The sequence below is a fragment of the Aythya marila genome (assembly GCF_965140915.1).
Source record: "Aythya marila genome assembly, chromosome: 7".
NCBI lineage: Eukaryota > Metazoa > Chordata > Aves > Anseriformes > Anatidae > Aythya > Aythya marila.
In genome coordinates, this window is record NC_139048.1 from 19,121,837 (window position 1) to 19,265,658 (window position 143,822).

General features: G+C 42.6%; 4 protein-coding genes across 5 annotated transcripts; 2 read left to right on the forward strand and 2 right to left on the reverse strand.

Annotated features, from left to right (window-relative positions):
- Positions 1–3,537: 3,537 nt before the first annotated feature.
- ZNF488 (zinc finger protein 488) lies at positions 3,538–5,002 on the reverse strand (the record flags this gene model as incomplete). The annotated part of the gene is made up of 1 exon (XM_082764657.1): positions 3,538–5,002. The coding sequence occupies one exon, from the start codon at positions 5,000–5,002 to the stop codon at positions 3,815–3,817; it is 1,188 nt and encodes a 395-aa protein (XP_082620783.1). The 3' UTR covers positions 3,538–3,814.
- Positions 5,003–23,708: 18,706 nt separating this feature from the next.
- Positions 23,709–78,714, forward strand: ANTXRL (ANTXR like). The gene is made up of 18 exons (XM_082764579.1): positions 23,709–24,225; positions 35,978–36,049; positions 36,201–36,272; positions 37,396–37,477; positions 37,581–37,614; positions 39,606–39,685; positions 39,792–39,860; positions 40,062–40,142; positions 40,244–40,304; positions 44,755–44,853; positions 46,145–46,214; positions 47,659–47,737; positions 51,960–52,055; positions 53,223–53,261; positions 55,849–55,947; positions 57,313–57,480; positions 58,594–58,674; positions 73,516–78,714. The coding sequence occupies exons 1-18, from the start codon at positions 24,065–24,067 to the stop codon at positions 73,744–73,746; spliced, it is 1,674 nt and encodes a 557-aa protein (XP_082620705.1). The 5' UTR covers positions 23,709–24,064; the 3' UTR covers positions 73,747–78,714.
- Positions 78,715–91,448: 12,734 nt separating this feature from the next.
- On the forward strand, positions 91,449–104,390 carry ANXA8L1 (annexin A8 like 1). The gene is made up of 13 exons (XM_082764389.1): positions 91,449–91,516; positions 91,641–91,687; positions 95,288–95,378; positions 95,643–95,737; positions 96,943–97,056; positions 97,904–97,994; positions 98,582–98,661; positions 99,254–99,313; positions 99,846–99,939; positions 101,780–101,875; positions 102,108–102,166; positions 102,859–102,981; positions 104,156–104,390. Exons 2-13 carry the CDS (start codon positions 91,667–91,669, stop codon positions 104,210–104,212), a joined length of 981 nt encoding a protein of 326 aa, XP_082620515.1. The 5' UTR covers positions 91,449–91,516; positions 91,641–91,666; the 3' UTR covers positions 104,213–104,390.
- Positions 104,391–127,091: 22,701 nt separating this feature from the next.
- Positions 127,092–139,724, reverse strand: LOC309879871 (neuropeptide Y receptor type 4-2-like). Of its 2 annotated transcripts, none has more exons than XM_082764161.1 (2): positions 139,612–139,724; positions 127,092–132,185 (listed from the first exon to the last, which is right to left on the reverse strand). In XM_082764161.1, exon 2 carries the CDS (start codon positions 132,059–132,061, stop codon positions 130,928–130,930), a length of 1,134 nt encoding a protein of 377 aa, XP_082620287.1. In that variant the 5' UTR covers positions 132,062–132,185; positions 139,612–139,724; the 3' UTR covers positions 127,092–130,927. The 2 variants fall into 2 exon arrangements, with proteins under 2 accessions (XP_082620287.1, XP_082620288.1); XM_082764162.1 differs by lacking the exon at positions 139,612–139,724 and adding an exon at positions 138,957–139,058.
- Positions 139,725–143,822: the final 4,098 nt, after the last annotated feature.

Here is a 143,822-nt window from a genome sequence, read left to right on the forward strand (position 1 = left end):
CCAAGTATCTCTAGTCATACAAAAGACACAGATCCCTCCTGTAAAATCACAGTATTGCACTGGGACTGGATGCAGTCCTTCATGAATTCCTTAAGTCCCTTCATTTCTTCAAGAACATCGAGTGGAGTGCCTTTCTTCCAGCAGGATTTCCTTTCATGCGCACCAATTTAAATGTTCAGATTTCCAGACATTAGGAAAAAAAGCTTCCAGCATGACTCAGTTACAGGAAGTTTGTTTTTCTTTGTCTCGTTAGGCTTCCTTCTGCCTGTGCTGCCTTGGTTCACTCAGCTTTAATATGAATATTTTCATATAAAGAAATAAAATCTCCCAGAATTTTGGCTAAGTGCAAGGGTTTATGTAACCCAACTTAGATGAGACACTCAGTTAAACATGAGACACGTAAAAGACATTCCCCCCGATTGCATGAGGGGCTTTGCACAAGAGCTTATTTCACACATAGGAATCAAGGTCTGATTCTGTTGGCGCTGATGCTATTTTGCTTTGCTGTCAGCACAGGTGTAGCTGGCAACAGCATGTGATACTGGACAGTAGTGTGTGTAAACAGGTCTTAGTTCACGAAACACTATAGTTGTCAGTGTGAAAAGCAACTTGTTCATTCAATCATTGTGCCATTGGCCATTTGAAAAGGGGTAAGGACAGTACACACTTCCCTGTAGTGGGATTTCTGTTTTGCAAGAGGAAACCCCCCAATCTTTACATGCTAGCATAATCCATGCTGTTCCTGCAACTGGAGGAGATAAGGACAATGTCAGAGGGAAAGCTGGTTAAAAACCTCTCCTCTTCATTTCTGTATTTTGAATCAGCTCTGGCACTCTTCATAACTGTTTCTCTTGCCTTTCTATGCACAGAAGGCATTTATACAGGGTTTGCCATCACAGTATCTAAGTTGATGTGGCTGAGATATGCCCACAAAGAAACTGGGTTATAGGTCTTTTTTTGTGTGTTGTTTTGTTTGTTTTTTTCTTTCACCAAAGAAAACATCTTCATGATATAAAGGAAAGCTATCTTTCCCCATAGTCTTGCTGCTTACTTAAGCCTCACATGACGGGCAGAATGAAGTTTAATTACTAATGAGAGTTCTGAGGATGTAGATCTAACACACTATTGGAAGAAATCTGGAGATTTAGCAGCTTTTTGTCAGTGGCTGGTTTTCCACACTTTCCCAGTATCACTTACACCAACACAAAATCAGTGAAACCATGTAGCCAGTTAGATACTGCTTCATTCTGATCTAAATGATAACCAAGTGTGGTGCACTGGAAAAATGGGCCCTTGGAGTGTTGAAGCGATGAACCAACATAATACAGGGAAGCATTGCGTAGCTGCTCCTGTCTTTTTCCAGAAGAAATCTGAAGCTAAGTTTCTAGCATACAGCTGTTAAGACAACAGCATTTTATAGAAAGCACGGAGGAGAATATTTGGCAGTAATGGTATGAAAAATAAATAAATAAATCTTTAGTCTTATTCATACAGGGCCATACTGATCTGAATATTATTGATGTAAATCAGGAGTAGCAATGTGGAATTATTCTGGATTTGCACTGGAATAAGTGAGATCACAATCTGGCCTAAACTACTAATGGGAACTATAACCCTAACCACATATGAATGCAGTTACACCATGGAGTCCTTTATTACACTTTATGGACACTGACTTTACAGTAAACTGGCTGGCACCCAGATAAAACCAGATGGAGTGAAATTTGGCCTGTAAAACCTTGCCATAAATATATTCCTTACACAGTAAATGTTATTGGACACAAAATAGAGATGGAAAGATTAGGAGGAAACCACATCATCCCCTACTCAATGCAAGGTTGTTCCCTGTGCTGCATGTTTCAAAGCTTTTGTTCACTTTGGTTTTTAATGACTCCAATGAAAGAAGTTCCACCACTGACCTGGGAAAGCTGTGTTACAGTCCAACCAGACCTCCAGTCTCAATTTATGTCCTCTAAACTCAAAGGCATAATGTAAAGGTTTAATCACTTTATGTTGGGAAAATAAAACTGGAGTGCACAGCCAGTGACTGGCCTACAATAAGTCAAATGTTTATGCTAACAGGAAACAGCCATGTATTAATAATAAACAGCAATATACTGGTAAGAATATGGTCTCTGACTTAGAGAAATTTCCCAAGAGATGGCAATGAGGGTAATATGTTGGTCCCAATTGACAGCCTAAGACTCTAGGGCTGTCTCTTGTCACTTGTCCGATACTTGCATTATCAACCTAAGTATCATCATGGGAACTTAATAAAAAATTCTGTCCAGTGTGCTGCAGACAAACACTGGACTGTATCATCAGCATGAAGTTAAATAATAAGGAGTATATTGTAATGTCCTATACAAATCTTAGGGATACTCTTATTTGAGAAATAAGCAGTTTTTAACAATTCTCTATCTGAAAGGGAATAACTGCAGATGAAGCTCAGAGACAGGCCACAAAAACAGGAGACAGCCTTAAAAAAATCCCATTCAAGAGAGACATAAATGCTCACTTGAATAACATGTTGTCATAAGCTATCAAGAAAAAGTCCCTAAATGGATTTAGAAAGTAATGAAGGGCTAATTAGATGAGCTGCAGTAACAACAGGCAGGGTTCTTGCTTTCCCTCCCCTCCCCTCCCCTTCAAGCAATATAAACTGATTGAGACTGAGCAGAGCACAAACCAAAGAAGGCAATGGAAAACTGTCTCATATAGACTGGCTACAGCGAGACTTTGGCATCTTCTTTAAAATGGATGGATTGGCCAATGTAGAAAGCAAATGATAGAGATGGTCTCATCCAATGCAATTAATGCTTCTGTCATTTTCTGAAGGATGTTCCTCTTCTAGCTGTCAGCAGAACAGAGCCTCTCATCCAGACTTAAAGGGTGCAGATTCTGTCTATCAGTAGATAGCAGTAACTCAGACATCCCAGGTACTTTCTTTAGTATATCCAGAAACTGAAAACCACAAGCCAAACTCTGCCCTATCCGATCTATATGCCTACCAAAGTCACACACATTTTGCAAGCACACCTCAGGGAAGAATTTGCACTCCCTGTCTACATGATTGTGTTGACAACAGGTCACATTTTGATGCAGATCCATCTTGATTTGGTTTTGTGTAAGATATTTCAAAAGCGGCAGAGCACAGAACAGCACTCAGATGTACTGATTTACAACTCACATTCTCTTTGGCTGTGTGTTGGTCACTTTTTGACAACCACTATTTTCAGGTAGTCTTAACTTTAAGTAGTCCCTTCCAAAGCCAAGGAGACAGTGTGATGAATCTGATAAGAGAGCAAATCCAGCTAACACAAAGGAGTGAGTCCACCAAAGCTGCTAGGAAAACTAGGAAAAGTAACTTATTTTCTTTAAGCATATAAACACTTTTTTTTTTTTTTTTTTTTTTTTTAGTGTTTAAAGATTCCACATTCAGTAAAGAGTGTGTTACTTCTGTATTTACATTGTACTGCACATACACCAGCAAATCAGATACAAGCAAAGCGAACTCTATCTGCAAAATGATACCTTTGTTCCCAACTCTTTACAAATTAATACTGCATGTGCATTCATTTCATTACTTTATTTCCTCAAAAATAGATTGACAAGGGCTAGGCTGAGTTTTCAGATCTAACAACCCACTCAGACTTTTGTAAACATTTTATATTTTTTGCAAAGCATCTATTATAAATTACTGTAAACAGTGATCTCCTGTAAGAAATTAATGTAACTGCAAAAAGAAATTGATACAATTGAATAATGTTTCCCTTCTTTACCCAACCTGCCCAGTCCCTTGGTCTGCACAGCTCTAATTGTGAGAGGTCATGTGCCGGGATAAATGATGGCGTTCTCGGAAGTACTCATGACAAATTGGACATGTTAGCTTCTCCTCTCGTCTCCTCTTGCTCTGGGATTCAGTTGAGGAGTATTCTTTTTTGTGATGTGACCGCATGTGGAAGACTAAATCAGATGTCATGCGAAAGGACAGGTTGCATTTGGCACACCAGTTCTGGGCAGCCACTCCAAATGAGGTGAAGGTAGGAGGAAGAAGAGTCAAGGAAGAGGAGGAGGAGGAGGAAGAAGTGGTGCTTGTGTTTTGTAACTGTCCTCCTGCTTGTTTGGGCCACAGGTCTGAGGTATATGGGAAAACATTGCTCCGAGTGATGCTAGTCTGCAGCATCTGAGCATTACACAAATCACTGACGAAGAACTTGGAATTGAGAAGAGTGCTGCAGCACATGATGTCTGTGGTGGCAATGAAGCCGGACAGCTCCCCCAGGCTCTTTGGTGACTCAGTCATGGGATGAGAAGAATTTATTGCAGCTCTTTCTGCTAGACATTTACTAGGCTTGCTGAAAGCACTCTTCTGCTCTCCTCGGGCTCTGGTGGGCCACACGAAGGAGAATGCACTGCCAGAGGAGTTCAGCAACACTTCCTTTGATACCTGCTCCTTACCAGCTGGGACCGTGTTATCCTCCTCTTCTGATTCCTTGGGTCTCTCATTCCTCATCTTCTCTTTCACCCTCCTGACCTCAGTGAAAGCACTTTGCTTCTGCTCGAAAGCATCCTTCCTAGCTGATTGCCTCCCTGAACTAGGCTTCCAGAAAGAACCTGCCAGTGAGCGCTCTCCCCCAACCTCTTCCTTGCCCCCACAGTTACGTCCCTCACTCAGGTTATTTGTTTTCTCCAACAACACTGTTTTTCTGCTCCTGTTGTTCTCAGCCTCTTCTAGTTTTGCTCTCTTTTCTCCAGTGAGACCATGGGCATCATCTTTATGAGCTGTCATTTTCACCTCCAGATCCCTTGCCAGACTGTGGAAATTTGTGGTCTGGTCCTCTAAGTTGCCTTTTTCAGTCTTGCCATCCTGGAAGGTTCTCCATAGCAGGGCACTCTTCTCTGGTCCGCATAGGAAGCGGACATGGGAGAGATACGAATGCTCACATTTAAAGACTCGGTTGCATTCTTGGCATCTCAGCTCTGGAGAAACAGACAACATATGATGAGTTTTGCAAAGTTAGAATCATGGATGGATGCAGATCCTGACCCTGCTGTTGACACCAACAAACAAAACACAAACCCAGAAACATCTCATGTCATACAAGACTATACATGGTAAAGGTAATGCCAGTGCAGAGTCAGGTCCCCTGCTGTTATGGAAAATGGTTCACTTGTATTTATCTCCATGTGCTCCTTGCAGAAATGCTCTCATTTAGACTCTCCAGCCATGTTTGTATTAGATGAAATTGCTATTTTAAAGGCATATTTTTATTTTAAAGGCATATTTCCAACGGATATTTTAAGCTTTTAGGAGTCCAAGGTAGTCAGGTGCATAGATCTCCATTGCACAGTTTAAAAACTTCAGCACTGCTCCCTAGTGCACTGTCCTCTGCTGGAAAGTAACAACTAAAGTGGTATAGAGAACTACAAATTTCTTCTCACTGGATGCCTCCAGCTCAATCCCCAAAACAGAATGTTTTCTTAGCTGTCTGCTCTTTTTTTTTTTCTCTTTTCTTATCTGACTGTTAAGGATTTAGACTGGTTTTATTTCCTGCATTACAGGATCACCCATGCTAATGTTGCAGACTCACTTCAGTCCTCAGTGACCCCCGCAGAACCATTAGTCTGGTACTTACCATTTTGGGGACTTTGAGCTTTTATCTCATTGAAACCCAAGAGGCTGGAAAGCTCCTCATCATACCAGACAAGCAGCTCCTCATTTTTGTTGATTTTCCTGGTAGAGCGATAATATAACTGACTGTTTTCTAAGTAAGCTTCTAAGTTTTGCTCCTTGTTATTGGCAGCTGCTTGTACAAGTCTCATCCAAGGCAGCCCTGTAGGACTGTGCACAGACGTAACATCCACCTGTGAAACAGGACACAAAAAATGCAAGTTTGAAGTCCTGTGACCCCAAATAGATTTCCATGAAATTCAAGAAAAAGCCTATTTTCTGCCTCACACAGAGCCCATGCCAAAGCTGCAAGCCCAGATCACACACGGCTTCAATCAAACTCAAAGTCATGGGAGGGAGAAGGCTTCCCTCATGTGAGTGCTTAGAGCTCTGGGAGCACTGAGTGGGACCAGAAGGGGACACCGTTCTTCACATGAACCTGCTCTGGGCCAGCAGTGCCAGGGCTGCTCCCTTGGCCCATCTCCGGCCCCCTCATGGCAAGGTGCTCTCCTCTGCTGATGCTGGTTGTCTCCTGAGGCTGCGTTGGGTGTGGATCTTAGAGGTACAGATGGCGTGCTCCTCTGTAAGAAGGGGTCCCAATCCCATGGGAAAATGGGATGTGTCAGGAGAGGGGTAAATTAGGAATAATTTTGATTATTTGAGTCAACATCCCAAGGAGACAACTTCCACATTTACTGCTGGCTAAATTATGTAAATATTAGATTTTAACAAATACAGCTAGGAAGTACTTATATTATCACTTTCCTTTTTCAGAAATAAAATGACATATTCCCCTTTCTTCCTTTGATAAATAGCTTAAATTCATTTCAGGGTATACGAACAGACAAAAACCCATTTGATTAATACTTTTCATTACATTATTTCTGAGTGTAGTGAGGGGTTGATTTACTTTCAGTATGTGTGTATTCAGGAATACCAAACAGCTTAATTTGAAAATTTCACTTAGGTTGGAAGGTCAGGCACTCAAAAGTTAAAAACATAATATTAAGCCTACTGCTCAAATTAAATCTCCCTTCTGTGTACATGTTACAACATAGTCCTCAGTTGCATAAATGCCTTTCTCCACAGGACTCCTGAGTCATTTAGTCACAGGTTGACCATGCTCTGGAAATAATATAACTGTAAAACATTTGGTTTTGTCTTCCTCATTCAGTGTGTGGCTCCCATCTTATTTAATTGATTGCATTTGCTTTGAATAGGGAATGATTTATTTATTTATAGGTTTTTTCCTTGGTTTTTACCACAGCAGATCTATGTCCTCAGCAGTATTTGAAGGATGGGGAAGATTTTCATAGCTCGGAGGCTGAAACACAGGGCGATCAAGGGCAACACTTATACACATAAAAAGCCTCGACTAATTTTTGAAGCACTAAGTCATTGTTTTGAAAGGAAGAAATTTGGAAATGAAAAATGTCTAATGACAAGTATGATCCAAATTTCACCCCAAGCAATGTATAGCTCTTTGTTTTCCACTAATTGCAGGGCAGCCATTCATTGGTGTTTTGTATCAGAAACAGTATTTTGGTTTTCTTTCTCTGTGTTTAGCTCAGTTTGACGATTACCTACCATGAAAAGTATGACCACGGTAGGAGCTTGAATAAAAGAATAAAACATTAAGGGGGCATTAGTATAAGAGTTAATTATTATAAGGGAGAAAATAAGTTAGCATGCCCTGTAACTGGTTCTCTCTAAACGCCGTGGTAATTAACAATGATTGAGAAATCCAAAAGTCTGACAGCAACACAAGCACACCCACCCACACACACAGTGGTTGCAACTAATAGCTTTGACAGAGGCTGTCATTTATTAGTTTCAGTGTTTCAGAAATACCAAGTACCCACCCGGAGCTCTAAGCAAAGTCAAAGGGAACACAGCTCCTCCAGGAACCAGGCCTGCAGGGAAGGAGCTGAGAGAGTTTGAAGGAGGTGGGGAGGAATACAGGGCAGAACAGAAGACCTGGGTACACTTAACTGCAAGCATGAGCCTGCTTCAGTTTTTCCACGCATGCAGAGACACTACAAGAGATGCAAGTCCACCCTCTTCCTGGGACGGAAATCCCTCATATGAATCTTTTACATTCATAAATGAGGGAGGGGCTTTACTGCACAACAGGTTCAGTCAGAGCTGTGCAATGGACATGGTCTGGCTTCCTTGACAGAGGCTGGAGAAGAAGGGTGAAGATAAGGCTGTTCCTTGGATCCAGGAGGCTAACCCCACGAGAGGCTGTAAGGCTCAGAGGAACTCAAAGGGGAAGGACAGCTTTATAAGGGGCGGGTTTGCTTTGCTGGGGTAAATGGCTGGCTGGGAAGAACCACCTGTGCCAATGGTGGCCATTGTCTTTGCCCAAGCATACAGATTGGACCAAGGAGTTCAAATTAGAGTCTCCAAGAGGATGAGAGAAAAAAAAAAAAAAAAACAGGGCTCCTTTTTGGACTAAACTTAAAAGCCAAGTCATCAATAGTCAGCACAGCAGTGGAACTTTGTATTCTTCCTGCAAAGGAGCCAGTTTTCACTAAGGTCCCTCCAGTATACAGCTCATAATTAGAAACACACTGGCTACTTCTCCCTTTTGGAGGAGCTGTTAGTTGTGCTGAACAGAACAAAAATCTACCCCCTGACATAGTCACCTCCTGCAAGATGGTGTGATCCTGTCTGACATGACTTACATTTAAATGCTGCGTTCTCCTACCTTGAATACGTAATGGATGTTCCGTCTTTCAGAACACTTGAGGGCAATAAAAGCTACAGTGTCCACTAGGGTGTTCTGGAGCATACATGGTCCAAAAACAGCTTCTTCGGGAATGTCTTGTGTGGTGTGAACAGTAGCCAATACATCCGGAAAATGGTGATGCAGAAGTTTGTTGTCATTTGTCCACAGAAATTTAGGCAAAGATGTGAGTTCCATTATAAACCTGTAAAATGAGCAAGAAATCACACTTGTAATACAGATGAAAATGGAAGGGGGCACCACTACTTACAATATAAAGGTTTCTAGGAACTAACTGGAGGTGAATTGTAAGACCATGTCAGAACATTGTTGGTTACACAGAGCTTTATTAACATCCAGTTCTGAAAGAGAAAAAAGGCTTTGCAATAAACCAAAATATTAGGTTTGTAAACAACTTAGTTACTCTTTTCTGGACTAGTGAGACCATCCAAGAGCTCAACTGTTTCTGCATTGTGTTCTCTACAGCCAGCAGTAAAAAGCCTTGGTAACCGTAAGCAAAATCTTCAGTCTGTGGAACTCAGAATATTCTTGTTCAACATATTCTCAGATAAATTTCTTGTTTAGTAGTCCTTATAAGCGCGAAGAAAAATGCAGAAAGAGAACAACAAAAAAGCAGATGCTTTACCAAATAGGTTTTGAAAAAGCTGTGCTTTTTAATTTGTAAGTGTAACATCAGTCCATGTTCTGGTTAAGCAGATACAAAACCAGGAACAGCCTGAGTCCCAAATCTATTCAGCCTGAATGCACAAAATCTTTGTACATTGACACAGGGATTATTTTCATCCTATCTCAAAATGTATGTGAGATTTTAGCTGTTAGCTGTTGTTAGGAAAATTGAATGAGGTTATGACTCTTTGCACAATGTTAGTAGAGGTTGGTATACTTAGGGACTGAATTTTCTTGCACTGAATGTAGAATATTACATTTTTCAGAGCAGAGGCAATTTCTGCATTATGAGCCTCAGTCTGAGAACCGTATACACAGCAAGGAGGCAGTTTTGAGTTATTTGTCATTCTAAGCTTCTCTAGGTTTTTAATAAAGTTATTGCCATCTCCAGCTCCCATCTGGAGGTCATGGAAAACCCTCATTTACGCCATCAAGAGATGGATCAGGTCCATTAGGCAGAGAAAATTAAAGAGAACAGCAACAAGCCCTGAAGAGTCCTTAGCCTAATAAATATTGAGATAAAAGGGCTGAAGATCCAGTCTAATCTTTCTCACTCTCTGCCAACAGAATTGATTTGTTATTCACTGACTCATGACTTAAACTGAAGTGATATAAAGCGCTCAGGAGAGTTGCACTGATTTAACCAAATCAGTTTCTAAATCAGTATAGTTAATTCAGAATAATTTCCTCTTGGTAGGCAAGTCTAAATCCCTACCCTGAAAATATTGAAATGCATGGTTTTGTATACAAAGCATTGTAAGCCTCTGAAGGAAGATGGCCTTAAAAAAAAAAAAAAAAAAAAAAAAGAGCAGGGGGTAAAAGGAAAAAAAAAAAAAAAAAAAACAAAACCACAAAACAACCAAAGTTCAAGTGGCTTGCCAGATATTAATCATTAAGAGGAGGATAGAATGGGTCTCTGCTTTCTGCTACTGATGAGTTTCACTGCCTGGTTTCCCAATAATCCGGTGAAGTTACTATTGCTATGAGAACAAAATGATGTCTTGTATGTGTATATTTGTGCAATATATAGAATCTACCTAAATAAACACATAAGCACATTCATATGCACGTGTTTCCATTTAAATTATATTAATTTTTAATAAATGAAAAGTCAAGTCACGTTAAAAAAAATAATAATACATAAAAATACAAGTTTCTAACCATCAGAAGAAAGAAAAATAAATAAATCTAAAACTCCTAATCCTTTCTAACATTATTTATCCACTTATGACCTTAGAAGGCAAATCCTCTCACTAAGATTCCCCTTTCTGTGAAATTCATCTGAATGTCTCCATGTAAACCAGGAGAGCATTGTGCCTTGGCTACACTGTTGTCCCTCCAGAGGAAACAGAATCTCCTGATTCCTTTGAGGGCCCTCAAAGTTGAATTTGTGATGGGAAAGGAGTCAAAGATGCTGGATTTGAGCACATACACTTTAAGGAAGAGTATGGGTTGCTGCCTGTGTGCAGTAAATCTCTTCCCTTCGTCCAGAAATTCCAGCCAAAGCACCAATACCAAGATCTAAGAAATCCACACCCCCTTCCAGCCAGCTACTGCTGCCTGCTACCTTCCCCTATTTCAGCAGCTTTCAAAACCTCCCTCCACACACCCAAAGCTTACCAGAACCATTTCTTCAAAAACTGAAAATGTGCTATACTAAGTGCAAGTTTTATGAGTAACAGCACCACCTAGTGATTTCTGCCATAATATAACAAATCTTTTCCAAAGAAAGGGAAAAGGCAGAGGGGCCAGACAGGCTTTAGCACGGTGTCCCCACTTTAGCTTTGCTACTTGCAAGATGGATGTGAAACCACCAGCTCCCAGAGCACAAGCGCAGCACACACCTCCAACCTGGGCAGCTTTTCTGAGCTCCTTGGTGAAAGTGTCAGCAGCTCCCAGCAAGGTGTTTGCTGCTTGATGTGCTGCCCATGCTCTTGCTCCAAATCATGAGGATAGAAGGGCTTCCACACATCCAAGAAGAAGGGCAGGAATTAATTCCCTGGATGTGGGAACCTCTGCCTGTCCTTACTGTCCCACACAGCTGCTTTCAGGCTAATCCTCCCTTCTGGGAGCAAATAAATCAATATATGCACATCTTCAGTTCCATTTAATTCTCCTAGATTGATGAGATGGGGGAAATGGAACCTAATAAGGAGTATAAGATATTTTCTAACCAACACAGCTTTCCTCTTTCCAAAGTTAAGAGTCCCTTGAACTCAATATGCCATGAATGTGACTTATGAATTAGTCAAAGACTTGTGATGGACAAAAAAAAAAAATCCCCCAAGTGACAGCAATGGTCACATTCCTCTCTTGCACAGCATGGTCAACTTTGTAGAGAGTTGTGAAGAGGATGTACCGCTTATAGAGAGCAAAAAGGCTTGCTGTGTTAAGCCCTGCATCATGAGCTTTCAGCAAGGGAAGATCAATCTCTTCAAATAATTTGTCAAACACACCATCTAGTGAAACATCTCAGTATAACATGGTGTCCCCAAAAGTGACAGCAGGACAGGAGCTCTTGTATAATTCTGAATCCAGTCCTAGAGCAAATTTCACATCTTTGCCAACAGTCCTCAGAGTCTAAAGAAGGTTATAATCATTAGATACCTACAACTCGAGTCCTAATTTGAAATGAAAAAGGTACACTAGAATGACTGGCATTTTTCTTTGACAGACTGAAGTGAATTGCTCACATTCTTCAAAGGGAGCAAAGGACGGAGAAAACGATCATAACAGTGAATTCTCCAAAACTTCACCTAACTGATTTTTTATTTTTTCCTGGAATGTCATGAACTTCTGAGGCTGGTATCAGGCCTTCATTTCCTTAACTTCCTATCATTCCTACCTACACCTCTTATGTATGGTGTATTCAGCTATCCCCCCCTCTGACTGTTGTATTTGAACCTCAAAGCACTTGGATCTCTGTAGTTCCCACTGATGGATTAATTGCTTATTTTCCCAAGCTGAGCATAATTTCTGTCTTTTATCTTCATACATTCCTCAGACACCATCACCTCTGTCTCTCAATGAGCTAGGTGTCCTTCTCTTATCTCATTCCAGTACTTAAGCAGCTACAGTTGTAATCAGCTTCTTTTCAGTGACCTAGAAATGCCCATCAGTGTTTTCACATGCCATCAGGACAAGCATTACAAGTTTTCCCTGTGGTTTTATTCCTTTTATAGATTTCTTAGCTTCGTGGCTGATATCAAAACAATGATTTTTTCCAGTGGAAATGCAGGAGACAGTTGCTTATGTTACCTATTTTCATTAATCAAAAAAAAAACTGTAATGGGGAAAGGTGGTTTTGTATTCCTGTGTAGAGGGGTATTTTGCTCAGAGTGACATCTCCAGCACCTTCCTTTGATTTCAGTGTCAGAACAGTGACAGTTAGTGTCCTCCTTAAAAAGCATGTTAAATGAGTCTGATTTCCACCTGCTTTGGAGGGGATTAACCTACCTGGCAGTGCTGTGTGAAGAGAACCCCATCCTAAGACATTACGCAAAGGAGTGGGATGGTGTCAGCAAGGCAACCACCCCTCTTTTTGCTTTACTGTGCTCAACAAGAGAACTTGATGCAAATTCATTTAACGTATAGGTGAAGACATACTACACCAAAATCACACTTGTCTTATGTTACTGATTTCCACGTTTTGGCTAACATGGCTTTGAGAAGCAGTAATTATTCTGCGCTTTCATTTCACACAGCTTTGTGAGCTGTCTTGTACATTTGACTAATTCACCCCTCTTCTATTATTTGGCAAGTTTACAGAACCCTTGTCATAAGCCTCTTTGTGAAGGTCATGTCTTCAGCTCTGTATTGTGCAATGACATGCTTGCCTCAAACAGCCAATGCTATGAGTGCCATTGCCTCCTAGAGACACGTTCTCCCTCATGCAATATAACCCTGCTGTTCTCACTCATGTTCTGCATAAGCAGTTCCTATTCCTCTGGGCTCACCCACACACATGCCTCTGAAAGGGTGAAATAAACTGAATATTTATAGTGCATTAGTAGCACATTAGACTCAGATCACCTGCTAGACGATGGGTACTCTCCATATTCTATTTGTCACAGATGTGAATTCTTCATATGGATGAGTTTAGGGTCTTGATGTTTAATGGACTCTTCATCCCCTAGAGAGTATCTGATACACATATACCATGTCCCTGAGTCATGGATTTTGCATCTTTATTTCTGAGGAGTGTGACAGATCTGTCAAGTAACCAGTACCTATAGGCAGGCAACTCCCTATGGATTATGCAGTTGTGGATGTTCCATCAAAAAAAAACACAAAGTAGATGGTGCTCACAGCAATTGATCCCAGCCTCCTTGCTTCCAGAAGCAGCTCACAAATTGCTACTGAAAAGGGCTCGACCTGATGTTTTTGGGGTAATCTATATCAAATCTGTGGCCCTGCAAAGTCAACTATGAAGCTTTAGGCTGGTTTTCCTTATCTTAATCTGAAAGATTTACACCCTTTTTTCCTGCCAAGTTTCACTGTGATTTAGCAGGTATTTCTAGTAATTTGAAGATACAGCTCCAATGTGTTGGCTTGCTCCTTTTATGTCTTCAGAAGACCTCTGTGAACCTGTTCTCTATTAATCCAGTTAATAGAGCCGCCTGGTTAAAGCACCATCTCCTTTCAGCTCTCCCTTACTAAGACCCATTCTAGGCATTTTCTGTGCTTCTTCAAGAAGACTCCTCACACACACACACACCCTCCCCGGAATTAGCATGCTTTGTAACAGTGTAAAACACAATTCAGCTTGTCTGTAAGTTTGGGCTTAGCAGGGAAGGGTGCAGAGGAGTTGTTAGACAGTTGTGACAACCAAGGTTGGATGAGTGCTTCACCACCTGAGTGGCATTCTTAAGTTTCTGCTCCCCACCCTCAGCTGTCTGCCTCCAACCACTGAGCTGGTGGGTAGGAGCTGTGACTGCCTGGCTGCTGGGTGGGAAGCATGAGAGTGTGTTTTTTTCAAAAACATTCACCAAAAAAACACAAAAACATTCCCAATGCTGGGGCTGTTGTCTGTATATCTATCCTAGTTGATTGTATAACAGTCTCCCATGCATATTAAGAAATAGCTCCATTGCTGAAATGTTTAGTAGCCATTTTCCATTTTCCTGAATGCTCTTCCAAGCTGGAACCTTGCAGATATCCTTTCTCTCTCCCCATTTCCTAGCACTTGCACGTCATCCCACTCGTACTAATCAGATTACAACTCATGCCTTCCTGAAAAATATTTGGGTAGCTCCCTCACCTTGTGACAAAAATACATTTCTAGGGAGGAGAAGTGAAAGAAGGTCATAGGAACAATCATGAGCTGATTTTCTACCATATGGCCTTCAGATGTCACTACAAGCTCTTCTAAGAAATGCATGGAAACATCCAAGTGCAGAAACACCAATTTAAACACAGACTCCCCTCTCCCCTATTTTCATAGGACTCATCCTGGTTCTCCTTGCCATAGTGTCAGTGTTGAACTGTGGCATCACCCTTTGCTTCTTGGTGGTCATAAAAGCACTGGTAGCCTTGCTTAATATTATCATCGACTTTGTGAGTGTAATGGAAACAACTGAACCACTTTTGCAAGTGAGGAAACTTCTCAACCAGAATTTGTTTTAGCTAGTTCTTTGCAAACATAAATGGAAGTGGATAATAAAAACTGGTTCTCTTAATTTGATAAAAATAACTCTAAATAGCTTCTTCAATTTCACCCTCACACATTCCGTTTCAACTGTGATGGAATTTGCATATAGTGATATCTCTTTCAAAACAAAACAACAACAACAACAACAACAACAAACAAAACAAACAAACAAAAAAAAAACAACACAGAAGTTACTCACAAATACTACTGTAAGTATTTGACTTGGGGAAGCATCATCCCAGTCTTCCCAGACATTTTTACATCTACTCTGGCCTTTCTCCAGAGTAGGGATTAACTTGAACAGCATTTGCCATGTCAACAAGACTGAAACATAAATAAATAGAATAGAAATTAAATACTGGAACCATCATTTCCTTCACCTTTGAACTTACTCCTCTCAGCTCAAAAGTGTGACAACGTTCTCCCTGAGGCACATAACCTGGGACTCCATGCCATGGCATTCCCGTGGCTACTGCCAAAACTGCCTTTGATTTCAATTAGGGGTCTCTCGGTCTGAGGAATCCATGATCAGACATGCAGTGTCATGCACAATAAACAGATATTAAGGGAATTGAGCTGATGCAGACAGAGTGCTTCTGTCTGCAGTATTTATTATTCTCTGTTGTTATAAGGAACTAAGGGTTCTTAACACATGAAGGGAATTCCAAGGGAATTAGAGATGGAAAAGTGAGAAAATCTTCTTGGGTTTTATACATTTGCTTTCCTTCTGTGCAAAGTTTTCTTTTTCTCTTCATGCAGTGAACTGCAAAGGAGAAGAATCAAAATTGGAACTGGAGGAAACTGGCAGGAAATCAGAGAAAAGAAAGAATTCTTGTTCTGAAAGATAAAATAAGTAATTCCAAACACCCCAAGGCAAATGCTGGAACAAACTGCAACCTGCTTCTTAAATCATTTAAATTAAAAGCTGAAAAGGTCCTCTCAAAGCACAGAAGGTCTAAGGAGGCCATTTCCTTTAGCTCACTGATGCTGCAAGATAGAGTATCTGTGCTTCAGCCTGGGCCCAGGTCTGGGAACCTTTCCTTTGGGCCTGAAGTGGTTCCTTCATACCTTTGCAGCTGAAAAGCACATGTACATGGCAGAAGAAAACTGCACAAGGAGATGTGGAGAGGACAGGTGGATTCAGCCATGTGCTGTGTTTCCCAGCCCAGGTGGGCTGCACAAAGTGCTGAGCTCAAGCTCAGCATCCTGTCCATCTTCTAGAAATAGCCCATGGACAGTATTCCTTGAATTCCTGAGCTCTAAGTATCCTATTTCATCCTCCCAGTTTCGCACATGGCAAATTTAGATTCCAGCAATGATTCTGCATAGAGATATAGGATCAGCTGGTTCAAAGAAGGGCCTTTACTGCCACTGTACCACTTCCAATTCATGTGTTAAGAGCAGTTCAATTAGCACTGATAAACAAAATGCTAATGATGAAACCCGTGGAGACCAGAATGTTTTTCTTACTCAGGGCTATCCTGGGCCATACTGTGAGCACCTCTTCTTGGCTCCTCTGCTCTGAGCACATACCCTGCGCTCCTGGGACAGTTCAGTCCCTGCAGCATGCCTGAGCCAGGCATCAGGGGAGAAGCAGAAGGAAATACAATTATGTGCCAGGGAGGAATTTTCTGGCTGCAGAGATAAACTGAATCAGATCAGAGCAGAATAAAATTGGGGCTGAATTAGCCCGGTGCATGAAAATGGTCTCCCCTTGGCATTTCAGCTGGCCTCAGCATCCCTTCATCATGCCTTTCTGCACAGCAGCTACAGAACTCCAGCTTGACAAGCCCTGAAAAATAAGGGGTAGAAATAGGGAAACTTCACATGCCATGAAAAGATCATAAAGCAGCTCTGAGTGAAGAGCCTGATATCTATGTTGAGCTTCCAGGTTGGCCCTTTCTTGAGTGCTGGTTCAATATGAAAGTTTTTATTGAGTCAGACACCTCCAAGTTTATGGGGTGCTCACAATTTTGCTGTTTTATTGTCATGGTATCTTCAGGGAACAGTTCTCCAAATCCTAGTATTTTAAGGCTCTGTGGTCTTCAGACTGTCTTCCATCACCTGAAATCCACAGTACATGCAATATAAACTGACAGCTCTTGATGAGCCATCATTATATCTTGGCTGGATACCCAGCCTAGTGAATCATGAAGCTGCCAAATCTTTTTATTATGAACAATCTCTCAAACTTCAGGGACAATAATGAAGAAGACAGAGCAAAAATCCCCATTTAGAAATGAGTAAATACCTAAATCTCCACATCTGCCTAAAGCAAGTATTGTGAAGTACAGGAGCCAACTGGAAGTACAGATTAAAAGATAAGATTCCATTTTTTATTCGTATTATTTATTTATTTATTTATTTTCTCTGAGGACAGGGAAAGCTGAAGTGGGATCTCTCCTGAGGCATGGGAGTTGCCCCTCTGCAGAAGGGGCAGAACTTTTCTCACATGACCATGGGGATGCAATTTCCACTCTACTTGAAGCCCAGGAATTAAATGTCTGCAATTCAGTGTCAGAGCTAGTTTGGTGAGGAAATAACTGAGATTTGGACAAGTTCCAGGAGAGGCATGTATCCTAACCTAAGGGATTTTCAAATGGGAGCTCCACAGCAAACTTCCCTGTGCTCTTTAGTACTTTTCACACTGAACACCTATCTCTACTGCCACTATCCTCCAGAGCAGGAAAAGGGCAGGCAGGAGTGGAATGGACCATCCCACACAGCAGGAAAGCCTCACTAATATTGATTTGCTGGGACGTGTGATGGAATGGTATCAGCACAGCTCCAGTGGAGCCTTCCTTGATCTAGCAGACCTTGTGAATGGGAGGTGTTAAATCTGGTAGAACACGAGTGACCCCACACAGAGTCACTGAGGTCTCTGCTTCACACCTCCCAGATGCAAGAAATGAAAATAAATAAATAAATAAATAAATCTTACAAACCAACCCACAAACAAACCACAAAAACTAGCAGGGTTCTTGATATTTCAGGCTGGACAACAAGCAGTAGTAAATACCACAATGTCCTAATTAGAAAGCATGAAATATGTTGATCTTCTGCTACCCCAGGTTCAGACAAACTGCATCTAGGAGTTTAGCTCCATGATGCATAAAATGTCAATACTCCTTTCTAGTTGGGTTGGCCCCAGAGGCAGAATTATTCATTCTGTCTGGCACTGCATCTGATTTAATGGACCCTGGTGGATGGTACTGCCTTGTACAAGCCATTCACAAGTCAGAAAACCCACCTGCAGACAAAGAAGAGCTGACTGTAGCTCTGTAGTCTGCTGGCTTTTAAAGACTTAACTTCTGTGCACAGGGATCTGTACTGAAGGGCTGACTCTTCGCTAGCATACAGATCATCCATGTGGTGGGAGCATTATCCTAATCCACCACTTTTGTTCTTGAAATTTCAAGGTCTAGGACCTAAAAAATAGGGTTCCTGTGCGATACTGGGAGCACATTGTAACCCTCAAGACATGTTTGAGGATTACTGTATGATGCATGTAATGAATTAGCATGATTTCAGCCGCACAGTATATGCAGCATGCTGTATGGATATATTTCAGTTCAGAGCACACAGCATTTTGTATTCCAGATCTGAATTGTGCCAGTGGTCATCTCAGAGGCTTGGTCTTGATTCTGCCCCAGCTGCTCTGGCATTGTTCAGTGTTCAGCAATAGACATACCACCCCAAAATGTCACAGGAAATTTCAATTTTACAGGGAACAACAGGGAAGGGAGAGCAAACATGCAAAAAAGGCCTCTCATTCTTCCCCACACAAAAGGAGCATACAACAAACAATCTTAAAGCAGCAAAGTCATTTCATGGGAATTCCTGTTTCATGGGAAGAGAAGGCAACTGAACAAACCTTCCTCTGTCAACACACTATAAGTTACTTGCCACACATATGCATGTACCCACTTTCAGGAAAATCCTTGTCTGATTCATGTAGATAGGAAAGACCCAACCACGGAAATGTGTGCTACCACACTTGTTCTCACACAGACAGGTGCATCTCTTCCTTCACACAGGCATCCTTGCAGGCAAAACCTCCATTCCTTATCTGCAGCCAGAGGAAACTGAGAAACAAGCGGCCAAGCAGCCAACCACAACCCAGACACAATCAGACCAAATCACGTGCAATCAGACTGAAACAAAATGTGTAACTTGTGAAAATAGTCGGTTTCTCTTCTCTCTTCATATATTTCAGATTCATGTTTTCTTTTTGCAAATTCAGAGAAATGACTTTATCTGATTGATGTTCAAGAAGCTTGCTTTCATTTAACACTCACGCTATTTATTTTTGATAGCTCTTGATTTTTAAAAAATGTCATATTTGTTCAAACACAATTTGTTCAAACACCTCTTTTTGACAAGAAACTAATATATTTGTGTGCACGTATATGTCTACACATAAATACACATGCATTCACAACCATATATATATTCACATACAGCTATATAATCTTTTGAAATTTAGCATATTTATCATTTATCATTTGCATATGAAGAAAAATATTTTAAAACTACTACGAGTCACTTTCACATGGTTAATACTGGAGATTACTTCAACTGTACTAAGTAACAGTCACTTACTTTAATGTTATTTGCATTAATTCTAAACTTACTACATAATGTCTACTCCACTAACAGCCAGTAACCGATCTGAATAACACTATGTAATGTGAAATTGTGGGAAATAACACAAACAACTTATTTTATACTACGGTGAAGCAAAGAAACCTTGTAATCGAAAGTGAATTTTGTAAATTAAAGCAGTTCTGATCCAAAATAATTTGTTTCCCAATTAAATACTTTGTTCTTTAGCTGGTGTTTATTAATAGCATTTTCAAGTAACATGTGCTGTAGGAAAATCATACTGATTCACTGAATTATGGACATAGAAAAAAAAAAACAACACACATATAACATGCTAGGATTTAGGCAATTAATTCTGCCAAATCTTCCGTATAATACATAATTTCTTACAAATAATTTATTGGTTTTTTTTTGTGTTTTTTTTTTTGTTTTGTTTTGTTTTTGTTTTTTTCTTATCTGGTTATCTTACATTTAAGTAATAGAAGCTAAAGTAATATTTTGACTTTACATCAATATTTCTATGGCTATAGAGCTTTTTTTATCCTATAAGATGGTATTTCCGTAGAGTTCTATATGGCAGCTCTATTTTGCTTCAAAATACTGAAGGATGCTTAAATACCGAATAAATGTGCTCTCTCAAAAAAACTACTTGTGATTTCATCTACTTTTACACATTTTAAAAAATACTAAATGTAATACCTCTGTCTTCCTATTGCCTAAATAAATTCCTCTCTCTGTAGTACCAATTGTATTTAACAAATGGTAGCAAGAGCTGTCGAGCACTAAATTCGGCATTTTCAAAAGCCACGAACAAAGAATAGCTCCTGAACAATCCTTTTTAAATTCACGAATTCAATGCATGTGTGCGACCACTTTTCATTTAAGAGCAACTCTACTGAAAATGCAAAATTGCATAAAAATTATGTCCTCCATCAAGTTTTCATTGACATTTCCTACGACTAGTTCCTGTCTGATCACAGAATGAAGGCATGAAGAGGCTTCACACACTGGTACCGGACTTCAATCCTAAAGAAACCTTTTCATGGCAGGATTTGCAAACGTAAAGCCCAATATGACATTTCCAGGTGACAACAGCAGTTCCTAACTTACTGACCCACTCAGAAATTTCTGCAGAGGAGCGCAGATCTCGCTATACCCAATACAAATTCAGAATAACGGTGCGAGGTATTGCAAAGAAACTTCACCAATTTCTCCAAAGAGTCCAGACCCCGAACACCGATCTGCCGCGATGGGAGCCGGGCGAACGAGGGGAGCAGCAAAAAGGGCAAGGGATGCTCGAGGGGATGCTCGGCGGGAGGAACTCCTGGGGATATCTGAGGAGGGGCTGCAGCACGGCGGCTCCATCACCCTCGGTCCCATCTCCCCATCCCCATCCCCCCCGGCCCCATCTCCCCATCTCCATCACCCACAACCCCATCGCCCCCAGCCCCATCGCCCCTGGCCCACACAGTGGATCTCTCCGGGCTCCCCCCCCACGCCCTCTCTGCTCCTCGGGGAACCCCTCTTGGGGTCTCGGACCCCCGGGGCCGCCCTCCCCGCCCCGTCCCCGCACTCCACCGCCCTTACCCGCTGCGGGAGGACTCTGCCCGGCCGGGAGGGACGGCTCGGAGCCCCCCGCTCCGCCGGGCGCTGCCCTCGCTCTGCCGGCGGCAGCGCGGCCGGCCCCGATCCGCCCCCCCTGCGCCCCCCGCACGGCGGCTTCCTCCTCCTCCCCCTCCGCCGCTCCCCGCCCAGGATAACGCCCACCGCGGCGCCCCGACTCCCCCTTAATTCCCCTCGCCCCCCAAAAGCCTCCTCCAGGGATCCCCGACGGCCCCCGAGGGGCGCGGAGTCCCCCCGAGGCAGAGGCGGTCCCGGGAGCGGCCGCGAAGTGCAGCGGGGGGGGGGGGGGGGGGGTAGCTCGGGAGGTGGAGGGGATTCCCCTTGTAGCTGTACTTTAAAAAGAGGAGTTTCTTTTAAAGCTGGGGGGTGGGGGGGGGGGGGGGGAGATGGAAAAATCTTCCAAAGCTTTCCTCGGCGGCGCCTGACACCACTTTTGGTTTATTATCGTGGTGTTCGGGGAGCTGCAGGTATGGGTGAGGATGGCTAGAAATGGAAATCCCTGCTTCATAGAAAGCACTCGCAGGAAACAAAATTAGGAATTTCTTTGAGGTATGAAACGATTTATGGCACAGCTGGTATGTAAAATATAACCATCAAACGTCTTGTCATAATCAAATATTTCCTAAATCCGGACTAAGCAACATCGGTTTTGAAAGATGTCGTTCCCTATAAATGCCTTTAACGCCTGGCAGAAGATTCTTATGAGCATGTTGACAAAGGGAATAGCCCGGGTTATTTGATTAGTGTCCATGTAATCTGAATATTGGCTTGTATCGGAAAAAGAAACGTCAAGCCTTTAATGCTTTTGAAAGGGCGGGTTTTCGCTACAATTAGGGAGTAATCTCACACCGATAACGGGGCGAGGCACCTCCGGGCTCGGTACGCGCTATAACGGGGCCGGGGCCGGGGCCGGGGCCGCGCATCCCCCGGGGCCGAGCACGGGCAGCGCCGAGCCCCCCACCGGGATCTGGGTGCTGCCGGCCCCATCGCCCCCCCGGGCCGGGCCAGGAAGGCATCTCGGCACACCGGGACGGGCAATCCCCACTGCGCTTCGTGCCGCAAGCGCTCACGTTTGCGCGGCTTTTGCGCAAATAGCTACAGAAGGAGTGAGAAGGGGGTGAGCAGACGTGGCGAGACTCTCTCCCGTTCCGTACCCGGTGCCTGTCCAGCCGAATTCGTCCCGGGCCTTCCCCAGTCCGCCCCGGTGAGGACGCCAGGCTGGGAAGCCCGGCGGTGGCTCTGGGGACGGCCGCAAGCCACCCGCTGCGCCCGCGTTTGCGGGACGGCCGGGGGCTCCCAGCATCAGTCGCGATAATCACTGGGCAGTGCCAATCGCGACCTGCCCGGGACACGGCGCCGGGACAAGGGGCTGGGGCTGCGGAGCGGCTGCAGGAAGGCGCAGGCTGCCGACGCTAGTGGGCACCGTCGGGGCGGAGCGGGAGGACGGGGGATTCCTGCTGCCCAGCAGCCGCTTGCTCATTTTTTGTGAATGTCACCAGGGAGGATGTGGGTTTCTTGGATTTCTCCATGATCTAAGTAATCGCTGGGTCCGAGCTGGCCGGCGCACAAAAAAACTTTTCAAGTGGTTAACTCGGGCCATGCGCTCGTCTTCGAACCGCGCAGGGATTTAACCGGGAGAGTGGAAAACCGGGGGGCTGCTACGGGGCAGGGGCTCGGGGCGGCGGGGGCGAGCCGCGTCCACGCGTGTCCGTGTCGTGCGTGGAGGAAAGGGACCGATGGGTGCATGGGGACACGGCCCGGGACAGAGCCCCTTGGGGCTGCAGGGAGCACCCCGTGGCCCTTGCAGCCGTGCTGTGCCTCGCCGGGGGCCGTGCGCCCCCTCGGCGCAGGCTTTGTCGCCGGGAGGAGGTGTCACTTTCTGCTCGTGGCTCCCGAAAAGCGGCCGGAGCCCCCCCCCCCCATGACCGCTCGGCTCCCCAGGAGAAGCGGCCCCCAGCGAAGCGATGGGTGTTTGGGGGGCGGCGTGCCAGCACCCCACGGGGGATGCGAATCGCCTCGCCCTTGAATCTTGCTCGAAAGCCTCCCCCCAAGAAAGAGGGAAACGTCTAGTCCCAAGCCCGTCATGCAAAGTGACTCCGCTCGCATCCCTCCCCGTGGCTCTTTTCATTAATTAGGAGCTGCAGCGGCTGTGGGGGAGGGAGAAGCGGCTGGCAGCCAGCAGTTATGCAAAATTTGGAGGCAGCATCCAGATGAGCTGGGGCAGCTCTTCGGGGCAGCGCTTTGTGCCCTGCGGGTGGCAGGCGGGTGGGATTCTGCTGCCCCCATCAAAAGATTTTCGTTTCAGCGTTATTCATTGCCTGCTGGACGCAGCGAGAGAAAACTCAGTTTTCTACCACAGCAACGAAGCAATTCGCCGTGACATAAGACAGGCGTGAAAACGCCGTCCTTTCGCCCCTCCCCAGGCAAGAAACTTTGCAATTACCCTCGTCCCCTGCAACCCAATTTCGCACATGTGCCCGCACCACGTACTCCCCCCCTCGCCTCTGCTTTCTCCCAGGTTTTTGCAATGATGCCCTAGAGCGACCTGGTTCCCCTCTCCCCACTACCCCTCTCCTCCCGGAGCAGCCCGGGAAGGGATGGGACGGGACGGGAGGCTCTCCTCTCCCTTCCCCCGGTCTCCCCACTCGCAGCAGCCTTTCCCCGCTCGGCATCCCGGAACAGGAAAGTCCCGCTTCAGCTTTCCCCCATAAGATCCTGTCTCCCCCCGCCGCTCCCCTCCCTCTGCCCCTTCCTGCCGCCGGCCCTCGCGTAGGGAGCCGCTCCGCGCCCTGCGGGACCGGGGCTGAGCCGCTGGGGGCAGGCGCTGGGGCATGGGGACAGGGCTCTGGGGACCCTCCGGCCGGGCTCAGCCCCCAGCCCTGAGCCAGCCCTGAGCCAGCGGGCAGGGCTGTCCGGAGCCCGCGGGGCTGAGCTGAGATCCTGAAGTCAGTGGTGGTGAGGTTGTTTTTTGTGGTTTTTCTTTTTCTTTTTTTTTTTTTTTTTTTTTTTTTCTCCTCCCTTGGCGCTTCCGAACATACTGTAAGGTCGGCAGCCAGAGGGAGACTGGGGGAGGAAGAAGACTTAAGGAAGGGAAAAGATGGCGAGTTGCAGGAGCGGCGTGGAGAAAGCGGCGTTTTTGTGCTGCTTCTTGCTGGCGAGCGGGAGCCTAACCTCCTGCGCCCGGCCCGAGGAGGAGGAAGAGCAAGAAGAGCAGCGCTCCTGTCACGGTGCCTTTGATCTCTACTTCATTCTGGACAAGTAAGTGACAGCCACGTTTAAAAACCTTTATTCACCCCTCACTGCCTCCTTGCATCAGCAGGGACGTTGCTTTCCCCTCTCCTCCGGTTTCTTCAGGTGCCTTCCCCACATCTCCCCTGGTGCTCAGCATGATGCGTGGGGCAGGGGGCTCAGTTTTGCTCCCCCAAACTTGTGCGGTTCTCAAGGGCAGCATTTATGGGAGCCCTGTGCTTTATCACAGGGCTAGTCACACATGCGAACCCAGGAGATCAGGTCACCATCAGGTTGCACGGTGTGTGAGCTGTGGGTGTTGGGTTCGAGGGGACAGTGGTCAGTGCCCCCAGTACTTCTGGAGTCTGGTGCCAGGGCTTTGGCAAAGTGCTGAAATGCTGCCTGTGGCACTAAGCCATCAGTGCGGTCTGTGCAGAGCTACCTAAAGTTAAGATTCAAGTGCTTGTATGTAACAGTTGCCTTTTTCACATGCTTGTGGTATAGTTTTATAAAATTTGTTTCTGATCAGCTTCTTTAGAATTGCCTAAATCTATGTCTGAGTTACATCTATTGAAATATGTTGGCAAACACTTTTCTTTAATATCACGCTATTCTAATTTAGATATGGCCTGAGGGTTTGGTTAAGCTCACATTTGTAGACACGTTACAGCAAGTACCAGTGAAGTCAGTGGTAAATTAGCACACCCACAGGTGGTTCTCAGAAGGCCCACGTTTGTTTTTCTTGGTGCACTGCTTTGGCTTGACAACCAAGGGTTACACTCCAGGAGTAAATTGTTGGTCTTCTGCATACAGTGAGTGTGATGGTCATCTTACCCAGTACATCCTGGATTATGTGACAGGATGTGACATGGTACTATGAAAAACGAAGCCTTTTCTTTGTGATCCTTGCACGTAAGCCAGGTACTAAGTCTGCATTGTGCTGTTTCCCGGCTGGGAGAACTGTTCAGTCCATCAGGCCTTCTGCACAGCCTGCATCAGGCAAAAAGCTGCCACCGCTCAGGAGCCAGCAAGTCCCTATGTTCCAGAAGAAGAGAAAAGCATCATTAGTAAAGATTCTGCTTTTAGAGCAAAATGGTCTGAAGACTACCATAGACATTCTGCTTTTCTAAAAGATGTGCTAACACATTGTCTGGGGGTTTTGTTGATTATTATTATTTTTTTTTTATTACACTGAACTTGTTCCTGAAGGCCCCTTCCTGTCTGGAAGGAGCTCCGTGAGGGGCTAGCGTTAGCGCTCAAATTTGCACTCGTCACAGTTTCAAGGCACACCTGGTACTGTTATGTCCACTTCCTCTACTGAGATCCCAGTAACAGTAAATGTTGGTGATTGCAATATGGGTTCTCTGTGTAGCATGGTATGTCTTCCGAGCGATTTCCTTGTCTACAATACCATTGTGCACCCCTAGCAATCAGCACACAGCATTCCTGTGCTACTTCTCTTCTGTAAATCAGAAGGTGCTTTCCTGGAGTGGTTGCTGTTCTCAGTCACATTGTATTTGAGGAGATCAAGGCAGAGAACAAAGTGACTTGCTCAGAGTTAGGTATGTCAAGCAATAGAATGCTGGTTGTGCAATTAAGATCCCCTTTAGTGTTGTGGACCCAAAATAATGTTTTCTTTTAGCAGGCTATGGGTCTTGCTTCTTGGCCCAGGGCTGTTTCCTCTGTGCATTGCTCCACATCAGACCAGACCTATCGTGGTTGGTATAAAAGTCATGCATTTAGGTTTCAGTGGGAAAATTCTCTTTGTGTTTAGTTGTAAACTGCGTCCTCATAACCTTCAAGAGGCTGAAAGAGGATATCTTGGGTAAAAAGCTACAGTAAAAGCTATTTGAGCCTGGGTAGATTTAGAATCCATTTCCACTCCTACAGGCCAGTGGCAGAGCTGCTTCTGGCCTTGATGAGGCTGCATTACAATCCACATGGGTAATATTAGAGTGGCAGATCTCAGGAGACATAGGTCCCATGCTGCTTCCCTGCTGTAACACAATGTGTATGGTACTCAGAGAGAGTGTACGTGCTGGCTGCTGGTGTTTAGTCACAGATATATCCAGTGACATCTGGCACGACATGAACACTTGTTGAGGCAGCAGGTAGATAGACTTCGGATCTTGGGACAATTCTTTAGAAAGGAGCTAGAGATTAGTGCTGAGAAGGGTCAGGGTATTCCTGGTAGGGAGAAGGCAGGAAGCCAGTTATAAGCAGCTGGTCAAATCTGGAGGTGTGATGGATGTGTTTTACAGCTGGATCCATGCTCATGCATATCTAGGAAGTATCCTGGCTCTAATTTCTAATGGGAGAATCCAAAGAGGAAAAACACTGGTATACTGGTAGGTATCCCCACATCTCCAGGGCCCTTTGCTGGTGCCTTGCCATTATGGAGCTAGATACATTCAGTCTTAATTAGATGTGTAACAATGGGATTGAAGCATTGACTCTGTGAAAACCCTGGGTTTTAATCCTGTGATCCTGTAGCACACTCTTTAGCTGAATGACATACCCTGTCTGTGAAGTCAGCCTGGGTGAAGCAAAATCACTTTAAATCTGCTTTGCTTCCCTGTAGAAAGATGTAATCTCTCATCTGTAGGAAGCAAACTGGAAGAAGACAGCAAACCATTCTCCTTATGCATGTAGGCACTGTGTGTTACTGCAATGACTTTATTGGGTCATGACTTTCTTTTCGTTCTGCCAGGCGAAGTCTGTGGGGAATCTAATCCTGCAGGCAAGAACCATCAGAGGGAAAAGATCATCTGCTTGTGAAGTTATCGGTATAATGTATGTGGTGCCAATTAGAAAGAGAAACTCACTGAATTCTTACAGCTTTTCTTTTCCTGAAGTTGACTGTAGCCCTTTATGTTAACTTTATGGGATAGGCAAGATCAGAGCAGCGGAACTAAGCCTTGGATGTCCAAGAAACTGGCATAGTGAAAGGGAAAAGCAGCATGTGTGGAAGGGAGACCTGCTACTGTACTCCTTAGGGTTGTCTGACCATGTCAGAGCCCCAGTAGGTCTGTCTTGTCTCTGGGAATACTTAAATAAGCAAATCTCTTGAAGCTACAAGAACTGGACACTTGCTGGCTACAGAAGTGGCTGCCTAGAGTCTGCAAACTTGTGCTGTCTGTATGTCATACTCCGAGTTATGCAAGCTTGAGCTTATTTGTATGTGTATTGGAAGGCTTCAAAGTATTATACTGAAGCAGCAGAGATTTTTCTGTTTGTAGCCAAGTGGAGTCCTGTGCATGAGGTAAAGCAATATACCATGCTGTTGGTATACTCATTTCTCCTGTGGCATATGGTGAGATCGTGATAGAAGAAGGTGATAACAAAGACCTAATGTTCATCTTTAAACAACCATAGCTATTAAGTTAAAACAGGTAAATGGGTAGCTGAGCACTCTTCACTTGCTTTGGTTGTCAAAGTGCTTGAAGGACTTCTTTCAGACCCATCCCGAACTGCTGAGGACATGTCCTCTTAGGGCTTTAGCTGCTTGACTATTCTGGTCTTGTATTGACATCCTTGTGCTTGAGTATGTAAACACTTCCCCTTCATCCCTGCCTTGCTGTTAACATCCAGCTGTTGTTTGTAATCATATTGCAACGCACTTGCACAGCAAAAAGGATGACTGACCTCTAGTGTTTTCTAATTATAACCATGCCTGGTGGCATCATAATGATTAGTGCAACAAATATAAGTCCTGATTTTAAAAGGGTTTCCAACTCTGCCATAAATATTTGCTCTTGGCAATTCTTAATATGACAGATCTGAGCTTCTGTATTTACCAAATACAAAGAAAGATCTTTGGTTATTTTTTGACTGTAGGACAGGATGGAAAATTGGGGGGGGGGAGGGGGGAGCAAGGGAGAATGTGAGATTCTAAAAAGTATTTTTTTTCCTGCTGGGATGTTTGCTAAAATTGTTTGGATTTTGAGGTAAAAGGAGCTGTGCTTCCTTGAGAAAATGTTTCATTTTTCCACAGCGCAGACCATGGATGTGCAGATGTCTGAAGGCCCTGGCTGACTTTCTTTTAGAGCAGCAATTGTTTTTTTGGGGGCTGGACCAACTACCCTTTCTCATCTTCCCCCTGAACTTGTGGATAGTCCCTCTTCACAGTATTCCTGTCTCTTGGGCCCCCAACAGTCTTGCTTTTCACATCAGTTCTGCTTCTCCTGTGCTTATAGCAGCAACTTTGCTAAAGACATCAGCACAATGTAGCTGGTTGAGCCTTCTCCCTGGTAATCCGTTTTGCAGATGCCTTCCTTTACCCTTGCTAAGCCACTCTCCAGAGGTCAGCACCACTGGGTAGGGAACTGGTGCAGGAGAGCACAATCTCTGCTGATTAGATGGGAAATTAACTTCCCTGTCTCCTCTTTTTTTTTTTTTTTTTTTCCCCCTTGGTTGTTCCCCCCCAGACACTTCACCTTGAAAAAAACAGTTGTTTTGTGGGAATTGTTGGGTGGGAAATGAGTTGATACTTCCTCAAATTTTAGGCGAGCCAGAAGGCCATCAGAACAAAAGGCATTTCAGTAGCTGCTATTCTGGACCATGTTTTTAATCACTTTAAGGCAAGTATAGTGCATTGATGATCTCCAGATTATTCCCCACCCCATATGTCTTATTTAAAGCAAACAAAGAAGAGTCCAGTAAACACGTTTTACTCCTATTCTCCCAAGAATGCACGATTTCCTTGCCAATTTTTTGAATGAATTTAGCACTCATGAAAATCATGAATTACAAGCACTGGTGAGAGCAAGTAGTTTTGGCTTTAGACTCTCACTGGAACCCTCTGCCTTTCTCCCTGCATTCACGTGGTCCCAGTCCCCCAGTGTTGGGGCAGAGCTGGCCCAGGGAGTTCCTACAGCTCCTTTCTGCAGCATCTTGGACTGATGCAGTTCTGTGCATGGGTGCTACGCAGGGCATGAGGAGTGGAGCTAACAATGTTGTGGTCGGAAATTGGAGTGCTGGCAGAGATAGGTACCTGAACATGTGTTCTGTCACCTCACCCCATTGCTTTTGAAAAATCTCGTATTTCACTTCTAACTTCAAACACTGCTGAACTCCATTTTGGTGAGCAAGGATATCTGCCTGTTGCAGCCAGAGTTAAGTTCACTGTAAGATTTGGGACCTGAGGCAGGTAATAAACTGCATATCAAGATTGAGAGGACTCAATGTCAGAGTAGAAGTATCAGTTTTGTTCCTTAGACTTCATTGACTGCCATATATATTTAAAAATAGTTGTCTAGTGTCTGTATCTTTTCCTTTTCTGTCTGACTTCTTTTCCCCTTTATAATGTAAACTCATCATCTACATGACACCTCTCATAGTCTCCAACTGCCTGTAAGCAATATTCTTTATTGTTTTCAAAACATAGCCTGTTGGTATTTTGCCTTTGTATCTTCCTTTGTTGTGGTTATGTTGCAGCCAGTGTTGGGATTTCCTTACAACCAGGTATAATTGTATGGAATGTTCCAAAGGAAATTTTTATTCAGCTTCAGACATACCTATGTTATTGGAACCAGGCTTTATTTGTTTGCATTTTGTCTGATATTATTCTGCCAGATTTGCCTTTTGGAAGGGAAGAATTCCCTTCCCCCTGCACCAAGAAAAATTTCTTTGTTAAACCCAAGACAACGCTAATGGGTAGCAGTTATTTGACATAAAATGTGTACAGTTAACGGGGGAAAAAAAGCCATGGCAGCTTGTCATTTGCAGTCTATTTAGGCATGTAACTACATCTGATTTATTTGGGGCTTGAGCCAAGGAAGTAAACTGTAAGATTCCCCCTGACTTAGGGTTTCAGTTTGCTTGAGCTCAGTGATTGAGAATTTCATTACTTTTGTAATGAAGCTTGCAGGCCAAATGCTGACATGCAATGCAGTCTGAGTTGTTACAAGGTGTGGTAACACGAAACCTTTTCATCTCAAACAGGGAGACAATGAAGTGACTCCTGTGAGTTCTTGACAGTGCCAGAGCCTTGCTTCCCTGCTCACAGTTACTGCTTGCACCTTGTTACAAGTGCTGCAGCCTGACTGGGACTGAGGGCTCTGCTTTGCTCCCTGTGTTTTGTTCTACAGGACTGGCATGCTAAGACCAGGTCCTCCAGGTTTGGTGCTGCTCAGAGCAGTGCTGGAGCTTTCCTGGGAAGTCTGAAGTAGTTGGATGCAGTCCGAGAGGACCTTCAAATTCTACCTTGCAATGTACTTCTCAGGTGGCTGGGTGTGTCACAAGAGCTGTAATGCTGGAGGACAGGATTTGTGAATTAGACAGCCAGAGCAATGGGTGGTGTTTTGAGGGATGATTTATGTAAGTCAGTGATGTTGCTGCAGATCTTGTCAGTAGTTTTATAAGACAAAGCCATCTGTAAATTAACGGTTTTGTTCATAAAAAAACCTTTTGGATTCAAGTACTTTTGAGTCCTGTGTTTGGTGCACTGGCCTAGGACTAAGAAAAATCTGCTTCCTAGCCGCTTTTCCATATCTTTCTCCTCTCCGCTCCAGTCCCTGTCTTGTCCATTAATATTGTAAGTACTTTGCAGTGAGGACCGCTTTGGAGTGGCCACTTCTGCCAGTGTTTCTAATTGCGTTTGGAGCAGATAATATAAACTAGTTCTTCCTAGCCTGGATGAATCACCCGCTGAAGGTCCCTTCCATGCTTGCAAGAAGCATTGTTTGAGAGAGGAGGGCCCTTGTCACTTTGAATGCTCTGCTGGCTCACAAGAAGGGAGACGAGGGATGGATGAACATGCGCGTGCATGTCTGAAGCCACAACAAACTAGATGCCCCAGGGTTTGCTTTTATTGCAGAGCCATTATTAGCCATGTGCAAGAATTCTCCTGCTGTCTGCAATGTGGTTGTGGCCACAAAGAGCTCTCTCCAAATAACAACAAACTGCCTTATTTCTGAGCAAAGGGCTGTATTGAAGGCCACCATTAGCTCAAGGGGATACTTATAGGGACCAGCAAACTTGATAGCTGTTTTATTCCCCTGACACCACACTCAAACTGAACCCAGAATCAGTAATAACAGGTTTGTGGTTTGTGTTTTTTTTTTCTTTTTTCTTTTTTCTTTTTTTTTTTTTTCCCTCTGGGATCTCTGAAATAGCTGCCATCAGATAATTAGTAAGAGACAGGCAAATGTTGTGTGTGTGTGAAATGTAGGACAAGGGGCAGCTCCTCATTTTCAAGGGGTTTCCCTCTCCTGCTTGAGGCTCTGAGTCCTGCTGCCTGCTCTGTGAGTGTGGTAGTATAAACGTGGGCTGTTTGGACAATGCCTGGGTATTAACTCTCACTATAGAGCTGCAGGTCTGAGGTGTATTGCAGCACTGTGGGCTCCTGGCAGTGAGTTTAGCTATAACTGTGGATCACGTATGTCCTGGGACAGGCACCTCAGACATGACCCCAAAGTAGTAGGGTGGAGTGTGATGGCCTGGGTGCCAAGTCGTCCTGCTTGGCTTCTCTGCCTCCAGTTTCCACTGCCTCTGGGGGCTGCTAGGACAGGAAGGGCTGACTCCAGCCCAGGTTGTGCTGTGCCATCAGCAAGGGTCAGGCATGACTCTGACACCGCTCACTGTGTTTTTTACACTGATGCAGAGCTCCGCTAAGTTGCACGGAGTCACTCCAAAGTAAGCAGGAGCAGAATCGAGGCCTGCGATCACATCACTTCCTTCCGCCCCCAGAAATACTTACCGGCCTCCTCTTTTTTTCCCCTCCCATCCAGCAGTAGCAATGTGAAATTCAGGAAAACGGCAGCAGGAGCAGCAGCTGCTCCTTTAGCGCGGGCCATGAGGCAGGGAGTGCATTCTTTCCTATGTTGTGGTTTGCTGACTCCTCTCTTTGTCTCGTGTGTAATGGGAACTAAGTTTGGGCACTGGGGAGCAAGCTCCCAGCAACTCCTGTGGGTTTTGTGCTCTGGTTGGGCCCAATTCTGATGCCAGTTCCTTAGGTATGGACCAGGGGGAATTCTGCTGGATTTGCTCCAGTCTCAGCCCAGCGAGCCAGCAGCAGAAGCAGCCCCTGATATGTTTGTTCTCTGCAGCATTCTGGCTCTCTGCAGGAGCTGTCTGTTGCTCTGTGTTTGCCTTCACCACGAGAATCGTGTAACTTCTGAGTACTGAGGCCTTGTCTTCCTGCCTGGCTCTGGAGGGTGCATGAGCCACCAGTAAGCGGTGGGTCATTACCCACAGGGGTCTCTGACTGAATGCTCTGCAGGGCGTGTAGGGTTACCTGGCTGCATTGCTGCCACATGGCTTCCCCAACCTGCTGGTGAGGGTGGCCAAGCATGGGTCTTCTACCCGGTGTGCTTTCTACACCGTGCTGATCTGTGTTTGGCTGATGCTTTCCTTATTATTCATAAGTCTTCACTGCTCCCCTGAAATCTTATGGGAGTGGCCAAACAGGCCAGGCAATGAATCTGTTTGGGGTTGGTTACTGATGATGGCAGTTTGGGACAACATGCCAGCTTTGTCTGAGGCTCCTATTAGAACCAGTAGGCTGGTTAACAGGAATTACTTTTTTTTTTTTTTTTTTCCTCTCATTTATCATAGGACTAAAATGGTAAAGGCACCAAAACTGCTGTAAAAGTCAGGCTGTGAAGATGTCCAGGAATAATCTGTGGTGCAGAGAGTATGAAAGACCTCATACTTAATCTAGGATCAGGAACGGTGGAGTTGAAAATGGGTGTCTTTCAAGCATTGACCTTTGTCAGAAATGAGCTAAGAGTATGCTTGGAGGGGTTTAAGTCACAGCCTCCCACTTGCCGTGGAGAAGCAAGGCAGAAACTTCCTAGTTCCATCCAGCCACGCAGCACAGCATGTTAGTTTGTGCTGCCAGCAAAAAGGTTTTTGTGGTATTAAAGCTAAGATGCAGAAAGCAGTGAAATGTCTCGGTATTTTCCCTAATGCTGGGCTACTTCTGTTTCTGTCAGTGTTGGGAGTACTATTTGACAGTAGCGGGCAGCTTAGTATATAGCTTAGCAAAGCTATATACAGTAAAATTGCATTTTGTTGTTGGAAATTTTCATTATTCTATCACTAAAGTGGCCAATTTAGAGAGGAATTGGAGGGGCAGGGAGGGGAAATCATGTCCTTTTGTAAGCCAGGCCACCTCTGGTTCTTGAGGGCTTTGACATTACCAGCATTGGTTGTGTTTGAGCATCAGTGTCAACAGGACAACACCTGAGCTTGAAGGAGTGTGATGGAGGAAGTAGTTAAGTGCTGACCACTTCCCTGGCCCTCTTCATATAAGATTTGGAAACAGTAAAACTTTTCTTGCTAGAGCTTCTGTCTGGCTTTGACATTTCCCAGCTGACAGTCAAGAAATAAGCCATGTGTGGGTGCAGAATTCCTCCCAGTGGAGGAGGAAACCCCCTGCTGCCCTGAAGTGCCTCTGCTCAGCAGGGTTGTAGCTCTGTGACAGTATGCTTCCTGCAAGGACTAGTGCATGACAGAGGCATCCTTAGCTTTTCAGGGGTAGGTACCTATAGATTTATTACAGCCACTTCTTGTTACTCTTAACACCACTCGTGCTTTCAAAGATGGGATGTTTTGTTATATTTAAGGTTATCTGAGTGCATAGGAAGTGCATAGTATTAAGGCTATCTGTGCATTTGTACCGTGTTTGTGTTTTTCCACGATTAATGATATACAACTTTCTTAAATTTTCAGTGTCTGTTGTTTTTTTATCAAGCTGTTCTTCGCCTAAAAATTAGGTATGTAAGAGGAGAAAGAAAGAAAAAAAGAAAAAGCAATTCAGAGTTCTAAGAAGGTACTGGAAATGATGATGATTTGTTGCCATTATGAAGAGAATTAGTTGCTACTTTCTTTTTTGGATTGCATCATTACCTCTGCAGCTGGCAGTAGAAATTTGATACCTCATTCAAAATAGATCCGTGTTTTCTGAGTAGGAAGCCAGTATTCTGTATAAAGAAGTAACCCTGTTGGAAACTGCAAGAGTGGAACTGAAATAGGATAGCAAGCTCAGAGAGAAAATGAAGTGTCATCTCTGGGTGGGGTGGGAGGGTAACTTAAAAATAAAAGTTGGGAGCTCTAAATTCATAGATCTTGATATCCTGAACCTTGCTTAGGTTCAAGGTAAATCTGAGTTCAGCTAACTTAGAGGCTTAGTCTGGGACTTCCAGAAGAATCCTAGAGAATTATACATGTAGGTGTTGGACTGCTTCAGATCCCTTTTGAAAAAGCACTCCTTAATCCATGACTATGTGAAGTATGTACTTTTTTTTATGATAAGAAAATGGCTTGTTTGCTAGTAATGCCATCACCTTTTCTTGGCACTGTTCACAAATATGTGAATTTGGCTCATCCATTGACTGACACACAAATTGGAGACTGAGTAGTCCTTGGTTTGATCAGTTTCTGGTGCTTTGTTGCCCTCCCTTGCTGTCTGGCAATTTAATTTCTTCATTCTTTGATAACCAGTTTATTCTGTGAATGAGTCACCAGTTCTCCAGAAAAGTAGCATCAAAGCACACAGGCAGGCTCATTCAAGTTTAAATACTTCAGTGGTCCCTTGATGGTTTTTGTCCCTTTCTTTGCTCTCCTTCATCCCACTAGCACTGCTGCAAGGCATGCAGTGCCATATTGCACTACACGCATGGACTTCTCTTTGCTGGTGTATAGGGGTGTACCTGGTGTATAGGGGTGGATATAGGATTGCTTTGAAAACCCATAGCAGAACTGCAATTTTATTTCCCTTTTCTAACACACTAACTGTCATTAGACATTTGCTGTGTAAAAGGAAACCTAAGGCAAAAATTTGTTTCTTACTTCAGTAGTTACGTTTCATAAGTATTTTAGTTCTTGCGTCTAAACCTCTGTGATCCTTCAGGACATGCTGCTGCACTATTCATCTCTCTACTTGTGCCCAAGACACTTGATGCAGGCGTTCACCTTGCAAGCCAAGTGAATGAGCCATTCATTCATGAACACCACAGTCCTAGGGAGGGCTTTTCACACCATTGACTTCTCATGTTTTGTAGCCTTTCAAGTGGCTTGGAAGTGTATGCCGTAGATCCATACAGTGCAAATCAACTGCACTGTAGATATGCTGCACGCAGGGCTCTGTGGTCTGAGTCCCACAAGACTGCTAGGGTTGCTGAGAATGTAAGACCAAACTGAGAAAAGCCATGGAGTGTGAGTAATGCAGTTTATGGATCAGGAATGGGAGCAAAAACCCCTAAGTTTGTGCATATAACTTATTGCCCAAGTTTTCACAGGAAGTCTGTAGCAGGCAGGGATCGACTCTGCAGAACGCTAGTGCTGTGTGTTAGCTATTAGTACTGCCTTTCCCCCTCTGAATTACTTCAAAAGCTTTTTCTTTTGAAACAAACAGTAATTCATGGAAACATTCTCCCACGCGTTCTGGGAGGGTCAAAGACCAGTCCGGACTTTCTGTGTGGCTGCAAGAGCAGAGCTGTGCTCTAGGAAAGTAAATAGTCTGTTAGCAGATAATTTAGCAATGTCAAATATTTTCTTCTAGTTCAATTCATTTTATAAATATTTTATGTAACAAATATTTAAAAAAAATATTTCTACTTGTGTTTAGGTCAGTGGGTTTTGTAATAATTGTTCTGTTACCACTTCCAGCACAACTGCTGTAGAAGCCTCACCAGAGCTAGCTGCCCCATCTCTGTGGACCTCTGTCCAGGTTGTGTCTCTAGCCACCTCCAGACTATCACAATCTTAAAATTCAGAGTGCTACAAGGAATTTCACTGTGAAATACGATGAAGGTAATCCATTATGTTTTGTATACAGATCTGGAAGTGTCAGAAATCATTGGACAGAGATTTACTCTTTTGTGGAAAGCCTGGCTGAGAAGTTCATAAGGTAAAGCTTTCTTAGATGGTATTTTAAAATTGATTACGTATATGTACACATACACATGTTCATGCATTATCTCTCATTCACTCCTTATGAAATGAAAATCTGCTGAAGTAATGTGTATGAGACGTGGATCTGGCTTGTTCTTCTGTTTCAGTCCAATGCTGCGCATGTCTTTCATCGTTTTTTCTTCACGAGGCACTACAATCATGAAATTAACAGAAAACAGGCAAGTACTTCCCAGCTTTCATCCCTCCACCCCTCCTCTCAAGTCACTCTCAATGAGTGGCCCCAAAACTAGGACGCAGAGCTCTGTGTCAGTCTTCAGTGTGGCATCAGCTCAGGTACCTGCTTGATGCCAGCAGTGATTGTACCAATGGTGCTGGAGTGTTATCTGCCAGGCTGTTGCATCCCTGCCTTTGGACAACACCTGTGCAAGAGGTGCTTTGCCACTGTGCAGCCAGGCCACAGCCTTTTTAGGAGAGTCTTAGGCCAGAGCAAAATTCTTCACAATCAAGCCCTCAGGCCTCTGTTGTCTAGACAGAGGTCAAACTTCTTTACTTTTCCCAGGGGGAATTTTCTATTTTCAAATAGGAAAATAGTGTTGAATGTGGTATGAAGGACATCCCTAATCCCAGCCCCTGATTTTTACCTTAATCCCACATACTCCTGTTTCCCCTGTATTTGTGGCTGTGAATCTTTAAGTAATCAGGAAAACTAGTTTTAATTTCCCTGAGTGATCCTCTTGGTTTCCAGGTGTTTGTTTGCGGAGTAGGAAGCTATGCAACAGGAGTGATGGTGTCCAAGTCACTCTTGTACCAGGAAACTGTATGAAGAAGTTTGAGCCTCTCGTCTGGGACAGGAAATTCTCATTCCCATCCTATTTTCATGTTTTCTGGCCTCTGTCTTTATAATGGAAAAGTCTTAATCCCAACTGTCCTGATGATTGATTGAATAATGAGCTTTTAGTCATCCCATTTTCATGACAGGGCCATAAGCTTTTAAATTCTCATTCCATCTGCAGTTTGTCAGTGTTCAATATCTGGCATTTGCTCTAATTCAGTCTTTTCCTGGCTGACAATATAGCAGAATGAGGGAGCAGTGTCAGCATTTCACCCTTAAAAATGTATTAACCCCAGTATTGTATCATATGCCTGGTTTTGTGCTTCTCTGGGTGCTCAGCTCATGTCACAACTGTTTGTTAATCTTAGTTTTACAAGTGTTTTAGCTGGTGTGTATGTGCTTTGTGCCATGTATTGACAGGATGTGTGATCTAGCTGGGTTACAGGAATATCTCACGGGGGGAGGGGAAAACGACCTCTTAATAAAATTCTTTTTTTTTTAATCCAAAGGGAAGCCATAAGACGAGGTCTTGAAATTCTTCAGTATGAAGTGCCTGGAGGAGACACGTTCATGCATGAAGGATTTAAAAGGGTACACACCACAACACCTCCTTTCTTTGATTTATATATGCAAACTTTGATCTCCTTTCTTCTTCTGCACTCAAGAGCTAATAATGTTCTAAAATTTGTTGCAGGCAAATGAGCAGATTTACCATGAAACCTATGGAGGTAGGCATTGCTTATCAATTGTTACATATCTGCATGGAAAAGACAGGGGTGATGGTGTTCTTTATGTGACCTGCAGTAAACCCGCTGAAAGAAGTGTTGGAGAAGGGACTGGTGTTACACAATCATTGCATTCCATTTTGACTACAGCCCTACTTTCAGATGCATGATTCATGGTTTATTAAGACCAGAGGAGACCATTATAATCCCAGATCTGACCCAGTGCAGAATACAGACCAGAACATTGCAGCCGGAGCTGCCCGTACTGCATCTAGGGGACAGGAACACCTTCACCCTGCCCTGCCCTGCTCTGTCCTGATGAATCTCCCTGCCCTGATGAATTCAGCCCTGTCTGCTTCGTGCCCCCAGGTTCTCCTTCTTGTTAGCATAGGTACGAGTGTGATCAGCTGGAGATTTTTTCCATCAGTGTGAAAAAGTTAGGATTAGAATCTGAGTTTGTTATGCAATTTTTTGCTAAATTTGGAGAGGGAAATGTATTTGTGTGTGTTTTTTTTTTTTTTTTTTTTTTTTTTTTTTCTGTGGGAGAGGGGAGAAAAAAGAAAAAAACAGGCCTAAGAAGTTGAACTGAGCACTTTCTGCCTAGTTTGCACCCTGAAATTAGTTTTTTTCCAGTTGTAGATAGATGGCCTTTTTGTAAGATTCTTAAGTGTCAATGCCTTATAATAAAATAGGGTGTGCATGTGGAGACTTGAGCAGCAACTCTTTTGTATGGCTTCTCACTTGCTTCTACCAGGCAAATCAAGAGTTTTGATGAGCTAAAGAGAACTGTTTTACCTCTTCCTAAAAGACAGAGAGTAGTTGCTTAGTTCCTAGCTAAGTTGGTTAGGAAGGAAAAAGGAGTAGATGACATCTGGATTTATAAAATAAAGTATTGGGAAAGAAACAAAAATTCAGAAGAAAACAAAGTTTAGATTCTTTATGGCCTCTTTCAAGCATCCTCAGCCAAAAAAAATGATGAATATGGGAATCCAAGCTTTTTTTCCCCTCCAAAGTTGCAGGTCATTTTTAAGGTTTTATGTCTGTGTTGACATGACATGGGAAGGACTGCATGGCATAAGAAACCTGTCAAAGCTAATCAGTCTTTAGTTTCAGACAATATCAGGAAAGACACTTGAAACTGTACCAGATTATTCTGATAAAATAATAAATACTTCCCTGAAAGTAATGTGTGCACACATTAGTGAGAATTATTGAAGCAGAATGGTGTGTTGAACCATAGTTTGCATATTATTTGGGATTAAATTTTTAATATCTTGCATTTTTCCAGGTCATATTGTATTCTGTACCACGTTACATACATAGCTATCCAAAGTCTGTGCATTCTTTTCATATAAGAATAGTTGGGACATGAAATGGCTTAGCACAAGACATGTATTTTCTCCAGTGGATCTGGTCTTGCATTTTTTTTTGCTCTCAGAATTCCTATGAACTTCACCAACACTCTTCCTTGCATGAGAAGTATAGGACTGACCCTCCTATGGCAGCACCTTTTCATGCTGTGTTCAGTGGGGTTGCTGCTTTAAAACCTGATGGAGGGAAAGGTAGGGTGGTAGGAAAGCTCCTCTTGCAGAGGTCTCATATCAGCAGTCTCTGGACAATGCTCATGTAGAGAAGTATTTTCCATTTTGCCATTTCCCCACATGAAGGGTCTAGATATAGCCTTGGCCAGATACTGTGTTTTACACAGGACAAAGTTTGTGCATGGACTTTGCCAGAGCATTACTCCCCCTTAAGTGCTGCTTGTGTGTGATGAAGGTGCATGGGTTCCTGCTTGTTGCATGTTGCCATGCATCTGACCTTCAGCTGGGGTAGATCAGTGCATCTCCAATCAAGTCCATACAGATCAGGCTGAGAGTCTGGCCTTGTGGTTTTGTATTTTTGTCAGCAACGAGACATGCGTCACTTCTCTTACTTTCATTGTTCAATCTTGTGTCATCTGTATGTGCTCTAACTGTTCACTGTTGTCCATGTAGGAGTTCGGACTGCTAGTGTGATTATTGCTCTGACGGATGGAGAGTTGCAAGATGTTCAGTTTTATTATGCAGAACAAGAAGTAAGTCACCTTCATGTTTACCTAAACTAGCTCATGTGTAGGCATTTACTGTTTTGGCTCTACTGATTACATGGCTTTGCACTTACTGTCTCTTTTTCTCATGTAGGCCAACAGAGCCAGAAGCTTTGGAGCTATTGTTTATTGTGTTGGAGTGAAAGACTTCAATGAAACTCAGGTAATCTTGCTTGCTTGCTTCTTGTTTTGTTTTTGTTACACTAGTGCAGATATAACAGCATCAGTTGAAGGCATTTATTTAATTACTTGAGGCATAAATCATTTCGTGTCAGTATGATGTCTTTTAGCAAGTATGAAGGAGCCCAGTTCTATTCACTGTGATTTTATTTTCCTCATGATTTATGATTGTCTTTCTTTGCAGCTGTCAACAATTGCTGACAGCATCGATCATGTTTTTCCAGTTACGGGAGGCTTTTATGCCCTTAGAGGAACCATTGATTCAGTAAGTTGGCTATTCTGAAACCTAAAAAAAGGTATTCATTCCTGTGTTAATAAAGCATAGATAAAAAGATCACCAAAAATGCATTTATCTAAATCTTACAGATTCTCAAGAAATCTTGCATTGAGATCCTAGCAGCTGAGCCATCCAGTGTTTGTGCAGGAGGTAAGCGTCCGCAAGAATGATGTGGTAAGGCAAACCAATGACACTGATGGAATATCAATAACTACCTGATATAGTAGATCTCTGATATATTCAGAGATGAAGCCTGTGGATGTGTTAGAGAGATCCCTTGGGGCTGCAGCTGAAGCCTTGTGCATCCCTTCTGAGTGTGAGAAATTGCTGTTGTCAATACGCAGGTAGCCTCTGAATGCTGGCTTGAAGAACTCTCTGAGAGAGTACTGGGAAATTTGGAGATACTGCTCTTTAAAACATCCAACAGAAGGAGGAGACAAAAGTGATATAAAGCCAGACTGCCAGAGGCTATCTTAATGCCTAACGCAACATCTCACAAATTTCTGGAAAGATTGCGTTCCGCAGAGCTGCTAGGGCTTGTCAGCAGTTAGAACAAGATTTTGCAGAACAGTCACAGAAACTTCAGGCTTACTGAACCAGATGTAATTAGCTAACTGCATAGGTCGAGATACCTGACATTCTCTAAAGTATTAGTGTTTTACTTACTTGCAGTGAAAGAACTATTAGGGTACAGGCAAATGTGAAGAATCCCAAGAGGAGCTGCTGATAATTTCGTGCCTTTTCTGTCTGGTATATTTAACTTGTATTTGTTCTGTTTACATTAGCAGCTTGCTCTTTTTTTTGCCTACTTAAGAAACTATTGCAGCAGAGAGAGAGTGACATCTTAAGTTTGCTGGACAGTATAGTTTATGGCATGGTTGTTTAGATCTGATGTTCATGTCTTGTGTTCACTTCCTCATCCACTGAAAAAAAGAGTGCATACAAATGCAGGATATAAAATAAGAGGTTCAGGATAAATCTATTAAATAGCACAAAAGAGAAATTGTTCACTCACTTCCACATGTCAATCGCAGTATGATCTTGCCCGTAGTATTTAAATTTAGAACAAATATCCTTGTATCTTTTGCACTATTTTTAAACATGTAAGTGTGGAACAGACGTTTGTCGTAAAAATCTGTGGAAAATTTCAAAAAGGAATAATTTTGCTTTTAAAAATATTCTTTGCAGACTCTGTAGAACTAATCAAAACAACTTAAAAGCTTTTTTATTTCATAGCAAAACATTTTTTTTCTTGCTGTACAACGGGCATATTTTTGCATAACAACTTATTGCAAGTTTTCTTGCTTATCAAAAATTGCTTTTAGCCAGATGAAAGTGTGACAGCTCCAGTAGTGATTTGGCATAATGTTAAGCATATCAAAACATAGAATTTGAAAACAATTTTTTCAAATTTTCAATTTGAAAATATTTTGCAAAAGTTCTTAAGTGCTTGCCTTTTCAGGAAAAGTTTGCCTTTGGTGTCCCTGCCCATGGCAGGGGTTTGGAATTAGATGATCTTTAAGGTCTTTTTCAACCCAAACTGTTCTCTGATTACATGATTTTTGGAAACGACATCTTCCAGCAAAAAGAGCGAAACTGTTTTGAAAAACGTATCAGCTCAATTCTTGACTGAACTCAATTTTTTTTGTATTCTGTTAACTCAGCAGGATGCTTAAAATCTGGGTTTTGTTCTGTCCCCGCTGATGAAGTCATTCAGCAAAGGTGGGCTCAGGGCAAAGCATGTTACTGAATCACCAGGGCATGAAGATGTGGATCTCAGGTGCCTGAAGGTTTGCTTATAGCAGCAGAGAGCTCGAAAATAGGAGGAAGCAGCAAGGGCAGCTCTAAGTGGTGCAAGCTGTCAACACGTGGGTTAAATGGTCTTTAACACCAAGAATTGGGATTGTAATAGTTTTTACTATGGGCTCAGTCCTGCAAGCCATACCTGGAATCAACAGCAAGAGTTCTACAGCACGTGGCTGCAAATACTTGTGCTTGGCTTTATTGTTTTGAGTAATCCCATTTCCTTCAGCAGAGCCAGAGGTTCGTCTTTATAGCTGTGAGCACCATTGTCTCCTGGAAGGGATCCCCTTAGATTGAACAACTTTTTTCATGGTAGTATGAATCCAGATCCTGAGTTCAGTTCACTGGAGAGTCAGATAATAATTATTTTCTATATGTAATGTGACTTTTTAATGTTCATTATTCAAACTTCAACACAGACAAGTCCTGAGGTATCTGAAGTAATCTAAAAATTTGAAAACACATTAAATTTAGGTAATCACTAATGTAGTTTATTGGTAATATATTATAGGTAAGAAATAAGGTCACATGGTCATTAAATCCTATAGGAAAATATGTAGACTGTGCATTTAGAGCTGGCTGAAAATTGGAACACAACATTTTGTAGAAATATAAGGTTTGTCCCCGTTCTTTTAGTCAGGAATTTTATTTTAAAAAAAATATGTATAATTAAAATCTGCATTTCAAAATTTTGATCAAAAAATACTTAATTTTTTGGAAGTGACATATATTGTGACATTCTCCAGCAAAACAACTTGCTTGTTTTTAGCCTTGAAATGTGGATCTATCCGTGCATTTCTTGTGTGCATGTTATCTGAGTAAGGAGGGGAGAATCAGTCTCGATTTTATTCAATATTAGTACTTATTTCTAGAATCTGGTATGGAAGCAGACAGGCTTTGTGTTGCTCAGTGGAAGCCAGTCTGTACTGGGGATTAGAGCAGACTGACCTACTCCTCACAATTATTCTTGCAGCTCACAATGATTCTTGCAGCTCATAATTACTACAGTGCTGATTACTGGTGTTCTCAGCTTCATTTTTGATTTGCCAGAGGTTTAGTAAATTGCTGATGAAACGATTTCCATGTGGTTGAAGCTGAATTATGACAATTCCTATTGGGGCTCTGGCTCTCTGTGACAAAGCTATCCAGTGAGTCCGTTTACAAATTGATCTAGTTGCGTTATGACAGCTATCTGATGCTTAATGCTTTTTGACCCTGCAAATTTGTCATCCCCGCTGTGGAGAAAAGGAGTTGGGTCCTTTTTCTTCCCTCTGATTTAAAGTGACCAAGACGTGCAGCCTGTAAACAGGCTATCAGTGCCGCAGTGGAGGTGCCTCATATCCTGTTTGACAGCATCGTTGCTTTGATTATGCTTACGGTACATGGATGTGATTGAAAGGTTTTGTTGGATGTGGCATCCTACTGGCCACATCAACTCCCAGGTGTGGATGCAAGCCGTCAGCTTCTCATCAGAGTCACAGAAGCGAAGCCGACAGCGCAGCCAGCGCACACCAGCTCCAACCTACCATCTCGCTGCCAGCGCTGCCCGGTTATTTCAGTGCTGACCTTTTTCCCTTCGCTGTCTTGTCAAAAGCTGCAATCTACGAGCTGACAGTAACTAAGGAAGAAAAGGACGCAGCCAGAGCCAGGGCGCAAAATTAAATGGAATTAGCCATTTCAACAGACCATCACCCAGAACATGTTAATGCTCAGGAGCGTTTGAAGGGGCAGACTTCTCAACAGCAATAACCAAATCCTGTACCAGCTGTCTGCGTTTCCCTGCAAGTCTGGGATTGAAACTCAATTGTCAGCTTGTGTTGATGGGCAGGTTATTCCAAAGTCAGTTCTCACAAGTGACTGTGCAGAACGGCAGTGATGGGGAAAAGAAGGGCAGGAGGGGTAACCTGTCCTGACAAGACTAGACCTCTAGATGTAGTTTTTTTTTTACCTTTTTGTTTTTAAAGTCTTTTTTTTTTTTTTTTTTATCTTTTTAAAACCACTGAAATACTTCTCAGTGAAATCTTTGTGGTTGCTCCCTTTTAAGATTTAGTATGGGGGGAGGATCTAACTGCAATTATATTTCATCAAGCTGCTTTTCTATAAAATCAAGAGACAAAAATAATTTTTAGATGGGTGTTCAGGTATTGTCAGAGCTCTGGGAAGAAGTGTTACCCATGGAGGTTGTTACTAATATTTAGTAATAAATACAAATAATAGAACTAATAATAGTTCTAAAACCTTGCTATGGAGAAGTAAAACATGCAGCAGATGCTAGTGGGGCTATACACAGGTTCAGTTCTTGTACAGACTGAAAGACTTTCACCAGGGCTTGTGCCAGATACAAAGCCTTTCCCCCTGTTTCATGGCGGGGTGAGGAGGGCAGTCCTGTTTGTCCATGTCTTACTGAACAGAGCAGCTGTTGTTGCTTGAGACCAGAGCGTGATCTGCTGGGAAGAAAAGAGGAAAGCCTGGTGCTTGTGATTACAGAAGGTATCTGCCCCCAAAGCTGTGGAGGAACCATGAGATACCATCAGCCAAGTCAGGCTTGCAGTGTTTTTGAGGCACTGGAGGTCTGTGGGATGCTTGTGGGAGCACCTTCGAGGTGAATGCTGCTCTGCAAAGCACCAATGTCACTATAATACTCTTGGCTATTGCTGCCAAGTACTGATTGTCAATGTGAATGCTTGGATTCAGACACAGGGCGGAGAACAGCTGTTGTCACGTACTTCAGACCACTCTCGAAGGGAATGCTGTATTTGGGCTATTTCTCATAATTCTTTTGTACTTTTACTTACAGAATCCTTTCAAGTTGTGGTAAGAGGCAATGGCTTTTATCATGCAAGAAATATCGACCAGGTACTCTGCAGCTTCAAGCTCAACGACAGCCTTACTATCAGTAAGTCTTCAGGCTGCGGGGTTCCAGTTCCCCACTGGCTGTCATCCCATGGGATGCAGCCTGTCTCCCATCTATATTAGGGGAGCCCTTGCAGTGGTTGTCAGGGAGATGGGTGGGGATATGCATCTAGCAGCTTGAAATTCATCCTTTTTCAGTCTTACAACCTGTGGGCATTGTGTTGTGAGGGCTTATACAGAAGATACTGCTGCACAGTGAATTCCAGGCTCGCTGTAACGATTCACGTGGGTAATACATACAGCCATCAAGGGCTGGCTATTGGGCTTTAACAGGAAGGAAATAAAATTGCTCCTATTCCATGGATCATCTCCAGAAAAAATAAATAATGCTATCTTGATACCCTGGTGGCGTGTTCAAGCTATTTGTTCACTGACTCAGAAGATGCTTACCATAAAGCAGGGCCCTTCAGCCCTGCTCCTTTCCTCTTTGACACAAGTTACCGGTCTTATCGCAGAGAATATGTAACGTGGAAACTCCCTGTAATTGCTGTGCTCAACGGGGTCTTTTGTTTGGTTTCTCAGCAGCCAGGAAAAGGACTGAATGGCCAAAAAAGATCGAGTGTCCATTTTCTCAGCAGTCCTCTCTTCTTTGTGAGAAGCAGTGTGTGTCTGGCAGGGTGAAGCATGGCATGGGGAGGGGAGCTTGGCTCCTTCTCTCTATATGCTGCCCTTGTTGGCTGAGCACAGTAGGGGCTTTCATACTCTATTGCGGCCAGACTGGTGCCTTCCCTAGCAGTGAATTCGCTTAGAGAGGGTATACATGAATCGCTCCTTCATTTCCCATCCTTGCTGCCTACATAGAGGCTGTGTTAAATAAACTCTGGTGGTCTCACTCCCATCACATTTACAGATGCCCTTTGCTGGGGATTTGCTTCTTGTGGCTTACCAGGTAGCCAGACTCCTGGCTGTCTTGCTTGTCCCTAACCCACTGTACCTTGACTGGATTTCACACTGCAAGTGCTAGGGCTGACCTAGAAGTACAAAGGAGAAAAACTGCCCTAATTCTATATGGCCTCTATGCTGTGTTTTCCTTGGGTTAGGTCTGCAGCAGCTGATATGATAAGACACTGATCTATGTCGGCTGTGCTTTTTTCCGCCATCAGGCTGGCCCTAAAACACATCACTAATTTACCTGCTTTGGCAGGATAAGGCCATGAAAATGAGCTGTGTCTTCAGGTGTGCTTGGGATGGGAGAAACAGGAAAGAACAGCTCTAATAGCTGTTGTTGCTTGAGGTTTTTCTCATTTCTGACAGTTGTATTAATTCCTTTTCAGATGAAAAGCCAACCCTTGTTCACGATACTTATCTGCTTTGCCCTGCTCCAGTAATAGAAGATGCTGGACAGTAAGTATTGCTTTCCAGTAGGTGTCAGGAGAGAGGGGACTTTGGATGGAGATGTCATTACTGAGCCAAGGGCTCATAATTTTACCCAAAGTGCCAAGCTAAGAAGATTAATTTTTGTAATGGGATTAGGGCAATCTTGTGCATACCAAATACCCTCCTAGCATGAGCCAGCGCAGTTCTATTCAATGAAGAATAGGGCTGGTGATAAAAACTCCCACAACAGCTGTGCCACAAACCTTTTGACATCATTGGACCCATGTCATACACAGTCTCTGGAGATACAGCTGCACTAAGTCACCATAATCGTTGGTGTCAGTCCTTACTCTGTTTCTGTGGATGCTGGTGGGTGTTAGGATTGACCTTCCCACCGCAGCCTGCCCAAGAAGCTGCAGTCCAGCTAGCTGCAGCTGTTCTGTACTGCATCTCCAGAACTTGAGGGCTCTGCCTGGGAGGGACAGTCTAATAAGACATCTTGGAAGTCTCCCCCCATGAACCCAGTGCAGCTGGGAGACTATTGGCCATGAGATGACTTGGAGAAAGCTAGAGTTAATAAGAAGAGTGGGGAGGGAGGGTTTCAGATGCTGGTGGGGGAGGATTTTTGAGGATGCCTGTGTAATTTCTCCTCAGTTCCTGTTCCATTTTTTTCCAGGCCAAAAGTTAACTGAGTTCCAAGCAAACTTTTCATTTTGATTGAAAAGAGATACTTGACCTGAATTCTTTTGCTGATGTTTACGTTGCTTTCCATGTTTTGCCCCTGTTCTGCTTTGGTTAGTGTTGGTACTGTTCAGCCATTGTGATCTTGCAGACTTCAGGGAGACATGGCACAAGGCTGTAGCTTTTTCCTTGGTGATCTTCTGGGTCCTTAAATACTGTACTGGGGTCTCCCTCCCCTTCCCTATTTTTGGGTAGTGGGGGAAACATTTTTTTTCTCCTCAGACCCTTTCTCTGATATTGGAGAATGTCTAGGGCCAGATTCTGTTTCAATTTCACTGTTGTTTCAGTAATTTTTCCCCTTACCTTGTGCAGGTACTCTGACTTGACTTAGACAAGCTTTGAAAAAGAAAAAAAATACTGTCTCTTTAAGCTCCGGAAAGATTTAAAATAAAAGCAAAGTCTGGAGGTTTCCTGTGCTATCTAGGGTAGTATTGCAAATGTCTGAGACTGCTACAATTCACTGTCCTAGTGCCCTTTGCCCCAGGTGGGATGGAGACTTTTAAATAAAGAGCATATGTCCCAACTCAATTAAACCAACATAAAAAGGATGGCTCCTGGGCAAGCAGAGAGACAGAGGTAGGTGAGCACCTGAAGCCACAATAATGCCTTGACTCAGCAGGGCATGTTATCCATGCATGTTCATCAGCCAATGGCTAAAACACAGCCGGAATAAAGGGAACAATGAGTATAAAGATGACACTAAAAATAAGTGTATCTGTTTGTGCTTTAGGGTGGTTTTCCTGCAAGTCAGCATGAACAACGGGCTAACGTTCATCTCCAGCTCTGTCAGCATCACCAGCACACAGTGTGTAAGTAATTGCAATGGGGCTTGACAGAGAAACCATGAGACCTAGGAAAGAGGCAGTGGCTCTTCAGGCAAAGCCTCCTTGCAGGGAGCTCATGCTCAGTCAGCTTCAGCATCACAGTTGTTGAGTGAATCCCAGCAGTTCCTTGAAAAATAACCAGGCTAGTTAAGGCTTAATCATAATTGCTGATGGCTAGATTGTGGTATACTTATGGAGTAAACAATTACAACAAAAGTCTCCAGGCCTCTTCCTATCCCAGGAGAGAAATGTCCTTATAGATAGGATCTGGCTAGAAGGGAATCCATGAAAATGGAAGAAAGAGCATCAAGAAGCAATATGCTATTGAGCATTGGGATCACCTGTGGGGTCTGAGGTAAAATGTACAGCATTTGGAACTTTGATGGAGAAGGGCCACAGCATGGAAGATCCTCTAAACTTTCATGTTTTATTTTGTGGTTGGAGTTCACTGCATTTGTTATTAGACCTCCATAATTTACCTCTAGTTCAGGACTTGCCAAGGCTTTTTTTGTTTGTTTGTTTGTTTGTTTGCACTTTTAACAACAGGAGGTAGCTGCTTTTCTCTTGATATCATGGGGGATGAGCAGAAAGATACCAGCCTCACATCCTGTGCTGAGCTTCCTGATACAAGGCTGCTGCCCAGCTAAAGGAGCATGTCCTGCTGTGGGACAGCAATGGCTTTGCTACACATATCCTGGCTGATGTCAGGAAGACCATTTTTCCCTGGGGGAGGGTAAGGGACCAGCAGCTAGAAGTGATCATTCAGCAAAATCTGATTTTAGAATTTTAAAAAAAGCTGACTACAAGTAGATAAATGGTTTTCTTCCTTGCTATGGAGTAGAAATAAACAACAACAATAGCTAGTGCAAGCTAACAACAGTTTACTCTAGAGATTGGGCCTTGTGCTTGCAGACTAAAAGTTTGCCAAAGTACCTGGTATTAAGCACTTGGTATCGAAGCTGGGCTTTATTACTATTGTTAGTGTCAAAAGGACTTTTATAGCCTACACCAAATGCTGTCATATTGGTTTGTAATCATTGTTGGCCTTTCTGACAGCTGCAGAGTAGAAAGACAGGAATGGGAACAGCGACTTGATTTTCTGATGTTTTCAGCAATGCAGCTGGGAAATTTTACAGCATATTGCTGGAACAGCCCAGGGTGTCAGGATGCAGAGTCTAGCAGAGAGAGATGATTTTGCAGTTTTGCCTTATATATATAATTATATTTTTTTACAAACTTTCCTCCAAGTTTTCTACATTAAGGGTTTATATTTCCATAATTTACTCCCTTCTACCCCAGATACCGTGAAGCCTTTTGAGTCCGCAGTGAAACACAAGTGTTAACTGGTGCATTTAGTTACCCACATGTAATTTTTCTGATGGAGGCTGAAGTCTTAGTCCTAGCTGGGGTCCCTTCGGGCCAGAATGTGGTCAGAAGAAGCTTTCCTCTCAATAGCCATAGGATAAAGAGAGAACTCCAATCTCCAGTCCTGTCAATCTCACGTTTTTTGCCCAGCTCCTGCAGATTGAATGTGAAGGAGGCAAGGGGCCTGATTCTCATCTGGTGCAGGAAAGATATCCCAGTTGCATTCCATAAGCAGGGAGGCTGGTAGTTCACTTTCCAACTTTGTCCTAATCTCATGCCTTTCGCTCTTATTGTTTTAGAGACTCCCTCCATTTCCTTTCTTCTCCTGCTCCCTTTTCTGTGAGCGGCAGTCAGCTGGCCTGCTCAGCTCTCCTCCCCAGCTGGTGCTTCTGTCCTTTCTGTACAGTAAGTATCTTCTCCTGACTTTACTCCTAAAGCCTCTGTGCAATCCCTGTGCTCGTTTCTGTTCAGCTGCATTAAGTCTGCTATTTCCTTTTTCGAAGTCCAGCTTCATTACAATGCTTTGTATATTTGATCACTGAAAGAGGACTCTCTAGCTTCTTGCTGCCAGCAGCTCCCGAGCTGCTGCTGGCAAACGTCTTGGTGATTTATATGAGTACTTAGCATGGGAAAAGCAATGCCTGGGAACGGGACAAGGAGGCAATGTGTGTTTGGAGTAATAGTTAGCAGTGGTATGTACATGCCTGTGGCTCATGTGCTGCACTGGTGCTGTGCTTGGATTTGTTGTAAGGAGTACAGAAACGCCTCTTAAAAGTTATACTTGATTTTAATCACTCTTTTCTCAGCAAACTGGCTTCACTGGGAGTTGATATCTCCCAAGTGTCAGTTTCCCAAACGTTTTAGTGCTGTTTGGGGCCAGGGGTGTGCCAGAGGGGGATGCGGCTGAGCTGCAGCTGGGTAGTGTCTTCCAACAGAACCACTTTGGGCAGGACACCTGGCATTCCACCCTGGCTTTCTCCTGTTCCCTGACCTAACGAACGATGTGAGCTATGTAGTGTATCCCAGAACAGGTTGGTTTGTTGCATCTGAGACAAGAAGTTGCAGAGCAGTGGAGGGTTGGTTATGCAGTGCTAGAATTGTGGGATACTGGGGCCCATGCCTAAGCATGGTGTAGGAGCTGTAGATAGGTTAGTCGTGTCTTCACATGCCAGTCCTGACAGATCTAAAATTTGGCCTGAGGAAGAGCAGGTATCACCCTAGTCAGCCACTCAGAATCTCATCTAGACTTTGCAAAACTCTAATCAGCCCATACGTTCTTTTCTACCCTCAGCCTTTTTGCTGTCTGGGGGATAAGCAAATCAACTAGGAACAATGAAGGGAAGCCCTGTTGAAAGAAGGGGCTATGAGTTTGAGTTGTCCTGTCATGAGAATTCAGCAAGTAGTTTTCAGATTTAAGAAGGTAAATCTCATGGACCTTAACCTCCATGCATCTTCACTGGAACTTGCTTTCTTTCCATTAAACGTCCAACCTATCCTTGTTTCAAAGCATCTTATAGCTTTCTCTCTAGCCATCTCACATTCCCTCATCCTGATTGACAGATCTTTCTTCAAGCTTTTTTCAATTCCCAGTCCCAGGCTGTCCTCCAGTTTGCTACTGTTTTTTTTTGTTTGTTTGTTTGTTTTTGTTTTGTTTTTCTTGTTCTCTGGTATCCCAGTTGCTGGTGAAAATAAACCTCTTAAGCTCAATTTACCATTAAAGAGGTTTATTTTCACAGGTCTGGATCACCAGAGCTAATATTAACCTCATCCCAGAGCCCATTGCAGTCCAAGGAAACTGCATGTCTCACCATGCCACTGTTCATCTGCATCAAATGTTTAATTTCCAAAAAGCCATGTGGTTTATATGTTCTGCAGGGGCCAAGCAGCACATCGAAGACCTGCTTTCCTATAGTCATCAGAGCAATACTCAGTCAGCACATCTTGTCATGTTTGCACTCAGAGCAAGATTTCCACAGGAAAAGCTAGTTTCAAGTGTTAATGTTTTGTTTTGTTTGTTGTTTTTGTTTGTTTGTTTGTTTGTTTTTGTTTTTTTTTTTTAATTCTGGACTCTTTAGAGAAAACTTGACATCTGTTTTGAATGTAGTTCCTTAACTATTTGGCCCCAGACTCCCACCTGCAGAGTGGTAGATAGAATATAAGAAAGAGGAATGGTTAAGCTCACAGCATGTTATTAAAAAGTCAAACCAGTCCCAAGAAGCATACCAAGAACCAGCAGCATTAATGACTAGTTTGTCTAAGTCCTCAGGCTGGGGTTGTGTGCTGTTTGAGTCAAGAGGCAACAGAGGCTGGTGTGGGAGCTGTTGAAGCTGAGATAATAATAAGTTTTGCTCTGTTGTGTGATGTTGACATGTTACGTTACCTGTAAGCTCCTAGCCTCAATATTCCTGTTCTTTGCATATCAACATTGGTATATTCTGCATCTCTAGTGATGGAAGATTGCTTGAGTCTGGCCATGTAGTTTGAAATGTCCTTCTGACAGTATTAAGGGACCTGTCAGCATAGATCTGGGAAGGGTTTGTGTACAATTTTAGTTCCTTTGAGTTTAGTGATCTATAGGCATACTGTAAATTTATATATAAACTGCAGATATACATACCACAAACAGGAGGTGCTTTCCCGGAGCATGACTTCAAATACACATTTGTCACACTAAATCCTGATGAGACCCTAATGATAACAATGATGTACTGCACTGCCTAAGTGAGCCCTTGTAGTAAGGGAAACCTGGCTCATTTTGCCCAATCTAATTGCATAAATTCTGGGCTCCAGCCTCATTTTTGGCTTACAGAGATAACTCAAAAGCAATCATCTTTTTTTGCAGCTGACTGGAACCATCCTTTTCATTGCTCTGCTGATTCTCTTTCTGCTGCTGGCTCTGGCTCTTCTTTGGTGGTTCTGGCCCCTTTGCTGCACAGTGGTAAGTACAGATTTATTTATTTTTACTTGATTTCCATTTTCTTGGCTTAATGCTAAAACGATCACAATGGTTTGGACTTCTAGTTTCTTCATGTAGTAGTGGGCCAAGTAGCTTGACTCTGCAGTGTTATGGATTCTGTAATGCATTCCATTGTGCATCACAGACAAGATCTACCCTTACCTACAGTCAGAGTAATGTAGGGTGCAAATGCCCACACTGCTATTCCAAAAATAGATCAGCTGACTAGATCGCATGCATTTGGGTGAAGCGATGCCTAGATACCCTGAAAGTTACATGATGCAAGTTCTCTGCACAATTTTTGAAGTGCCTGTAAATCAGAAATGCTTTTGCATTATTTGTTAAACATGCAAGTCAGAGTTTAATGTGTGTAGAGCTGAAAGTTGTGGACATTTCACAGAGGCCAGTAAGCACCAGGCAGGGCTGGAAGCCTGGTCTCTTTACGACATGTGGTGGTCCTGGTGCTGCAGCACAAATGTTGCTATCCGTGCGAGTAACTATAGTCTGCTGTTTGTGGTGCTGTGTGCAGTGAGTAATCAGTCATTCCCTTGAGGTTTTTCACAGGAGGAACACTTGCAGGGTCAAGTGCAGTGTTTGCAGAAGAGGATACCAAATGAAATATATAGAAGTAGCCAAATAAACAGCACGTGAGAGCTTCAAGAGGCTTCAGTTCCTTTTCCTGCTGTTGCCTGAGCTTGGCCCAAGTTTCTACAGGGGTCGATGGTTCTGTAAAACAAGCTTTGACACCTGCTGCAGAAGAGTATAATGAAACTGATCTACTAATATGTACATAAGCTCTGCTATTAAACACTAGAGCTAGGCTTTTTTTTATGCATAGGAACTGCAGATTCTGAATGAGTATTTTGCACTAGCTTGGTAATCACACGACATTTTAGGGCAGAACTACCAGGATGTGGAGCTGTATTATGAGTTACTTACGAAGGCACTTCACTTACTGGATAGTTCAATCTGATGGGTTTAGCTTCTCATCTGCTGAAAAAGCAGAAAGGCTAATAAGAGAATTGAATGTGGGGGAACAGAGCAGGGCAACCCATGTATGACACAAGCATGAAAGCAGAGAGGGCATAGCACTGGGATGGATGAGCCCTACTATTAACGCGGATTTCTCCTGTTGTTTATATATTCCAGGTGATCAAGGAGCCACCTCCACCACCACCTCCGGAGCCTGTAAGTGTGCTATTTCTGAGCTGTCACACTGTCTGCAGCCACTGTAGTGCATCGTACTGCCCAGGAGCATCAGCCCTGGAGGTGTCTTAATGACACCCTGAAGCTGAGAGAGGAAGTCTCTTGGGTCAGGGCAGTTATTTCTGCCTTCTGGCCTCTTTATATAACTACAGCAAGATTATTTTCATTCTCAGAGAAAATAGTTGCATAATTCAGAAGTCCGCAGACCCACAGGTTGTATGGTATTTTGTTCCTTTTGCTGTGCATCACACAAGTGTGTGGAGGAAAATCTTTGCTTCTTAAGCATCAAAAACATCCCTCCTCCAGTAGAGCTGCTGTTCTCAGCAGCAGTTTAGCCCCTTTGGAAGTAAAAAGCAAAGTCTGTCAGCTGAAAGAAACGACAGTGAAGACTGCATTCTTGTGGCTTTACAGGGGAGTGAGCAGGAGCCGGCCTCTGGCTGTGGTTCTGCTGCAGCCTGACCCTTGGCAGGACACTTGGCCCTTCTCTATTTATGTTGTGAGTTGTTGGAGGCTGGGCTGAACTGAGCTCTTTTTGGTATGGTAACACACAGAGGCCCTGACCTCAGCTTAGGTTTCACTCTACTGTTTTGATGGAAGTAATAGCAAGAAATAAAAGCATTTCCAGAGGAAGCTCATGCCAGCCTTTGTTCTTTTCCTAGGCACAGGCAGTTAAAGGGTGGAATATACTTGCCTAACCCACAAGAGAAGCCTACAGTTTGCTGCTAATTTGCTCTAACTTGGCATGAATATCAGGAGACAACCGCAGCTGCTGTTTTGAGGTTGCAAAAGGCCACCATTGCTGTGTCTGTGATCCTGTTGCTTGTCCTGGGCAGCAGCACCATGACAATTTAACTTAAGAATATGCACCAAAAATCATGCTTGGTATAGGAGATATTTAGTATAAATTATTTATCAACAATAATAGCATAAGCCATAATTAATTGTCCTGTAACTGTCAGGCTTTCCAGTAATAAGGGTTGTTAGACATACAGAATTTAAATCTGTTAGATCCCATGGAAGAGATGGGGTTTCTTATGTGGTGCTCAAGTTCCCAATGAAGTGAAACAAATTAAAACTGCTGATATAGTTCACTGGTTGTTGTCTTTAATGTGACACAAAATGGGTTTGTGTGTTATACCCTTCCAAAACAACATCAAAACATGCACAAAATGACTTCCTTGTGTATTTCTGTGACTTGAGGGGGACACCCCCAAATTCCTTACCAGTAATGGAAATGTCTTGCCTGGCTATACTGAAGAATTTGTTGGAAGAACTGACACACGAGGTATAGCTAAGAGTTCAGATGTCACTGAATGGAAATAGCTTTCTCCAAGGCATAACCTAAGAGTTAAGTATGAATAAGCAAAAATAAAGACATGCTTTTAAAAAGACATTATTGGCTTTTGGAGCCTCAATTCCTTTCACATTGAAATAGAAACATGTAGGGCCACTTCAAGAAAATGTCACCTAATAACCTAGCAACAAATTGTCTTTCTCTAGTATTTGGATTTCACTTGATTTATTTTATTTTTTAAATTGTTATTTGAATAAAAATTCCACAGTGTTTCTAGAATCATACTTGTACTGATGAAAATTGAGTGCTATTGTATTGATGAAAATTGAGGCCAGTCCAACAGCAGCATTCACATCTATATATCAACATTAGGTGTGTTTTTTTTCTTTTTATTTTTTGAGGAACAAAAATAGTGTTGTAAGAGGCTTGCTGGGCCCCTCCCTCAATCATATGTATTCTTGGGACTGCCAGGGAAAGTGTTATGGTGTGACTTTCAGCCACCTTGATTCTGGTGTAATGACAGGGAGACTGAGAAATCCCAGTAACTTCTACAGCTCAAGATGATAGAGCTGGGGATGCGTTCCCAGGGTTGTTGAATGAGAAATATTTGCCAGCTTTCAGTTAAGCAAGAACAGAACAGTGAACCTGAAGTAAAACCCTGATTCAGAATCTCCCACGTTCCAGAAGAAGAAAATCTGCAGTCTTTAGAAATGCAGGTCAAAAACTCTGGATCTGAGCTTCCTAAAAACTTGGAGGTGCTCCAGTCTCAGTCCCAGCTCCAAACTGTACAGCTTGAGCCAGACTCTGCAAAGAATCGAGTAGCGTAGAACAACTGGTTACAGCTGCCATGAGAAAAGGGCCTGATGCACATGTTAGAAATCTCACAGTGGTAGCTTTTTCCCTGTTAGGTGACATTAAGTTCTAAAAGCACAATTAATAAATGATTTCTTTGGGTTAGCTGATTGTGGCATTTTCTGCACAGCGTAGTGGCAAGCCAGTATAATGTACAATTCATCCGCACTTTGCCATCCCTTAAAAGTCAGTTGTGATTTTGAAGCTCAATGCATATTTGACTAAATAAAAGCTGCATGAAGAGGCAAGGGGAATAGGCAGTTCTCAGTTAAATTTGCAGCTGCAGAGACAAGACACTTTTGTTTTTTGTCAGCAAGTAAGTGTAACACACAAAGCCAGATATCGAAGGATTGGACCATAGGATGTTCAGTTGTTTCCCATTTATGTGAGAACAACAGTAACATCTCCCCGTCTTTCCCACAGGAATCAGATGATGAAGATGGATTGCCAAAGAAAAAGTGGCCGACTGTGGATGCATCTTATTACGGAGGCCGAGGTGTTGGTGGAATTAAGAGGATGGAGGTATTTGGGTTTTACTTTGCTGTTATAAAAATCAACGCAAATGTGCTTAACTTTAATAATGTGTTTGTGTTTAAAAACAAAACCCACACACCTACTTCATTGGAGTAGAGGCTGAGATTTAATTAAGGCTTGTCCACCTGATTGCACCTGGCATCCAAGTATCAGACATCAATCTGGCACATTTGCATGAGTAATTAATTGAATCTAGCATTATGAGCAGGAGAAAATTTGCAGGTTAAGAAATGGGACAAACACCAAAAGAAGTTCTGAGTTACTGAATCTAACTCTTCAGTCAATGCAGTTGGCTCCAGTTCTCTTGTCTGCTGCAGAGTTATGCTGGTTTGGAATCACAGAATTGCTAAGTTTGGAAGGGACCTCTAGAGATCATCTAGTCTAAACCCCAGCTCAAGCAGGGTCACATAGAGCACGTTGCACAGGATTGCCTCCAGGCATTTTTTGAATAGCTCCAGAGAAGGAGACTCCACAATCCCTGATCCAGTGCTCTGTTACCCTAACAGTAAACAAGCTCGTCTTTTTTATATATAAGGGAAAAAAAAAAGTAGTATTTTAGGATGTTGTCTACACAGTTCCTGGCTAGAAGCAGTTGGTTTTGAGAATTATAAACAGTGACTTTTTTTTTCAGTTGAGCATTAACAAAATGAACATGCACAAATTTTTATCCTTCTGGTTGAGTAGTCCCATGGTTCCCGTGTTGCCCTTCAGAGTGGGATAACATTTCTATTTGAGCCAGACTACAAAAGCAGAATTTCAGGTTGAGATAAGTAGTGTACGGTACGTGAGGATAAAGTTACTGTCCCCTTCTGTGGCTGTGCATTTGGAAGAGATGTTTTTAGTAGTGAGCTACCCATGAGTCTGAGGGCTGCTGCTTTTAAGAAGACAGTCCAGTCCTTCTCCCTGACCCTTTTTTAGTTTTTGAACTAATCAGAATAAGGCTGTTTATAAATGACTGCCTTTCTGCAGCTAGTGCTGCTGCCTGCTTTTAGGGTGAGTCAATGGGAAGCAAATTACACCTGTGTTCTAGCAGAGCAGGGCTTTGTATTTCACTTGAAAATAAGTTAATCTGCCCTAGATGTTGCAACTTCCCACAACACCTTTAGTTGCCAGAAGGTGCAATGCTGGTAGTTCAGACTGCTTTCACGAGAAAATATTTGACTCTTAAATGCGTATCTGATTACAGTGACAATTGGGTACCTACATAAATCTGGCTTTTTGCTGGATCTATTTGGACTACCTGATTTGGATTTGGATTACCTGATGGAACTAGATTAATATCTGCAAAAAGCACCTGCTTAGGGGAGGGACCACAGAAATGTCTGTACTTACAATGTGCTCTCCTGGCTTTAGGTGCGGTGGGGAGACAAAGGATCAACAGAGGAAGGAGCAAAACTGGAAAAACCCAAAAATGCTATTATTAAGCTGCCAGAGCAGGAGTATGAGCCATGGGAACCCAAGCCCAAAAAGCCCCACGTGAGAAAACCGCCTTCTCAGCGGAAGTGGTACACTCCAATCAAGGTAATGAGTCTGCTCCTTGGTTTGACAAAATCTTACGTCCTACATGCTACTACATCCTGCCTCCATAGTGCAGCCCTTCTTATGGTGGATCTGGTAGAGCTTGTATATAGAAAAGTGGCCTCAACTTTGCCCACTTGTTGGAACGTGTTGCACCAGGCCCTGTGTTGCCACAGTTTTTGGGGGTAGAGGGGTGTGTTGGAGGGCAGGAGCAGAAATCTTCCTGCTCTTAGCTCACCCCTTTTTGGAAATTCTGCGCTGACTGGGTCGCAACAGCAGATATCTCAGCTCTTCTGGGAAAGGTCCCAGCTGTATGCTCTTTCACGGCAACATACAAGGAGGATCAGATGGAGTGCCCTGTCCTTGCTTCAGCTGCAATGTGGCTAAGGCCTGGGGTTGGGATTCAGCTCTCTTCCCTTCTAGTTCAGCCACAAGATGTAGTGTTTGATTTTGGGTACGTCACTCAGTCTCTCCGTGCTTTTTCATCCTCATTTCTCCTGTGTCATTATAGTATCTGATGTCTCCCCATCCCTAATGTATGTATCCTCACACAACCCCAGAGCTGTTATCTCAGCTTACAGCTAAGGAAGCTGGAGGGCTCGTGCCGATGGAGGCAGGAACATACCACACTCATCCCAGAAACCTGTGGCCAAGTCCCAAACCAGTGCTTTGTGGGTGCAGGAATGAAGTTCCACCTTCCCCATCCTGCTGTGGCTGGTTCACAGATGGGTTTAACAGTGCTTGAATTTATTGGCTGGAAAGTACCTGTGAATTTTGATGCCTGCCTAAGTCTAGTGGCTGTTTATCTAATACAGAACACTTTCATTGTTCTGCGTGTTGCTAATATAACTCCATAAAGAGGTACAGTTAGGTGCTGTTCACATTAAACTTGTCATCTTCAGTGAATTTTGAGCAGGGTGAGTGTGGCCCACTGTGTATAAGGTATGTGTTACCACATTGAGGTCTCTATTCTGGCTCTCTGGCATGCATGGGGCAAAGGCCAAGGACCAATTTTCATACAGTTTGATACAGAAAGGCTGCATCAGCTCAGCTGTAGTTTAATTTCATGATGTTATCCCAAGCTTTCTTGGTCATCTCATGTGATTTTTATTTCAGGGCAAACTTGATGCACTATGGGCTTTGGTTCGACGCGGCTATGATCAAGTCTCTCTTATGAGACCACAGCCAGGGGATAAGGTAAGGTGTCACAAACAAATTGTCATTCCATTTCCCTGTTAGGAGTATCAGTGTGCTATCCTTCTCCCTGCTTTTTTTTTTTTTGTGTATGTGAAAACTTGTCTTTTTATGTTACCCCAAGGCTAAAAATTTGTCATGAGAACCAGAGATTTCAAAATGAGCTAAAATGTTTGCAGTGGCATCTGTTTAAAAGTATTGCCCCAAAAGGTCAACAGCGATATCTCCACTGTTATGATTTGAGCAGACTGAGGTGGAAGCTGACCAGCTTTGGTAGCATCTTTCTCTCTTTCATTAATGTAAATTCTTAGCCTCGCTTTCCTGCACACATCTGTTGGAATCAAAGAAAAGGTTCTCTGGTGGACTGCTAGTTTTGTAAAACTACTACTGCATATTAAATTCAACATCATATTTCTGAAGTTTGGTAGGAAGGATAATGGCTTTTCAGATTTGATAATAAAATTGATTGCTAACGAGAAACTATGAACAGTACAGATCATGAAGAAATAACCTCTAGCAAAGTTAATGGAGAAAAAGATTTCCTTGGAACTCTGAGCAGAGATGCATCTCTTCTCCATATCTTGTATGGAGGCATAGGATATCCCCTGTCTTCATAAAGTCAAATGCAGATCAGGAATAGATTCTTCTTGGGACAAAGCAGGGAGTTTGTGCCTCTGAGCCACACAGCTGTCTGCCTGCTGCTCCAGGGTCACTTGTGATACCAGGAGCTCTCTGCTTCCCCATGAGAGCCTGGCAAGTTACAGTTGTCTATTGTGCTGTCCTGGAGGAAAAACTCCATAATAGTTGAGTGCTGCTGCTTTTTTTCTTTTTGCCTTCAGATTTGTCCTTCCACAGTGGAGCTTTTAAACACAAGGATCAAGCAGAGATGATAGTATCTTTCTTCTCTGCCCCATGGCCATTCTGTACTCAGAATAAGTATATTTCATCACCTTTGCTTTTGGTTGAAAGGGTTATAGAGCTACAGCAGTGGGGGCCATCAGGTGCTCTCCTGGGGTGGTTGTGGTGCAGGGGGCCTTGTGCTGGGCTTGTCTGCCAGGTTGATTTTAATCTCTGAAAACAGGCTTAAAATTAGCCCTACTTTCCATCATCTTGGGCAAAGAAGTTGCAACCCTCTGGCTTTTGGCAAAATCTCATTAGGGCTTTTTTCTAGTTATTAACCAAATGTTCAGATTTGCTGTTTAAACTGCACTGTCTTCAATTTTTCTTTGGGTGTGTGAGGGCACTAAGAGAACAAACTCAGTATCCCATGCTACTTTGTAAGATGTCCTTTTAACTTGTTTCACCAAGCTGCATTTTCATGGCAGCTGTGCTCGAGACACCTTATTTACTTTTTAAGCACGATCTAGAGCTTCTGAATAGGCTCTTTAGGCCCAGCTGTATTTTGATAGCGCTAACATTGTATACTACGAATCTATCCTCTGCCTTTTACTGGCTTGGCTGTTATGTTTCTATGGGTGCAGAGCACAACAGAGCCTCTGTTAGCCTGCGTGGCTGAGAAACATGCAGGGGCTGGCTCAGAACAGGGATGCTCAGTTACTTGCTTTCCAGCTCTGCTGCAGGGAGGACGGGTGACTCAAAAGAGGCTATGTAAAGCAGAGCAAGCTGAAGGATTATTGTATCAGGGCAAACATTAGAAAATCAAACGTACATCTGGGAAATAGGGTGGAAAGAATCCTATTGAGCCAGATTTGGTGGAAGAATAGAATAATCTCTGTTCCCTGGTCTGTGAAATTAACTAAAGCTGAAGAAAATTGAATGGGAAACAAGAAAATAACTGGACATCATTCTGCTGTATAAATAAAGAGCATCACAGGCCTGTGTTTCATGGAGAAATCTAGCACAGAAGAGCAAGGCTATGGATTGTTCAGTGGACTTTTCCAATTCTTTTTGACTTTAGATTTTGGTGAGGAGGGATTGCATGAGTATATTTGAGTATATTGCATGAGTATATATGAGTATATTGCATAAGTATGCATACTCATGCATACTTACCTGTATACACACGTGCGCATCCATACATCCTGGCTAAAGGATAGGTGGAGGGCTGTAGGGAGCTGGAGGAGCCGGGCTGCCCCAAGAGCCCATGCAAGGATGTGGTCACTCCCGCCCAGATGTGCAGGAGTGAGGTGGTCAACAGGCTTTTGGTTTACTGCTGGTACTTACGGAGGCATGCATTTTCAGTGCGATGTTGTTCCTTGGTCATCCCAAGGCTGCTACCCCTCTCTTCTACCAGTGATTTGGGGCTTAGAGCACCAGTGGTCACTGCCTTACGCAACTCTTGTGGCTCAACAGAGGGGTTGACAGCTCTGAGGTGGTCAGGTGAGCTACCTGTGGCTTGGGATACTTGCTCGGGTTGCCCTTGCTACCTTGAGGGCTTCTCCCATCACTCTGTAGTGATGTCCTTCTGTATCAAGGCATAGGTTTGCCATACCCACTGGTGGGGCCCTCTAACTGAAAAGTGCAGCATCAGGTCTGAGTTGTACAGTGTGGGCAGATATAAAAGCTCTTCAGTCTTCTAGGAATACATTTAGGAATCTCCTGCTACTGAATGAGGGTTCCTTTATACATGTTCTTCAAAGCAATGCTAGCTTGGGATGCCCCCAGGCAATGGCATGTGGTGATGGTTTCTTATTTGATTTTTTTATTCTTTTTTCCACATATAATATTTGTTTTCCTTGACAAAAGGAGACTCTGGTTGCCAATGAGGAATTTACTGACGGAGCTGGAACATGGCCCTGCAGTAGCCTTGGTGCCAACACCACTGGTGGGACCAGCAGGACCAGCTGTGTTGACTGCTTCTCCTCTGCTTCCCCTGTGAAATTCAGGAGTTTGTGATCTTGCCAGCGGACTGCTATAAAGATTAGGGTTTGGGAAATAGGCATACATGAATATCTCAAAGTATTTAATAGAAGCCCCAGCAGCTGGAGGGGCAGGGGCAGGGTTATTCAGGCAGGTTCTCAGTACTCTGCAAAAGGGAGCTTTTGAGCTGCTCTTCTTCAGCCTACTGGATCGAAAGTGGGTGTGTTAACAATGCCATCAAATATACATTAAGAGTTCCGATATGTACAGAGAGGAAGGTGAAATGCTTCTTTCAAATGGTCTGCTTAGCTGCTGCTTTCAGCAAATCCATTCCATTTTGCATTTCAGCACATACTGTCACAGGAAATTCTCAGCAGTTTGGTTTACCAAAAACCTCAGCTAAAAAAAGATACTGTCCCCCCTCCCCTCCCGCAAAATAGCTCTTGTTTACTTAAAGCTTTAGAAAGTGATCCTACTTTTGTCACTGAAAATTACCTGCAGCAGTGAGAGAGAGTGTAGACTGGATTTTGCTGTCACTGTTACCCTTGTATACCCATGGGACTGTACTCAGAAAAAAAGTAATGCTTTACCAGTCTAACCTTTGGTTAGCATTTGCAAAATCTATTTTTGGGGAAAGGGACTAGAAGCAGACTGTGGTACAAAAATTGGATTTTTTTTTCCTATTTATTCCCCCCAAACTGAACGTAAAAAGGCTGTGCTTCATTCAAAAATTTAACAAACTATGAGTGGCTGCTCACGCTGGAAGCCAGGACTTGTGTCCTTTCAAGTTCTACATACAGATCCACTGCATGACTTGGAGTAAGTCGTGGCAACTGGGATTTTAAACATAAGGCTTTGAAATGAGGAGATGGGTTCCTTATTCTGTGAATCCCTTTCAAAGCAATTACTCTTAAGCTGGTGTGTTTGTTAATGTTCAGAACATCTGAATATTGTCAAATTTTGAGTGATTCTTAGTAAAGCTGACAATGGATTATAAGTGCCTTAGTTTTCCCAACTGCAAAATAATCTTGAGAACACAATGTTTGCCTTCCTTACAGCTGTGAGGTTTAATTAAGTCCTGACAGGCACTTGGGACTCCTCAGACGAAAGGTGGGACACCAAGCCTATCGGTTATTAATGACTTGTCATTATTTTCTGGCTACTACCCACAGGTGGTCAGTGGTTTGAAAGCAGCCCACGGGAATGGCAGCACCCGCCTGTCACTCTACACTAGCTGCTCACTTACCAGTGCTAGTTGGAGCTCAGACTAATTACTGCTTTTCAAGCCTGGGTAATGGCCTTTAATAGGTTTCTCTGCAGATCAGAGCTGTATTGTAATTACCCAAGTAGCAATTGGCAGATCTATGGGGGTGCTGGAAAAGCAGCACTGTTCTCCTTCAGACTGTATGCTGTAGGAGATGTATGCTGTTTGAGGGTTTTTCTCCATATCTTTAACCTTCCTGGAGCCAATTATCTTCATAGATAGAAAGAGAATTCTATCTGAAGAATTCAGGAGACTGGGACATTGCCACAGTAGGGTGATCTTTGTCACTTTTGATGAAAATAACACATGTAGCCCCTACCTGACTTATTTTTCTTTTGGCAAAGGAGACCAGTATTTGTAAAGTTAATTCCTGCTATAAGAGACATGGTATGGGGGGGAAGCTCCCTGGTGCAGGGCCTGTGTCCTAATGCATGGTTCCCAGGATACGCTGAGCACTGCAGCTGGAAACATAATCAGTGACTAATGAGTTTCCTGTCCTGTAAGAAGCCCACATACTGGCACTACCTCTCACTTGTGCCAAGTTCATGTTATTTCTGTCGCAGAAGAAGGGCTTACAAATGGGCTTTTTGGTAGATGCTGCCTGTCTGCCCCCATGCAGATCAGTGGTGTGTCCAGGGCTTTGGGAGCCACAGGCACATTCTGCAGCAACCACTGAAAGAGGCTCTTCTGAAGGTTGGTGCAGATCCCAGGGCTGGTGCTACTCAGCATGGGCTGCACAGCAGAATGAAGAAGGATTGGCATTGTGATTAAGACACTGAGCTGTGTCTTCAGATACTCTGGCTTTACCTGATGTAAGTTGCTTTATGTCTGTTGTACTGTAATTCCCCACCAATAAATGAGATTAAGTTCTAGGTCAGTGAGACTGCGCCTGTCAGCATTTTGAGCGTTTCAGAGATTGGCTCTGTTAGGTAGATAGGGTGGTGATATTCTATTACTGTTAAAGCATATGTAAGTTTGATACTTTGATTTTTTTATTATTTTTTTTAAGGCAAAGGAACAGGTTCATTAGATCTGATTCTCAGTGCTTATAGGGAACATGACCCTGGGTTAAGAACCAGTGGCTTATTTCCTTGCTAACTGTGACCTTGATGTGTCTGTCGTTGGTGGATGTCATCAAGATTTTCTAGGCAGGACTGCATTGCTGCTCTAATAATACTTGGAATAGAACGTGTGAGCTGTACAGGCCTGGTTTGAATTCAGTTGAGTATTCTTGGGTTTAGGAGGAGTGCCCTTTGATCAACGCTGAACCCCATGTTGCCTTCTTTCACACTGCTGGGAAATGCATCCCTCATTGTCTTCTGAGTTGGGTAATAGTCCAGAACTTAACCTAACCAGCCTTTCTTAGCTCTCTGCTTACGTACTTCTGTTAGCTGTGAAGGAATCTGATTCCCCATGTGGAGAATGAGTAATGCCATGACTTTAAAGATGCCTTAAAGATGTTTGAGTTCTAGAAATAAAATTGCTGTGATATATTAATACTGTTATTCATTCTAAGTTTATTATACAGAATGTTAACTAAAGATGAAAAGGTATTGCATCATTGCTGTCTACAGAGGAGCTGTAATTCTGGATGCCTCTGTTCTTGTATAATCTATTGTGGTTCATGTTGTGGTACCAGAGGACTACCCAAAATCACTGTCTGCTATTGTATGTGGGTAGCACAAAGATACTATGCGACCTGAGAGCTTATAAGCTATATTTGTTAAGTTACTTAATCTTACTTTGAACATAAACATCAGGTAAGTATCAAAATCCTCCAGACTTCTATGGCAGTTTTAGTCTCAGATAGGAAGCCAAGTTCTGTGCATTTGCAGCAAAAACTTTGGTATTTTCTACAACATTTTAAGGTCTTTCTGCTTTTTTTTTTTCACATTAAATATTTTTTTCTTCTCTGCTTTTTGGGTTATTTCTAGGGAATATAATTACATAAGTACAAACCTCAGTCTTCACTGGCTGATAACTTTCAGGAGTGGGGTTCATAGAAATTTTGAAGTGAAGCTCACAAAGTAGTGTCCCTTCTTGCAATGATAAAGACTGGGCACTCTGAGTGTTGAATTTCCTTAGGGGTCTGAGGAAAAATGAAAGTGTACCTATGTTTTATGTTTTTCTTGTTGTTTTGTGCTTCTGAGGGGATAAGTCATTACCTCTGGTAAACTGGGACTAGGGTGTATAGCAAGAATTTGTGTGAGCGATGGCAATCAGTTACTTGTGGAAGAGCTTTGTCTGCTTCAAAGTGCAGAACTGGTACTTGATAGACTGATCATGCTGCATAGGGGAAGCGTGGCAGGGACAGTTTTTCATAGGGTGTTAGGTCTCTATAGTGCACTACAAATAGGAAGGAAAGTTCCATGTTGGGACTTCAGAACCTGAACTGCTTCACTGGTGTGTTCATTCCTAGAAATAAGATGTCTTTGTCCCAAGGGGCTCTTCCATCCAGCTTAACATAGGAGCTTTGAGGCAAGTAGAGGTTTTCTGTGCTTTCAAATTATGCTAATACTGATAATGAATTGTAGTAGTCATCCTAGGAGGGGAAAGTCCTTGTGAGATGAGCACAGAGGTAATGTGAAAATTGCAATTTTACCATCTACTTGTCCTAGACAGCAGCAGAGCCTCCTAAGGGCCAGTTACTCAGAGAGGGCTTGGGCATGCTAGTATTTGTTTCCAAATTTTAAACAAAGAGGCAATTTATCTTCACAGTGGGCCCAAGTTTTATGTTTTTGTCTAAGTCAAGGAAAATTAATAGCCATTTTCTCTAGAAAGCTCTCAGTCTCCAACGTTATCCTATATGCTGGGTGCATAAAGAGCCTAGTGCTCTTCCTCTCTGTATATCACAACCTAAATCTGGCTCCTGCAGAGACGATGAAACAATTCACCCTGGAAAGCACAGTGACAATTACAGTTGGAGCAAGACCACTTGTGGTCCTTTGTGGCCTCCTTTGCTCCTCCCAGCAACCCGCTGACACCTCAAGGTTAGGCCTGTCATGCCCAGCAAGTATTTGTTGCTATTGTTGCTATGCTCCAAAGCCCTCTGTGTTCTAGGTGATGTGCACATGCAACCTCCTTTTCCCTGAAAATGCTAAGGAAATGAGAAAAAATCTTTTGCAAACTAACCGCTGTTTTTTCCCTTGAACCACATTCTAGTCTGGTCAGCATTCAAGTGTGGAAATGTGTGGTGCTGTGGTTGAAACAAGGGATGTGAGTCACGAGTCCTGAACTTGTATGTACCAGTTTTTTTTTTCCCAAGTTTCTGCCTGACCTTGGGTAGACGATACAACCTAGCAGTGTCTCTTCTCACTTCCTCTACTTTAGGAGCTTCATCCGTAAAAGTTGGCAGCCAAGAGGAAGGCAGCAAATTGTGCATCATGAGTGCAGGTTTAGGTTTGACTTAAGCAAGATATTTCTGTCAGGTTTGGATGGGGTTTGGTTTAGCATTACTATATTTGGAAATTGGTAGCGAACATAAAGGATGACTGATGGACCATTACTTTGTTTATGCTTATTGTCATCCATTTCTATCCCTTTCACCATTTCAGCTTTTTAGGGCTCAGAATTGACAGACCTTGTTATGCTTTGCACTGAGAGCTACTTCAGCCACAACCTCAGCAAGGTCCAAGACATGTGATGTTTTGTACATTCCTGCAAGATATCTTGTGACTCTGGCCCTTCTTTCAGGAGGTGTCTGTAGTCCATTGCTGCATTTTCTTGCTAAGGCAAGGCTGGAAAAAACATGCAGCTTCCTGCTGAATGGAGCATGATGCAAATTATTTAATAGTCCTGACTTCTTTACTGGGATAGGTTTTCCATGTCTAACACCTGCTGTGTTGTTCTTTCCTCCTGTTCTTAAGCTGGAAAAGTGGTAGCAGGCATGTGAGAGACGGGTTGTATGGATATGCTCATCATGAAGTTTATTTTGCTGAAGGTCCCTGATCCTAGCTTAAAAGAGCCAATTTCTCCATCTGATTCCTGTCTGATTTCTCCTGGTGTAGGTTGGAAGTAGCCCACTTCTCTTCCATGTGCTCTTGCACTGACTTTGAACTTGAGTAGATTTCTCCTAGAGGACCCCTTCCTGATTTTAAGCAATGCCCTGCACAGATTGAGCTGTGAGGTGGGAGCAGTGTCTGCAGGTGTGCATGTCATGTTGGCCTGTAAGCAGTTTTCTGCTGCTTCTTGGATCATTCTTGTGCCTTTGAATTCATCTTGTTGTAATTTTCAGTTTATTAGATGTTTACCTACAGCTATTGTAAGGCACTCGCTGTTACCATATGAGTGATTTATAGCCCACAATATAGTGATTTTCTTCCCCTCAGATAGCTCCATCATAAAAGGAGGGACCAAAAGTGATATCATTTTGCAGGTAAAGATGCCCTATAATACAGTGGATAAAGAAAGGGATGGACTAGATTCTTATTTTTTTTTAAAGCAGTGGTGAAGAATAAGTATATTGTCATTGTTGGACTCCACTTCTTTAAAATCTTTTAAAATCCTTTTCCATTCAGTCAACCCCACTTTCTCTTACCTGTAAATAGTTTTGGACTGACACCACTTTAGGTAACAATTCTGAGCTGCCAAATATATCACCATAAAAGTCACTGACAGGAGAGGACCTGTCAAACTAGAGGATGTATACAGAGCCAAACTCTCATACAAACAGATATTTTATGGTAATTATATTGTTTTGATTTGAGGTCTAATAACCAAAAATGGCTACATACAAAAAATAATTACATGTTAGTTATTGGTGTTTAATCTGTTAACAACAACGTCATTTAAGAATTAAAATTTAATCACCATTAATTATAACTAGAAATTAAATATAAATTACATATTTATTCAACTGAAAGCATGACCAACCACCAAACTGCTGATACAGGAATCCCTGACAATTCTGATACTTTATTTTTCAACTCAAAAGCAGTATCTCAGTCCCAAATATAAGACGGGTAGTTAGTAAAAGTTATTGGACTGTGTCTGAAAACAGGGCAGGGTTGGGTTTTATGTGACAAACTGTTTCAGTGGCTCACTAATTTCTAGCCTGTGTGCTGCAGGGTAATCAGTGCAATTCCCAGGAAATCCGTGAAGGTTTTAATGAGCCATGACATGTTCAGCACGCAGTCAGCATGAAGCAGTGCAGTGCAAAGAAGCTTTTGGCAAAGGCTGCTTCACGTAGATCCTGGCTGCTGAGGAGCCAGCTGCTAATCCTGATACTTGCCCAGCGGACTTGAGTAGTGGGAGCTCTGTACCTCCTTGGTTAGGCTCTTTGTATTAAAATAAATAAATAAATAAATTACTATCTATAATCTGCCTCATTCACAAATAGATCTAGTAGAACAGCTTTCAGTACTGCTGCTGGTTAGGATATTCAGTGTAGGTATTTCTACTAAAAAGTCTTTATTCTTTTAATCACTGCCCTCTAACGTCTCCAAAATTAAACTTTCTTTTGCAGAAGTCATTGATCTTAAAAGTGTATACCCCATCAGTTTCTGGGTGCTTGGGTCAAAACCTTTACTTAGCTAAAGTGATTGTGACTCTTTGTAGATGCTAGCACTTCAACGTATTCCTTTGCCTTATGGTTTGAAGTTTTAGCATTCCTTTTACTTTTACTGTGCTTTCCTCTCCTGAGTTTTTAGCTCACATAGAAACTTGGATCTGTTCTGTTGAGTTTTAGAACTCCACTTTTGCAATGAACTATTGATATTTAGAAAGTAAAGCTAAATGCTAATGAAATAAACACTAATGAAAAAGTCATTATATATATATATTAATTTTCATGGTCCCATATTTTGGACCACTTTGTGAGGATCTCTAAACTTGCGTTTTAGAGCAATTAAGCTTTGCAGGCATGTTCTATTTAATTCATTCTAAACCATAAAGGCAAGTATCATATTAATCCAAAATAAAGACTAAGATGTTTCAGTAAATATTTAATTGAAGCCAATTCTTCCGCAGTCATATACCCCCTCAGCTAGTCAAAATTGTGGCACTGAGAGTCCATAAGCAAAAATGAGGGTGAATGGAAACCCAAGTTAAGTTTATAATGGGAAGGATATCTTTTATTAGGTCAGCTAATACAGCTAGAAAGAGGAAACAGGCTGACCTTAGTGTGTACAAACATTCCATCGTGCACAGATAAAAGTGGATTTGATTTTTTTGCTAAATATCAATGTGTTTATTGTAATAGACGGAGAAAAGTGACAGTTGCTGGCAGATGGGGTGGATTTTTGAAACACTTTTTTCTGAAATGCTCTTATTATCATGGGTGAAGAGACTTGCCTATGACACTGAATTGCCTGGGTCCTTTTAACAGAATTGTTCCTTTCTATCAGAACCTTGCTGAGTAGTAGCTAAAAATTTTGAGGGGAACAAGCACTGAGGAGTGATATACTGAGCACTATGATGAAACTAGTCCAGAAACAAGATGCAGTGGCTTTCAAGAGGTTCCTCCCTTCCTCCCCCCAAACCACACACAAAAACACTTCCTAGGTGGTCGAGGAGGCATTGCCTAGAAGTACAAAGTGCCTGAATTGCACATGTGATTGTTACACTGGGATAAAAGCTGGAGCTGGGACAAGGGCAGATCCCGCTGCTTCAGTATTTGTACTTTTTGAAAAGCCAATTTGGCAAGCAGCGTAACAAGAGCCTAACAAGTGGATGGACATATGGGGAGGCAAAATAATTGTGCATTAGGAAGACTGTGCAGATGTGAGCTGAAGCAAGGGCGTAACTCCATATGGCGCATTGTTGACCTTCGGTTGGTGCCTGAATGACAGTAACGCCGTGCGGGTCGCAGCATCTGAGGGTTGCTGTCCTGGGAGTGGGGCTGAAACCAGACAGAACTGGATTTACGCAGATCATCTGCTTCGTAGACAACAAAGCAGCTACTCACAGCTGTTGTGCCTGCGATCACCATCATATTACTGCACCTTGCAACTCAGAACCCCTTCCCTAAAGTACTTGGTGTATACAATGCTCCTAGAAAAAAGATGCTTCTCCTTCCTTCTGTGCAAGGAGAGCAGAGGTACAGGATACTTTTGGATTAAAGTCTTAGTATTTCTGTGGTTTAAGAGACTTCAAATGCATTTGAAGAGGAAATTACTTAATCCTTTCAGACACAGTGTTAAAAATCTTGTGGTTACTTTAAGAAAGAGCTTATTTGAGAAACAGTCACAATTTTTTTGAAGCTAATCCCAGAGGGGTGTGCCTGCTAGGCAGAATTGCTGTGGCATTTTGTTTTTAGGATAGTATGATGAGTGCAGGGCTTAATTCTTCAATGCTGAAATCCTTTGAAATATACCAGAGAAGTTCAAACTGGCTTACGATTTATTGTCACTTGTTCTTCCCTTTCCCTTTTGGCTGTTAATCCTAACCCTAGCTAAAAGTTTGGCCTCAATTTATCAATGGCTGCTTGAAGTACTCAGGAAGATTTGCTCCAGTGTTCACCAGAAGTCTTTGATGTATGAGATTGTAGGGTAACGCTGGTAATCTTTTGTGAGGAAGTGTCACAATACATACATCGATCATCCGAGCCTCTGTCTGTCAGACTCTCCCAACCCAACCGTATTTTTCATGACACAATGCGGCGCATGGCCTTTAAATTACCCATCTGTCTGACAAATCAGTGAGTGTGGCAGAAACTGGCAGCAGTTTGACGTCGCCTATCACTTTAACTGAAGTGAAAGTAATGCAAACAGATTTATGGGATCCCCTTTGATTATAGACTATGAATATATTTGGAATTGATGTCTGGGGGAAAGACAACAGAGAGGCTGGAAAGGCTTGTAGGCAAAAGCACTAGTGCTGGGTTTGCAGCTTTGCATTTTTTTCTGGGAGATTGTTCTATTTTTTCTTGTATTTTTTTCTCCTCCCTCTATGTTGCATCTCATCTGAATACCTTTTTTTTTTTTTTTTTTTCTCCTGAATTGATTATTTGGCTGTTTTAAATTCATAAAGTTACAAATATCAAGACTGAATTTCCTTAAATGTTTTTGCAGTAGAGCTATTGAGTTTATCTGTAGTATTCATTGCCTAGCAGTAAATAGTACTGAATTCCAAAGTATGCTTTGGGTACAGCAGAGCACAGCAGAAGACAAATGACAGTTGGAGGCTGACAAGGATGGTCACTCACGGCAGTGCTGGGAAGGACTTGAGTTCTGTGACAGTGGAGCAAAGCACTGACTTGTGGTGTCTTTTGATCCAATGGTTTATCTCTGCAGAAGTCACTAAGACCTGGGCTTTTGCCCACTGAGGTCTCCTTGCATCTGGCCCCAGTACAGCGTTGCCTTGAGCCAGGTTCATACGCGAAGTCTGCTGTAACAAGCCTCCTTTTTCAGAAAGAGGATTTTATCCTATTTATTGAGGCTGTTGCTTAAGTGTAGTGGTGAATTTGTGATGGTGAAAACTGGGGCTGAGAGCTACTGAGTACATCTCATGTACAGGCAACAACATGTCCATTCAAATAACTCTTGGCTGCAGCTGAGCTCTTGAAGCCCTGAGCCATCCAATCCAACTAAGTGGTAGGGTGGTACCATTTGGGCGTTATTACATTTGTTGAATCATTTTCTAGGCTCTCTGGAGCTTGCACAAGGTTCTCTTGATGCATAGCAGAAACATGTCTGTTTGCCGTTCTTCAGAAAGTCATAAAATAAAGTGATTCCCTTCTTATTAAAGGAATAGTTTCATGAACCAAAATACAGGCATTGCAAGTCACTTAACAGATGGTTGTGGTTAAGCTGTGACGGCTTCTGCCTGAATTCTGGTGGAAGCTGTGATTCAGAAACTCAGGCAGTTCCCTAAACACCTTCAGTGTTTGTTTGTGCAAAGCAGCACTGTACCAGCAGCGATCTGTCCCTGGTATGGGATCTTATATCCCCATTGTCACAGCCATGTAACTACAGGGATCACAGTCTACAGCTGTATAGCCCTGAAGGAAGCTTTTATGAATCTGGAATCCTTCTCCTGATTTTCGCTTGAGAGGTGTTGGTATAACCTAGAGCTGAATTTGGTTTGTTGATTCCAGCATGCAGCCTAAACCTCTCGCCAGTGTTATGGCTTCGCAGGCCTTTCGAAACAATGGAGGGAAAGGTGCCTTCAGCAACATGCTTTCTAAACACACCAAACAGCTGTTTTACTTTTCCCCACCCAGTGTTTGTGCTGGAAAGAGAAAAACAGGTAACATTCCTCTCTATGCTAAACTGCAGAGGGCATCTGCATTAGGATGATTACTGTAAGAAACAAAACAGGCCTGCTGCACAAAGGAAAAAGTGCTGGCAAATGGAGTTCATCACCAATGAGGTGGGTATTTTCCTGCCTATGGTTACTTGTATGGAAACCAAGTCCCAGTTGCAATGAGGAAAATAAGTCTGTGTGCACTTTTTGATAAGTGCATAGGAGCTGTGAATGACCCTGTTCTCTATCTGAAGTGTTTATGAAGTGCTGCTGTGTTAAAATTCAGGGGCTGAGACTGGTGGGATTAGTTCACCAGGCATTTGAAGGCTCCTGTAAATGGGCAGTTGGCAGTGCCACTCGTGCATTTTCAGTCTTTACCTCCAGCCTTTGCATGTGATGATGAAAGGCCCTTCTGGCTTCCAGGTGCAGGCTGCTGCTGAGGTTGCAGCAGAGAGGTTGTTACCAAAGCGTCTCCTCCCACCTCTCCAGGTGAGGAGATGGGTACGGACATGCCAAGAATTGTAACTCTGCACCCAAGTTTGTGTCTGCATGATTTCATGAGGCTTTCGCAGCAATAGTGGACTCCTTTGTAACAAAACATGGTGGTCAATGGGAGAAGCAAGTAAAGCAGACAGCAGAGGTCCTGGTTCCTGAATGAGATTGTCCTGTAGATTTTGAAATGCCTCTGGCTGCTCCTCACAGGAAAGGCTTGGTGGTCTTTGGGGTCTGTCTGTATCTCTTCCTGTCTGGAACTTGGTTAGTGGGAACCTGTATAGAGCTTTGTTTTGGTTTAAGGAAATCCAGGTGTAGCTGTGTGTAGCCCATAGTTGTGAGTAAGATATCCTCAGCATTTGCTATTTTATTTTTATTTTTTCCCCAAACTTCATCTACTCCTGCTCCAAGATCCACAATTCTCCACCTGGTCTTGCCTGCCTGTATCCCACATCCATGCTGAAAATACACCCACTGGAGCTCCCTCTGCATAAATCCCACACCTCATAGGTTTTTATGAGGATGACAGAGAAGCCCCAGCTACATTTGGAGCAGAGAAGACAGACGTACTATCCCAGCAGTGTTGGAAACATGGACACCAGCTAGGCTAGCATCACTGTGAAAAGGAAAGCTACAGATAGTGCCTTTGCTAATGTTGTTTGGTATAATCCTGTTTTTCCCAATGAGTTTGTTTTTTTTTCCAGCACAGCTGTGTCAGGAATGGATCTCACCAAGGCAGGCAGGACTTCGTGGTGGATCTGTGGCTTGAGCCAGGTTCTGCATGGCTCTCATAGCAAAGAAGAGGGTGCATGTGAGCAAAGTCACACTGGGCTTCCTTTTGAGTTAAACCAGTCCTAGGCTGTTCTCCATAGGCAGGAGCTCTGAAACCCAAGGAAAAACATTGGACTCTAGTACTGACCTTTAGTGCAGTCTTGTCTCAATGTCATGTCTAGGATCCAGTGAATGACATTGGATGAAGACCTCTAATTGCAGCCTGGCCCCTCTGCTTACAACACTCTTGGCTAGTTGCTGATAAGTCAAAACATGTGCTTGTTATGAATAATGAATTTTTCTTTTACCTCCAGGGAAGATGCATGAACTTCACTCGGGTGAAGTCAGATGGGACCTCTGCCCCTTACAGCCCACCGCCAAAGCTGCCACGACGTGACGATGTTCCTCTCAACTATGCTCCAAGGAGCCCTTCTCCTCCCGTGTCTCTGCAGCCCCCTTCCAGGCAGCCGCCTCCTGGACCACCCCCGTCTCGAGCCCCTCCTGGACCTCCTCCTTCACGGCCACCTCCGCAGCCCATGGCTTAGTACAGCAAAATCCTGATCGACAAAATATGTCTCTTTGCTGAATGCGGCATATTTATTGAGTATTGGTTTACAGTTAAAGATATCAGATTTTGTTGCTGGTCAGCAAAAAAAAAAAAAAAAGAAAAAAATAGAAAAAAATTGCCAAGTGTCAATTTTAGTGTATGAATATATTTATACCACACGTGCTGAGTAAACATTCAGTGGATAGATTCAGAGCTATGGGGTACAGAAACAAACCAAAATGATCATCTAGATACAGTAGCAGCTTTTATATGTATACGTTTGAAGATCTATTTACACATGACATTTGTCTGACTTGGTATGTTAGATCATACGTTAATAACTTTAGCTGGATACACGTGCATCTGTTTTGATAGCTGCCACCTGCAAGTTGGTTAAACATAGTTCTCTGAAGAATTTGCTTTTTGTTTCCCAAACAGTACTGCATCCAGATGTTAAAATGGAACAATAATTGCAAAGATAATTTCTGCCTTTAGTTCTGCAGGTGGAATTTCCATGAAATTTTTATAAGGAGGTTATAACAATAATAAGGTAAGATAAGACTATGTGCCAGTAATCTCACATATAAGAGGGGTGTCTTTCTCTGGAAAAATCAGTTTTGAGCCTGCCATTTCTAGGTATGTTTAGATTTGGTTGCATGGGGTAGTCACTGAAGGCCAGATTTTGGTTCCAGAAGTCCGAACCTAGGTTCAGCTTCATCCAAGTTCAGAAGAATTTTGAAACGTGTTTTGGATAGGTGTTTTGTTTTCATTTGCAGAAAACACACTCCAAAATGGAACAAAAACGTGAAATTTGAGCATGAATGCTACCATATGCAAACAGAATGTCATATAAATCAGGAGGGACTGATTCCATTGCTGGTTAATCACTAAAAATTTTCCTCTCGGGCTTAGTGCCAGGCAGGACTGGATCCTCTTGTGATTCAGGCGTAAATAAATCCCCCTATAAGTAGCTTTCTTTAGATGGCCCAGATCCCAATAACATGTAGCCCTTGCAGGCTACCTGTGGTTGCAATAGGCACAGTGTGGTTTGTTGGTGCTAGCTTTTTTCCCCTCTCTTCTATAAAGTTTGACTGGAGGATTTCCCAGGTCTTGACTGCTTGCCCTCAATTCTACGTGTCATCAGAAAAGTGATGGGGCACCTACACAGAGGTGGGAGTTTGACGCGGGACTGTGGGACAGCCCATGCCTAGTTTGTGTTGTGGCATCTGTGTGGGTTGTGCCCAGATCATTCCCTAGTAATCAAAGTAACACCTGAGCTTGCTTTTCTCCACCAGTACCTATCATATGGTATTGGAGAGGGTGTCTGCAAATCCCTGTGCTGGTTAGCTTAGTCATTAGCTGTGTAGTTAGGATGTTTGTAGAAATAATGTGTATGTTGCACTATGGCTCAGCATATACCTATCTCTCCATCTGTGTGTAGGTGTGGGTGTGTAGCACATCATATGAGTTATTGGCATATAGATCCAAGATAAAACATTAACTGTATCATGTAACTATTCCATATGTAAGGGCCTCTTCATGCAGTTTTTACAGGCATATAACATTGCACTGGTGTGCATAGGAACCAGGCTTACTATTTCCAGTGGAAGTCCCACTTGCAGAACACCATACCAAGCTCTCATCAGTCTGTGCTGATCACTGTGACATGCTGTGTGTATGCAGCTGAGGCTGTCAAAGTTAAACTCAGAAGAACCACAGAGCCTCTTTTCTCCTCTTGCACTGCTCTGCTCTCTTGAGTTACGCTCTTACCTCATGTATATTGGTGCAGGTAATGGAATCACACTCATGGGTGCCAGCTGGCCTTGGAACTGCTCCTAATTTAGGCCTGAGCCAGCAAAGCACTTCTGCATGCATTAATATGTCCTGCAGGTCAAGAGGAACATCCTTATGCACAAGTATTTTGCTGACCTGTGACTTCATAATCAGAAAGGAGAACTGGGATGTACTCTGCTCTCCTCATGTTTTTAGCCACTTGAAGAGGGTCTGCATAATTTGATCTCTAAGAATGGGTTTCTGTTTGGAGGAGAACTGTGTGTATGTATGTATGTGTCTGTGTGTGTGGGAAGTGTGTAGGTTTTTAATGTTTGGTTTCTCTTCCTTTACAAAAAGTTGCTCAGAGAGCAGCACTCCTATGAATGGAAAGGCGTTCTGTAGCCAGTGCAACACAGTCATCGCTTACTTATCTCCATTTCTTTCAGCTGAAAGGTGAATCTAAATGCGTCCAATTTTCTACTGCAGTTCTGGTGAAGCTCCACTTTTGACACCAGTGGAAGCAACTGGATGACTCCAGTGAGAGGGTGGGAACCTGGATATGGGGGAAGGTGCTTTTACAAGCAGAGATCACTGGTTAATGTTATTTTTGTCCTACGGAAGCCTATGTGAAGTAAACTTGCTGGATCTAAGATGTGTTGTAATGTGTACATACAGTTGAACCTGGTAGTGCCTCACATCAGCCACAAATATGGTTTAGATGGACAATGGACAATAAGCCACAAATGCTATTCAAGAATTGAAATGGCAGAGGGTAATTAAATATAATAAAAAAATCCCCCTGCTAGGGCAAAACAGCCTGTGAGGGTTATCTGCTTGTGGGATTGGAGCAGGCCTCTGCTCTGTAGATGCTAAGTCTCTTACCAACAAGTGGTGATGGGATTGTAATAATGGTGGATCTCACAAATTATGTGATACTAAAAGGGAAAATTTGCTTACTGATTTAGTATCTGCTAATCAAGTTGAACTAATGTGTCAGGAGTAAAGTTCAGCTAATGAAAAAGCCTGTGAGACAGATTCTTTGTTCTCTTGCTCCTGTATAGATCTTGAAGGGGGATCAGAGTTGTTGCAGACTTTCATCGATGTTAAAGTAGAATTTAACTCGCTTTCAGTGAAAATGCAGGTGTTGGCTTAGGGAGGACTCTCTGCAATCAAACTTCCAACACACCTGTCACTTGTAGTTCTGGAAAATATTCTCCTTTGCTACAAATAGGAAGCCTTGCAGATATAAATTACTTACAATTTCTGCATAATGTACAAGTGAAGCAAGAATAGGAGTGATCTGGTGATTCCAGGTGATCAGATCTATGTATGATAAAGCAGAAAGCACCAAGAAATTGAAAATTAGGTTTAGCATAAATGGAGTTCCCAGCATCTTCACTATATTAAAATTTAAGCGTGTGGTGGATAACTCAAAGTTTTTGGTACCCCCCACCAGCTTCTATGATGGCAGCACTGCAGGTTTAGGTGATAGTTTGCTGGTAACGTGGGAAGAAAAGAAAGTGAATCTGGCTGAATTACCTTTGAAATGTAAATACCGCACTGGCTACATTAAGGCCTTTTGGTTTTGTAGAAATGTGCCTGGTTACAATGATCTCAGGCACTATAACAATGCAGTAAGAGAAAACAGTTGCTATTTCAGATTCTCGAGCTTGATCCTTACCTGGTGTATGGTGTCCTTACCTATGTAAATTAACATAGGCCAACTGAAGTCAAGGCAGTAATATTGGTGTGTATCAGCTGAGAGCTGGCTCAAAATAAGAGAAAGAAAAAAAATCCTTCTAACTGGCTTAAGATTTAACTATGTTTGTTTTGATATGCATGTATATCATTTTTGATTACAGTACTTACACTGCTAAGAAATGTTCTCATGTGGGATGATTCCCCTGTGTTTTCCAGCTCATAGCATCATTTGAAACTTAACAAAAAGTGAGCATCTAATGCTTCCTCTCATCCAAGAGAAAAATGTGGATTTGAGGGACCTTTGGCTCACACTTAGCACAGATGTGAAATGACACAAGGTGCAAAGCAGTGGGGAGGGTAACCCCAAGTGTTTAAAGCTGATACAGAACCACATTGATCAAAGCATATTTATGGCCATCTTTTAACCTCAGTGCATGCATTGCCATCTGTGGGAGTAGCCTGCAGAGCAGACAGTCCTAAATGTAAAAAGGAAAAAGAAAGGAAAATAATCTGCTCCTCATCTGAATGAGTGAGCATAACAATGAATGATATTTCATGAACTGTAGCAGTTCAAATGCATGTGCACCTGGTGCTCCTAATGCTTTTTACTCCTGTTGGTCTTTAGACAACGTGATCAATAATATGCTTTCTCTTTAATCGTTTGCTAGTTTTTATTGTTGTTATTTTGTTTTGTTTTGTTTTTAAAAAAAAAAAAAAACATTTCACTGAAAAAAACAGCCCTACTTCTGTAAATATAGTTTAATTTGGAAGAGACAGCACACTTCTGGATGTTACTGCTGGACAGTTATTTATTAAAAGGGGCTTAAGGTGAATAAATACAGGTGGCTCAGGATACATGCATGCAAGTGTGATAATGCAGTATAGCATTTTCAGTTCTCGGTAGTTTCGGGAAAGGGGAATTTTAGGGTCATCCTAGTATGTTTAGAAGTTTGTTACTGATCTGATACTTTTGATACTGCAATAGATTCCTAACATTTAACACTGCTTGAAGAGATGTGTAGGTTATGATAGATTTTTCATTTTGGGGGGAGGGAATAGTGAAGGAGAAAGGTTTTTGTTTTTAAGGGAAAAACTAAACTCTGCTAAGAGTTTACTGTACTAAACTCTTAAAAAAAAAAAAAAAAAAGTGTGTTTTCAGAAACAGTGGGGATGGGGGCTGACAGACAGCCAGGGAACAGAGATGAGGGACAGAGAAACCAGTTTGATTTTTGATGGACAAAGAAGTTATAAATGGGGGTGTGTGTGGGGGGTGGTATTGATACATGTGGTACCAATTTCTGTAACTGACATGCTGCTTCCATGTTATAATCATATAACCTTTATGCATTTTATGCGCCTGCTCCATTTTTCTGAGAAAACCTTGCAAATGTAATGCCTGCATGCAGATGTGGGAGATGTAGCCAACGTCTTGTAATCCAACATAATGTAGTCTTAATGGATTCAGAATCAACAATAAAAGTGCTTACTGGTTAAACACTACAGTGAATTTCATTGTAAGGGTCATCTTAAGAAGGGATAAGCTTGTCTGTACTTGGGTTTCTAATCAGCTCAACCCTCTAACAGTCAGGAGGAGTATGTGGGGTTGGGCTGCCAGAATTCCGATCCCAAGTTGCTATTTAGTCATTATATGACTAGCGACGAGGGTACATTCAGTGCTTCAGTTTCCTGAGAATTGAAATCCTTGTCTCATTCACTTATTTTACACCTTTTTTTCTGAGGTAGGGTAGAAATGATGAGTAACTTCCACTGAAGTTGGTACTTGAACATTGATTGACACAGGGAGTAGGATGTGAGCTTATTGCTGCTATCTAACGAGAAGTCTAGTGCATAGAAACAGGAACATAAAGCCAAGCAAAATAAGATGCTAGAGCTCAAGTCTTTGGCAAACAGCAAATTCTATAGCAAATCCTACACCTGTGAAAACACTGGAGACACCAGCATCTGGCCATGGTTGGTTTTTATCTGTACTTGAGCACAATTACTGATTTCTAGAAGCCTTGCCTGAAGAATGCAGGACTTGATCCTAAACTCCCTTCTCCTTCACTGTCTCTGAAGCTAATTTTTTCTTCTCTCGCTGCTGCTAAGACTTCCTCTATATCTCTCCAAGCCTCATTGAGGATTTAGAGGTTGGGGGGCTGGGGGAAACATGAGCCAGGCAAGGAGGTCAGCAGGGGTTATCCACAAAAATCTCTAACCTAAGTAGGCTACAATTATGGGAAACCAAGGATGCTGCAAAGCTGCTGAGCTGTGCTATGTGCATAGTTTGCACAGTATGGCAGACACAGTCTTGTGTGCAATGGGAAATGAAGTTGATCCTTGCACACACGCAGCCCCCTGAGCCCTTGCCATCGCTACCTGGGTTACACAACATGACAGGGTGATGCCAAGGACATCTGTGACTTATCTGTGACTTCCTTCTCAGCTGGAGTTGGGCAAAGGCTTCTCTAGCTTCATTGTTAGCAGAGATTGTGTGTGGGGGGGGTAATTGTGCTCTGTCTATGCCATCTGCCTGTGAAAGCAGTGTGTGTCTGGCAGCCAGCTGAGTACAAGATGCTCACTGGGCCAATCTGGGCTCTTATCCCCATCCTTACCAAGGAGCTATAATGGGAGGGGTCAGTTAAGCCCAGCTTCATAGCACAGTAAAGCCTCACCTGGAAAAACTCTGGGCACTGCTTTCTGGGGGCCTGATTGCTGTGTGAACTCTGACAAAGCTGGGGGGAGCTGCATGGTGACTGAACCAGGTGCCCCCATGCCTGTGGGAACTGAAATCCTTTGCCTAGAGCTGTGCACCTCCTCATGGCATCGGGGTGTCTGACAAAGCCCAGCTTGCCCTTGCTCTGCTCCCCAGGCTGACAGAATGGTTTTGTGGCCTTCACTCTTTTTTGTTCCTCCATCTGGTTCTTACGGGAAAGGGAGGCTAGGGCTCTCAAAAGAGATCACACAAATAAAAGCTGGAGACGAGGCTCTGGGCATTTTTATTCTGCGTTAACAAAAACCCAACACTGGCTGCAGCTGTGGTTGGTTAGGTTTCTGCATGTCTGAGACAACAGAATTCAGATTTGACCTGAACTTCCCCACAGTGTGGGCTAAGTCTAAGGCTTTGGTTACAGGCTTGTCTATAAATAATCTCTAATGCTGATTTAGCACCTTTCACCAAACATACTTCACAGTCTCAGGAGTGGCATTTACATGTGAACATACACCAACATGTGGCTGCGTGGAAGTCAGCAGCAAGAATTTTACTGGCTTCAGCATTTGAGCCAGTAACTGAAAAATACCCATTCTCCCCATGCTCCCATTCCTAAAGAAACCACAGGCAGAGTATGTTGCCCATACTGAAAATTTTCTGATCTTTACTGTATGAATGTGCTTTGGGCTTGGGGTAAGAGTAATCCCAAGCTTCATCGGTTTCTGCAACTAAGTTGCCCCCTCCCCTCACACTGAGGAACCCCGTGTCACTGCAAGGCAGGGTATGCTGGAAGTCTCCTAGCTAAGTTCTACTCTGATTTCTGACAGCAGCTCAGGAGAACCAGTAAGACCCCAAAGATGAAACAAAAGAGCTAAAAGCCCTGAAAGCAAGGGAACAATGTGGCATCCTGCTGCAAGGTTTTGCCTGTGACATTGATTGAAAAATGTTTCCTGTTAAACTTTCCAAGATGCAGCATTAGCATGCATGTATAAATACTTCATTAAAAGTGTTTATATAAACCTATCTGTGTCTTTGCCACCAAGTTCAACAGTGAGCTCTTCCCACACCAGTTTGTTATTGCCATGTAGAAGCTGAGTTGCCCTTTGTCCATGCTAGTGTTCTCCTGCATTCTGCTGAACCTCAGGGACATGATTCTTGGGAGCAGACTTTTAGCAATATCCTAGGTCTCATGACCCAGAGCACACAGCACTGGAGGTGTACACTTTTCCCTCTGAGGGCAAAGGGGTTTGGATTTATAGCCTGAGTCTTCACAGAGGTCACAGACGAACACAGCATTCAAGACATCCACTTGTAGTAAACACACATGCATTTGATAGGCTACTAAATAAAGCTACCCTTTCTTTAGAGATCATGGCTCGTGCACCGTTCAGGTAAAATATTAAGTGCACTGAAGTGTTTTCTATGCTCCATTATTTCAGTATGTAAGAAGATGCTTTGAGCTGAAAACATGAGTCTTAAGATTCCTCTACGTCATCAAAGGCATATTTGGCTAACCAAAACCAATGGGAAAATGTGGTAAGCATCTGTGGCAGCTCAACCTCCTCAAAAACACAAGTGTGACTGCTTTGTGCCTCTGTTTCCTTGTATACGAGAAATACCTCATGCAAAAGTGAACCTGACCAGAGGTAGGAGTTAGTGATGGTCAGCTTTAGAGGTCTTTTCTATTCTTTACTGAATTTCTGCTCCACCTGTTGGGCCTGCTGCCAGCTGGGAAATGCTGCAATGTCCTCAGCAGAAAGATGCTTTCAGAAGATAGTTAATAAACCGTGAAAGCCATTGCCATCATGACAGTAGACTTGGGTCTATTGTGGGTCACTGGGAGCCTCCCTCTCCAGAAATGCTTACAGCCCATGTCTGAGACATTGTGAATGACAGCCATCCAGCAGGACAATCACAGAGTCAGGTCCGTCTCCTCCTGAGCTAGCAGGTGTCTTGCAGCACTCATCCTTTTCTAGGGAACAAGTGAGTGGGGAGAACTGACAGTTCCCTGCAGGCTCTGGAGCTTCCCAGCCTTCTGTCTGTTTTTGCCAGCTCTAATGGTTTTTGCATTGCTGAAGTGACCCACAGGTCAAAATAGCAAATAGTTCATTTTCCTCCCTAGCACAGGAGCAAAGGAACAGGTCTTCATCTAACCCATCTAGACCCACCAACACCACGGGAAGAACAGGTGGGATGTTTCATGGGTGGCCTCAGTGCCTCTGGCAGGGTCTCCTGAAAGGTATATCTGGAGGGTAGGTTTCCTACATCATCTAGGAATCCCGTCCTCTTTTTCCTGAGCTGTGTACGTGTGGGGGTTGTCTGCTCCCCAACAGCCTGATCTGCAGCCTGCTGGTGCCAAGGGTGGCTCTGAGGAGCTGACTGAGCACCCCTGGGTTCACCAGCTCTGCAGTGTCATTCTTGTGGGGTGGCAAAGCCAGCATCAAGTCTTTCCTGCTTTCCTGTAATGCTACCACAGGAGAAGTAGGCTTTGGCTGTTTCTCTGCCCTCCATTTTGTGCTTCAGTTTCCCTTGCTGGAAGGACAGAGCCCAGCTATGGCTGGTTGAACTGTGCATCTCAGCACTCCTTCTCTGACAGTTTCTGCAGCTATAGCCATGGTGGCTGTGTCCAAATTCAGCAGCTGCCTGCTTTCCTCTCTGGGTCTCTTAGCAGCTCCCCCCTTTGCATGGGGATGCTCCGGGACAGGCTCCCCACACTGGCCATGTGGAAGGCTCAGTCTGGACTGTCAGGGTTTTGGTTGGTTGTGAACAGCCTCAATCAACAGCAGGAAACAAGCGTAAAAATAGCCTGTCGGTGTGCTTGCAGCCAAGCCAAGTGTGTGATGTCTCTCTGCCAGGATCTGGCCCTGGCAGCCCCTCTCCCAACCATCTCTTGGAGAGCTGCACAGGGCAGACAAGCTGCAGAGAAGCACTTGCACCCTGCAAGACTGCTGCTGGCCAGGCAGTGCACTGAGGGCAAATGTCAGCCCCAGGAGCCTGCTGGCTCACTCTCAGAGGGAGATGGTTGAAGCTGCCCTGGAAGTGATGCTCTGAGCAGAGCCCTACCAATCCGCAGGATGGAGTAAAGGCTGCTACCAACCCCATCTTGCTGTACCCATACCACCACAGTTTGGCATCCCCCAGCGCCCCACCGAGGTCTCTGGCTGTCCCCACACCTTCCCTGCCCCTCTGCTGAGGGAGAGCCCCCCAGGGCCTCCTCCTGCCCCGAGGGACCGGTCCCCCTGCTCCTTCTCACCCGCCTGCGGTTGGCCCCGGCCAGGCTGCCGCTGGAGGGCAGGGCTGGACAGCCGATGGCCCGCGGTGGAGCAGCCTGCTGGGAGCTCCCAGAGCAGTGCAGGAAGTCAGCGTGGCTTTTAAAGAAAATAATAATAATAACAATGTGTTTTAAGCTGGTTTTGCTCTGGAACCCCTGGTTAAACCTGCAGTTCCAGCTCCTGTACCGCCCACAAGGCGACGGTGCTCTCTGTGCCTGACCTGCCAAGGAGCAGCAACTCCCTGGCTGTAAAACCCGTGGCCACACTGCTGCCACCCTGGCTGTAAAACTCGTGGCCACACTCCTGCCGGCTGCTGGCCCTCCTTACCCTCACCACCCACCACCAGTATGGCCCTTGAGCTGTCCCCAGCCACCACGAGCATGAGGCCCACGCCACATGCTGGGATGGGGTTTGCATGGGCACCAAGCAGGAGCAGCCTGCTGCTGGAAGTATGTGCTCCCTGTGGTAGGTCAGGTCACACACACAGCATGAGAGAGCTGCCTTTTGACAGCAACATAAACTGGAAATGAGAGTTGTAAAAGTCTCCTGGGATAAGAGTTTTTGTTTGTTTCCTGGTTACCATCAATTTGTGATGCAATGCCGGACTTCTGTTGCTTGCATAGGAATTGCCTAAGAGTCTGCTGAGATTCACAAAGGCTATGACCAGAACGAGACATGGCTGACCCAACAAAAGCAATCCTCAAGACACCACACAGCTTTGGCAGCAATGTGGTACTTTCCCTAGTACCCAGCATAGAAGAAGATGACTGTCTAAGCCTATCAGCTAACAGCATCTACTGTTATTTATCCTGCACCAAAGTAGATCTCTGCAATAGAAAAGGTCTCATGGCTAAGAGTTCCACTGAGGTGCAGTTCTTGGACCTGGGAACTGTTCAGCATTTCTGGGGTGTTCAATAGCAGGACTGCAGCTAGGTAACTGCAGCCTGGTATTGCCACTGCTCAGCGCTGTTTCCATTGTAGGCTGGAGAAAACTTGGGGCGAACCTTGGTGCTGCCATCTTTCCTCCCTGCAGCACTCACAGACCTCTGCCACTACTGGTACCTCCTCACCTCCTTCCCAAGTCCTTGCCATGGTCAGATTGTCTTTCCTGGCTATTCCCTTTGCCTTCCTCAGTGCTGCTCCTTTCTCAGCCATACTTCTGCCCTTTGCAGCTTCCATGCAGAGCCAAGCTGATAATGCAGCAGCACTGTGCTTTCTGCAGTGCACTTTTTATATAGCCATATTCACTGGTGAGCTGTGACCTGCTTGCTCTATCACTGTCAAAGAGACACAAATCAGCCCTGAAATGTGTGCTGACTAAAATCCTCCAGGCAGAAGAACCCTGACCATCAGTGTACTTCTGTTCTTGCATCTAACTGAGCTGGTTCATGAGCTGCTGCTGATTCAATGTCTGAAACATCCAGCCCTCATTTATCACTTTTGTGACAAAAATTAGTGCTGAAAATAACTCACAGTTTGGGGCACAATGTAGTCTGTTGAGGCACAGATGATACATCCCACCATCCCACAACTGAGATGCTGTGGCACTTTGAGCCTAACTCTTGGGAGAACGAACTTATTTTGATTTCTTGATCTCTCCATGATTCTAAACACATCCTCTCTGGTTTGATCCCCATGGCCTCTAATTATCTCAGTATTACAGAGGGGCTGGTCTCATTCCACACTAAGGATGAACCACCTATATTTGGCAGAGCTCTCTAAGGAAACAATAGAACATTTGGAAGATTTTCAACTAGCACAGCTAGACCACAGCCCTCAGCTTAAGGAGAGCTGGCTGTTTTAGCAGCACTGCTGCTATTTTTAGTGCCTTTGATACAAAAGTCTTTTCCATTATAAACTTACTTGCCCTGTTTTCAGTTCTTGTTACTACAAAACCAATTTGAGAAATATGTTGGTTTTCCCATACAAAGTAACAGCCTTTGTGTAAGCTCACAATAAAATGAGAAAACAAACAACCCCCACCTCACACACACTTCTAGTTGTGTGTTCTTCAGTTCGTCCCAGAAACTGGCATCTGGGTGAGAGGGCAGATGTATGTGCCCATATTGTGAGATCTGGCTCAGTGACCTGTCTATACATTGAATGACAAATTCAGACAGGCAGAACCATTTACCAAAGTTTAGCTTCCTTATTTACTTTTGTTCATGTAAAGGGTTCCCAGTAGTCTGCTTAGATGGTGAAGATCACAGGTACTTGAGTAGAGTCTGAAGACCACTTCTCTGGGAAAGGAAAGTAATACTTTATGTCTCCTTGCCTCTGTTTTTCTTTGTCAAGATTTTGAGACACAAGTGCCTTTGCTGTCTCTACCAAGACACCTGAATGTAAACAAACAGAAGTCAGGATACCAATCACAATGTCACCAGTGTAACTGGCATCATGGACACGCTGACTTCAGCAGTGTCAAAATTCTGCCACAGTGGGAGGGGGACCAAAGTTAAGTCTGGCTCAGCACTCATACCAATCACTGGCAGAGCTCCCACTGGTTTTATAGGTGACAAAGGAACACAGAGAAACATCTGCACCTGATGGAAAAGGGTTGTTTTTTGTTTTGTTTTGTTTTGTTTTGTTTTGTTTTGTGTGTGTGTGTGTATTGATCTATAACTGTTTCTTCTATCATGATATAATAGTGCCCTAATTAGAAGTAGAACCTCAGAAGTATATTGATATAAGTATGTAGTATATAAGTATATAGTATGTAAGATATAAGTATATAGTATATAAGAACATTAGAAGTATAATAATTCCATTAGAGTTAGTAGAACAGTCTGTTTGCTCATAGGCTCTCTGCTTCTATACACTCACCAGGGTCATGGTCTGAAGTGTACTGGCTTTGGGCCTTTGGCATAGGCACAGTACTGCTTGCAGTATTGCAGTGTTCAGAGACTGTGCTACCAAGCAATTGCAAGCCAAGCTACTAGCCTAGCTGACCCACTAGCATCTCACGGAGTCTGCTCCAGGATGCTGTCCTCAGTGTTGCCAGATCTAGGCTGGAATACAGCCACTTTGAAGCTGAAGGAAAATCTAGCTGTAGAGGAGGATGTGAAAAAGTAGTATTATGTCTAATTTTACCAACAAACCAGAAGTGACACTGTGTTCTCTTGTTTTCAAATTTAACCTCCCTTAACATAGATCACTCCAATCACTCCACAATGCTTGAACTCTGTGGCTCTTGAGCCATCCAGATGCAGCTGCTACTGATGGGAAAGCACCACATCATCAGCATCAGAGTGAGCCTGATGTGGGGCTGCTGGCTCAATCCCTGCTGCAGAGTGAAGCACGTCAGCAGGGGCATGGCAGGTGGCATCAAGGGGTTATCCTTAGGCAGCTCTGTGTACATCCTTCTCCATTGCAGGGCTGATTCAAACAGCAGGTCTGTCTTTAATTGTGTACAGGCCCCTGTACTTGTTCCATCAAGGACTCTGTAAAAAAATAATCCCTGTAGAGGTGACTGGGGATGTGCACAAAATATTTCACACACAAGCACCCGATGCATCCTGAATGCTGCCTCACACCCACTGCTGGCATTTGAACTCCTGGCATCTGTCATGTCCCCATCAGACCCAAATGAGCTGCCTTTGCCCGTTTTGATTCAGAGGGTGCTTTCTTTGTTGGTCTTTGGGGTTAAACATGAGCAGCAGTTGCCTGTTTTGTGTGGGGAATGGTTGTTAGGGCAACTGGGAAGAATTCCTTGGCACCAGCACTAGTGCAAGAAAGGAATGAGCAGAAAAATGCTCAGCCAGAGTCAGAGCAGAGCCAAAGCAAGCCAAGCTCTGCTCTGTTTGTGTCAGTGCCTCACCCTGGCTGTCCTACCAGTAGCCAAGGGGCCCTGTGTGGCAAAGGTGAAGCTGACACACCCTTTGCTAACCTGCAAACAGCTCTGTGCACTGTCCCCTGTGGCACTGGCTGCCCCAGTGACCCTGGGACTAGTCCTCCTGGTGCAGACACAATCAGGTCCTGAGATTTTACACTGTTGCTGCTTGAACATCCCCTGAAACATATAGGCATGGGTTTTCTCTTATGATACTTGGCACAAAGCTGCTTGTGGTAATAAAGGAAACTTGGAAAATGAAGCTGAGCTAGTGAATTTCAAATGGAAATAATCCTATTTTGGGATCATTTTCACTTTGAAAGATGGTTCAAAGTCACAGGAGGAAAGGGCAGGGTGAGCAGTGAGCTGCCAGGTATGTGAGTATAATTTTTTTAGACTTTAGTGATTTTATTTTTGTATTGCAGATACTCTTCTTTTGAAAACTACTGCCTTTCCCATCTGCTCGTTTACCCCAGCTCACACCTCTTTCATAAACAGACAATAACTTTTTGCTTGGATTGGCCTGCTAGCAAATTTACACAGCCTTCCCGTATAATGATCTGATTTCAGGTGATAGTGAGCTGGTTAGTAGATGAAAGGGCATTTGCTCTTAACCCTGATGGTAGTCAGCTGATAGTATCTATTTAAATAGCAATACACAGAAGGGGAAAAAAAGAATGGAGTAGTAGAATCAAGACTTAGTGCTTGATTTGTGGAGTTGTTTGCACATTGATTTAAAATCTGCAGGATGAGACAGGTTATGTTTGTACAGTGAGGGAGTGTAACCTGGTCTGCAAACATGGCAGCTGTTAGGGCAAGAGACTGATGTAAGTCACTGGAAGGTAGGGCAAAGTGTTGTCAGTAATGGGTCTGGAGCTAGAAGACTAAAAAGTGAGGGGGTAATGACCTGTTCTGGAAAGCATAGGACTGGAAGAGATATTAAGAGATATTTGCTGAAATTAGTCCTCATCAGAGCTGTGATTCTATACAGTGTTACTTAAAAACTGGGCTGGAAAATGTTGTTTATCTTCTTTCTTTGCAGCAGAATACTTCTCTCCTGCTTGGTCTGAGGGGTGTTCTCTATCTTCCTCAAATTTTCGTAGTAAAATATTTCATGATTATGAAATTATTGGTTTGAATCAAGTATCAATGTGTTTTTGGTCTGCTGTTTCCAGAATGATTAAGCTCCTGGCTTAAAATATATATATATATATATATATATATATTTGGGGGTGAAATTCCCAATAGGCTGTTCTGTTCTTGTCATGCTGCAGAAAGTTCTAGTAGCAGTGAAAAGCCATTGGGTAAGTAAAATTGCTGGACAGTTGAAGACCTGTTTTGCATGAGCTCTCATGTTCCAAAGCAGTCAGCTCCTGGCCTCAAACTTTCCAGGCACAGGGCCAGACTTTACTAACCTACAAATAGGGAAGGGGAGAAAAGGGCTGCACTCTAAAAGTCTTCTGCTACCCTCCATCTATGTTAGAGCATCCTTTAAGCTTTTGTCCAACCTAAAACAGAGCAGTCAGATCTTACTGGGTGGTACATTCTTGAAGCAATGTAAGTAATGAACCTTTTGAAGGCTATCAGCACTCTTTTTATTTTTTTTTTTTAATACTTCAGGTCTTTTATGGGCTTGAACAAGGTTGAGCAAAATCCAGTCCTGCTCATGAATTCTTCTATAGCATTCCTTACACTGGCTTGGTATGTACTGAGGTAGCTCCAATGTCCCCAGTTCAAGCTTGGAAAGTCCCAAGTGCGGTGTCAAGAAAAAGCTAAGTGCAGAGCACCTTCTTCGTTACGTCTAGCTGAAAATGGGTTTGGCTTGAGTGGCCTAAAGACACACAAACCAAACCTAGTTATGGTGCTTGTGCTGCTTCTTCTGGAGGTTTCTGACCGCTTTTGGTGGCTGATAGCCGTGCCAACAGCTGACTTGGCCAGGCACACTGGCAGAAGCAGGGACTTGCTGAAAGCTTGGAGGTGTTCAGGGCTGAGGCTTGAGAGACCTTCACTGTGGAGACACTTTGTGGATGTCTGTACCCACAATATGACTGACCCACCACTCAGATGACACTCTTGCAGATGGCTTAGAGATGACTGTTTTGTGGTGGTACCACAGTGCAAACAAGCAGGATCATGAGGTCAAATTTTAACCACCTTAATGTATTGCTGGGCAGTGTTCTTCTGACAGTATTTCTAGTGAATTTGGAGTTCACTTTATCAGGGATGCAGAAATGACTTCTCTGTGTGTGTGTGAGACAGTGAGGCTTGGGGGAACCTGTGTATTGTCTTCTACCCCTTTTGGGAATTTTGCACGATCCTGTGGATAATCACTGCACTATGTGAGGTTCTACTGCTGCTGTAAAAGGTGTGTGTGTGTTCCTGGTACATAACAGTAAAGTACATGAACCACAGACAAGTTCACTCACATGCACAACATGTATGGTATGGGAGGGCCAAGATGTGTAGATGAGTATGTAAACCTAAGCTGTTCAAAACAAAAACTCTGCCCAAGCAAAAAGGGCATTGGACTGCAGTGTGTGCCTCCTGCTGTGCTGGCCTGAGAGCATTGACTGCTCTCATGTGCATGAAGCTTGTGCAGCGCTGCTCTGAGCCTTACTGCGTTGAAGCTGCATTCATCATGAACTGAGACAATACTGCAATAGAGTTCAACTCACAGCTGACAAAGTGATCAATTCTTACAGGATAAACCACAATGAATGAAGAGCAGGAATCAGTTCAGAGCAATAGCACCATACCTGAAGAGGGATTGCTCAGGGTTCAGTTTCTCCAGACCTTACCTAGCCCATTCATATTGATTTCTTAAAATCTGGCCACTGTTCCTCTGCGTTAAATTCTAATTCCCCTGTTAAAATCCCTTCTAATGTCCCTTTACAGCCTTTTTAGTTTGTGCTGGCAAAAATGACTGGTTGGACGTTTTCCCATTTTCTCTCTGGTTTGGTCTCTGCTCCCCTCTGTGACTTTCTGTCTAGAAGGGTTTCTTTGTCCATGGAGTCCTCAAGAAAGCTGACCTTCATGGCAAGCTGACCTAATTAAATCCCAACACAGGGAAAAGGCATATGTAAGCAGCCAGGCACAACCCTGAGATCCAGCAAAAGCAAATCTATCCTGCTCTGACCACCCTTCCTGTGAAGGAGGGGGAATGAAGGACCACTCATGAACCCTCCTTGCTGTGTGCTGTTGATGACCCTGCCTCTTAAACATGACTGGAAACCAAGCTGGTGTGGACCCTAGTTGCACACTTTCTACGCCAAGGACAGTGCCTCCTCCTCCATGACTTGCCCTCCCTGTGTGATGGATGGGTTTGAGGCAGGAGGAGCTGGCAGAGCTCGTTCCAGTGGGAATAACCAGAGCAGCTTCCCAGGCCATGGGGACCCAGCTGGGTTAAGTGAAATAACAGCATGTGGGAAGGACGTAAGAGACCCATGGTTTGGTGTTTACCCAGGGTCCTGTGTGGGCTTGTAAATGTGAGAGGGGACAGCAAGGGTTAAGATATAGCTGATGGGAATGCTTCCATCAGGGCAGCTTTCCATTTAAAAACAAATAAATAATACGGGCGTGATGGGTTCTGACAAAAGTCTAGACAGGAAAATATTGCTACGGCCGTAAGATATTTCAGCTGGTTTCACAGAAACACTTCTCTAAATTTAAGTATTAAGAGCCTTTTGGCTCCTACTATGAACACAAAAAAGAAAAAATATTCACGTTGCACTAAGCGTTAACGTGTAATAGCAAGCCTTACGGTAACCTTGCTGGAACTGACATTGCTGAGAGCAGTTAGCCTGAAATGTGCTGGTTCTGTGTTAGCCTAGAGATGCTTCTTGCTCATGCTGTGTGAGTCCAGGTTACATGACAGGGAGAGACCTCCTGAGTCAGTATACAGTCTGCTGCTGTACTGAGCTTTGCTATGACATGTAGGGCATGTTTGGGTGTTGACTTAGTGTTTTTTTAATAGTTTTTTTTGAAAGAAGGGATGTAGGTGAGCATTTGTTAAGTTTTGAGAGTCCTGTTTTGCTGTCATCCAGATTGGTAGAAATAGAAAGAGTCCTTAATAACGTGAGAGTGGTTTATTTCATTGTAGCAGAACTCACTGGGTCTTAGTGGAGTTTAATGCCAAGAAACTACCTGGCTTTAATTTGCATGTCATGTCAGTGCCAGAGGCTAAAATGTTAGTGGGTTAGGGTGTGGGGGAGAAGCAGTGGAAAAATTACAATGAGCATTAGTCAACTGAGGTTGAATGTAGGGCTCCTCACAGGGGAAGCCTGGTTTATTAAGCAACTCGATCTCTCCCTATGAGATCATACATGCAAAACAGGTTAAGCAGTGTCTGCGGGCGTTGCCCCATGGAATTTGTAGATAAGGATGGGTTATACCTGCCAGTTCTCAGCACAGAGTCCAGTTACATTCTGCTGCTTCCAGAGGGAATAAGCCTCCTGAGGAACACAGTTATTCTAATTTTCTTGTGGTAAGTCTATTGAAAAAAATAATTATATATATATATATATATTCCTCTTTTTTCCCCCCACCCTCTTCAAATCTCAGATTCCCTAACTGTGAGGTGTGATGCGTGTGGTTTTCTTCATCAACAGGCCCAGGTATCACTACTGACACTGCAATGGCATGGTGGAAGGCTTGGGTAAGTAGAGGAAATAGTGAAGTGAAACACCTTGACTTCTTTGGCAATATAATAAGTTAACTTGCTAGCTCTATCAGGCACTGTGTGGGAATGAAATGTTTCCCTTTAAAGATCATCCAAACTTGTTTACCGATTTTCTGACTATAAAATAGTTTTCAGCACTTCCATAACCTTAATTAAAGAAGGTGTTAATATGCATGCTGGCTTCAAGAAGACCAGACTCTCCCTGCCCCTTCAGTTGAGTGGTGCAGAGGGATAATTATGTGTACATGGGGATATGGTACCGGGGATCAGCAAAGCTGCACAGCAGAGGTCTGCATTAGGTATGAACGCTGCAGTCTCCTTGTCCCTTCCTTCACCTCTGGCAGTGGGTTCAGGGCACTGGCCTGTCCCCAGCGTGCTGGCAGGCTGTGGTCATGGAGGGAGGTATAATTTGTCAAGCTACAGTGTCTTTCTTTTCTGGGTTTTGAATATTGCTGCAACGCTGTGGACTTGGACGCCCTGCCTGTCTGCTACAAGCCAGAAATGCTGTTTGTTCTCTTTTAAACTCTTGTGGCTTTGGGAGTTGTGGGGTGCCCTGAAGCAGCCTCCACATACAGTTCAGTGGCAGCTCTCCCATTAGCTTTTATGGAAGGCTAGGTTTCCCCAGGGACTTTATCTCTAGATATCTACAAGCTAAGGCCTAGAAGATAGCTGCTGGAGAATGGCATGTGTTGGAGTACTGGTGGAAAAGTCTCTCCCTGCCCGGTCACCACTCTTTTGGAAGTTAGTATAGTAAAATGGATTTTTTTTTTCCAAAGCTTGGAGGAACTCTCACTTTAATTTTTCCCTTTATGTTGATCTGTTGCCTCCACCCTCCAAGCTGGAAATCATTTAGAAACGTAGTGAGAAAAGGAGGAAAAGTCATTGAAAGCTCTAGAGGACTCTTATCTGTTGGTGTTGTAGGGGTGGAGGTATGAAGACAGGCAGGCAGTGGAGGAGTAGCTAAAAACAAATTGTTTTTCAAAATCCTCCATAAAAATACAACTCAAATGCAAACTATGAAAAATATGAAACACTCTCAGAAATTTTCCACTGAAAAACAATAACCCCACCTGTAACCCACATTTCAGGATTTTGATGAACTACTCCTTAGGTTAGAAAACACTTTGATAGGATATATATTTTGATACATTTTAAATCCCCTTACCCTTAATTTATAAGTAGAATGCTTTTCACATCATCAGCTGCAGGGTACACGGATTACATTGCTTTTGCACTAGTTATTCATCTTACCAGGAGATTTGCATGGATGCTTTGAGTAGTTTCAGTTAGGTAATTATAGCATCAATTCATCTGGAAAACAAGACCAAACTGAATAGTGTTTCTCTGGAAACTGACTGTGATTGTACCTGTGCTGGAACACAGAGAATCAAGCCTATGAGTGAGTCATGAGTAAGCTACTTGAAAGAGGATGGTCCGTGTTTCTTGGAATTAATACCAAAAAGGACCATTGTTTGATTTGTTACTGCTGCCTCCAAATGAAAGCTGAGCACTGCCTCTTACCCTGAGTCACCAGGCATAGATCCAGAGCATTTCTTTCACATGAGCCTTTGAGTGCAGCTAGAGAGGACTGTCCATCTATTTCAGAGCAAAATCAGACAGATAAGTGTATCTTGCTTTCTGGGGAAGTTTTGCTGGTACTGGCTGACTTCACAGGGGAGCAGAAAAGGAGTGTTTGCTCTGATCCTGCCCAACAGCCTGGCCAGGCCTCCTGTTCCAGGCTGATGGCAAGCCTTTGGGGGTGGCTCTGCAGTGACAGCTTCACCACAGCCTTAAACTTGCTGCTCAGTAATCACTGGGACGTAATCGAAGTTGCATCTAGTGAGAAGTTTCCCATTGATTCAGTCCCTTCCTCAGCTGCTCTCCCTACCTGGAGCAGGGTGTGGTGGCACAGGATTCTGTTGCTGTACTGGCTGTGAAGCAAACTTCAGCAAACACGAGTTCTTCCAGATCTTGCTGTCTGCTGAACATACAGCTTCTGTTGAAGCTCATCATTTTTTGGTTGTTTGATACTGTTCCCAGAGCTTGGCTGGCATGAAAACACCTGCCAGCTATGTCTCCCAGTAGAGCACTGGACAAGAACACCTGAACGAGCTTGCCCTGAGCCAGCCTGAGTATCTGTGCAGCATGGCATGGCTATGCCTCAGCTGTGGTGCTGGGCTAGGCCTAGTGTTTCTTGGCTGTGTGCTCAGGAGCATGACATTAATCTTCCAGACTCTTACTTAAAAATAAAAAATGCCAGCAATGCAGGTCCTGCAGGGAATTTCCACAAACCTTTCTACCTGGCAAAGATTGCTTGAAGGTTAGCTCTGGGAAGGATTTTTCTCTGGGGAGGGCATGAATGACCTGAGACGGCGCAATGAGAAGGGGGGGAAGATCCCTCTGTCACAAAGGAAAGAGGAGCAAAAGGAATTTACACCAGAGCAGGAGGCTGCTGGGTGGCACTTGGAGGTCTATATTATGCAAGTCATATGGGACAGCATTAGTGATTACTTATGCTCCATAAGCTCTGGATTGAAGGTGCTTTTTACCTGACTGTGAGGCCACCCCCTTAGAAAAAATCCATCAAGTCATGCTGATATCATTAGTTTGATATTAATCATATCCCTACAAGTCCATTTATGAGAATACAGCAGTTTCCTGGGAAAGCTTAAATCTCTCTGCTGCTAAGGAAAAGAAAATTGCAGTTATTGGAATAAAGTGGTGATGACTCTTTATGACTAACCATTCACAGACTTCCCTGTTGATAGGACATTATTGTTGGAAATGTCAGCGTGTTCAAGCCAATTCCCTTGCCTAACAGCTTTGGTTAAGCAGAAGCTCTTAAGCCTGTGTTCTGGTTGATGTCCTTACTATCTTAGGGTGACTGGAGTAAATCCCAGTGCGTCTTTCTGCCCTATTACTCTGATGCTAGCTGTGCCTTACGGGTCTGACTGGAGAATTGCTGTGTAGTTGGCTCTCAGCTCAGAGAAGAACATTGTAACTGCACTTCTCCAAATGGATCTGTTCCTTCAAAGTAGCCTCTTGGCCCAAATCCTTCCCAAGGAGGTGCTTCCTTATGTGAAACTAGTTGTACTTGAGTGAAGCAGCAGCAGAATAAAGCTGCTAACTAGAAACATGGTTTGTGAGAGCATATGTATTCCATGAAACTGAAATGCTATGTATAAAACCACTCTGTACCAAAGCACTGGAAACTGTGGCACTTAATAGCAGTATGATATGACAGCATACGTGCTCTTAAGCATTGTAGAAAGGCTTGAATGGGAAAGTCCAGGCTACTCAGCTTTTTCTGCCAGACCACCTGCACCTAATGACTTCTGCAACAGTGCTTGACCTCGTTTTTCTGCCTGGACCCAGAGGCTGGCACAGGCAAGTGGAGGGAAAAAAACTTGTGTTGTCTTCTGAGCTTTGCTCTGAAGAATGCCTTGAACCAATCCCTCAACTTTTCTGTCTTCCACATGTGTAAGCAGTGGATAATATTAATTTACTTTCCAAAATACCCTTTCTTGAGCTGACAAAATGCAGGAATGAAGTGTTGTATTTTTTCTTATTTTTCAGAGTGAAGCAGAGGGTGTGTCTGTGACAGGTGCTTTAAACTTTGACCCTGTACCTGATGCTCAAACTCTGTACAAGGCCATGAAGGGGCTTGGTGAGTTGACTCCATCCATATGTGTAAATTCTATGTTGCATTTATAGTTGCTCAGTTAAAAGCCATTCCTGAAGAAAATTGCAGCTAGAGATGGTTTTTTATTTATTTTAATGTGGATAATTCAAAATCCACATTTCTGCAAGACGTAATTGAATTTCTACATCATGAAGGCAATAAACTAGGGGAGGTTGTCTCATTACTTGAATTGCGATTATTATTATTATTCTGTGCACTGTGTTTATGGCTTTTTGTTGCTCTCCATAGGGACTGATGAACAAGCTATAATTGATGTCCTAACTAAGAGGAGCAATATGCAGCGTCAACTGATTGCCAAATCCTTCAAAGGACAGTTTGGAAAGGTTCTTCCAAAACAAAGCCATATTCAGTCACTGTTTCACTGCGTGTGGGATGTAGTTAATGGGTGTACAGTTCATCCTGCAAGCACGGTGTAAACAATATGCAGGTCTTTTGCAAACAGACAGGTTAATATTTGATAATAAGGCCTGGGGTGAATATGGGAAATTAATTTGTGGTGGGATAAACTGGTTTTCGTCTAGTGATTGTAATTTTCTTTCTAAAAGGCATTTTGACCAGAAATACTTTTTAAAAATCCATTTTGTCTTAAAGTGTAATTCCTTATTGTTTTTGAAGCTATAACAAAGTTATACTTTTCTAAGTAGCCTTTTGAGTAAATTATTGGGCTGGTGTGGGGCTCTTCTAAGTGATAAAGTTCAATTTAAATACTTATTTCATTACATTTATTTGGAAATTCTAAAAATGAAAACAAACTGCAATTGTTGACAATCATGTTTTTATGTGGCTATCTTTCTGTCTTTGATAAAATCTTACTCTCATTAGAAACACTTGTGCTGCAAACTCTTCCACCAGCCCAATGGTGTAGCCAGATGTGTGAGAGCAGCATCTAAAAGTGTGGGGGAAGGAAAGTTATTAGCAATGAGCAATATAGGCTCTTGGGTCAATATAGAAACAGGAAATCTTCAAAAAACCCTGATGGAACAGGAACTGCCTTGAAAGAACCTAAGAAAGGGAAGCAAATGTGTATGGGACAATGAATAGAATGGTTTCATTCCATATACCCACTGAAACAGGGCAAGGCATACCCTAAAAAAGCTATATGATAATGAGAGGAAGGTTTGAAGCCTGTCTTTAAACAGACTGCATGCCTGATTCTGCAGAAGTCCTATGTGTGTGTGCATGTGTAGGCTTTGGATGTTGGTTGTATCCTTCACTTAGTTCAAGGCCTTCAGCTCCTGGTTCTGCTCCCTGTCTAAAACAGGTTGGAGGAAGATGTTTATCTTCCCTGCTCTGCTGCAAAATTATTACCTGGGGGAAGCTTGGTACTGGGGAACAATGGAAGTGGAAGGACCTAGACAAAATCCATTTTGGAGTTAGGTGCCTTTTCCAGCCCCCAGGACCTTTTCTAATAAACTGTCAACACAATGATGTCACTCAGCTTCACGGCTGTAGGCCATGGGGATAGAAACTGGGCAGGAAAGAGAACCTTTGAGGCTTTGTATGTGATAAGCATGGTGATGTTCTACAGGATCTGATTGAAAGCCTGAAGTCTGAACTGAGTGGCGACTTTGAGAGGCTCATTGTGGCTCTTATGTATCCCCCGTACAAGTATGATGCAAAGGAGCTGTATGATGCCATGAAGGTAAGCAAACTGCATGTTGCTATTTTAGTAGCATAGGTCCAAAGTTCATTTCCTGTAACTTTGCCTATTAATGAAAAGTGATAGTAACTGGGCTAGTGGGTGATTATTAAGTTCATTATTAACAGTACCCTTTGAGAAATATTTAGTTGTGCTATCAGCGTATGTTGGGGGGGGAGGGGAATGCTGCTGTAATATTTATATGTAATATGTATATGAGTTTCTGTATGTATGTGTCTCAAAGCCTGGGGAAGGTAACAGTGGATCCAAAATTGCCTTTGGCAACAGATAAACATCCACAGATGAGTTTCTAATGTGTAGTTGTAGAATCTCTTCAATGCTTTCTGTAGTGCATCTTGTGAATGGAGCTCAGTGACCTTGGGCCAAAGTTGCTGCTATGACACCCCACCTGAACAGTGAAACCTTTAAAAAAAATCAAAGAAATTAATGAGTGTTGGTGCAAGGCCCAATCTGGGGTTGACTGGCATCCTGCCTGTTGATATAGTATTTTTTTAATGGTACAAAGTACTGACTAGACAAACATTAGTGCCCCCACATCCCTCTGATACTGTCCACCAAAGATCCAGATCCAAAAATGCATTGCAGAAGTGCAGGGTTACACACAATCATCCTTTACAAATTGGGCATCTCAGTAAATGAATCCACACTCAAACCAAACGTGCTTTGTGTCTACAGTTTTCATCTTGACAGTTTCTCACAGCTCAGCACACAGCCTCGCCCTTTGCTGCCGTAAGACTCCTCGTTTGACCATACTTTTCTAGCAGTAAATTTCACTGCATCATTAGATATCTTTCTCTACCTTTTTTTTCCACTATGTTTTCCATCAAAGGGTGTGGGAACAAGTGAAGGTGTTATCATAGAGATCCTGGCATCACGAACAAAGGCGCAGATCAGAGAGATAATCAAGGCGTACAAAGAAGGTAAAGTGCCTGGGGCTCTGGTTTGTGTGGTCAGAGCAATGTGCCACTGCATGACTGCACAGCGGAATGGTGTTACCAGCTAACACTGTCAGCAGGAAAAGGGGATTGTAGAAGCAAGAAGGTGCAGCCTAACTCCACCTGGCAAACAGAACTGAGTGAATTTGAAAAATCCCTCTCTAGCTTTCTTCCAGTCAGAGGAAAAGGCCAGCAAATCACAAATTTAGTCTGTGGTGCCCAGCACAACCATTGCCAGAAGGCAAATAAAGCTACAGCTGTACACTTGGCTTTTTCTCTCCCTTAAATGTGCTGTACATGGGAATCTGTCAAATATATTTGTAACTATTTCTTTGGTCCCTCAAACTATATCCCTAACATTAGCCATGGGTTTATGCCTTTGTCATTGGAGCTAGTGGTACACTTGGTCAGATGGGAGTGCCTGTCTGGGTATCACTGAGAGGGTATGCTGACCTCAGCCCACCTTTTTTCACTAGTGACCTTGATTAGTGTATGTCCTCAGATGACTTGTGATATCCTGATCATAACATCCAAATAAATACTTCCATTGTTCTTCTCTTTCTCTTGTGTAGAATACGGTTCTGATCTGGAAGAAGACATAAAATCAGAAACAAGTGGATATTTTGAACAGATTCTAGTTTGCCTTCTTCAGGTAATGTTAGAGAAAAGAGGATCCAAAGATCTTCATTTTTCTATTACTTTTTGGAGAAGACGTGCGATAGAAGGGACAATGCAGTCACAATTACCACAAACTACAGTGACAAACACATCGCTTGAACTGGATTTCTGTTTTCAGCTTTGATGTGACTGAGGCAGGGAACCCTCCCTCAGCAGCAGTAAGAGAGCTGGGAACAGTCAGCTCTGCTGCACGGAAACATCTCACTTTTACATGCATGTGTCACTACACTGTATAGGAGTCTTTAAAAAAAATCTCAACAATGATTCAACCCTATTCTAGAGTCTGTCACCTAAATGCTGAGAGCACATTTGGATTTATTTATCCTATTGAATTTTCTCAATTTTCTTGCCAAGAAGCAGAATAACTTACCAACTTCTTGGCTCCACTTCACATTACTGATTTCAGTCAAGGAGTTAGTTCTTGTGTTGCCTGAAACATTACTGACTGAGTACTCTGCAAAAATAACTGAGGAGGAGAATTGTTCTTTGTCTAGCATGTACTCTGTGATCCCCGTGTGGAAAATAATTCATGAGAGCAAATGGTGTCTGTCTTTTTCTTCTCATAGGGTGAGAGGGACAATGCTACTCTCTACGTGGATACTGCATTGGCTCTCCAGGATGCACAGGTACTCTCAAATGCCCATGATCAGTGATATGCTTGCATCCTGCCTATCTTGAATTTCAGGATCCTTGGATAGGAGAGTCCAGGTCAGCATGGGGCTGGAGCCATAACAGTTTCAGGAGGGGCCTTCTTGAAGCAGAAGCAGCTTGGAGTTCTTCAGTTTTGCCTGCACTGCTGAGTCTTGCTGTTCCAAACAGGAAGGATGAGAAGTGGGCTCAGGCTCCACTGCTTTTTACATGTAGAAATATATAGACATTGTGGAGAGGTACACTGAAGAATAGGGAAGAAACCTCAGTAGCACTGTTGGCTGCTCCAGCTGCTTCAGGAGGGATAGAAAGGGTGGAGATAGTTACTGCCCCAATTTCACTAGAAGACACAATCAAGGGTCTACACAGTCAACTACTCTAGTAGAGTCTAGTTCATACAGTACTTTAGGTTACTTTGAGACCTGTTACCCAAGCAGTACCTCAAGCCAAATGCTGTTCCTTTACCAGCTGCATGCACAGAAAATCTAACCATAGTGTGTTAAATTTCAGACTCTCTATACTGCTGGGGAGAAGATACGGGGCACCGATGAGATACAGTTCATCACCATCCTGTGCACGAGGAGTGCCACACACCTGATGAAAGGTATGAAGCAGTCCATGTTCCTAAGCATCTGAAATGAGAAATCATCCTAGCCAAAAAAGAAGAGGCAGGGATACAGATGTCAAAGCTCAGGTGATCAGAAATAAACATCAAAGTCTGCCTACTAATCCTTGCCCAATCAGTGCCCAAAAGCTGCCAGCAGCTTTGAAGCTTATGTAGATTCAGTGCAACTGAAAATCAGACTGCTTATACAGGAGTCCTGATACAGCAGTGATGGCTAGATGGTATAGCTATTTTTATAAGCCTAGGGGGAGAGAGTCCCTTCCTAACTGGATAGAAGTGTGCAGTCTACAGGCTCATGACTCCTTGGACATGGGTTTCTTTTGGAAGAAAATCACTGACAACGCCAGTGCTGGAGAACCACAGGGAGACTCTTCCAGTTTTGGCCTAGGTTCTTTTGAGAGCATTGGAGGCTGCTTGGGAGGGGAGATGATAACCCAGCTCCAGCTAAGGGTGCCCTCAGCTCCCCAAAGCATGAAGCAGCAGAGACCTGGCCTTGTCATCTCAAGACTTTTGAAGCAGTCCAAGGCTCTGACTAACAGATGTTATGTTGTCCCTGATCCAAGCACATCAAGTAGTGTGTGAATTCACTGGAGCTCAGTTGATAAATTTAGCTGTTGATGACCTAGGTGTGCCTGAACTTTTTCAAGCTGAAGTCTTTGGAGACTATTTTCAAGGCCCTTGGAGGCCAGCTCCCCCTTGTGTTTTTAAACTTAATCTCCCAACAGCACTTAGAAACAAACAAAACAAAACAAAAAAGCTGACTCTAGTCTTTGGCCATGTCTGTCTTTAAAAACTTAATTGCAGCAGTTGGTCTGGATGTAAACAATCTTTGGGACATACTAAATTATCAAGGAAATGAATCTGATTTCCTCTGCACTAAAGCAGATTGTAATAGTTTATTTTTAAAAAACTTGCATGTATTTGTTGCAACTAATTTTTTTTAACATGGAGAATAGGTCTGAGTTGAGAATGTATCCATTTGTCTGTTCTGTAGTAGTACCTTTCACCAAAATATCTGTGTGTTAATGTTTAGGGGTATGATCCTGAATGCTGTGCAAACTTCAGTATGATATACATTGTGTTACATAGCAAGTTTCCTTTTTTGTTAGTGTAAAAGCTAGGAATCAAAACAGGGATCTGTAGTTTGGAACCAGAATCTGTATCCAGAGTATATAAAGGGAACAATGACTCTGCTGATATTTTATGTGGGAGTTTATATAGCTTGCAATCTGCATCTGTTTACTATGTTTTGTGTTTTGTTTGTTTGTTTGTTTGTTTGTTGTTGTTTTGTTTTTGTTTTTCTGAGTTGCTTTTAAATTGTGGTTAAGTTTTCCCAAACTGTTGTCATCATTTAAATGTCCAAGGGCCATGAGCATAGTTCTAGACTTAATTTGATTCTATTTTGGCTCCTGAAGCTAGTGACAGCAACAGGACCAAATGATAGTTGTGCTTATCCTTCTGGAGCCTACTTCATTTGTGTGGTTAAATGCAGTGATGAAGACACAGATTTCCAAATGAATGTGAGGTTGACTGAACTTGCTCTTACAAATTAAGACAGGGAATTAAGCCCCTTCTGATCAATTAGTTGCTTTGTGTACATACAGATACTTCTTTCTTGGAGATAGGTTTTTGTGAAGCTGTTTTTTGTAGCTGATTTCTGGACTTGACTAATGCTTACTGAAGTTGTTTCAAATGTGGTCATTGCTTTAGTGGGATATTCATTTTCATATCACCACACAAGCAATACCTGTGAATGTTGGGTACAAAATGTCTGAGCAATTGCTTGGTGAAAATTCAAAGTGCTTTCTGTTTCAAACAGTGTTTGAAGAATACCAGAAACTTGCTGGTAAAAGCATAGAAGACAGCATCAGGAGTGAGACTAGTGGCTCACTAGAGGATGCTATGCTGGCTATTGGTAAGTGTCTCATTTCCCTTTCTTTTGCCTGAGTTTCTTGTCTTTCCTCCTGCAGCAGTTGACTGTCATGGGATGGATCTGCTTTATAAAGATCTCTGGTAGGAAGTAAAGGATACTTAGTTCATGTCCTAGGGGCAGACTTCTTGAGTGAATGGAAAAGCTGAATCTGTTGAGCCTGCTGCCCTGGACTACAATTATCATTGATTCTTACTGAATCTTTTTATATGCCTAGTGAAATGCACGAGGAACATCCATTGCTACTTTGCAGAGAGGCTATACCATGCTTTAAAGGTAAGACATTTATTGCAGTGTATTTTTTTTTTTTTTGGAAGAAGCTTTTTGAGGAGGTTGGTCACAGTGGGATTTTGCCCATAATGTTAACTTAATGGACTGGGCCATGATATTTTCTTTTTAGGAAGCAATGCTCTTAATAAAACAGTTAAAACAAACAAACCAAAAAAAAAAAAAAAAAAAGTTCAAATGGCGATATGTAAGACAACCGCAGACAAATGTCCCTATAATTTTTAACTGATATATAAAATATGTCCGCTCTCCCAACTTGGTGGAAAACTGAGTTGATTGTTTATTTTCTTATTCCCCCAAAGGTTTTTGTTATTGAAGTGAATTTTATTTTCCTGTGACTGATTAAACAATACTGGTTGAAGGCAGGTGCCTTCACAATACTGGTTGTATGGGTGCTGCTGCAGAAGGGCAGTATGTATTCATTGCCCTCTTTCAGTCCTGGAAATGCTTTTGCATTTGACATGTGCAAAGGCTCATGGCACTCTGAGACAGAAGGCTTGTAGTAAGGACAGTGGCCCTTGGTGGTGGGGATGTTGCATCTTCAGAAGGAAAAGCAGATTGCTGCAGAATGTGTGCCGAGTGATGTCTGAAAGCTAATGTACCCAGTTCCAGACCAGTTCACAACAGCTTATCCCTTGAATGCCCACTAACACTGCAGACTGATGTATCTGTTATTTCAGGGGGCTGGCACCCGTGATGGGACCCTTATAAGGGTGATTGTTTCTCGAAGTGAAGTTGACTTAAATCTTATCAAGGCTGAATTCAAGCGGATTGCAGGACAGTCTCTCTCCAGCATGATTGTGGTAAGCAGCATCTTGATATAATAGCTCTTAGTCATTATGTGCATTCCTAACCTGCCCAGAAAAATGTGACGTGGGCAAAACCAAACCTGATGAGAGACTGCTCTAGGCTTTTCATGTGTTCTTCGTGATCTCCTAAATGAATCTAGATGCATTAAATTATCCCTGTTACACATTTTCCATGCTGTGCCATCTTCTCTTTTCTGCTGTCCTTTACTACCTAGAACTAGTGCCATGTAAATCAAAGCAGTTGTGTTTTTATTTATTTATTTTAAACTGACTTATCCCAAATGAAGGCCTGGTCCATGCTGTGGTGAGTTAAGTTTATAAACTGAACCTTGTCAAATCTTACTGTATTTCTTGGTGCTTGAGTCTCAGCACTGGACAAAGGACCCTCCCCTAGCAAAAAGCCATGTTTTCTATTAGGTCTGAAAAGCTGGGTTTTATAATTTGTTGTTTAAGGTCTCTGGGGCATCCCTTTCCCCTAGTGCAAATGGCACAAAAGCCCTATGCTTATCAGTCCCCATGGGACGTCTCATTCTGTAATGAGGGCCCTTTCTTCTAATTGACACTGTCAGTGTCTGTCATGTTGATTAATGATCAGTCTTCGAGGGTCTGTATGGAATATTCATTCCTCTGAGAAGTGGAAATGCCTTTATACCTGTCATCACAAAATATTCAAAGGGAGTAAAATTTCTGTCTCAGGATGTTCTCTGTAGTTCTTCTCTAGACCAAAATGACCATATTTGTGGCTTTCTTAAAAACATCCTTTGTCAGGGCTAACTGCTCATTCCCTTCCTGTAAGGGAGGGAACACTACACAAATACTAGGGATGTAAAATCTGAACACAACAGTATTGGTTTCTCTTGTTCATGCTGACTTTTTGTGCCACTCTGTGGGATGGAGCCCTGATCAGTTACTCATTGGGATTCCAAAGAAAAGAATTGGACTTGATAAATTTTGTTTCAGGTGGAAGCTATGGGCTTTGTTTCTGTTCACTTTTGATGGTTTCAGCTGGCAGTGACCCTGCTGAAATCTGGCTTGATCTTTCCAAAGTGTTTTTGTTGTGGGGGTATATCCCATCCACTGACAAAGGCAGCAGCCAGTTTATAAAGACGGACTTCTATACTCACCTTTTTTTTTTTTTTTTTTTTTTTTTTAATTTTCCCCCTATCAGGATGACACCAGCGGTGATTACAAGACAGCCTTGCTAAATCTCTGTGGCAGTGACTGACAAAATCTAGGAGGAAGATGCTGAAATGGATACAGAAAGCAAATTTGGAGAATAAGTGCCTGAAAATGCACACACAGAACATCCTTCCATTAATTCAAGGAGGGCGAGGGGGTGGAAGGGAGATGGGGTAGGTGAGATCAATTTAGTAAAAATTTCCAAAGCTCCCTGGGAAACATGGATGCTTAGTACACATTAAAAACTTTTTACTTCCATAATGGTTTTAAAAAAAACTTCCGTTTGTGTTTGTTTTTTTGCTTCCATTTCATTTTGTGCAATTTCTCTTCTTTTAATGCATTGTGAAGGGCAGAAATCTCTGATTCTTTAAGTGCTTGTTTCTAGCAATTTCCCAATTTCTCACCTGGACTAAAAAGTGACTAAGAGGGGCTCTTTGCTCAGTCTTTGTGGGGTGTGGGAGAGCTGCACAGCTAGATGATGCCCCCCAGTCAGGGGAACATCCTGCTGTGGTGGCATGCCATTGCCAGGTCCTCTGGACTTCCTGCAGTTCATGAGCCCCAGGCTTCTTCACCTGTCAAGAACTGATGAACACAATCTTAACACAGAAACTGAGGTTTAAGCAACCTTTAGGTGAGATACAAATCATAAGCTCCTGGGCATGTTTCTCAAATACCACCCAAACATCCTGAGGCACAGCAGAATCAAGACTTTGTAGTAGCATGTATCAGACTCACTACACTTGGTCTCGGCTCTTTTATCCACTTTCCACATTGTGCCTGAACAAGCAATTCTGGCACAGGGACAGATTTCTTTTATGAACTCTTGACAGTGCCTGGTACGATGATACCCTGATATCTGACTATTGGTCAGCCCTAAAGACATAGAGATGAGGAAAATCTTATTATGATTAATAAGGAGATTTCTGGGGACATAAATGTTTTTCTTTTAAATGGGGATGATGCATATCTTTCTAGTTGCGGGGAGGGATCTATTTTCAGTAAATAGAAAGGCTGTCTTTTCAAAACAAAAATGACTTCTAAAAATAACATTAAGTAAAATACAAAAGTTGTCACTGAAATATATTTTCAACCATACTTTTCAGTGGCCTGGGTTGCAGACTTCATGCTCTTTCTGCTAAGTCTCTTCCTCACCCCTAAAATCAGAAGCTTCTTATGCAAATGTTCTAAATGGAAAAACTGTGGGTTTGTTTTTTTCTTATTTTTTCCTGGGAAAATATTCACCCAAGTTGAGTCATAAATGTCCTGGTTGCTACTGGTGAATAACTAGATTTTCGGTTGTTTTTACAGACATTAGTGAGAGAGAAAATTGCCTTCATTACATATTTCTGAACTTCCTGATAGTTTCATATTGTGGTTGATTTTTTATTTTTAACCTCAGTTTATCTACGCTGAGTTTATCTATTCGTTCCCCCTGTAACTGCTAGGTCTATTAGTACGTATCACCTAACCTCTCACCAAAAATTTTTAATTCCCAGGCCTTTTAATATCTCCCACAGGCTCACTTTTTGGGGGGGTCTGTCCCAGTTTTTCTAACGGGACAGAGGTGCTGCAAGCACTCATGCAGCACCACTGAGGTGCTGCGGGTGGTGCAGAGCTGTAGCCTGGCTGCCACCCGCCTCTGCCCAGGCATGGTGGCCTGCTCCAGGCACCACAGCCCAGGGTCCTCCAGGTTTTCAGGACACCAGCTCCCAGCCGGCCCTGGCAGCACCCCCAAAGGAGCCCCTGCAGGGAAAGCCGTGCCGGCACCACCACCTGCTGGGGGCCGGCCGCGCTGCACCCCGCCGGGCGGGACCAGGCCTCAGCGCCCGGCGGCGGGAGGGATGCGGGGCGAGGAGGAGGACGAGGCCCTGCTCCACGTCGAGCATGGCGTGGTTGACCTCTCGGCTGGTCTAAATCCTGTGGTGTGTCCTCTGGCCGTGTCCCCCTCCTGACACTGCACTTCTGCTTCGGTCCGCTGACTCTCACCCTGCAGCTGCATGCCTCCATGTGGCACAGGGGCTCTGCAGAACTGCTGGCTTCTAACCAGATCCCCATGATGAGGCATTAGTAAAAATAGGAGCCAGAGCCTCTATGTTTTGGGTGTTTTGTAGGACAGGCCAGAAGGGAATTTGGAACTGCCAAAGCAGGGAGTGTGAATGATGTAAATAGTTTGTACCCGCAATGTCTGCATTTCTGGAGGCTGGGCAGGCAGTGAAACCAGTGACCCCAGCTGCAAGGGATCATAGAATCATTAAAGTTGGAAACGGCCTTCAAGATCACCTGGTCCAGCCATCTCCCTACCACCAATATCACCCATTTTCCTTTCTGAGCAATGTACCTATAGAACTTGAACCATCCCTGCCCTACTAGCCATCTTCCTACATCCCCTTACCAACCAATCCACACAAACATAGCATTCACCCCTTGCCTTAACTCTCAGGAATCACAATCTATCCTCAATAACAACACAGAGGCCAGCTAGGATGTTGCCAGTTTCTTCTTCGTCACCTGAAAAGAGGAGTCACCCAGAGGCAGACCAATAGACCACTAAACAAAACAAAACAAAAAAAACCATCCCTTTTCTGTGGGCTTCAGTGAAACTTTTGTACTTAAATCATCCTGGAGCCCCTGTACCTGGTTACTGAGGCCAGAGGCTGGCTTTCTGTGCTGATTGGCACGTGCCTAGTGCAGTGGTCTTGGGTGTGATGGTGGTGCCCACATACCTACAACAGGCCAGGAGGTGTTAGGTGAGGTGCCCCAGGGCTCACAGGTGATGGGATCAGCTGGGGAAGGAGGAACAACTGAGAGAAGCTGATTCTATCAACATAATTGCTGGGAAACAAAGCAATTGTAAAACATCAATAAAGATTTAATTACATATTGATTGCTGCTAAAATGTTCCCCGGGTGAACAGGTGCTTTAATAAAGCGGAATCAATTCCTAAGCTGTTCTAACCAGTCTTTTCCAAATGCAAATGTTGACTTAGGGCCTTTCTATTCATCCACAGTTTAATTAACATGATTTTATTGCACAAAAATCAAGATAAACTCTTGGCAAAGCAAAAGGCAACACAGACTCTGACGGGGGCACTGCAAGAAATGCTTGAGACTGGTGCATGCCTTCTGCCACCCATGCGCTAGCCCTTTTCCAGCCCTGCTGGCTGCCTGTGCTGCGGTCAGAGCTGTGCATGTGGTGCTGCGGAGCTGCCCTGCTGCACCTTGCTCTGCCCCCTGGCTGGCTGCAGGTACTGCATCTCTGCTCAGTTCATGACTGGGTGTATGCGGTGATGGTTGAATCTAGCTACTATCTCTGTTTGTGATCCAGAGGAAAACTCGCAAAAATCTGTTCAAGGTATGATGTCAATGCATGTAAATTAAAATACGTTTAACCCCAAAGGCTCCAGTTCCAGAGACAGGTGGTGAGGTAGGAATTGTTTGATTCTTCCAGCATCCCAGTGCAGACATTGCCTAGAACACCAAAGAATGACCACAGGATCCCTAGGCAGTGGCCAGCCATGGGCAAGAGAAGGACCTGCAGAAGAGGTGTCTCATTGCTGGTACTTCTGGAGAGCAGAGGAAAAAATTGGGTAGGCCTGGGTTCATTTGCATTTCTGTTTTGCAATAGTTTGCAGTCATCTGAGGGTAAAGTGTATTTAAGTGTGTAAATTGAGGTTAGTAAAGCCATTGATCCTGCTGGGAAGTGAAAGAAGACAACAGCAAATATCTGAGACAAAGCGGGAGGTCTCTTTCCCATCTCCCCACCCTTAAGAATTGTTTTTGTGGAAGAAAACATGAAAATGATGTTCAATCTTCCTGGCTCCCTGTGTTTTCCCCAGCTGTGCATGGAAGTACCCCTGGGTGGTGTATGGTGTTGAGCTGGAGCTGGGGGGTCTGGGGAAAGAGTTCCACGTGAGGCACGAGAGCTGGCACTGGGGGATCTGTGGGGCAGCCCAGACAGCAGTCCTCCTCTTCAGAGCAGAGGGTGGGTTTGCTAAAATGAAGGACAGCATGGTGTGCAGGGAGCTCCATAGGGAGGTGGGTTATGCTAGCGTGTACAGTCCCATTGGTCACTCTGTGATGGGCAGAAGGGAGACCCAAGGGAGGAGCATCCTCCATGCTGGGCAGATGGAAGCCTTACTGGATGGAATTGTAGGCTTTTTTATTGTTAAATTCATAAATTAATGGTGAATTAGTGTCAATTTGTTATTGTAATGTGCTGTGGTGAGGAAGTACTGCCTGCCACAGGCATCCAGATGAGATAAGAGAGTCTTCCAGTGTTGAGGGTTATCATCTGGCTTTCTTGAAGGAGCCCATTTTTTGGCAAGGTCATAATCTCTTGCATCTGTTGACAAAACTGGAGGTCTTCCTTGTGGCCTATTGGATGGTGTCTTCCCTGCAAGGGAAGACAGTAGAACCTGTGAGATGCAACGGTGTGATTATGCCAAAGACATAGCATGTTTTCCTTCAACTTCTGCCCTGAACCTGAATGCCCAAGCTGACTTCAAAACTCTTCAGTCTTGTAGTGGTCAGGGTCAGTAAGTGCAGCACTTCTCCGTGCCTGGGATACCACAGCAGCACAGAGATGTTTTGTTCAATGCAGTGCAGTGACCTCTTCTCATGACCACATGTAAACAAGGTCACTCCATCATTCCCATCACTGCAAACAATACTGGGCTTATAAGTAGTGGTCGTTCAGTCTTCTAGTGTCATATATTTGAACTCAAAGGACTCGTTCCTGAGTTTCCAAGAAGTTATCAGTAGAGAATTTGTTGTTTACTAAATAAACTTATGTTAAGCTGCAGAAAAAAAAAATAAATAAAAAATCATAGTTTGGGATTTATATTCGACTGTCCTCCCAGAAGATGATAGAAACAGTCAGCCTTGGGGACCTGGGCTCCTGTCTATTTGGCAGAAAGTATGATATGTTCAAGCTGTGCTTCTGTTTTCCCAATATCCCTTCCTGTTCCAAATCTCAATTAGTCACAGTGCGTCTGCATCGTGCTTTGGACTGCTCACGTCTGTTGAAGGCTTAGGACTGGCATTTATGTCAGAAAGTCGTGTACCTGAGACCGAAGGGTGGTGTTGGTATGGGAGTTCAAGTCTCCTGGATACTATTCATTACGCTTAGAATTTCTTTGAAACTTGAAGAATGTATATGGTGGTATTTTTCTATGGTGTGTAAGGCATGTAGATACTCCCAATGGTTTTATAATCCTGAGAAACTTTTTCTGCATTACTGGCTAGATAAAAGTACTTACTACAAAAGAAATGCAGGCTTCTTTAGACTGTGCAAGCAGGAATCTAACATTTGGAGAAATAAATAGCTCTGGATCCCACAGAGGAACCAGTACTGTTCTCTCTGTGGTAATGAAGAACAGGATATGTTGTAGGCACAATATTATTAATAAATAGTGAGCAATGCAATACAACTCTGTAATTCAATTAAGGATTTCAGCTGAAATTGCTCTTTGGAGTTATAGATGACAGTAAGCTTTGAAATTGAGTTACAGTCCAAGCAGGAACTGAGTCATGTGTGGCCATGTTCAAGAGTAGGATCACAATCAGGACTGGGCAAAATGTCACTGACAGTAGTGTATTCACTGAAAAATGGCATCTGGGGGACATAAATTAAATTAAACTAGGCTTATAAATAAATGTCAGACAGCAAAATAGGGAAAAATCAAAGTCAACATTTCTATGTATTGATTTTAAAATGGCAATTTTATTTTAAAAAAAAACATTTCATGTTGAAAAACAATTGTTTAAAGGTTTCATTAATCTGAACCCGAGACATGACATTTTGGAGGGGAAAATGCTTAATGTTTCAGTTTGCATCAGAATATATATTTTTTAACTTTCCTATATATCTCCTAAATTTGTATTTTAGTTTAAGCCAACCAACCTGTTTCCCCTTCAGTTTTGCGGTTCAGCCACTGAGCTGAAGATCCCTTTTTCTTTTAGCCATAATAAAAGCTGATGTCCTTTATAAGGGAGGAAAGACTGATTGCTTTAAACTTCACGAGCTGTCCTCTCTAACAGAAAAGACCGGTGTAGTGAGAGCTAAATTCTGCATGAGTTTAACAGGAAAAACAACTCACAGAAGAGCTAGACAAGAAGAGAAGAGTACAGCTGATGCCAACCTCTACTTTTGCCAGAGCTCTCAGATCAAAGGTTATGAAGCATATCATAAGCACCAAGCAGCTCTTCTGCCCTCGTCTGTTAGTTGGTTTTCCTTTACTTTCCAGGTTTTTTGCCCTAGCCTTCATTACTCTGCTAGGAAGCAACAGACAAGATGACAAATATTTTTTTAAGAAATACCAAGTCATGGTCAGCTTTCTAGTTTGCAGCAGGAAAGGAGCAAAAGGAAGGTGTAGAAATGTATTCACTCTCTGTGCCAAGCAACTACAAATGCAGCTTATTGTTCAGAAGCTATTCAGTGCCATTTTTTCCTAAGCTAAGATAATATTAGTTCAATACTCTGCTATCCTATAATCAAAAATAATAATAATAATAATAATAATGATAAAAATCCTTCATAAATAAATAGAGATACCACTTTTCCTAAGATCAATCATTCCTATTAATTCAAGCAATTACTGCTTAGATACAACAAGATCTCATAGCTTTTTCCCATACCATCATCATCTCAGCCTTAGCTCTTTTCTTGCAGGCAAGGCAGACAAGGGTTTCGAGTCCCCACATCACACATTAGTGTCAGCGTCCAGGGCTGAAATGAAGAATGTTCTGCAGTGTTTGAAAATCATTATACAAATCCATTTACTTCTTACTGCTTCTCATGATTTTGGGACTGAAAAAAAAATAAAAAATCCCTACACAAGGCAGTTTTTTGCTCTGCAGATTTGATAGCTCTGTATTTTTAAAGCACAGCTGTGTTGCCATGAGTAATGTGCTAACTGTAAAAGCCACATAGAGATACATCTTCTTGGAACTGCCTTTAATGAGGTTAAATCAATTAATTTCAGGAAAGTGTTCATATGCCATGATAAAAGCTGTTAAATAAATAGGATTTTCAAGCAGTAAAGAACAAGATCTGTTTCTTCTGAAGCACTGGATATTGCCTAGAGTAAGAAACTGGTGATCCAATAAGATATAGTTTGTAAGCACTGAATTAAGTCTCTAGTTCAGTTCTCTTCCTCTTTTTTTTTTTTTTTTTTTTTGACTAGATCATCCTGTAAGAAATCACAGCCACACTACTCTACCTTTTTTCCTGCCAAGTAATCTGGAAAAGCTTGTCAGACAACATAGGACCCTGAAATTCAAGGCTAAATTCAAAGAGCTTGACAAGATCATCTATCTTCATGTACATAATCAACTGTCTTACAGCTGCTTCCCAAAGGAAATGAGACCTGGCAACAAGCTGGAAGAGCTGTGGGTGTGTTTTTGTTATTGTTGTTGTTGTTTTTGGTGAAGGATAGGGAGAGAAGTCTCTTCTTAAACGAGCCAAGCACCAAGTAGGCATTATTACTTTTTTCCGGTTCCCTAGTGAACTTTTCACATGTTCTAATGGCAGGTCATAGCCACTTCGTTAAATGTTTTAGTGACAGTAAATACAGCAAAAATAATTGTCATGAATGCATTATGCCTTAAAGCTCTCTCACTAGGTTAGGAAAATTGTGGTTAAAAACTGTGGCATTTGGATGACCTTCCTTTTGCTGTTCTTCCAGCTAATACTAATACTCAATTCTAATATAAATAGAGGCAAACATTTGTGATAATAAACTTTCAACCTCAGTCACTGACTTGTTTATAGCGAGGTTGGTACTTGAGGGATCCAGTGTAATTTAAAAGGCAATAAATTGAAACAAACTCACTCCGTTTTGGAGGCTGCTTATGAACTCTTTTAATTTGGTGTCATATTTATTTGGGGAGAATCAGATTATCCTATTCATTAGATGCAGTGGCTGGTGATGAATGGAACAACATTCCCCATCAATGGCATTAATTGAATCCTTGCAAGCACGGATAATATCCCTGCAGGAAACAGGAGAAGATGGAAAAGTTCTCCAAAGGTCTGCAAATACTACAGCAAAGAGGGAGCACTACTGGGCAGCCGTGGTTGTTGGCAGCAGTTGAATTCTTTTCATTTTTTGTGAGACTACTTAACAAGTAGTTATGATCTCTAGGCATACAACGAAGACCAGATCCCGTGCAGCGAGGCATTGCACGAGTGCATGTTAAGGGGAAGCTCCTGCTTCAAGGCTGAGTTTAAATAGAAAGATCCCCCAACGTATGGGACAGGTGGTAGAGCTAGCCACACAGAAAGTAAGGGGTTTAAGATGTGGTTTGATGATCCAGTTTAGCTGCTGTGGTAGCTTCCTTCACTCCGTCACTTCCCTGAGTTGGCGATGAGCTGGTTCTGGGGACAAACCAGCAGAGAACCTCTCTCAAGATCTGTAGCCAAAGGATGCAGATTTGTTCCAAGGGGCTGCTTGAACCACCTGAGGCAGAACCAAGGAGAGAGCATAGCCCTCCTGAGCTGCAGGTTAGTGCCATAGCTAAATCCTTTGCCTTGGGGGAAATGTACTTTATCTCAGAGGGGAGCCATAATCAGAAAGACTGGCAGACCTTCAATAAAAACACTTCAAACCTCATGTTTTGTAACCAGACCCAGACTATTTTCTCCTAGCTCATCAGTAATACATGCTTGGGTCTGTTGAAAATTTCTCAGAAATGTGTCATCCTTCCAGGGAGCATGTCCTATTGATGGAACCATTAGCCAGTGACAATCAATTAGGGCATAATGCAGTATTCAAAAATGAGCAGGAGCTATCTGATTCATGTCCTTGTTCAGATTAGAAGTTGTTTGTTACTAGCAAATTACTTTATTGTCAATGAAAGGTGAAAACCAGTCTGAAATACTGATGGGCTTAGGTGCAAAAAGGGAATCCAGACTTTACTAACTTGTGAGTTTCCTGGTTGCTTCCTATGGAAGAGATTCTGCTCCCTTACATCCCAATGACACAAAGCAGTGAACAAAGGCAAAGTGAAAGAACTCTTCCCTGGGAGTATAGGACCCCCAGAGATCCCCGATGTGCCCCATGAAGCCTGTCCCTGTATTCTGGCCAGATCCTTGCCATCACTGGCATGCTTCCAGTTCTGGGGTCTGCAGGCAAAGTGCAGTGTGTGCCCTAAGCTGCGTGTGCACCAGAACGGTTCTCTTGGGGAATTCAGGGGCAGCAGGTGGAGGCATTTTTCCTGAATGATTTGAACACGTGCCGAAAACCCTCCTGGAGAGTAACTGAAAGGGGCAAGGAAGCACTTGTCAGGACAGTACTCATGCAAATAGGAGATGCCAGAGCTGGTCACCAGGATCACTGATGACACTGAGGTCTCCCATTGCATGTCCTCATCTAGGGACAGACATAGAAATGGAGACAAGTGACAGGAAGCAGTGGATTAGACCACAGATCATCAGAGCCCCAGGGAAATCATCCACCCAGGGATGTCACCTTTTCTCTCCACTTGCGCTGGACTGTATTTCTTTCTGACATGCTCCTTCAATAACACAGTCCTGAGAAGATTCTCTCAGCCAAGGTCTCGAAGAGGTTAAAGCAGTAATAGCCACAGAGGGAGCAACATAGGCATCTATAAAACTAACCATTTCAGAGCACTAATTTCATCAGCAAGCTAATTGCAAATATTGTATCTAAGAACATTTCCAGCCATCTGCAGGAAGGGAATGTCATAGTGCTTGGAAGGCATGATGTTTTTATGATTGTGTCTTGCTGATAAATAAATGTGGTGCAGTGAGTTTTGGATGTCACGATGATAATCATGTAGAGCAAACATCTCTTGCTGTTAGCTGGAGGTGTTTACATAACACCTTTACTGTGGTATCTGAATACTTCCTGGTGTGTGTTTGTCCTCCCAATACTTCTGTTACATTTTACTTCTGTTTTAGAGCATAGAACTAAGTGGATGTGGGGACTGTTGCTACTCCCCACATTAGGGCTTGGCTGTACCTGTTGTCACATGGGAAACCTGTGATACTGCTAGGAACAAAATCACAGGTTCCCAAGGCTAAAGGTACTTTGCCAGCTGTTTCTCATACTTTTACTGTGGAACCAGCTAAATATTTGCAGTCTTTAAACAACTTCCATTATAATTAGTCCTAATCTGATATGAGGGGGGTGAAGAAAAGGTCTGTGTCCCTTCCCCAGAGTAAGAACAGCAGCAATGTCAGGACAGTGGAAGTTTGTGCTGTCCCTGTCCCTGTGATTCCTGCATTCTGGGTAAATCGAAATCCTCACTTGCTGAAGGTGGAGGTTTTGTCAGACATCAAGTCTGCTGGAAGGTAAGCGATGTTTACAAAGCATATAGGGCAGAACTTACCGTGGTTCAGCTTGGTTTAGTTTTTGGCTCTCTTTGACTGGGGCAATGGAGTTTGAACTCCAAAGAAAAATGCTGCAACGTTGGGTAGAGCTGTGGCAAGATTTGCCTTTCTGTCTACTTGGAATCTGCTCTTTAGGCTTGTTGCTCCCTGGGAACTGAGTTCTGATGTTTGGATTGAGCCTCACATACCTCTCAAATTATCTTGGTTCATAACCACCCCATTTCAAGGACTTGTGTATAACATATAAATAAAATTAGTTATGCACCGTTTTCTTCTCCAGTGCAAAGGTGATCTGTAGTGCCTTGATATGATGCCACCTGATGAAGTGGCAATGCAGCAAATAACCTGTAAAGCTCTGCAGACTCACCTCCTGCCTGCTCACCAGTGAAACAAAGCAGCAGCGACAGCACAACCTTGCAACAACAAATAACTCTGTCTGCATATAGCCTATGGCTTTTGTGGGTTGCCAGCCAAAGAACTGAGAGTTTAACACCACAGGCCCTACTTTGGGAGAGCCGACAGCCTTTCAAAGAGAAGCCAAAATTATTTAAAAAAATATTTGTTGTGAGTCATTTTAATGAATGAGGTTGTCAGCCTTTCCAAGATCTGCAGTAATGATCAATGGGACACTTCCCTCACCTGAAGACCACTGGAAACATTATATTCTGAAGTTTCATAAGTTTGTGCTGATGTGGACAGCCTGCCAAGCACAACAACATTTTTGCTTTGAGGACAGGGTGAAGTTACTACATCTAGGGTTAAGGCTAAGTAATCCCAGGGGTCAAGACATTCAGGACTTGCAACATAGCTCCTAAAATACTTATAATTTTCCTCTAGAATAAACTGGTTTAAAAAAAAAAAAAAAGGCAGAAAACCTCATGTTTCTTGTTAATTTTAGCACGCAAACATCAATTAGACCTTGATGTTGTATGCAAAGGAAATAGAAACCTTACCACAGAAATAACTCACTTTAAAAGGACTCATTACCATCCCAGCTTGTCTGGGCTCTAGTCCTGGCAGGTGAATTTCTCCACACAGATTCAGCTCTAGGGCTGAGGACCATGGATTTTGTTGAAGTTAGGATACTGCAGTCCAGTCAACATCTTCTCAAGATCACGACGTATGGTCATATGCAGAGAGGTGCACGGGACTTTATTTTCTCATTGATTTTAATAGCAGGTGTGGAGGCTAAGCATCTTTATTAATAAAGTGTATGTATATAAAGTGCTTATCATAATAAATGAACAGAAGTAGATGCCAAATTACTGCAATATGAAGGGGCCCTCCAGAAGGATCTGCTAGTGCAACCTCTGGCAGATCACTAGCTGGTCCTGCTTTTCCTATAGCTCGTGTTATATGACTTCCCTATAAACACACACAATATGAGATTTTGACTTCTAACAGTCTAAATGTGGATACCAGGACATGTCCCTAAACGTGTTTTCCCACTCTGTGACTTTGTCCATGCACTGAGAGCTCAGATTCTCTTGTTCAAGGGTCCCATGGGTTATTGTGTGGGGACAAAGCCTTTATGGTTTCTCAAACACAGTGTGGAGCTTGCTTTAACTTCTAACGCACATCTTGGTTTGTCTGAGTACAGCACCAGACCTGCCAAAATCTGAACCCAGGTCAGTAGAAAATTCACATTAGAAGCATAGTTCATGCTGGCTGAAGTTTTGATTCAGAAGAAAAGCTTCTTCTAGTCTTTCATGTCTGTTCCCAAGATGACCACTGTACTAGCAGTGTTTTTGTTGTGGCACATGGAGGAACGAGGCCCCATTTTGCCAAGGTGTGTAAGGCAGGCAGGAAACTTCACCTCAAATTTTGAAGCTCTTACAATGTAACAGAAGGCCTGTTGAAGAAAACAGGGCCTGCACAATGTCTTTTATAATATAATAATGGAAACATTAGCATTTGTCCATCCTACAAGACTGGTAGTATTACGAGGAGTCAACTTTGATCTTTAGACCATGAGACAAGAGGTTGTCAGGAGAAAAAATTCAGCAGGTTCACATGAATGGTGAAGGGTACTCTTAGGGTTACTCCCAAATTATGAGGTAGTTTCTTCCTTTGAAAATTAAATCCTGATTTAAAGAAAAAAAATCATGATAGTTGTGGAATCACCTAGCAATACAAATTTGAGCAAAATTCAACTTCTAGCAGGTGGAAAATAATCACTATTTTGACAAAACAAAATAAGTTTGTAACACAGATACACTTGGTACGTATATGTATTAAAAATAACCGGTTTGTTCATGCCTGAGTTTCCAATTTAGGATGTCTCTGTGAAATGAAGAATGAAATAGCCTGCTAACTACATGTGCTTCAGGATGATTCAAAAACTGGTTAGGTCTGGGCCTAACCAGTATCTGAGCTCGAGCCTGCTTCCCCCTGTGGAAATGACATTGCAGAGCTGCAGAGGCCATTTCCACTTAACAGGAGTGAAATGTGTTTCACTGGCTCTGGTGGTGCTCTGCTGCTTTACAGCAGCTGAAGCTCTGCCTTTAATTCAGCCAAATGTTAATTCCCAAAGGCTGGGCAAGTTCTGAGTGCCTGGAAATAGGCTTTGGAAAATAAAATACTCTTCCAGCCTCCCCTACTGGGGTAGCTGCCACTTCATCTATCATAACCTTAGCCCTGCTTTCAAGACTGTTGTGAAGCTTTCTTCATGCTTCCAAAAATGCCTCACGCTTTGCAGAAAGTAGCTTTTAAAGTATGGTGCATTTATTACTACTTTTTTAATGTAGAAAACAGTCATAAAATCAGGAAGCATATTAATTTCAATTTATTGGGAAGACCTGGGTATAAAATCATCACCTGAGACCTCAGGCCATGGAGAGGTGAGAAAAATCAAACTTTGTGTAACTCCAATCTAAGATAATTAAGCTTGAGTAGTAATTGCTAGGGAAGGTCCCAGAAGATTTGCCCTTTATTTGTGCTATTTCAGGGGCTGGGCTTTGGCTTCTTAGTTGAGTTGTTGAGGAAGGTGAGTCTGAAAAGAAGCAGGAAGCTAGTATAGTCTTTACCACAGAAGTTTAGTGTATTTCCCAATAAAGTAATTATTGTTGGAGATATAACTAAATCGTTTTTTTTTTTTTAATGTTTTTATTTCAAAGTCCTGTTCTCAGACACTGGTTGCATACAGCAATATTCATCTGATGGTCTGGAGACTTCGTATGGTTCTATCTAAAGGAATTTACTCTGAAGAAAAATCTTCTGCCCTTACTAGGAGTGAAAAGAGAGTGGTTATTGTGCTGCTGTTGAGAACTGCTAAAAGACTTACACTATCTCCTTAAAAAGGAGGATATCCCAAGCCATTGCTGTTCTGGGGAAGACTGGCCACAGGTGGCTTCTGCAAAATTAATGTATTTATTGTCTGTACATATTAGAAAGACATAGGAAGGTATGGAGCTTTTAGTGACTTGTCAGGCTGGGTTGAAGGAAGGCAGGGCTGACAGTGAGACTGTGCCAGTCAGTCTGACATCCCAACCACTGGGCAGCAGAGCACAGGACTGTAAACTCTTTTAGCCTCTTTTTGCTACATAGAATTGCTGTTTCTCTGATTTTAGTGATATTACTTTGCAGCTTGTACTGGTTTCTGTAGCTCTTTCTTCAGTGTCAACAACTGTGTACTGCATTTTGCATAAAGTCCTAGCACAATGCCATTTTTGTCAACTATTTCACATTTTTTCCTTTATGTATCTTCAAATTGCATTTGCAATTCTCACAGCTGCCTTGTGTCATGACCCCACAGTAACGCTGGGATGGCAGTGTTTTCCTCATACCCTTGGCAAGGTCTGGCTGCTGAGCCTTCTGCCCTCCTTCACACAACTTACTTAAAAACAGCTCTAGGATCTTTGTTTAGGCTTTGCACTTTCCATTAAGTTTCACGGTGTTCTCAGTTGTGCCTTTTCTCAGTATTGCCCTATCCTTTTCCATGTTGCTGATGTCTCTAACCTAACTGTCATCAGCAGGGCTTACTTACACTTTCCCAGGTCTAATGTCACAGTCACAGTAGATAATCTTAAATAAGGTTCATCCAAAAGATCACTCCTGTGGGGGTGTGTATCCAGCCTGTAGTTTTATTTCTACATAACCCCCGGCATCTTGAACTGTCCTTAATAGTTGTACAGTATAGGGATTTGTTTGCTTTATTTTTTACTTAAATTCTCATCTTTCTCCATATTCCTATTAGTCGTTTCTCCTGTGAAACCCTATATAATGCTTCATGTACTTGCAAAGACACTAAATTTGCCACTCTGTCCTAATAAGGTTAGTAATATCGATTAGGCATGCCAGTTAATTTGGCATGTGTTCCCTGTGGTAAATTTGTGTTACGTTTTTGCCTCTTCACCTCCAGGATCAAACTTTACTTTTCTTCAATGCTTGCTTAGAAATGCTATATAACACTGAAGCTAATTTTATAAATATTTGAATTGTTTGTGTCCCTGGTTTGGAAAGGATCTACGCATGTTTCATGTGCCAGCTCTTTTATTGCTGAGGGATGGAGACGGTCAGATTCTCCTCTCTTCTGAGCAATGCTAGGTTAGTTTTGTGTGAACTTCCAGACCACTTCTCTTGTGGTAATTTCTGGCTATCATAATAGGCAAAAAAATGAGATGGTTAATCTGTGCCGCACTGCTATTCATGATGAGAAATAAAGTAAAAGCCTTACTTTGTTTTTGGCTCAGGAGATACATACATTTCTTTAGTTTCTGCATTTTCCATACTGGACAGCAGTCCTTGCATCTTATTCTGGGGTTTCTATTTGTATTTATTTATGGCAATAAAATGGTGTACAACATTTATGTGCTTGTGGGACAAATACTGTTGTTGTTTTCCCCTCCAGGATGCTAAATAGATTCAGGGTATTGTTGTTCTTGTCTGATCTGTGTAAGGGCCATTTGTGCTGAGAAGTCTCCTGGGGATTTTTGACTTCTAAGCCCCTTCTGGTTATTGACAATCCAAATGGCTGGCGTTTCTGAGGATATTAAAAGGGTATGGATGGGTCAAGAGTTAGTGTAAACTACTGCAAGATCTTTGTTTTCCCACATACAAAGAAAGTGCTCTGAGGAAAGCATGTTTCTGCAGTACTTCAAGAACACTCTAAATCTATCTATGCTATGTATACAGGATGCATATTGCTATTGCATATTGCTATGTGTAAAGAAAGTTTTTTTTTTTTTTTTTTTTTTTTTTTGCGGGAGACCAACAGCAAGCTTGGTACAGCATGAACAAGGAATTGAAGAATTGTTCTCTGGGAATTGCATTGTACTGATCTTATCTGAGGAGATGGCTTCAGTTCTCTAGCTTGGTGTTGTGGTCTGCAGCACCTCAAGGCACCTTGTGTGCTCACCAGTCCACAGAGGGGTCAGACTCTGCTTCTCATAGTTATGGTGCTAGCTTTAAGCCTCCAGGCCCACACGATTACAGCTTCAGAACCTAGCTGAAGCACTGGAACTGCTCTTGCATAAAGGGATATGGCAGAATCGCTTGAGCATTGAGATGCTCAGACGTGATAATGGCAGTCCAGTTAGGAGAGTTGTAGAGAGTTGTTGGAGATACTCCTTGATTTGTTGTAGTCTTTTCTAATTTTCCTGTTTTCCGATAATTTACCAGCTGATGGCTGTTCATGTCTACATTAATTCAGTCTTCATCAGCTAACAGTTCTGAGCCTTTGAGCTTCGTATTGACTGTTTGTTTCTGCTCTTTTGTTACTGAGGCCAAAAAAGTAATTTTAATAACTACGAATGTTTGTTCAGATTTGTTTGTCTGGCTCTCATTACTTACTAAGGGTCACTTAACATCCCTGTAGTGTTATGTAGGACAAACTAAGAAATGAGGTTGTCCATAACAGAGCTGTGTGCCAGCAAAATACAACTATGCCAGCTGGATCATGAACAGCATTGAAAATACACAGTAGAAATTCTCCTTGGTACAGTAGCACTCAAAAAACATACATTTACAATAACTATAGAGGGTTGGGATCTTGGATTTACAGCTCATTGGTGAAAATGGACTTGCTAGTATTTTCACATTTGTACTTATTACCAGACTGTACCTGGCTTCTTGTATTGCTCTTTCAGTATTGTAAGCAGAGAAAAGTCCATGGTATTAACACAGGAACAGGATATCTTTTTTTGGATATTTGTAAACCAAAAGTTCAACATGAGGCACTTGTCCTCCATTTAATATGGAACTTAAACTTTTACAGTAGAGGCTTCTATAGATGCCACTTCTGGGTGCGCTTGTGGTCATATGCAGCATTCATAAATACTGCTACAATTTTGCTGAGAATAGCCAAAATACTTAGTCCCAACTGTTGGCTAAGTGCCTTCTGCCTTATCATAATATTCTCTGTGTTGTCAGTATGGTGCAGAATTGTTCATTTCCTGCCCTGAAAGACTGTTTAGTTCTACTGAACGTTGTTAAGCAGATGTAGCATTTCACCCAAGAGCTGGTTGTGTTTCAATTCTGGATAAAGTGGTTCCTGTAAATAAGGCTTGCAAAATGCTTTCTGTCTGAACAAAACTATGGGCCAGTTTTTATTACACGCTATTATTATAATTATAGGATCTTCTGCTTAATCAGGATGTGCTTAATTAGGATAGCCATTTAATTGGGACATCTCCCAAGGAACCAATTTAGCTTAATGACATTAGTACTATCTAATCAGGGCAGCTTAGGAAAAATTTTGCTTTTAAAAAATAAGACCCCAGCAGAGGAAAAAATAAGCTGACATTTTGCTGGTCTGATGCATCTAGTCGATTTCCTAAAGTTTTGGGTTACAGCACAGCACATGCAGCTGCAGGGATAATCTCCTTATTGTTGCAGAAGATGAGGAAGATTGTCCTCTTGTGAAAAGTACCCAACAACACATTCACTACTGCTGGCAGCTGCCATGTCCTTATAGCAGAATACTGTGGCAAATGAGGCTCAGGAACTCATCCTGTGCCCAACAAGAAGGAAAAAATAAAAATAAAAATGGTTGACAAATATTAATAGCAAAGTGGAAAATACCATGTTTTAATTGTGAAGCTTTTCATGTGAATCTGGAGTAAAGACACAAGTAACAGGTCTTAAACATGGAGTTGTTCAGAGATTCTGACTGAAACTATTGGTCACTGAACCTTCATCCATACCTCAGGATAGAAAACCTCTTTTCTTATTCTAGCTTAGCTTTTGAAATTAATCTTATTGTGGTTGTACATTCAGTATTGAGTGAGATATGACTATCAAGGAAACCCTGCTGCTGTAAAGAAGCAGGATTATGCAAGTTAGACCTAGATTTCAGGAAGTTTGAATGGACTATCTTCTGCCATCAGGCTGAAGACCCTGTCTCGGCCTGTGGACTAGCCACTGCAGTTCTATGAAGCATGGTTCTGGCCATGCTTCCCTCAGGACAGGTGAGGAACAAACCCCCAGACTGAGTGCAAGACACAAGGCTGACTTCAGTGGCGAAGCTGTCTTAAAATTCCAGTTCCTAACATTCTCCCTCCTCTGCTTGTTCCCACGCTGCAAGGTCACTGTCTCTAGTTTTGGTAATACAACTATTAAAGTATTAGCTGGATCAGTGATAAAACAAGGTTTAAAATAGATATTTTCCTTTTTTTTTAGAATGTTTTTTTAATGTTATTTTTAATTGCCTATCAGTCCAGCTGTCCACTTGCCAGCTTTCCTGGGAGGTACTGTCATGTCTTGTCTCACAGAGTGATGAATGAGTGGATGGGGAGAAAGCTGGAAAGAGACCAGTATAATCCCTGAATCCAACATATTGGAAAACTGTATACTGACCTACCCTGTCTCACTGAAAGTAGGAATGGCTGTTACCTGATACTAATTAATTTAAAAACTCAGGTCTCTGTCTTCATCTGACTGTACCTCTTGGGTGCTCTTCATATATGGGCAGGCAGAACCAGGTATTCTTTTTTCAGTGCATCTGAGGAGGTCTAACAGTTAACCAAGTAAGAATTAAAATTGCATTAAAGTATATCCTGCAAGGTCTGTGCAGGTATGTGTTCCTCAGGGGCTTGATGCCTCATTAGCAGTACAGAGCCTGCAAGAAGTAAACTCATTCAAACTAAGTTAATTACAAAATCAAGAGACTCCCCGAGAAGGATGAATGTTCTAATTGTGTGACTGCCCATCCTTATTTGGGTCACCTTGTACAGCCTCATCTTCTTTTCAGTGCTCTTAATCCGTGTGTGCCTCTTCTTCACTGAAGATGCTGGGGCTGCAGTTTTCAGAGGTTGATGCATGTTTAAGGTAGAAGCTGGCTTATTAATAAGTCGTGGCAGGTTTGATGCCATGACTACTCCATTGGAGAGCCTGTCCCAGTGCCTGACCACCCTCTGGGTGCAGAGCCTTTCCCTAACCCCCAGCCTGACCCTCCCCTGTCCCAGCTCCATGCCGTTCCCTCGGGTCCTGTCGCTGTCCCCAGAGAGCAGAGCTCAGCGCCTGCCCCTCCACTCCCCTCATGAGGGAGCTGCAGGCCGCCATGAGGCCTCCCCTCTGCCTGCTCTGCTCTGCGCTGAACAGATCAAGTAACCTCAGCTGTCCCTCATACATCTTGCTCTCTGGACCCTTCACCATCTTTGTAGCCCTCCTTTGGACGCTCTCTAATAGTGTTATGTCCTTATACTGTGGTGCCCAAAACTGCACACAGTGCTTAAGGTGAGGCCGCCCAGTGCAGCGGAAGACAATCCCTCCCCTTAGCTGGCAGGCCACGCTGAGCCTGATACACCCTAGTGAACAGATGGCCCTTGTGGCTGCCAGGGCACACTTGTGACTCCTGTTCAAACCCCAGACAGCTTTCTGTGGGGCTGCTCTCCAGCCTCTCATCCCCTAGTCTGTAGAATCTGGTACTTGTTAAGTTCCATAATGTTGGTGATTGCCCAGCCCTCCCATTTGTCAAGATCTCTCTGCAAGGTTTCTCTACGTTCAAGGGAGTCAACAGCTCCTCACTAACATATTTAATTTGATAGTTCATTCTCTTCCTGGGAGTTAATTACCTGCACATCATTGATATTTCATATGGTGAAGAGCAAGAGCTCTGGAGCTGTGTCTGCAGCTCTGAATGCATGTGCATCTCCGTGTGTGTGCTTGTGGCATGTAGGAAAATGTCTAGTCCTGTCTGAGTTCATGTGCTCCTGCAGCTGGAAATTGAGTTCTCTGTAGCCATTTACACTTAATTTCTGTGTATCATGATGGCACAGAGGGGCTTGGAACTCATTGTGGGCAGGTGTTTTTGGTAGTTATTAACAATTAATACACACAGCACAGGATTCAACATAAGGGTTCTTTCCTAATAGGGAAGTGATTTGTAAACCTCTGTTAAAACACTTGATGGTGTTTTCCTTGATAGGTATTAAAACTGTTATTAAAAAAAAAAAAAAAGTTTGATAAAGAGTAGGTATTCTTGGGTGTTGGTACTACTTAGTGGCCTTATACCTCTTATTAACTTATAGTTAGCTATAAAAGGAAATATTAAACATATTTTGCTCCTTAGTATAAAATGGGGGGATTGCCACTGAGTAACACACTTAGAATAAGCATCACACTGCTTATTTTCATTCCCTAAATATAATAACAGACTACTCAGACAAAAATGAGTACAATCAGTCTAGCTGATGGCTGAATCATAGCAACAGCATCAATTAATTTGTTTCCAGGTTTAAAAAACTAATAAAGACTTTACGTAATCTCCTAGATACAAGTCTTAATGATAACATCTTAAATCTGTTCTTTATGCTCAGATATTCTTTGTACACATAGATGCCTGCTACTACCCCTTTCATGTGAACTCTGTTTGTAAAAAGTGATATTGAGTTCAGATAGTTGAAATAAAAGTATGTCCCTTCTATATTATACTTAAGAGAAGCTTAATATCTGGTCTGTATTGCACAAAATCATACCACTTAATTATAGACCAGTCACAATAGTGCTTTCATGTGTGCTCTACAGTCTTCGATGCGGATTGTTTTATGAATGATTTTAAAATATGTATAGTGTACATTTATTATTCCATGCCCCCAGATCCTGAGAAATAATGTGGTAATTATATACATTAATCCTGGAATGCTTTGCATATTGTTGTTCTAACTATTTGTGTTTTGTGGAAAACAGATCAGTGACAATGTCTTGAACTGTAAAGCCTGCCATTGTCCTCACTTAAAGGTTAGCATTTGCAAATCTGGATTGTTCATTCATTTTGCAGTACAAATAATTGAGCATATACTGGATTAAGATTTTTGTTAGCAAATATATTGCCTTTTGCTCTGAGTACAGGTAAAATATTTCCTCTTGTTTCAGCCAAATAGTTCCATGACTCCTTCTCACAAATAGTAAGATGCTCTTTACTAGTACTTCTTTGCCCAGAAGTCTGTAAGCAACTCAGAGAATGCAATTAAACTGCTGTGAAGCTTGCCTTTGCAATGCATGGGGAATACATTCATCCTATTAATATCTATATTCATGGGCTTTTTCTGAGATAGAGGAGCTATATTAGCAATTTGTAGATTTAACAATCCATTTTGGTTTGCTAGTGACAATTAACTTGCTTGATGTGAAGCTATGCATGCCTGTGTGCATTGTTCCATGTGGGACTTCTGTGATGGCTTGTGAAAATGCAGATTATTGGGAAAGGACACTTTACAATCTGCAGTAGTTTAGCTGTATTTCTGACAAATGAAGTTAGATACATGCTGAATTTTAAATGGGAATGGTGTGGTTAGATGACTTCATCAGCTTTAAAAGTATTATCTGCAGTGCCAGCCAGCGTCTGCGGCCTTTGAATCCCATGAGCCTTCCCAAAAACACAGGGCAGACAGTATATCCACATTATGGTTCAGAAGCAGTCTGTGCATTTTGCAATTATTTTTTTTAACAAAACCCTATACTTGACTATATTTGCTGTGAGTTTAACATATGTGCTGAGGAGACCAGAACCTTCCAGTATTTTTCAGCTGTCTTCTCTGCTGTGAATGCAGTGTTTTTCAGAAATTGGTCTTTAGAACGTCAGGACCACTTCTAATGTCTGCATTGAAATGAAATAAATACTTGGTACACATAATTATTTTTAGCCATGAAATCAGCTTATCAAGCAGATGAATCAGTGGCTCCAACTCACTATGAGCATAACACAGGATAAATGCATTCTACTTGTAGTCCTGCTGTAATAAAATAGATTCAAGACAAATATTTATGAATGATGAAGTAGTGGTTGCCTGCTAGCTGTTGACAAGGAGGCTTTATACTCCCATAGTCCGGAGAGAGGACACAACAATTTATGAGCTACAATTATAGTATTCAAAAGACAGAGATTTTTACCTGAGAAAGGCCTTAAAGATAAAACAAAGCCCTATTTTTAGGGGGTAATGTGCAAATTTCATGTTCTGAATGTCAGCATAGCTTGCAATTAAAAAAAATTATCTTTCTACTGCCAGAGTTGCATCTTGAGCCTAATAAAATGAAGCTGCACTTGCACCTGTGATATTCTACAGAAAACATTTACTGTTATTATTATGTCACCATGTCTAATATAACCCACCATATTTTGCCAATTAGTAGAAAAAAAATGCAGTGCCATATCTTTCGTGTACCATGACTAAATCTCTTTTCAGTACTACGGCTGATAATCTGTACTATAGTTGCTACTGGACCAAGTATTTTCATGTATATGGGATGAATACTACAGCACTCTATAACTGAATGATTCTCACAAAAGTGGAGTAGAGTCTCATCAATTTAAGATCTAAATAAAGAAACCACTGGTGTTCAATTTCATCCTGGCTTTCCATCATATAATCTCTGTGCTGCTACTGGGCTTCATGTTTACTAAGCATTTATTGGAAGGATAACAAAACAATTCTGACTAAGGCCTAATGAGCATTGTCTGGCAGGAAAAGGCATTATACAAAAGTATAAATCTCAGGCTTATTCTACTTATGACTTCCTGAGTTCAAAGAAGTGACTTTGTTAAGCAAACTGTGATAGTGAGGGAAGGTCATAAAAGCTCTGTGGATGCTGCTGTTCATAAAATTTAAACTCAGGTTACTCATGATGCTAGGCAACAATTTCTATTGAAATCAATGTTCAATACATTCTGAATATCAGCCAGTATTCCATGGACTAGAAATTTAGAAGATAATAGCCTATAAAAGAAATATCAGGTTGAAGTGTGAGAAGACACATAGGTCAAAGTAAAAGCATCCCTTAATGGGTTCTTAGGATGCGATGTCTTAATTTACCATAAGCTGTGTTAGACTGCAACAGTTTGTATGGTTGTGTACAACTGCATTTGAAAATAGCAGACCTGCAGTGTCTACCCTTAGTGACATCGTTACCAACTGCTGCTGCTATCATTTTATGCCATATATCAATAACCCAGGCATGTCACAGGTAACGCTGTCATACTTTTTTCCCTTGTGTGTGTATGTAATAAACTGTATGAGTCACTGATTATGTTTAACTTTTTTCTCTTGAAAAACACTATTTGAGAACCAAACATTATATGCTTCATATTATGATTAGTATTATGCTATTTTGTAGAAGCAGAGACAAAGTAACAGAGGTAATATTATTTTATTAGTTATTACAAGATTTCCCAAAGTGTGCCACTTATATTACACCAATAAGTTGTTTTCTTGCTCTGAAAAATCTTACTATCTCTTTACAGCATGTCACAAGAGGCAGGAACGTAAAAAGCATTTTTTTTAAAAACAAACAAACAGAAAATCTGGGAAAAGTCTTCGAAGTGTACGAACTTGTGGTTTACATAGCTCCAGCACGTTTCCCCAACATCATCTTTGTAACTCAGTAGCATGACTTTTTAAAGAGCATACTAAAAAACTGCCATAGGACAAGGAACACAGAAGTGCTTGATCCTTAAATCGAGTTACTAGTTATTTACAAGTGAGTAAAATGTATGTAATCTATTTGTGTCCTGTTACCCTCTTCCATGACTAAAGAAACAGATCCCTTCTTGGTTGTGTTTAAGCCTCAAAGCAACAAATGAAAAGGCTCTTTCAAGAGCCATGCAGGAATAGTTACATCCAGTCTGGTGCCTTTGCCTTCAGAGGGGACAGAGAACAGTTGCTAGAGCTCTTTGTGAAAGATAACAGTGTAATATTTTCTACTGCTTTGTGCACAGCTACAATCTTTGCACCATTATGTCCAGAATGAAGATGTGGTGATAAAGGCACCTTTCCTGTTAGGGCTAATTGTGACAGCATTTTGCCCAGCATGTAAATGAAGATAGAGCTTATATGTGGCAGATATGGTTAGCCCCTTGGAACTTAGGTGTTTGTTTGTTTGTTTGTTTTCTTCTGGATTTACTTTATGTTTAGTTACCTAGGGAATTTTAGATGTGGAAGCATGTGCCTCGGGATGAATAGGCAGCAGCTGACTGGGAATTTTCAGGCTCTGCATTTTGTGCTTAGATGTTTGAGTGGAGTTTAGTGGGTTTTAACGTCTAAACCCTTTAGTTTATCCAGCCCAAAGTCCATTAGCAGTAAACGGTACTTGACTCCAAGCTTGACACTTCCCTTCTTCACTAGAGAAAGATACATTCCTGTTTGTGTCAGTATGGGTTAATGTAAAATTGGATCTGCTTGCTCTGCATACTTACTTGTGACCGTGTACAAATGGCTACATAAATCACAGTTTAAGAAAGAGTCAGATACTTCTTGCCATTGCAGGAAGAACTGTCACTTTATGAACAATGAAAATATGGTATGTCAGAGACCTGCTGTAAGAGCTATGCAAGTTTTCTATCAAAAAGTTTTCACTTAGAACTAGCGCCAAAGACATGCTCATGGAATTAAAAAACCTTAGGGTAATTGTGTTTCCATTTCAGAGTGGTGCTTGAAAAGCTGTACATTTAAGACTATAAGTCAGCTAATCTTCTATGTTCACGTTTAGCAGGGTAGTCTTACTATAACTTGACATGCACATTACTTAATTAAATGTTGAAATTACAAAAAAGAGCAGGAAACAGGCAGAATTACTTGAGTAATTGGGTGAAATGGACCCTGAATATAAAAACACCACAAAATTTAATCAGTATTTAAGCTCTCGAATAATACAATACAGTTTTGGTATAAATAAAATCTATTAGGAGAAATTAATATATTTTTACTACTCAGCATTGCATGGTTATGTCAGCTCTGGTTTCAGTTATAGTAGGAAACTTCAAACTGTGGTTGAGATAAAAATGAGTCCTCTTGTTCTGTGTTTCTAATGGGATCAATGTCCACTCTAGAAATGACACTGAATACAAAGAAATCAAGAGAAACTACTTCTCATACTGCAACAAGTAACAACAAAAAATACAATACAAAAGAAAGCAGAAGTCCATGTGAAAGGAGCAACCGTCTTGCCAGATAACTGAAGAAGATGCAGAAGGAAATCACACAAAAACTCTTACTGAGATATACAGGTCCTGCCCAGAATTAGAAGGGTGGCTGTGTCAGACCAGCTTCTTCCTTAAGACTCTGCATGCAAGAATTCAATGTCCAAACCTGAAGCTTTGCCACCAATTTCTGTGTCCCAGCTCATGGCAAGGGATTACTTGCTATCTCTGCCAGTTGCAGATATGAATTCATCTTTGTTGAAAGCTCTTGCTACCCCACAGCGTAAGAGTTTGATCTTGTTTTCAGATGCTTTGTCCATATTACTTGTCAGACCACAGCATGGGAAGCTCACCTAATTGTTTACCAGTCATCTAATTGGAGAGCTTCCACCTAAGGGAAGCTTTCTGCATAACTGTACATTAGATAGCTTCAATTCCACGCAATCCCATTGACTACAATAAGTAATGACTACTTAGAGTAACATAATTCGTGTTAGAAGTGACCTCAGTTGGTCACTTAGCCAGTCTTCTGCTAAGGTTAGTTTAACAACACAGGACAGAATATAGTTCCCTATTTCTTTACTATTAGCCTACAGCACCTTAAATTAACATGTTGATATCCTTTTATACAGTTGCCTTCTAATTTATTTATATATATATATTTTTATTTCATTTTTGTTCCTCAGCATGGGTTTCTTGGGCATAACTACTTCTTGGTTTCTCAGCAGTTACTGAGACAGTTTGTGGACAAAGACTAAAAATACCACACATCTTAAAAAGCATGACCCTCGCTTCAGTAGAGCAATTAGACAAAATAGACAATACTATTTATTTACATGTAGCTTGGCTTTAAGATTTGTGTTTCCACCTGACCTGGATTCCACCTTGTGCTATTTTTACTGACCTTCTATTGATTTGTCGGAGCTTCAGCTCCATCTTTGTTGCTGATGCCAGCAAGTGGGACGGGTGTCTGATATCTGGTTTTATTTTAACAGGCAACAGAAAACCTCCATGTGTATGCTTATTTCTTTGGGAGTGTATGCACTCAGAAAATACAGGGCTTCCACAAACAGTTTTCCATGATCATTCAGACTTTCTGAATGAGACACCCTGCAGTTAAAGTACCAAAGAGCTAATTAGTATTATGTTTCTGAAGCAGAATTGAGATCTTGCTATCGAGGTCTGGAACAGTTCCAGTAATCCAGCCACTTCTTATCATCATGGCGTGTACTTTTAGCATTGTGGAGCTCTGTGACTGGCAGCAGCAGGAATTGCAAAATCAACCAGATATGTTTCCACATAGATCTGCAACTGTTTTTCATTTGCTTAAAAATAGTGCTCTGCATCATGTCTGTGTGCTTCAGGAGTTTAATCCACAGAGTAATGTTTTTGTTTGCCACTATTCCTCTATAAGTAACTTTCTTCTTTATGTAATAGGATTGTTGTTCTGTGTCCCTACTTGGTATTGCCAAGTGGCTATTCCCAGGCCTGTATGATGAGAGAGAGAAGTTCCAGGCATCCAGCTTGATGTGAACTAGATCTGTTGATACATTACTGTTACCTAACAAGCTGTCAGAGTTGGTAAAGCACAAAAATGTATATATTTACATATCTCTGTTCCACTGGTGTGTCATCAGTGCATAAAAATCTTACTAATACTGAAAAATGAAGCCTTCACTAATGCGGCTTTTGGCAGCCTGTAGAACTGATATTGGAAGCCTGAGATTCTGTCTCGGTCGTGGTGGAGATGTGAGCTTAGCTGATGAACCCCACGTCAGTTTATGTGCAGCCGCAGCTTAGTTACTGAGCTGGTAGAGCAGCCTGCTATACATCAGCCCAGTCTTCTCAACGTCTGTACCGCCTCAATGATGTGAACAGCTTGGGCATCACAGGAACTACTGTATACGTTTATGAACTTCCTTTGCCTGTTCTTCCAAAAATCAGGCAGCAGTGGGCTCCTGTTTTCATCCCAGCTATAGCATCATCAGTTGCTTTTTATACTCACAGGTACTGTTGGTGTGTGGTGTCAATGCAACCCTCTGAAATGTTTTCTGCTAGCTAAATAGAATTATGTCTGCAGTTCAACATCAGTGAGCCCTTGGAGATTTCAGTCTGCATGGTGGATAAAGGTAAATGATCGTATTCTTCCATGGATGCAGTTACTGAATTATGCTGGCAGCTCAGAATCAGTGACTTCACTTCTTTTTTGAAGTTGCTGTTTAGGAAACCATAGATAACGGGGTTGACACAGGTGGAAGCCATGGCTACCAGGTGGCACAATGAGAAGATCAGATTGTGATGGCAAGGTGAAATGATTTTGTAATTCCAGTCCACAATGGTGTTGAACACATGCAGTGGTAACCAGCAAACAGCAAAAGCAGCAACCATGGATGCTAACAAAATATTTATCCTTCTCAGCTGAACTGCTCGGTTGCTGTATTCGCTCTTCTCAAACATGTCTTTTCTTTTCTGTAGGCGTAAGTAGATACGCAGGTAGCAAAGTATAATGAAGAACAGTGGGATGCAGTATTGCAGGAGAAGTAAGGTGGTGGTGTAGATAAGTCTGTGTTGCTCAGAAGGCCACGAGTCAATGCATATGGCCTTGTCATTGGAAAAATTCATGATGTGTGAAAGTTGCTGGTACACATCATTAGACAAGACAGACGTGGTCAAAAAGGGCAAGGACATGAGACATGCTAAAGTCCAAATGACTCCAATTCCTAGGTAGGCTTGGGAGATACTTGGCCTCCAGCCAGTTGGGTTTATGATGAGCTGGTGTCTTTCCAGAGCAATAAGGACAAGGGAAAGTATTGACACTGTCACAGATGTGCACTGAGTGAAAGAGGTCATTTTACACATGACCTCCCCAAATATCCAGTAGTCCATCATGGTGTAAACAATGGTGGAAGGCAGGCAGACAAGACACATAAACAAGTCTGAAATTATTAAGTTGGAAATTAGGATGTTGGTGACGTTGGTCTTTTCCTTCTGCCTGGCTATGACAGCAATCAGGCAGATGTTTCCCACGATGCCTAGGACTGTCTCCAAGCTATAAGAGGTGGCCAGAAAAACAGTGAGGTCAGTGACATTCCTGCACTGATTAGAAAGGTGTGAGGGGAAGCTTCGGTTTGAGCTCAAGTTCTTACTGTTCAGGAAAGGAAAACCATCATGAACAGACCTTGTCTTATTCATCCTGGACCCCAAAATGTTTATCCAAAAAGGCGATAATCAAATACAGTCTGGGTCTTCTAAAAAGGTTTTATCTTCTAAAAAAGGTTGTATCTGTTCTGTTTGGCTGCAGAAGCTCTGGATATGCCTGCAAAGGAAAGGAAAAAGATTACTTAGTTATGCCACAAAAGACTAGTCAAAAGGGTAGTGGAGGGCAGTGGGACAGAGAAGCAAACTCCAATGACTCCGTGTATCTTCAGCTCCTTTTCATATGGCTTATCAGATCATGACATGGAACAATTTGCTAGAGTGTGATATAGAAGTCTGTGGGAATCTATAGAAATAGATTAACTGTGTTTGCTGGTTATGAGGTTACCCTAGGGATTTAATAATATTTTTACTTCATCACTTAACTCAATGCAGTATCCTAAACATGACAAATGTAGTAGAAAGTTGGATCAAAACACATCTGAGAATAAAAGTCATGTGTGATTCTGGATTTGCGAAGTTCTGATCCCAAACTGAGTGGAAGGCCCTTTGTTAGGGCTGCATTTTCCTTCAGTCAAGCTAAACATCAATGCAAAAACTAAGGCACATTAGCTGCATAAAGTTAACACTATCATATTTTAATGTGAGTTAATTTGTGCACTGAAATCATAATTGCAGCCAGAAACCACATTTGCTTGAGACAGGATCACCATGCGAAAATTCAGGCTCATATCCTCAGGAAGGATAACATGGGACAATTTTGAAAGAGTCTGAAGGAAATCAAAATTCATTATTTTCCAGCTTCTGTGCGGCTGCAATAGGTCATGGGAACTGCGGTCCAAATTCTCTGCTTTCCCTTTCTGGATGAACCCCAGTGTCCACAGGGCACTGATACCTTCTTCTGGGTGGCCAATGTGGCCATCGCAGGGCTTATCAGGGATATATTCCAATCTCCTGATTTTGGCTTTAAGAATGGGTGGTTTTGACGACTTCTCTTACTTTCCTGCAAGAAGCTTCCTTCCTCAGCAGAACTATTCACTTTTCATCTAGGACAGTTCAAGTGTTGTAGCAGCATGTGCTATCTACTGGATGCTGTTTCTGCATAGGCATTTGGAACTGCTGCTTAGCCATGGCTGCAACCCCTGAGCTGAGATTTTCAGCAGGCTTGGGGAACCAACCGCACAGAGTTAATTGGGGCTGTATGTGTTTGGAAATCTCCACCACAGGAATGCCTGAACTCTACCAGAGGGCTTCTGGGAGGCTGCCATGATCACCTGGCACCACCTGTCCTTCCCAGCTCCCTTTCCCACTCTGCATGGGGGATAATATCCCCTTTCGTCTTTGTTACTAGCTCCTTCCCTTCAGCCAGGCATTGGGGTACATTGATGTGACTACCCCTTGCCATAGCTCTATAATCCTGACTTTCAAGTCCACATCTTCCTTGTCCAGGATTAGAAGAAAAAATCTGACCCTGCCCTTCTCAGGTCAGAGGCAGTTACATGCTGTACGAAGGCTTGTAATGTGAAAAGTAAATAAATACACAGGGAATGACACTATTTACCCATTGCACAAGCCTTTCCTCAGCAATAAAATGCTACTCAAACAAGTTTGTGAGGCTGTGATAAATTTCTCAGAGCTTCAGAAAAACAAGTGGTCAGAAAATTAATACATAAATAAAATGGTATAGAGAGCTTATCACTGTTTGAGTAGCATTAACTGCTGAGCAACTACATGCATAAAGGTAACTAACACTCTAGAAAAAAGTCTCTGCCTGCCATGCTAGCCTCTTTTGTTTGCCTTGGTTTTCTCTTTACGAAGCATTGCATCTCCAGAACTGACAACAAAGGCATAGTGTACAGTAAATATAAAGGTGTTTTGTGATGTTGTTCTGTTTGATCAGCAAAAATTAGTAGAGGCAATCCCCCTCCCCCCTTTTTTTTAGACTTGCTGATTTATCTTTCTTTCTGTCATCTATCTGTATCTACCTGTCAGAGATGGTTGACGGAGTGAGATATTCTAACCTTTTCTTACACTTGCTCCTTTATTTTCTCAGCAGTTTAAATTGTAATTAAAAAGGATGAAGGATCTTTTCCAGATTGTGGGTATAGCTGTGACTCTTCCTATCCACTTACTTTTGTGCTGTTACTCAAGCCCTGTGAACAGGCTGATTAATTTTCTGAAACTAAAAGCAGCAGTGGTGATGTGTAGATTGCATAGTTGCATATGCGGAGGGTTAGTGAGAATCTGTCTCAGCATGAAGATGGTGACCAAATGAAAAACCAGTATCCAGGCCCTTAGTTTTTAGTGACTGCTGGCCAGTGGAGATGCTGCATACGGAACAGAGCAGAGGGATCAGCAGCCTGCAATATGGTTTGGTACCAGTTGAAGGAGCTCAGTCTTGGCATTTGGACAGTACAAACAGACTGTGCTGTAAGTGAACGCATGGGCCTTTTACTACAGTCCCAGCCCAGTATCCTTAGCTACAGTATCCCAGACAACAAATACATGGTTCTCATGTTGCTTGAAAAATGTGTGCTGTTATTACAAACATCTGTGCCCCACAGAGTAAGCCCTCTCAGGGGTGCCAGACAGCTTTGGACACGCTGAGGGGTCAGTAAGGAGAACTAATAAAGTTTAAACAAGGAAATGAAGTATTGGAGCAACCTGAAAAGTGGAAGCTAGATCCCACAGCTTTAAGGGGCGTATTCCCAAGAGGAACACCAAGGAGAGAGTGGCTGTGCATTCATTGCAGATGGCACTCCCATGTCTCTGAAGGCTCTGTGATGCATTTTGTTGGCTTAGGAATTCCCTCTTTAGTACTTTGCGTTCTGTGGTGTCTCTCACAAAGTGACTGGCAAACATTTCCTGGTCATGCATTCTCATGGTATTGCCCACAGGTATATAAGGAATTATCACCCTCTTATCACAGACCAGGGGACTGATACAGGGAGGTGAGACCCGAGTGTCTCAAGGAAATCTTTGGTACAATGTGCAGGGCTTAAAACTGCCTGTCAAACCTTGTGTATTTGGAAAAGTCAGAGCCTAGATCACCTACATGCAGAGCTCTCTATATCTCTTGTTCTGGCAACCATGATGTAAAAAAACATTTATAGAAAAACAGGAAAAAGAAGTATTGTGGTGACTTATGTGTCCTGTTACAGTATCCTTAAATGACAGGTTCTTGGAGTCAGTTGTTGCAAAATTGCTTGTCATCTCAAAATGCTTGATTGCCATTTGGTTTGGTCTAAATTAAGAGCTAATAATAATCAATACAGACCTACTCTGTTTAGACAATTCAGTCAAATGTTAGCTAATAAACTAAATCACCAATGCACGTGGAAAAGAGTGTTAGCTTCCCTTGCTGTATTAAATGCTTGTCAATTACCCACTGAAATACAGAAAAAAAATTTACAAAGACAACATTTTTTTTCTCCAGAACCTTAGAAATACTGAATTGGATTGTAGGAGTAACAAACCTCGTAAATCAGTTTGGAGAGGGAGTTGGAGAAAGAGTTAGTTTTTTTGTTTGTTTGTTTGTTTTTTAAAGAAGGAAGGGTATAAATATGAATGAATATATATATTCAGAGCCTTTGAACTTCAGGAAAGAGGTCAGTTATAACAGCTAACATGCTCCAAAAGCAAGGTTTTCTAACTGATGCAGCAAGAGGGACATCTCAGAAAGGTGGGCATGACAAAAGTTTGCAGCAACTTGACTGTATGCAAAAACAGAAAAAGGACTTTCCAATTTAATCTTTTTGTAAGTTAGATTCTCCATTTCTGTCTTTTACAAACATTCATCATCCTGTTGGAAGCAAGGAAATAGAGCAGCCAAGGTATGAAGGATTTGCCTTACCGAATAGCACAACCCTCTAAAGGTAACAAATATAATTCAAAAGGTAACAAATAAAGGTAACAATATAATCAGGCTATATTTAAAAAAAAAACAAAAACAAACAAACAAACAAAAAAAACCACTATAATTACTCAGTTTGAAAGTTAAAGGATAAAGGGATATCCTATATGTCCAAGAAAAATTCATCAAAAGAATGGGAGTTCTGCAGAAATGGCTCAGAGAAGAAAATGAACTCCCCAGTGGGTTTTAAAGAGAGATTACTAGACAGTAAGTGATCCCAGGCAGTTAATACATGACTGCCCTTTAGAAAGACCCATGGACTTGAAGACATGCCATTTAAATCTCTATAAAAACTTCTCCTGGAGGCAGGATGAAGCATGGCACTACTGCTAACATTGCGTTCTGTTGCTAACTGGGAGTAGGTCCTTCTTGCAAAGCTAATCAGCATCAGCCCCTCCCTGCAATCAAAAGTCAGTCTCCATATAGCTGTGATGGACAGAGTGGGTTGATTTCTACATTAGATATAGGCAGAAGGAAAAAAAAATATACTTGCAGTGTTTGGCATCATTATTTGGTACTCAGAAGGAATTAATTGTCAAGGGCTCGGTGCTGGGGCCGGTCCTCTTTAATATCTTCATCGATGATCTGGACGAGGGCATCGAGTGCACCCTCAGTAAGTTCGCAGATGACACCAAGTTAGGTGCGTGTGTCGATCTGCTCGAGGGTAGGAAAGCTCTGCAGGAGGATCTGGATAGGCTGCACCGATGGGCTGAGGTCAACTGCATGAAGTTCAACAAGGCCAAGTGCCGGGTCCTGCACCTGGGGCGCAATAACCCCAAGCAGAGCTACAGGCTGGGAGAGGAATGGTTGGAGAGCTGCCAGGCAGAGAAGGACCTGGGAGTGATGGTGGATAGTCGGCTGAATATGAGCCAGCAGTGTGCTCAGGTGGCCAAGAAGGCCAACGGCATCCTGGCTTGTATCAGGAACAGCGTGACCAGCAGGGCTAGGGAGGTGATCGTCCCCCTGTACTCAGCTCTGGTGAGGCCGCACCTCGAGTACTGTGTTCAGTTTTGGGCCCCTCGCTACAAGAAGGACATCGAGGTGCTTGAGCGGGTGCAGAGAAGGGCAACGAAGCTGGTGAGGGGCCTGGAGAACAAGTCCTACGAGGAGCGGCTGAGGGAGCTGGGCTTGTTCAGCCTGGAGAAGAGGAGGCTCAGGGGTGACCTTATCGCTCTCTATAGGTACCTCAAGGGAGGCTGTAGCGAGGTGGGTGTTGGTCTGTTCTCCCACGTGCCTGGTGACAGGACGAGGGGGAATGGGTTTAAGTTGAGCCAGGGGAGTTTTAGGTTAGATGTTAGGAAGAACGTCTTCACTGAAAGGGTTGTGAGGCACTGGAACAGGCTGCCCAGGGAAGTGGTGGAGTCACCATCCCTGGAAGTCTTCAAAAGACGCTTAGATGTAGAGCTTAGGGATATGGTTTAGTGGAGGGCTGTTAGCGTTAGGTTGGAGGTTGGACTCGATGACCTTGAGGTCTCTTCCAACCTAGAAAATTCTGTGATTCTGTTCAGAACTTGATCAGTAGCTCAAGCACTATTTGCTGCTTTCAGTCCAGAAGTCTTCATGAGAGAAGTGATTCTTACAGCCAAGTCGTTATATTACTTATTTACAAAGTTATGCAAATTATCCCGAATAAAGTAGCTATGGACTGTCTCTTATAAAGTAGAAACAAATATGCAGGTTTGGAAATATGCATATGGAAAGGTTTACCAGAACTTTGAAATCTGTATTGCAGATATTAATGGAGATGGTGGTAACTAACAGTGGTACCCCATTTTTGTCTGCAGTTATGTTATCTCAGTAAAACGGAATTGCCCTGTTTAACCTTATATCTTGGAGAGGGGTTAAAAATCAGGTGGATTTCGTTATAGGCTCACTTGAAGGCAACACTTAACTAGAAAAGGGAACCTGTCACTGAGTATGTACAGACAGGTCCTACAGCAATGTAAAGTGTGTAAGGGATTTGATATAATGAGATTTAGTGGTGAACATTTTGTTAATCTTCATCTTTGTTAAATTCTGTTCCAAAAGTCTTGGGATTAATGATAACCAGAAAGTTTTTTTGGCACACTGCAAGGTGTCAGGGAGCACACCCAAGCCTCAAAGATCTCCCAAGAAGTTGCCATCTCCTTCTTTGACCTTGAAAGTTTGCAAAAGTCCCAGTGTACAGGGGCTGGACCTTTCATGATAAATAAGACTGGATCAATCTGTCAGAAATAGTCACCTGCTTGGTGGCACATGGTGGTTGTGTACCCATACTCTTTGAACTCAAATCCACAGAATAATGCCAGGGTAATTTTAAAAAGTTGTAGTGTAGGTAGGAACTCTAAAACCAGTGAGACATACCACAAAACAATGGGAAAGGAACATTTCATGGAGCTGACAGATGTCCATTCAAATGCTTTTTTTTCTGAATGGGATGGAGGAGAGAGAACTCAGAGGATCACCAGCTCCACTGGGTTAAATACCAGGTTTGGTATCACCATATCCTGTACCAAGCTAAAGTTCTTTAGTTTATTTAAATTAAAAAAAAAAAAAAAAAAAAAAAAAAAAAAAAAGAAGTTCACAAGTTGATTAAAATTTTATTGCCAATGAAATAAAAGTAACATTCATACCAAAATAACCTTTTTTTTTTTTTTTTTTTTTTTTTTTTTTTAATTGCATATGAAAATGTCTTCTTTCCTTTCAAAATTATGCTTTTAATGTTTTGGTTCAGGCACTGACTGATAAAAACAATTGTTTGCACAACCTTAATCAAAGCTGAATGATAAAGTTAAGTATTTATTAAGGACTCCCTCACTTTTATAAACCTTGCTAAATTATTACCATTAATAATGATATTAATGTTTACTGTGGTGGTGTTGAAAAAAATAATTGAGAATAGGTCATTTTGTGCTTGGTGCTATACAGGTCTAGGGGAGAAGACAAGTCTATCTCTTGACAACAGATGTGGACAAGAGTTGGGGAAAGAGCTTAAAAATATGCAAACAGAGCAAAGTATTTATTACTGTTTTTCCTTACCTTGTGACTGAATTCAGAGCGCATTGATCCCAGTGGACTTTGGATCAAGTTCACTTCATATTTCTGCCCTTGTTTCTGTATGGGTTTAAAACCATCAAGAAATCCACAACTTTTTGTGGAACTGGACTATGTAAGAATCTTTTGCTTTTAGGAATTCAGTCTGGGCAAAGCCTCTGAATCCACAGCTTCTGCTAAATTTAAACTTTACATCTCTGTCAGTTCCAATGGCTCAATTTTAAAATTCAAATGCAAATTGAATGCTTTTCATTCTTTCCTGTTTACCCTTATAGTTAAATGAATGAACAATCATGTCAAAACTGGTTTTAATTCATATTCTCACATTCTTGTAAAACTTGTTTATTTAAATTATATTAATGTAATAAGTACTCAGCAACTCTCCTGTAAAAATTTCTGATATACAGTTCATGCCTCACATCCTAGGTTAAATTTTCAGGTGAATCCTTAGTTAACTGACTGATTTCTGACCAGAAAATGTCCTCTAAAACAGAGCAAGATCTGAGCACAAAGGGAATTAATAATGATGGCATCATCTGTCAGCCACTCAAGTGACAGTTGAACAATTTTTGACAATCAAAATTGATAAAGAAATCTGAGCTCTTACAATGCTGAAATAAATACTTTATGAAACTCTTACCTCTCACTGATGGAGAAAATGACTGCTGCTGCCCATTTCTGTCTTGGAAGAAGAGAGGACTGTTGTAGCAGCAAAGCAAGATCTTCTGTGTTTTAGCAATCCAGAGGAGACGCTCTACTCGCTGTTTCTGTAGGTAATTTGGATGGTAGTTCTCTCCCTCCCCCCCTTCCCTCTGTTCAGTTTAGCCAATGAATCCCGTTTCATGGTGTTGGTCTGACTTAAAAGTTCTGGCTCCCTCTGCTGTTCCAGAAATGTAGAAATTCTACAGATACGAGAGATGAAATGCAGCTCCAGGAAAGAGCTATGAAACGATGTGAAACACTGTGTGGACCCATGCTGCACACAAGCATGTACGTGAGTGGAAGGAGAGGGATGAAGTACAGGAATAAATCCTCATTCTGTTCTCCTTCCTGAGGCAAGATTTCTATAGGTTTCAAAAACAGTTTATCCTCATACATATAGAAAAAAGTTGACAGTATCATTTTTTTCCCCTCTCCCCACCCCAGCCCCCATGCCCCCAGTCCACCAAAGACCAGAATTGAAATTTTATTTTAGAATGATCCAGGCTTCAAGTCTTTAAATATCCAGCTTGTGGAAGGGGAAGATGTGCACTGTTACCCATGCAAAAAACTCAGAAATCTGAGAGCACTGAGAAATTTGGAAATGGAGGAAAAGAAGGATTTGCCAAAGTACTAGCTTTCATTGTTTTTCTTTGTTGGTTTTGTCTTGTTTTGTTTGTTTGTTTTGTTCCACCTCCCCTCCCCCCTTCTTGTGAAAACCCAAGTCAGAAATCAGAGTTGCAAATTTTTACCTTGCATTGAGAAAATACACAAACAGAATATTTTCAAGGGCCATACCAGAATAACCTAATTTTTGTCTTTAAGTGTGTTTTAAGCTATGGTCAGCTACTAACCTAGTCTAAGGTAGGTCTACTCTACCTACTGCTGTTCTGGGGCCCTTATAAAGGTGTGATAAGTAGTTGTAGCAAATATGTATTTTCATTTGTAGGCATGTAGTATTTCAACAGAAATAAAACATTTCAATATCAAAAATAACTACAAGCTCTTATCAGCTAAACTAACTATGAAAATAGTCATTTATTTGTACTGTATTCATTTTTTTCTAGTATCAGCTACTAGAGGAGATGTGCCCATCTATTAAGCTCTTAGCTGACATCTTTCTTCATTAAAGAAATACAGCAGAAACAGAAATATTTGAAGTTTTTCTAGCATATTTTGGCATTTCTTGTATCTTATGATGCTGAGAGGCTTAAAACCAGAACCTGTGTGATGAATGATATCAGCCAGCGTGTGGTCCTTAGTGCCTCTTTCTTCAGTGCATGCCTCAGTTGTTTATTTTGTGTTATTTATTCTTCCCAGCCTCTTTTTCAGGAGCTTTATTTACCAGTTAGCTTTAAACATCATTTCCCTTTTACCCAGGCCCCTCAGCAGGAGATGACCTTTCTGATCTTCCTAGGAAGGGGACATGAAGCCTGTGCTTCCAGCTGAGAAGTCAGCAACCCGTGCAGATCCTCAGCCTCCTGCCAGCTCCTTAGGAAGTTGAGGCTTCCTATCTTACTGGAGCCAGAAAAGCAGAAATGATTTATTTAGCTGGCCTGTTCACTTCTGTTCCTTCCTTAATTTATTTATCATATGTTTATTTGCTCTGCTGTTCAAAGCATTAAAGAAAGGGGAGGGAAACCACTAGGAAACAGACAGTACTTTTCCTGGGGAATATTTTGATTTATGGTGCTGTTCTTCCTGTCCCCTTCAGCTTGTGAAAGTGGTCTGCCAGTGGTAACTCCACACCTCCCAAACAGTTAAAGACACACTGTGTCACATTTATTCTCTCACTTCAGACCTTTGGGCAGAGCCTCCAACCAGCAAATTAACATCTGCTCTCTTCTTATAGGCAACGAAGAACAGCTGCAGCACGCTTCCTGAAAGGCTGATCAGGCCTATGCAGCCCAGGGATCGGGAAATGACCTGACTATGGATATTTTCCTATGGTATCAGGGTCTTTCCTCTTGACAGATTTTTGGGATGAACTGATGTATCAAAGATCTGGCCATTTTTAGTGAGGTGAATGGGGCTGCTCTAGAGTCCTATCTGGTACTATACGATGGGGACCACTGAGCTGTTATTTGTGGAGAGTGTCTGTGCAGATCCTGGCCTGCTAAGGCTTTTTGACAAGCAATACTTGTAAGAGGGTGCCCAAGCATGGAAATTCCTTCTTATCCAGGATACTTGCTGCTGCAAAGCTGCACAGGAGTGCGGTAGGTCCAGCTACTGCAAGTCACGGGCTGGTCAGACTGGCTGTTTCTGTTCCTATCAGTTGGTTTACATTGACTCTAGCAACCAATGGACCAACCTCTGTTTACTGTTGATAGGAAATGGAGTAAAAATGCGGCTGGCATGGCGTAGGCCTGCCCTCCTACCCACAGAGCGATAAGAACACGTGGGCCCATTTGCTGTCCACAGCACGTGCTCCTGTTATGGGAAGGCACTTGGGAACCAAACTCTTTTCTCTACAGGTGTTTTGTTTTGCTTTGCTTTGCTTTGTTTTATTTGAGACAGTTGGGCTCCACAAAGACAACCTGTTTCAAGGGAGGTGCATGGGACGTGGTCCTCTTTGTGATGGCCAGATAACTCATTTCTGCAAGAGGTTATGGTGATAGCAAAGTCTCTACCAAGAAACATTCACTGGGTACAGTAAACTTTCCCTGGAGAAAAAGGAATTGACATAGCACTGGGACTATGACTGCACCTTGGATGCTTCGAGGGTGTCCTCCAACATTCTTGTGTGAGGCTTCCAGCCATATCAGCCTTCTTGGATGGAGCACTGAGGCTCTGCCTTTCTCTCTTCTGAGCCTGGAATGTCAGAGGCCAATTCTCCTATAGTACATTTAGGAAATCTAATTGTGGTCCATCATCTGTAGTCTTGCTCTCTCTGGCACTGGTAAACAGGCAGCAAACAGTATCCACAAAGAATAGGATGGGCTATTTGATGACAAAAGTATTATGGAAAAAATGCACCATAGTCCATCTATATGCTAAGCTTAACAGGTCTACATTGCATCTTTGTAGGAATTTTGAAGAAATTTGGTTTTGCTTGGTTGCTTAGTTTTGTCAGAATCTCTCTCTCTCTCTGAGGAAGAATTGATATTTTAATCATTTTCATCCTTCTTCACGTTGTTCATACCCCTCTTTCAACAGCGGGAGCTAGTGAACCTGATTTCCCCCACTCTGTTAGCACAGAAGAGACAATGGGCAATAAATCTGGGACTAGGCTACAAGAGCAGCACACTGGCTGTGGGCTCCATGCCTGAAGATGAAAAAGGCACCCAGTGAAGGTTGGTCAGGGTAAAGATCTGAGCATGGATCCTTCTAAAAACCCAGAGCTATACATGGACATTCGTGATAGGGATTTTGTTTGCAAAAATAGAGGGGCTGTGAAGACTCACAGAAACACATTTTTCAAGAGAGCTGTAAAAGAAAACAAAAATGAGGAACTGAAACAATTTTGCAATATGCTCAATGGGATCTAGTGCACTGAAATATGTAGATATTGGGTCTTCAGTGTCTTTTCGAGGTCTTCAGGCTTCTGAGAGGAAAGTTGTTACTCCTATTCAAATAACTGCTAGCCAGATCTCCAGTTGAACTATCGGGTCATAAACTGGATCACCCAAAAGGTATCTGCTGCAGCAGATTGATAGAGATTTGCTGGGAATCAAGTTTCCAATAGGAATATTCCCCAGGGAGATTACATGAATTCCCCAAAGTTTCCCTCAGCATCAGTGGTGAGACTAGACTAAGCTCACAGTGTTTCCAAGTCCTGCACTCATGGATGCTGTAGGAAACAGGATATCAGGCAGATGGACTTGGGTTTAGCTTTGACTTGTTCGTGGCCTTTTCTTCCTTGCTTACAAAGCAAGAGCAGAGTACTCAGAAATTCCCACAGATGGGTGAAATCCACTTATCCACACTCAGCAAGTAAAAAAGTGAGGGCCTCTCCAGTGTCCTGCTACTTAGAGGTTGGAAGGGGCATAGCCAGATCCATGATATCCACTCCCTTACTCCCAAAAAGGCACTGGGAGATACTGTCTGAAGGAGTTGCTAATCCCAAAGGCCACAGATTTTAGGAGCTACAATTGTACAATTGTATTTCTCATTTTACTTACTTTCTCAAATCACCTTAATGACTTTCTGGTA

Bases quoted from the DNA above. Each gene is read 5' to 3' on its own strand.
- LOC309879871 (XM_082764161.1), bottom strand. From the start codon at position 132,061: ATGAATAAGACAAGGTCTGTTCATGATGGTTTTCCTTTCCTGAACAGT.
- ANXA8L1 (XM_082764389.1), top strand. From the start codon at position 91,667: ATGGCATGGTGGAAGGCTTGG. The intron at 102,167-102,858 runs GTAAGACATTTA...CTGTTATTTCAG, and splicing joins GGCTATACCATGCTTTAAAG to GGGGCTGGCACCCGTGATGG. The intron at 102,982-104,155 runs GTAAGCAGCATC...TCCCCCTATCAG, and splicing joins CTCTCTCCAGCATGATTGTG to GATGACACCAGCGGTGATTA.
- ANTXRL (XM_082764579.1), top strand. From the start codon at position 24,065: ATGGCGAGTTGCAGGAGCGGCGTGGAGAAAGCGGCGTTTTTGTGCTGC. The intron at 40,305-44,754 runs GTAAGCGTCCGC...TTTTACTTACAG, and splicing joins ATCCAGTGTTTGTGCAGGAG to AATCCTTTCAAGTTGTGGTA. The intron at 44,854-46,144 runs GTAAGTCTTCAG...ATTCCTTTTCAG, and splicing joins CAACGACAGCCTTACTATCA to ATGAAAAGCCAACCCTTGTT.